Raw genomic sequence first — 144,179 nt, forward strand, 5'->3', positions numbered from 1 at the left:
TTTTGTGTTAAATGTTTGTTCCATGCAGCTCACATATCCAACTAAGTTAGACATCACGTGACTTTTGTGACGTATTATAGCCGCCATTTTGTATTATATTTCCCCATGTAAAATGCATATAACTTCAATAAAGTTTAATTTTCTCATAAACCTGATCCGTTTTCTTACTTTTGCAAATCAATCCTTGATATTCAAACATATTTCTATCAAACAATGTTGGTCCTAACAGTTTAATTTTTGATTAAAATCGGTCAAATCGACATCGTAAAACATGCACATTTTTAATGTAACCCGACTTAAAATAAAATTTCTTATCTTTGCACTTTTTCTCGTCATTTCTCCGTTGACTCAATGCTAAATTACTGATACCCATGTCTACTTTTAAAACAAATACAGAAATTCTGTAAATAAAACACAAACTTTGCAAATCGATCAAGTATATTCAAACATATAGCTGGCGAAAAACACTACTTAAAACAGTTTAATTTCAGGGCAAATTCGGTCAATCATCGATTCAAAAAAGGGAATTTTCCGAGAATTTTCAAAATGGCGGCTGATGCATCAAATCAATGATTTCTGTAGTAAGACTTTCCTAGATTATATCTAATTTTTCATAAAGAATCTCTGATGTGTCTGTTATTTTCCTTTAGTGATATTTCGATATCATTGATTTCAAAATTTCTTAATAATTTTTTTTATTTTAAGTGTGACACGGGAACATTTATTTTGACAGATATTCATCCAGGAGATACTCTTACTAGAAAATAGTTTACAATATCTATAATAAAAAAAAATGTTCTTCTTTTTTTTTAAATGTTTTTTAAGTTTTCTGTATATTTGATTTTTCTTTAGAAATATATTATACATTCCTTTAAGAACAAAAAAAATATTTTCATCCTAAGAGAAAATAAAAAAAACGATGTCCAATTATAATAGATAAATATTCTATACCTTTACATTCATTGACCGAACAGGTGAAATCTAACTTGGGTTAAATGTGGTGTCTTCCTCGAATGCCAACATTTTGAATGTTACATATTCCTTGAATGCCAACAAAAATATTTCAATAGATGTTTAGATAATAACAATAGGTGTTTTTATAACTATTCAAATGTTTTTTTTTTAAGTATTGGACAATTAAAAATAATTAACGAACTTGAGAAAGTTGCAACATTTTATCACTTTTGAATAAGACAAATAGTAGATTTGAGGGTTATTTAAAAAAAAAACCCAGGAAAATGAGCACATTTTATTACTTTTTCTTAAAAATATACTTTGGGAATTGAAATATTTATTTACGTAAGACATCAGAGACGAAAGAGTCGAATGTAAAGAAAATTTAAAACATTTATATTACTTTTAATAAATTTATTAGTTAATATGAACTTACAATTAAAAAGGTTGTAATATCATTATCCAATAAAATGAACAAATGAATGAAATATAACGTAGATACAAAGTTTCAAGAATTCCATCAAGTATTATTGTGGAGCCTTCGACTTTAGTCGAAAATGCGAGTCTAAGCGATCCTACATTCCGTCGTCGGCGTCGTCGTCGGCGGCGTCAACAAATATTCACTCTGTGGTTAAAGTTTTTGAAATAAAACTCGTGGATTCGTGTATTCGTTTGTTACTCAGAGATTCAAGTAAATAATCAAAACCATTGGATTTGAAGTATGACTGATTAGGAAGTTAGTTGTTGTTTGTCATGTTAAATTCTATAATAGAAGTCCTTTATTGTTGATGTATTAGTAGTACTATAGACAGTTGGAGAGACAAATTTTCAATTACATACACTTTTTCTGTGTTATAGATTGTGTACCTGATTGCAAGGATGATCCACAAGGTGAAGCATACTTTCCAGACAAAAATGACTGTACTCAGTTTTACCAATGTTCGAATGGACAACTTGTTTCTCAATCCTGCTCACCATCAACATACTGGTCAACTAGCGAGTGCACATGTGTTCATTTTGATGATGAAATTTGTAATAGAGACACTAACAGATTCTTAAGTCCTCTTTTGTCTATCGAAAAATGCACCAATGCATCGCTTGTGTAGAATTAAAATTATTAGAAAAGAACATATCCAAAACTATGGGTTATTTTTTTTGTGAATACCAATTTTCTTAAGTTACCATAATGATTATGCTCGAGTCCCTGCATTAGACACATGACGGTATGTGAAAGCATTTAAGTCCACAGTCCTAGGGCATCGGTTTTCTATGCATGTGGCACCTTAAAATTCAAAAGTACGTTTTAAAGCAAATATAAATATTTAACAAAATTTGTAAATACATTTAAGTGAGAAGACGAAATAAGCCGATATTTTAATGCTTCTTATATAACTTTGTAGTTGTAAAGATATATTAAACAAGATATTACCTACCAATTACGTAGATAGTATAGTAGAAGAAAAAGAAGGTGTTTTGTTCTATTAAATGGACCCATAAGTAGCATAGTACAACGTAAGACATAAATGAGTCAATAACAAAAATAAATGGTATATTCAAATTAGGATTTGGACTGATGCCGAAATATTCCACAGAATTAATGACATATTCATAATTGAATGGTATTTATAGGAGAAATTGAAGTTCTAATCAGTTAAATCTTCTATAACATAAAATAATAGACTGTATCTTACTTTTCGTTTTGATACTAGATATATATGCCTGCTAGAATAAAATTTGATTAAATAAGGGAGATTACACATACACTAGGGTTCATCTGGATGATGGTATTCCAGTTGTATATGAGTGCTGACTGAATATATTATACTTTGGATTCTGAGATTCTTTTCCAAGAAGGAAAATGTTTTAACTCATATCACATATATTTATTGTTATTTCTTTTTTGTAGATTTGTTTATAACTGTTATAATGATTTTATTTTATTACATGTACATTTTGTAGATTTGTTTATAACTGTTATAATGATTTTATTTTATTACATGTACATGTTAATGGTTATTATCACATAGATCAAGAAGAGATGTCGCCTAAATTTTTCAATAAAACCAAAAAAAATATATGTTTCTCGAATTTAAGCCGGAAAAAAAATTTCGCAACCAAGACGAACATAGCAATTTTCTTAAGAGCGACATAGTAAGAAGTATTTTAAGAAAGAAACAATCTTCGTTTGTGAAACAGATATTTTAGACTATAAGAGGCATCCAAGATTGCTAGTGGAATATTCGAAAAGATAAGGGAGACCATTTGAAGATAAAAACTAAATCCCAACGATATATATTGCATCACTAAGCCATATTTGTCTTGATTTTTATATTCTGGTCCTTGCGACGACATGTAGTGATCACTTTCATAAGTTTTTAACAGCTCGTTTCTGTGCATGTTGTAATGTCGTTTTCTTTTGTTGCACTTCAGTGTCCTGTTGTTTCGTTGTTTTCCTCATATAGTTGTTGTGATGCCCTCAGTTTTATTTTTTTTATTTTGTAACCCTTATTTGTTTTCTCTCAATCGATTTATGACTTTTGCACAGCGGTATACTACTGTTACCTTTATTAAATAGAGAGCTTTCGGTGTCATGAAAAATACCTAAAAATAAACAAACAAAAATACCTTCCGAAGGAAATCCAAAATGGAAAGTCCCTAATCATAAATATATCAAAAATAAATAGCCCAAACACATCAACCGAATGGTTAGTAAATGCCATTTAAAATTTTATTGACAACGATGTGTTAAAGATGATACGAATCACCAAGAACAAATCTTGACAATTCAGCAGACCACGTCGGCAACCAAACTCCAACGAAAATCAGGCGTTCAAACTACAACGAAGACCACAACATCTAGAAATTCTGATTTGATAATGGCACAAAATGTGGTAGGGTTTAAACAGTATTGCGTGCGCTGACATCTACTTTGTGTTTGCTTATGCAGACCATCACATTTCAAACCAATGAATTCCATTATCTTAAATTACTTAGAATCAAACCGTTGCTTAATTCCTTCATAGACATAATAGAACATAAAAGTAAAAGCAAAAAAATAAAAAATAAATATTTACCTTGTCGATAACCATAAATTAGCATTGCACATGGTTTTCCTTTTCTCACACTGTGTATGATGCATTGCGCTATATCAGTTGGAGGTGTACTGCATGCTATATTTAGTCTTATAAAACGGTCTATTTTGTTATAGTAATTGGACTTTTAACTAGTTTGCATTATAATCTGCAAGTACTCTAAATATAGCACTTTGTGTCTTTTGTTAGATATGTTTTGTGCAAAGTGCTAAAATATGTACATTAATTTAATTTTCACGTGTATCTAATTGGGCACAATGTGTGACATCCTATTATCTCATAAGAATTTATGTTTATTGATTTCATCTGATTCCTTTCCTTTGGATATAGGTTTATCACTTTGTTATCTGTGTCATGAAGAACATTCTTCGAATCTTTGCAGAAATAATGCCGGCAAATTTTGTTTTAAATTGATTAATATGTTGCCGTCTACTATAATTAGTTATCAAAGGTACAAGGATTATAATTTAGTACGCCAGACGCGCGTTTCGTCTACATAAGACTCATCAGTGACGCTCATATCAAAATATTCATAAAGCCAAACAAGTACAAAGTTGAAGAGCATTGAAGATCCGAAATTCCCAAAAGTTGTGCCAAATACGGCTAAGGAAATCTATGCCTGGGATAAGAAGATCCTTAGTTTTTCGAAAATTCAAAGTTTTGTAACAGGTCTACTGGACTGGTGATACCCTCGGGGACGAAACGTCAACCAGCAGTAGCATCGACCCAGTGGTGTAAATAGGTACCAGGATTATGATTTAGTACGCCAGACGCGCGTTTCGTCTACATAAGACTCATCAGTAACGCTCATATCAAAATATTCATAAAGCCAAACAAGTACAAAGTTGAAGAGCATTGAGGATCCAAAATTCCAAAAAGTTGTGCCAAATACGGCTAAGGAAATCTATGCCTGGGATAAGAAAATCCTTAGTTTTTCGAAAATTCAAAGTTTTGTAACAGGAAATTTATTAAAATGACCACATTATTGATATTCATGTCAACACCGAAGTGTATATACTATAAGTCTGTATACTGATTTTGACTGTTGCCCTCTACTATATGTTCTTATGGTGATTGTTAATGTTGCCCTCTACTGTCTATACGTCTTTATACCGTTTGTGACTGTTGTACTCTTCTGAACGTCATTATGGTGTTTGTTTCTGTTGCCCTCTGATTAATGTCTTTGTAGGTTTTTATTGAAGTTGAAGTTTAGTCTTTCTGTTGTTTCGTTGTTTTCCTCTTATATGTTACGTGTTTCGATTTTAGTTTGTAAGCCAGATTTGTTTTCTTTTACTCGATTTATGACTTTTGAACAGCGGTAAACTGATGTTGCTTTTATGATTTATGTTCTTTGTTTCTGCTGTCCTCTACAATATGTCTTAGTATTGTTTCATTCTGTTTCCCTCTACTATATGTCTTCATGTTGTTTGTTTCTTTTTACCTTTTTACCTTTATTATATGTCTTCATGTTCTTTGCTTCTGTTTCCCTCTATTATATGTCTTCATGTTCTTTGTTTCTTTTTTCCTCTTTTATATGTCTTCATGTTCTTTGCATCTTTTTCCCTCTATTATATGTCTTCATGTTCTTTGCTTCTGTTTCCCTCTAATATATGTCTTCATGTTCTTTGTTTCTTTTTTCCTCTTTTATATGTCTTCATGTTCTTTGTTTCTTTTTTCCTCTTTTATATGTCTTCATGTTCTTTGCTTCTTTTTCCCTCTATTATATGTCTTCATGTTCTTTGTTTCTTTTTTCCTCTTTTATATGTCTTCATGTTCTTTGCTTCTTTTTCCCTCTATTATATGTCTTCATGTTCTTTGCTTCTGTTTCCCTCTAATATATGTCTTCATGTTCTTTGTTTCTTTTTTCCTCTTTTATATGTCTTCATGTTCTTTGTTTCTTTTTTCCTCTTTTATATGTCTTCATGTTCTTTGCTTCTTTTTCCCTCTATTATATGTCTTCATGTTCTTTGCTTCTGTTTCCCTCTAATATATGTCTTCATGTTCTTTGTTTCTTTTTTCCTCTTTTATATGTCTTCATGTTCTTTGCTTCTTTTTCCCTCTATTATATGTCTTCATGTTCTTTGCTTCTGTTTCCCTCTAATATATGTCTTCATCTTCTTTGTTTCTTTTTTCCTCTTTTATATGTCTTCATGTTCTTTGCTTCTTTTTCCCTCTATTATATGTCTTCATGTTCTTTGCTTCTGTTTCCCTCTAATATATGTCTTCATGTTCTTTGTTTCTTTTTTCCTCTTTTATATGTCTTCATGTTCTTTGCTTCTCTTTCCCTCTATTATATGTCTTCATGTTCTTTGCTTCTGTTTCCCTCTAATATATGTCTTTATTTTGTTTGCCTCTGTTGTCCTCTAATATCTGTCTTCATGTTGTTTTTTCCTGTTGCCTGTTTCGATATGTCTTTATGTTGTTTGCCTCTGTTGTCCTCTAATATCTGTCTTCATGTTGTTTTTTCCTGTTGCCTGTTTCGATATGTCTTTATGTTGTTTGCCTCTGTTGTCCTCTAATATCTGTCTTCATGTTGTTTTTTCCTGTTGCCTGTTTCGATATGTCTTTATGTTGTTTGCCTCTGTTGCCCTCTAATATCTGTCTTCATGTTGTTTTTTCCTGTTGCCTGTTTCGATATGTCTTTATGTTGTTTGCCTCTGTTGTCCTCTAATATCTGTCTTCATGTTGTTTTTTCCTGTTGCCTGTTTCGATATGTCTTTATGTTGTTTGTTTCTGTTGACCGCTACGATATGTCTTTATTTTGTTTGCCTCTGTTGTCCTCTAATATCTGTCTTCATGTTGTTTTTTTCTGTTGCCTTCTACGATATGTCTTTATGTTGTTTGCCTCTGTTGTCCTCTACGATATGTCTTTATATTGTTTGCTTATATTGGCATCATCTGTATATATGCATGTCTTCATGTTGTTTGTTTTGATATGTAAACTAGTTGGGTTTTTTTTCAAATTTAGGGGAACTCGGTTTCTTTTCACTTACTTCGGTAAATTACCAAAAGTTACAGAAATAGAGGTATGACTATTTTACTCGTTGATGAAGACTGTACTTTATCTGACTATAACTGTTTCACTCCACGCTATGTGCACTCTGTTGGATAGTTGTCTCATTTCAGATACCAGTACTTTAGAATAGCAGTGATAAGTTTCCAAAACAAGAGGCTCTAAAGAGCCTGTGTCGCTCACCTTGGTATATGTGAATTAAACAAAGGAAGCAGACAGTTCATGACAAAATTGTGTTTAGGTGATTGTGATTTGTTTGTACATCTTACTTTACTGAACATTCTTGCTGCTTACAATTATCTCAATCTATAATGAACTTGTCCGTTTAGTTTCAGTGGAAAATATTAGTAAAAATTTACAAATTTTATGAAAATTGTTAAAAATTGATTATAAAGGACAATAACTTCTTAGGGGGTCAATTGACCATTTTGGTCATTTTGACTTATTTTTGAGTCTTAAATTGCTGTACATTATTGCTGTTTACAGTTTATCTCTATCTATAATAATATTCAAGATAATAACCCAAAACAGCAAAATTTCCTTAAAATTACCAATTTAGGGGCAGCAACCTAACAACAAGTTGACCGATTCATCTAAAAATTTCAGGGCAGATAGATCTTGACCATATAAACAATTTTATCCATTGTCAGAGTTGCTCTAAATGCTTTGGTTTTTGAGTAATAACCAAAAACTGCATTTAACCTCCATGTTCTATTTTTAGCAGTGGCGGCCATCTTGGTTGGTTGGTCGGGTAAAAAAACACAATTTTTAAACTAGATACATCAATGATGATTGTGGCCAAGTTTGGATTAATTTGGCCCGGTAGTTTCAGAGGAGAAGATTTTCGTAAAAGATCATGGAGATTTACGAAAAAAGGTTAAAAATTGACTATAAAAAGCAATAACTCCTAAAGGGGTCAACTGACCATTTTAGTCATGTTGACTTATTTGTAAATCTTCCTTTGCTGAACATTATTGCTGTTTACAGTTTATCTCCATCTATAATAATATTCAAGATAATAACCAAAAACTGAGTAAAATTTCCTTAAAATTACCAATTTAGGGGCAGCAACCCAACAATGGGTTGTCTGATTCATCTAAAAATTTCAGGGCAGATAGATCTTGACCAGATAAACAATTTTACACCCATGTCAGATTTGCTCTAAATGCTTTGGTTTTTGAGTTATAAGCCAAAACCTGCATTTTACCCCTATGTTCTATTTTTAGCCATGGCGGCCATCTTGGTTGGTTGGCCGGTTAAAAAAACACAAATTTTAAACTAGATACATCAGTGATGATTGTGGCCAAGTTTGGATTAATTTGGCCTGGTAGTTTCAGAGGAGAAGATTTTTGTAAAAAATCATGGAGATTTACGAAAAAAGGTTAAAAATTGACTATAAAGGGCAATAACTCCTAAAGGGGTCAACTGACCATTTTGGTCATGTTGACTTATTTGTAAATCTTACTTTGTTGAACATTATTGCTGTTTACAGTTTATCTCCATCTATAATAATTTTCAAGATAATAACCAAAAACAGTAAAATTTCCTTAAAATTACCAATTTAGGGGCAGCAACCCAACAATGGGTTGTCTGATTCATCTAAAAATTTCAGGGCAGATAGATCTTGACCAGATAAACAATTTTACCCCATCAGATTTGCTCTAAATGCTTTGGTTTTTGAGTTATAAGCCAAAAACTGCATTTTACCCCTATGTTCTATTTTTAGCCATGGCGGCCATCTTGGTTGGTTGACCGGGTAACAAAACACAAATTTTAAACTAGATACATCAATGATGATTGTGGCCAAGTTTGGCTTCATTTGGCCCAGTAGTTTCAGAGGAGAAGATTTTTGTAAAAGTTAACGCCGGACGACGGACGACGGACGCCGGACGACGGACGCCAAGTGATGAGAAAAGCTCACTTGGCTCTTCGGGCCCGGTGAGCTAAAAAAGGAAATAACAAATCACATATTATTAACCAATGAATTGCAGTTACTGAAAGCAAGCTCAATATGCTAATACAAAATAAGGCATCATGTTGCCTACAGTAACCAACATACCGTATAGTCAGCTGCAAAAGGTGTCGACATGACTAATGCGAAACAATTCAAACGAGAAAATACATTGGCTAGATGTATGACAAAACTATAAACGAAAAACAAATATGACAGACAACCTCTGAATCACAGACTCCTAACTTGGGAACAGGTGCATTAACCATGTGGTGGGGATTAAACATGTTTGTGATATATCGATCCACAGGATTTAATGTAAACAGTCTGAGAAAAGTAGGACCTTGTACATTACCAACATAATATAGGTACATAATACCGATAGAATGTAGAATCATTAGGTTTTATAACAATACACATATTTTTTTACTAAATAATCAAGCACACCAATTTTAGAACTGATAAAAACAATACACAAATATCTTACTCAATGTAAAATGGACATCCTTAATTTAAGAAAACGTGTATTTAAAGGATCAATGAGTTAAACAATTTAAATCTGCAGATAAGATATCCTCTAGACTTGATATGAATATTGTACTTCATAACAGATCTTATATGTAGCAACGTCATAAATAGAACAGGAAGAAAATTATATGAGGGTTTATTTTTCATTGACAATGTCACAAAAACACACTAACACTTAAGAAAAATAGAACAAGATAAAAGTTTCAGCATTGTCTCAAGCTTAATAAACAAATTTACCATAAAAAAAAAAACATCTATGTTGTGGTGTCTAACCACGGTCCGTGGACAGGGATATGGTTTGGCATCAGCAAACTTGTTTTGTTTAATTCCGCCACATCTGTCTGTGTCTGACACAAGCTAAAGTCTCTCAATACCATACTCAAAAATGATGTCAAGGTAGAGCCGAATATTCCGTCCCTAAATTTTCTCTTCAAAACGGAGTTCGTCTCAGGAACATTTGAGCTAGAAGTCCGATGCGTTAACCACTACACCATGTCTCCTCTATTATGGAAGTGTGAACTTGATACCTCAATTTAAAGAGAGGAAATATGTTGGCCAATTTTTAATACGCATATCCCTGCTATTACAGTTTGTCATTAATGATTATTTATGTTTATTGACATTATTTATGTTTATTGACATTATTTATGTTTATTGACATTATTTATGTTTATTGACATTATTTATGTTTATTGACATCCTAAAACATTGCAAGCACCTACATATCAAACCAACTGAGAATTATCATCGTGACCTGGGTTGATCTACGATCGAAAGGAAAATAAACAATACGAAAGGGAAAGATCACGGCCCCGTTTATCATGCAAGTTTTGTTCTGGACATAACCAATTTAAATCGTATTGCATGTCAGTTTCTATTAAAAAGATTGATAATCAATGGGTTCAAGTAGATAAAAATATTTAGACATGGTCAAGTTTCCATGTCACGGTTTCTTTTTCCAAAGATTTTTATATTGTTTTCAAAAATAATTGCTGTTGCTAATTCAAATCATTGTACTAAAAGAATCATGATATATGAGTGCTATTAACAGCTGACCCCTAGTGACAACAAATTTGAATGCATTTTTCGGGGGGGGGGGGGGGGGGGCGCAAACCCCTTCAGGTTCTACTGAACGTCATTATGGTGTTTGTTTCTGTTGCCCTCTGATTAATGTCTTTGTAGGTTTTTATTGAAGTTGAAGTTTAGTCTTTCTGTTGTTTCGTTGTTTTCCTCTTATATGTTACGTGTTTCGATTTTAGTTTGTAAGCCAGATTTGTTTTCTTTTACTCGATTTATGACTTTTGAACAGCGGTAAACTGATGTTGCTTTTATGATTTATGTTCTTTGTTTCTGCTGTCCTCTACAATATGTCTTAGTGATTCTACATTCTATCGGTATTATGTACCTAGATTATGTTGGTAATGTACAAGGTCATACTTTTCTCAGACTGTTTACATTAAATCCTGTGGATCGATATATCACAAACATGTTTAATCCCCACCACATGGTTAATGCACCTGTTCCCAAGTTAGGAGTCTGTGATTCAGAGGTTGTCTGTCATATTTGTTTTTCGTTTATAGTTTTGTCATACATCTAGCCAATGTATTTTCTCGTTTGAATTGTTTCGCATTAGTCATGTCGACACCTTTTGCAGCTGACTATACGGTATGTTGGTTACTGTAGGCAACATGATGCCTTATTTTGTATTAGCATATTGAGCTTGCTTTCAGTAACTGCAATTCATTGGTTAATAATATGTGATTTGTTATTTCCTTTTTAAGCTCACCGGGCCCGAAGAGCCAAGTGAGCTTTTCTCATCACTTGGCGTCCGTCGTCCGGCGTCCGTCGTCCGTCGTCCGTCGTCCGGCGTCCGTCGTCCGTCGTCCGTCGTCCGGCGTTAACTTTTACAAAAATCTTCTCCTCTGAAACTACTGGGCCAAATGAAGCCAAACTTGGCCACAATCATCATTGATGTATCTAGTTTAAAATTTGTGTTTTGTTACCCGGTCAACCAACCAAGATGGCCGCCATGGCTACAAATAGAACATAGGGGTAAAATGCAGTTTTTGGCTTATAACTCAAAAACCAAAGCATTTAGAGCAAATCTGACATGGGGGTAAAATTGTTTATCTGGTCAAGATCTATCTGCCCTGAAATTTTTAGATGAATCAGACAACCCATTGTTGGGTTGCTGCCCCTAAATTGGTAATTTTAAGGAAATTTTACTCAGTTTTTGGTTATTATCTTGAATATTATTATAGATGGAGATAAACTGTAAACAGCAATAATGTTCAACAAAGTAAGATTTACAAATAAGTCAACATGACCAAAATGGTCAGTTGACCCCTTTAGGAGTTATTGCCCTTTATAGTCAATTTTTAACCTTTTTTCGTAAATCTCCATGATTTTTTACAAAAATCTTCTCCTCTGAAACTACCAGGCCAAATTAATCCAAACTTGGCCACAATCATCACTGATGTATCTAGTTTAAAATTTGTGTTTTTTTAACCGGCCAACCAACCAAGATGGCCGCCATGGCTAAAAATAGAACATAGGGGTAAAATGCAGGTTTTGGCTTATAACTCAAAAACCAAAGCATTTAGAGCAAATCTGACATGGGGGTAAAATTGTTTATCTGGTCAAGATCTATCTGCCCTGAAATTTTTAGATGAATCAGACAACCCATTGTTGGGTTGCTGCCCCTAAATTGGTAATTTTAAGGAAATTTTACTCAGTTTTTGGTTATTATCTTGAATATTATTATAGATGGAGATAAACTGTAAACAGCAATAATGTTCAGCAAAGGAAGATTCACAAATAAGTCAACATGACTAAAATGGTCAGTTGACCCCTTTAGGAGTTATTGCTTTTTATAGTCAATTTTTAACCTTTTTTCGTAAATCTCCATGATCTTTTACGAAATCTTCTCCTCTGAAACTACCGGGCCAAATTAATCCAAACTTGGCCACAATCATCATTGATGTATCTAGTTTAAAAATTGTGTTTTTTTACCTGACCAACCAACCAAGATGGCCGCCACTGCTAAAAATAGAACATGGAGGTTAAATGCAGTTTTTGGTTATTACTCAAAAACCAAAGCATTTAGAGCAACTCTGACAATGGATAAAATTGTTTATATGGTCAAGATCTATCTGCCCTGAAATTTTTAGATGAATCGGACAACTTGTTGTTAGGTTGCTGCCCCTAAATTGGTAATTTTAAGGAAATTTTGCTGTTTTGGGTTATTATCTTGAATATTATTATAGATAGAGATAAACTGTAAACAGCAATAATGTACAGCAATTTAAGACTCAAAAATAAGTCAAAATGACCAAAATGGTCAATTGACCCCCTAAGAAGTTATTGTCCTTTATAATCAATTTTTAACAATTTTCATAAAATTTGTAAATTTTTACTAATATTTTCCACTGAAACTAAACGGACAAGTTCATTATAGATTGAGATAATTGTAAGCAGCAAGAATGTTCAGTAAAGTAAGATGTACAAACAAATCACAATCACCTAAACACAATTTTGTCATGAACTGTCTGCTTCCTTTGTTTAATTCACATATACCAAGGTGAGCGACACAGGCTCTTTAGAGCCTCTTGTTTTGGAAACTTATCACTGCTATTCTAAAGTACTGGTATCTGAAATGAGACAACTATCCAACAGAGTGCACATAGCGTGGAGTGAAACAGTTATAGTCAGATAAAGTACAGTCTTCATCAACGAGTAAAATAGTCATACCTCTATTTCTGTAACTTTTGGTAATTTACCGAAGTAAGTGAAAAGAAACCGAGTTCCCCTAAATTTGAAAAAAACCCCAACTAGTTTACATATCAAAACAAACAACATGAAGACATGCATATATACAGATGATGCCAATATAAGCAAACAATATAAAGACATATCGTAGAGGACAACAGAGGCAAACAACATAAAGACATATCGTAGAAGGCAACAGAAAAAAACAACATGAAGACAGATATTAGAGGACAACAGAGGCAAACAAAATAAAGACATATCGTAGCGGTCAACAGAAACAAACAACATAAAGACATATCGAAACAGGCAACAGGAAAAAACAACATGAAGACAGATATTAGAGGACAACAGAGGCAAACAACATAAAGACATATCGAAACAGGCAACAGGAAAAAAACAACATGAAGACAGATATTAGAGGGCAACAGAGGCAAACAACATAAAGACATATCGAAACAGGCAACAGGAAAAAACAAAATGAAGACATATATTAGAGGACAACAGAGGCAAACAACATAAAGACATATCGAAACAGGCAACAGGAAAAAACAACATGAAGACAGATATTAGAGGACAACAGAGGCAAACAACATAAAGACATATCGAAACAGGCAACAGGAAAAAACAACATGAAGACAGGTATTAGAGGACAACAGAGGCAAACAAAATAAAGACATATATTAGAGGGAAACAGAAGCAAAGAACATGAAGACATATAATAGAGGGAAAAAGAAGCAAAGAACATGAAGACATATAAAAGAGGAAAAAAGAAACAAAGAACATGAAGACATATATTAGAGGGAAACAGAAGCAAAGAACATGAAGACATATAATAGAGGGAAAAAGAAGCAAAGAACATGAAGACATATAAAAGAGGAAAAAAGAAACAAAGAACATGAAGACATATATTAGAGGGAAACAGAAGCAAAGAACATGAAGACATATAATAGAGGGAAAAAGAAGCAAAGAACATGAAGACATATAAAAGAGGAAAAAAGAAACAAAGAACATGAAGACATATAAAAGAGGAAAAAAGAAACAAAGAACATGAAGACATATATTAGAGGGAAACAGAAGCAAAGAACATGAAGACCTATAATAGAGGGAAAAAGAAGCAAAGAACATGAAGACATATAAAAGAGGAAAAAAGAAACAAAGAACATGAAGACATATAATAGAGGGAAAAAGAAGCAAAGAACATGAAGACATATAAAAGAGGAAAAAAGAAACAAAGAACATGAAGACATATAAAAGAGGAAAAAAGAAACAAAGAACATGAAGACATATATTAGAGGGAAACAGAAGCAAAGAACATGAAGACATATAATAGAGGGAAAAAGAAGCAAAGAACATGAAGACATATAAAAGAGGAAAAAAGAAACAAAGAACATGAAGACATATAATAAAGGTAAAAAGAAACAAACAACATGAAGACATATAGTAGAGGGAAACAGAATGAAACAATACTAAGACATATTGTAGAGGACAGCAGAAACAAAGAACATAAATCATAAAAGCAACATCAGTTTACCGCTGTTCAAAAGTCATAAATCGAGTAAAAGAAAACAAATCTGGCTTACAAACTAAAATCGAAACACGTAACATATAAGAGGAAAACAACGAAACAACAGAAAGACTAAACTTCAACTTCAATAAAAACCTACAAAGACATTAATCAGAGGGCAATAGAAACAAACACCATAATGACGTTCAGTAGAGTACAACAGTCACAAACGGTATAAAGACGTATAGACAGTAGAGGGCAACATTAACAATCACCATAAGAACATATAGTAGAGGGCAACAGTCAAAATCAGTATACAGACTTATAGTATATACACTTCGGTGTTGACATGAATATCAATAATGTGGTCATTTTAATAAATTTCCTGTTACAAAACTTTGAATTTTCGAAAAACTAAGGATTTTCTTATCCCAGGCATAGATTTCCTTAGCCGTATTTGGCACAACTTTTTGGAATTTTGGATCCTCAATGCTCTTCAACTTTGTACTTGTTTGGCTTTATGAATATTTTGATATGAGCGTTACTGATGAGTCTTATGTAGACGAAACGCGCGTCTGGCGTACTAAATCATAATCCTGGTACCTATTTACACCACTGGGTCGATGCTACTGCTGGTTGACGTTTCGTCCCCGAGGGTATCACCAGTCCAGTAGACCTGTTACAAAACTTTGAATTTTCGAAAAACTAAGGATCTTCTTATCCCAGGCATAGATTTCCTTAGCCGTATTTGGCACAACTTTTGGGAATTTCGGATCTTCAATGCTCTTCAACTTTGTACTTGTTTGGCTTTATGAATATTTTGATATGAGCGTCACTGATGAGTCTTATGTAGACGAAACGCGCGTCTGGCGTACTAAATTATAATCCTTGTACCTTTGATAACTAATTATAGTAGACGGCAACATATTAATCAATTTAAAACAAAATTTGCCGGCATTATTTCTGCAAAGATTCGAAGAATGTTCTTCATGACACAGATAACAAAGTGATAAACCTATATCCAAAGGAAAGGAATCAGATGAAATCAATAAACATAAATTCTTATGAGATAATAGGATGTCACACATTGTGCCCAATTAGATACACGTGAAAATTAAATTAATGTACATATTTTAGCACTTTGCACAAAACATATCTAACAAAAGACACAAAGTGCTATATTTAGAGTACTTGCAGATTATAATGCAAACTAGTTAAAAGTCCAATTACTATAACAAAATAGACCGTTTTATAAGACTAAATATAGCATGCAGTACACCTCCAACTGATATAGCGCAATGCATCATACACAGTGTGAGAAAAGGAAAACCATGTGCAATGCTAATTTATGATTATCGACAAGGTAAATATTTATTTTTTATTTTTTTGCTTTTACTTTTATGTTCTATTATGTCTATGAAGGAATTAAGCAACGGTTTGATTCTAAGTAATTTAAGATAATGGAATTCATTGGTTTGAAATGTGATGGTCTGCATAAGCAAACACAAAGTAGATGTCAGCGCACGCAATACTGTTTAAACCCTACCACATTTTGTGCCATTATCAAATCAGAATTTCTAGATGTTGTGGTCTTCGTTGTAGTTTGAACGCCTGATTTTCGTTGGAGTTTGGTTGCCGACGTGGTCTGCTGAATTGTCAAGATTTGTTTTTGGTGATTCGTATCATCTTTAACACATCGTTGTCAATAAAATTTTAAATGGCATTTACTAACCATTCGGTTGATGTGTTTGGGCTATTTATTTTTGATATATTTATGATTAGGGACTTTCCATTTTGGATTTCCTTCGGAAGGTATTTTTGTTTGTTTATTTTTAGGTATTTTCCATGACACCGAAAGCTCTCTATTTAATAAAGGTAACAGTAGTATACCGCTGTGCAAAAGTCATAAATCGATTGAGAGAAAACAAATAAGGGTTACAAAATAAAAAAAATAAAACTGAGGGCATCACAACAACTATATGAGGAAAACAACGAAACAACAGGACACTGAAGTGCAACAAAAGAAAACGACATTACAACATGCACAGAAACGAGCTGTTAAAAACTTATGAAAGTGATCACTACATGTCGTCGCAAGGACCAGAATATAAAAATCAAGACAAATATGGCTTAGTGATGCAATATATATCGTTGGGATTTAGTTTTTATCTTCAAATGGTCTCCCTTATCTTTTCGAATATTCCACTAGCAATCTTGGATGCCTCTTATAGTCTAAAATATCTGTTTCACAAACGAAGATTGTTTCTTTCTTAAAATACTTCTTACTATGTCGCTCTTAAGAAAATTGCTATGTTCGTCTTGGTTGCGAAATTTTTTTTCCGGCTTAAATTCGAGAAACATATATTTTTTTTGGTTTTATTGAAAAATTTAGGCGACATCTCTTCTTGATCTATGTGATAATAATCATTAACATGTACATGTAATAAAATAAAATCATTATAACAGTTATAAACAAATCTACAAAAAAGAAATAACAATAAATATATGTGATATGAGTTAAAACATTTTCCTTCTTGGAAAAGAATCTCAGAATCCAAAGTATAATATATTCAGTCAGCACTCATATACAACTGGAATACCATCATCCAGATGAACCCTAGTGTATGTGTAATCTCCCTTATTTAATCAAATTTTATTCTAGCAGGCATATATATCTAGTATCAAAACGAAAAGTAAGATACAGTCTATTATTTTATGTTATAGAAGATTTAACTGATTAGAACTTCAATTTCTCCTATAAATACCATTCAATTATGAATATGTCATTAATTCTGTGGAATATTTCGGCATCAGTCCAAATCCTCCTTTGAATATACCATTTATTTTTGTTATTGACTCATTTATGTCTTACGTTGAACTATGCTACTTTTAATAGAACAAAAAAAATCTTCTTTTTCTTCTACTATACTATCTACGTAATTGGTAGGTAATATCTTGTTTAATATATCTTTACAATTATCAAAATTACATAAGAAGCATTAAAATATCGTCTTATTTCGTTTTCTCACTTAAATGTATTTACAAATTATGTTAAATATTTATATTTGCTCGAACACTCACATTAGAATTTTAAGGTGCCACATTCATGGAAAACCGATGCCCTAGGACTGTGGACTTTAATGCTTTCACTTATCTCCATATGTCCAATGCAAGGACTCGTACATAATCATTATGGTAACTTACAAAGAAAAATGAACCATAGTATTGGATACATTCTTTTCTAATAATTAACTACACAAGCGATGCATTGGTGCATTTTTCGATAGACAAAAGAGGAATTAAGAATTTGTTAGTATCTCTATTACACATTTTATCATCAAAATGAACACATGTGCACTCGCTAGTTGACCAGTATGTTGATGGTGAGCAGGATTGAGAAACAAGTTGTCCATTTGAACATTGGTAAAACTGAGTACAGTCATTTTTGTCTGGAAAGTATGCTTCACCTTGTGGATCATCCTTGCAATCAGGTACACAATCTATAAAACAGAAAATGTGGATGTAATCGAAAATTTGTTTCTCCAACTGTCTATAGTACTACTAATACATCAACAATAAAGGACTTCTATTATAGAATTTAACATGACAAACAACAACTAACTTCCGAATCAGTCATACTTCAAATCCAATGGTTTTGATTATTTACTTGAATCTCTGAGTAACAAACGAATACACGAATCCACGAGTTTTATTTAGAATTGCATATTCTGACATTTTGTCAGCTTATCGTGAAATTCCTAGAATAAGACATAACGGGAGTGTTTTACCTTTTAGTACTCGTCTTATCTTTGTATAAAAAAACTACATATCCTCCCTCCCCCCAAAAAAACATTTTTTTTAAAGTCCTTGCGTTATCGATGTCAAAAATTAACTTTACAACATATTAGCACAGACCCGACTTAAATATTTCTGTATAAGGCAATTGTCGGTCCATAGTAAGCAGAGGTTGAACATGATTAATGTAATACATACCACCTTCGCATACAGGTATACGGGTCGTTGATGTAAGGTTAGCAGCAAGTTCCGAATCTGTTATTAGTGGAACACATGATATAGTCGTATTTCCAGAAAACCACGATGCACCAAGTATCGCGTCAACTGAAACTGTTGTGCCACTTTGCTGATCATTGTTGCTACATACATTTATGTTAGGTATCATACGTGACGAATTCCCATCGTTCACAAACAAGGCCAAAGAGCTGGCCATGCAAGTTTTTATCATTTCACAATGAATATGAATGTTGTCATCAATTCGTGTGACACTGTGTTGTAGCTGTGGGTCTATTATGAAAAACAGAAAATATAAAAGCTTGTTTTAAAAAATAATTTGAGAAAACATTAAGACAATAGCTTAAGTTATAGATACAGTGGATAAGCGTTGATTCATGAAAAACAAAACATCCGCCCTCCGGTCTCAGGGTTTCTATTTTAAGAATCAACGCTTATACATTTTATCTATATGACATAACCTATCGACGATTTACTTCGAAACCAATCATATTCCGATGACACCTCAGTTCGTTCATAAATTAAGACGGAGTAGTTCAAATCTGATTAATTGAAAAGACAGAGACAAAATCAAGGTAAAACATAACGATGGAGCCCCAGATGCCAAATGAACATATGCTCCAATCACTTTAGGGTGAGAAATACAGGCAAAGTTTAGATGTTTTTGTAGTGTCCTATATTTGGCTTTAGTTAAACCTGAACACCTATTTGGAGGGGGGATTGTGCTTCATTTTCATATGATGAAGACATTAGCTGGCATATCAGTAACTGCTGGTAGTCTTTTGTTCATTTATGTATCATAGTAATTGTGCGTACTTTTTTTTTTACATTGAATTTGGACGTCTTTACACTGAGTTTTACTGTACGCATTGATAATGTGTGTTTATAATATATGAAGATGTGGTATGAGTGTCAATGAGACAACTCTCCATCATAGTTACAATTTAAAAAAGTAAACCATTATAGGTCAAGGTACGGCCTTCAACACGGAGCCTTGGCTTACACCGAACAGCAAGCCTTGCAATTGTTTATTCTTTATTTGCTCGATAAATATGGAAGGATTGATATATCACAAAACATGTTTACCCTGCTGCATTTTTGCGCTGGTCCCTAGTCTGCAGCCTCTGTCCTGTTTAGTTTATTTATATGTTTTTGAGTTTATTATGATGTCCATTTTCATTGAACTAGTACACATTTTTTGTTATCGAGCCAACTGAAGTCCGCCTTCGGGTGAGGAATTTTCTTGCTGTGTTGAATATCCATTAGTGGCCTTCAGCTGTTTTCTGTTATTAATTCGGATATTTACCTCTTTGACGCATTTTCTATTTCTATTTTTAGTTAAATCCATTCTTTTATTTTGTATAGTATGTTGAAAATCAATTGTAATGATCCCTCTACGCCATTGCAGCAACTGTGAAGAAATTGTTTTAAAATTGTGATATTTAAAAAAAGTATTTGTGGATCACTTGCTGTTATTATTACTTGTATGCATACCTTTTAAACTGATTTCAAATTTATTAGATGTAACATTTCCATCATCATATTCTATGGAAATTTCGTATTTTCCAATACTATCACATGTTGCTTTCCCCATCATGAAACGCAATTTTTGGTGAGGTCTTGAAGAGTTCAAGTTGACTATCCAATCCCCATTTCTTTGCATAAATGTATCAGATGACACATTGAATAAAAAACCTTGAAGTGCACTCACGTATTGAGAGGACAACTGCTTGACATGAATACTTGACGGGCTACCAGTTAATTTCTGTGTATAAGGAATACACATTTGTTCTCCAACGGTTACAGTAGATACATCATTTTCGCATTTATCTAAAACGACAATAACATATTTATAACAGTTGATATGACCAGCACTTCCACTAAAAAAGAGAGAAAAATAGTACAACCTTGAATGAATCCTTACCATATAGAAAAAATGAAAAAGACAGGTGACTCGATCGTGTATCAACCGTATAAAAATGTTTTAGTAGTAGTCAATGTTATTCGATGAATATAAAGTCCCAACAAAAAGCCTAAACTAGTTTGTAAAACATAATAAAAAACAATATGAAACAACTGTAGGTACAACGTAACAGCAAACAAACAGGAAGCTGAAAGAACTCTACAAATCTTCAAAACAATATACAGGGATTTCAATATTGATTTTGATGAACATATTTTTGTATTGTATTTTCATACTTGCTCTTTTGATTTAAATCAACCATAACAAGTTATTATATAATCCCCTCCTTTTCCTTTTTATTATGAAAGTCACTAAAAATAAAATTGCCTATAAGTCGACATAAAACACAAAGCCCCAAACAGGAGAAAACAGACTATTTAACTCATTAAATTGTAACAATTTTAAAACATTTTTTTTTGTTTTGAGTTGGAACCACGAAAGGTGGATTACCATTGTTCGGAGCGCTTCGGATAAAGGTGTTTGAGGACCAAGAATATATAAGTAATTAAGAACATAACAATGTAAGGTGAACTGAAGTCCTGAATTCTATAAATTGAAACAATCAATTCCATTTCTAAAGCGTATGTATGACACATAAACAATGATATAAGCTTATATATATATAAGCAGACGTAAAACATGTAAAACATGTAATGTTATCATTAAATGATAGACAATAAGCATTTTTGAACATGCGACAATATCAAAACATTGCAGAAATTAATGAACAATGGAAAAATAAAGATAAGTCAATTATTCCGGATAAAATCAAAATAATTGAAATTGATAGTCTTAGAGAACATGATCAAGAAGCGTTAATTCGGGCTAATCTTGACCTTTTTCGTTGAACAACAAATATGTCCCTTCTACAAGAAAGACAGTCACGATATGAGGAACACTACAAATCGATGAAATGACGAAGCAATGTTGACCGAAATCTCAAAACGAAATTCGGGCCAAATAGAAATAAAACCTAAAGAACTATGGCAACAAGACACTTCGAGAGAGGAAAAATATTTTGCAGGGAATAAATCTGTTTCCACCCCCCTCCGAAAAAGGTCGTAATAATGGACAACGAATATTACAAAGATAAAAACTAGAAAAAAATAAAGACACGCAGTTTTACAAGGAGGATAAAGGAATATGGATAACACCATTTTGAGAAAAATAAAACAGTTGATTAAAAAATATCCTGATTCATTTACCTGAAAGAAAAAGATACCTGTGTTACTTTATAATTCAAGATAGTGATTACTAGGGATTAACCAAAATACACAAAATACACAAAAGCATGGAAATACAAACTGGTTTGTGTCTTAAGTACACGAATGCAACATCTGCCTTATCATTTTCTATGTCCAGTGGACTGTGAAATTGAAGTAAAAACTCTAATTTTGGATTAAATTTAGAAAGATCATATCATTGGGAACAACTTCACTAAAAACGTCGACTAAATCATTGGTCAAAAACATTTTAACCTGAAGCCGGACAGATAAACAAACGAACGGACGCACAGACCAGCAAATAATGCCCATACATGGGGCATAAAAAGAGTCCTAGGACAAAATAGAGAATATATCAAAGGGTATCAACCGACTGATTTAAAACTCCGCCCAATAGTGGCGGGACCACAATCGTCTATTCATAGATTTACTTCTTATACCCCTCAGCTCGATGATTCCGAGTTATGTCTGTGACGATATAAAATTCTTTAATTTTATACTTAGCACTGTATTTAAGGTTGCAATTTTAATAAGCTTTGACAAACTTATACACAAGTATTCCACATGATTTATACAATAAAGCGGTTCAAATCTGGATGGAAAAAGAAAGAAAATGGTTGTTACACTACTGGAAAATGTAATACTACCGTTTTCCCTTTAAGTGTATATATGTAATGAAAAAAACTTACCCGGAAAATCATCTATAATAATAGTTGGAGTATCGTTTAAACCTGAATTAGAAACAAAGATACCACCGACATGAGAAAAAAGCCAAGTTGTATCAGACGTCAATGTATTCGTAATTAAAGTCATGTTATATTGATAATTCAGCTTTTAAAGCATTTCAGTATATCAAACGCTTTAACTGCTAGCATTTAAAAACCTCTCGGTCAACAGTATTTAATGATGTATAAAATGAACATTTAGTATTAGGCGGGAATCAAAATTCCAAGAAGTTGATAAAGGAAATAAAAAATATATTAGATATACCTTCAAAAGTTAATGAAAGTTACAAGTAAAATACTTTTAACAGCATATACAATAATACACAATCCACTTGGAAATAATTGAGACATTCATAACAGCAAATAATCTATTGAATAACGCACCATAGTACCCTGAAAATACTTATTTAGTTAAAGATAGTTTTATATTCTATACTGTTCTTTGTCTTTTTGGATCTTTTTTTTTTTACCATGGTGTGGTCAGTTTGTTTTCGACTTGTGAGTTTTATTAAGATGAGGTATCTTTCGTCTCTCTTTTAACACTATAACACATGGGATTGGTGCAGCAACAAAAAAAGATATAGCTAGATATAACCAAGTTATAAATATGAATCCTAGAAAACGCTAGTACTTTAAAGTTGAGAACTGTTCCAAATGAAAAAATCTTAATGAAAATCAACAATAAATGATTTGATGTGGACGACGTATTTAATCTATTCTATAAACCGGCTATCATTTAAGACGTCAAAGATAATAGATGATAATTCGATTAAACTTATGTCCCACGCTTAGCACATGGCTTTTCCTGTCTTTGTTGCGATTCTTACGGATCAATCGTGTACAAATCTCTATTGTTGCAACATTTTTTGTGTGTTTCGACATTGTGCTTTTATAGCTAGTCCAGTTCATGGTTTGTTTCATTGAAAATTGATAGAAGAATCGTCGTCTGGCTATCGCTTCCAAATTTATATCAACTCAAATTTAAGAGATATATTTAACAATATTAAAAGGGACTATTAAAATTCGGCCTATATTGATTTTCTTGTTGCCGGTTAAGTATCGTGACCTTTAAAAGCAGTTTAAAAAAGTATTATACTTTAAAACCTCGTTCACACCTTACCGGATAGCACGAACGGACGACTAATGGATGACAATAAATGTTGTCCGTTGACAAAAAAAAGTTATCCGTTGGGAGTCCGTTGATGTCCTGACCGAATAAAACGAACGTGTAACGAATCCCTAACGGACACACACCGAACATGCATCGTAAGAGAAACGGAAACGTACCGGATAGAACGGATGTCGAACTTACATCCAACGGACTAGTTCCGCATAATACGGACACCTAACGGAAGCGTACCGGATAAAACGGATGACCAAGATATACGGAAAAATTAAAGGCGACAATAATTATACATGTAAATCGCATTAATACGCAAAATGTTTCTGTGTAAATGGTTTTGGTTTGTTCTTAAAAATGCCGCATAAGGACAATGTCTGGCCTGAATAAGAGCTGCTGGATTGTGCAGACGTGCCATTACTCTAAGACCGATTATGAATAATAAGAATGAATCTTAAGAAATCTGACATACCAATAATTGTCATTTCTGACGCAAAATTTCAATTGGCATTTATCCGTTTCAGATCCGTTCATCATCCGTTTTATCCGTTATACGTCCGATAGAAGTCCGTTTCTAATTCATTCAACATCCGTTTTATCCGCTAAACTTGCGGTAAAAGTCCGTTGGTAAAATTATCTTTCAGACCTTAAACGAATGTATAACGGATACGTAACGGATACAAAACGGACACCAAACGGACGAGTACCGTACAAAACGGACGCCTAACGGACGTCAACGGACTTTTTATCCGTTGGACGTCCGTTCAAAGTTTTGAACATGCTAAAAAAAAATCATCCGGATAGAACGGACGTCGACGGATAAAACGTACACTTAATGAACCTGCAACGTATATGGACGGACGTCTAACAGATAAGAACAGACGTTTAACAACGGACATGAACGGATTGAAAAAGAGTTATCCGTTAGGCGTCCGTTCGAGCTATCCGGTAAGGTGTTACCGAGGCTTTAGATTCTTAATACACATAACAGAAAAATTATGATACTTTTTTATAGCAATATAAAAAAAATAGTTTATGTACTTTCATGCATTGACCTAAACTTCGTAGTGTTCGAAATACTGCGGATTTTCCTTAGTTTCGTATTGTATTTTACCTTTACATTTTGTATTTGAGTTCACTGACGAGTCTTTTGTAGTCGAAACGTGCATCTGGTGTACGAAACAATAAGTCTAGTATATTTGATGAGTTTTTAAAGACGACAGTTTTTTTTATACAGTTATTTTCTTTAAATACCTGCGATCTTTTGATCGTTAAAGAACTTTGCCAAACCACCGGATATACCACCGATTACAATCACAAGAACCAAGAACCAAAGGCATTTCTGAAATCAAAACAAAACACAAATACTAAAACAGCGCGTCTGGCGTAAATATAAAATTTTAATCTGGTATCTATGAGTTTATTGGTCCTTAAAAATATGATAAAAAAAGAACATGAAGTTGAAAATGATAATAGACCGAATTTGCAATTAAATGTGATTGTGATATTCTTCTTCCAGATTTTAAATACCTAAAATATAAATGAGAGTAAATAAAAAGAAATCTATTCAAAGTTAATATACAGTTTATACATCATGAAACAATTATAAAAAATCAACTTGGAATGGGATTTAGTCTTATGTAGACGAAACGCGCGTCTGGCGTACTAAATTATAATCCTTGTACCTTTGATAACTATTTACACCACTGGGTCGATGCCACTGCTGGTGGACTTTTCGTCCCCGAGGGTATCACCAACCATGAAGTCAGCACTTCGGTGTTGACAAAAATATCAATAATGTGGTCATTTTTATAAATCTACTGTTTACAAAACTTTTAATTTTTCGAAAAACTAAGAATTTTCTTATCTCAGGAATAGATTACCATAGCCGTATTTGGCACAACTTTTGGGAATTTCGGATCCTCAAAGCTCTTCAACTTCGTACTTGTTTGGCTTCATAAATATTTTGATATGAGTGTCACTGATGAGTCTTATGTAGACGAAACGCGCGTCTGGCGTACGAAATTATAATCCTGGTTCCTTTGATAACTATTATTTTAAAACCAGTTGTTGACATGCTACGGCTTATGTTATTCTCATATATGTGATGATGGCATGATACTTAACCCATAAACGGTGGAGTTGAACTTTTTATTTATATAATGAAGACATAATCTTTAAATAAGTTGAAGTGCGGTTTGAAGCTGGCATGTCAGTAACGGCTAGTTGTCTGCTCTTTAGCCGGGCTGTTGGCTTTTGGACATATTCCTCTTTTTCATTCTCATTTTTATTCCGAAATACCACACAGTCCTTTCTTAAAAAACATAAGCTTTAAAAGATCACTCATGATATATGATATTCTTCAACTTTAGTTACCATTTTCAACCTCTAATGGTTACACTACAAATATTAAACCATTTCAAATTGTTATAGTCTGCATTTCTTTTTATAATTTTTAAAGTTAAATCTTTCAAATGATCATTGTACTTTTTTCGTGGTTTATATGATCTTGGTTTTCCCCGATTCCCATCTATATACCACAAAGATTCAAAACATTTGTTGTTGCTTAGATGCTAATAATTAGATCAAAAAATGAAAAGACATGATGGGTATTTAATTTTTTTTTACATATCCAATAAAACAGATGGATCGGTGATAGTGACTTGCAATATATAATAACTTCTGTTGTCTACTTTTGACCAGCTTAAACTGGCTCGACCATTGAAGGGCGGTATTATGAAGATATACCAATAAGTTCTGTTCTTAATACGAAAAAAATCGAAAAATTGAAGATCTTTTAAACCGGTTTATAATTTTGTATCATGTTTTGGAAGATAATTGTTCAAGTATTATTATTCAAGAATATTTAACCATGTATTTGTTGGTACATAAACAAAAAAGTACCAGTTTAACTTTTTTTTTAAATTTTATCTGAAAAAAAACAAACCCTCCAAGCATTGTGATACATAGACACATTACTTGTTTTTAATGCAATTATTAATATTAGATTTTTTAATAACAACTAAAGCTCAAAAGTTAGGTAGGCTAATTTTATGTATAAACACATATACATTATATATGACATTATCTACTATATCATACTCATCTTTCATCACTCTGGAATAGATTACAATGAATATGTTGAAAATAGGCAATGATGGCATCAACCTTTTCCTCTTGCCACATGCATCACTGTTAATACTATGATGTTGAACATGAGTGACACCAGGAAAGGTCAACAGAGATCACGGACAGATAATGGTCAGACAGGGCATGTTGGACAGAATTACAGAATATATAACAATACGTTACAAACATGCGATTATTTCATACATTATTTACCGTTGTGATTTTAAAAAGAAATCCATTACTTTGTTACTTGAAGCACCACTTTACAATTTTGAATATTCCTAACAGCTTTTTACAATTCTGTCCTAAATCTAGGAATTGTCGAAGGAAACAAATATCGTGCTAAATTTTTAATAATACTTAAAAAAAACTTATAAATAATGCATACAAAACAGGCACACAATTAAGAAGGTCTTCTGTTACAAAATTATAATAGTTTTGTGGATGATGCACGCAGACAAACTGGTATGATCCCGAATTTATCCATTTTCGATATTATTTCTGTTGTTTTATACATTGAATTTCAGTTTTCCCTCTACATATTTAAGTTGTGAAACAATGGGAGACATTTACGAAGGAGTAATTCAATTATTCAGTGGATGATTGTTATGGTATCGTCAAAATCGGTGCGTGAGGATAGGATCCTGTTATGAGCATCCCCTTGTCCCTATCCGTTGTTATCATAAATCCTAGATTTTTCGATATACATGATATATATCACTTGTACGTACCATATATATACCAATATATAATATTTTGACTCTACGTATGCATGTTTACTATCAATGTGAAACTCGACTACAGAGCGAAAATCAAGATGTAAATATAACATACCTTTCTGTATTTAAACATATTTTTTTCTTGATTCTGAAAAACAAGGAAACATACTTGCAACGTATATAATTAATATTGGGACATTGAGACAGATAGATTAGACCGTTGATTTTCCCGTTTGAATGGTTTTACACTAGTAATTTTGAGGCCCTTTATAGCTTGTTGTTCGGTGTGAGCCAAGGCTCCGTGTTGAAGGCCGTACTTTAACCTATAATGGTTTAATTTTTAAATTGTTATTTGGATGGAGAGTTGTCTCATTGGCACTCACACCACATCTTCCTATATCTATCATCTTATGAATTTAATATCAACAAATATCGGTTACCATGCAACCGTCAACAATAAAAAAAAACACACAAAAAACTTGTGAAGAGTTTTGTATAATGTACTCCTTATACATTTACAATCAAGGTCATCTATACTTAACTACTAAAGTTGTCCGTTTATAATTTTTTTCAAATATTAAGAAACTAAGGTTTCAATTTCCTGAGGTAAAAATGACTTTACATGAATTTGACTATTTATTTCAGGTATTTTTGAAATATAGCTCTTCAACTGTTTCGGTACTTATACATTTTCGGATTTCAAATGTTTGGTTTGAGCGTCCACAATGAAGGTATAAATCCGGGAAAGCGCTTCGGACGTTTATTAAATGTGATGTTTTCAATTTTATCTCGTACAAGAGATTGCGCATTTGTCGAAGTTGTGAACCAGCTATTTTGCAACTGCCTAAGGGATTTTATTTAATTTGTTTTGTACACTTAGAAAAACCTTAAATTTTTTAAAATATAAATATTAAAACACACTCGCTATACACACCCGCTGTGGCTGAAATGGTTGTATACTCCTTCTGACGATGAAATTTGTAAAGTTCATAAATATCAATATTTGCTTATTTTAGTGTTTACATGGTTGATAAATTATAAAATAATAAAAATACAGGAGTATACAGGAATATAAAGAAAATTCAAAACAAAAAGTTCCTTTTCAAGGACAAAATCTAATCCCAGAACACATCACACGAATTGGAAACAACTGTCATATTCATGACTTGGTACAGGATTTTCCGTCTGTTGAAAGGAGTGGATTAAACCTGGTTTTATAGCTAACTTAATCTCTCATTTGTTTGACAGTCGCATACTTGACAACAAAATGTGAACAAAACAAACATATTACAAGGTCATGTATTGTCATTAATAGTCAGACTACAGCCACTGCGATTCCAAAAAGTTACAAGGCGTCTTATTTGAGAATTTAAATGAAGGGTCTTTTTGTAAGGTCATGGGTCAAATCAAGTTTTGGGAACTCTTTTTTCATGTTCAGTGAAATAAAGAAACGTTAACCTATTTCTGAACGATTGACTGATGATTTATGTTTTATCACACTTCCAGCACTATTTGATTTATAGTGAATATCGAATTTTATTAATTAAGGAAGTCAGAGTACTTGGAGAGAATACGTGTCCAAGTAGTATTATTATATTCAAATAACAAAAGAGCTGCAAGAGGAGTGACGAACTTTTGTTTCCGGAACTTTCGTTAATCACCTATAACATAACATGTTTTCTTTTTATTGTGACTTATTTGTATTTTTCTATAAGCTTTAAATGTAAGACATTTTTTTCTGTTAAACTAGCCCAGCTTTTATGCTTGATTGACTTTTGCCATTTTTTTAAACTCTATTTTATCAACGTATACCTTGACATAAGTAACATTTTATATAAACAAATGATTGAAAATATTGCAAACACACGATGAAGAAGCTCTTGTATGTGACATTTTATAGTTACTTAGATTCAAAACACTTACGTCAGACAATAGTTTGTATCTTATAATGATTCACATGTACACCAGGAAGCGTTGACTGTGTGCATATTTTAAGAATGAGGCACTGTCAACGCTTTTACACTCTGATGAAGTTACAAAAAGAAGCATTCAATTCTTAGATGCATCATACGAAAAAAAGGTCAAACAAGTTTATTTTATTCTTGAACTTGCATATGAAGCCACAAAATCTGCAACACGGAAAACTATGGAGAGGTGTTTGAGAAAACAGACGGCACTACAACATTTTGCTTTTTCTTGCTGGAAATAGATTATAGTTTGGGTTTCTTCCGTGCAACACATCAGTTGGTGTTTACCATTACCTAAACATTGTGGTATTTCAGGTCGTTTTTATCCGCTTTAAAATCACCGCCCAGTGTCAAACAAAGCTGACAACCCGCATGTGGCATTTACACAATTTAAACACAAATAAAACTCACATATCTGGATATAGGATCGGGTATATCAGGTCTACTTATAATCCCGCTTGGTCTCATGTCAGGAATTGTGAAAATCTGAAATAATTAATATGAAATTAAACAGAAAGATATTTTTATTCGGGTTGATTTGAAATGAATAGGTTTTTTTTCAAACTTCTGTGTGAATTTGATATGATCCATCAATTATATTGTTAGAATTTTTGCAAATATGATTTTAATTAAACTGAATTGCATAAGTTGCAATAAAATATCGTGATTTCTCAGTTACCATCAACCATTACTATATTTTACATAGTGTAATAGATATTCCGTTACGTCTAATAACTAAATTTGTTGTAAAGTGTTTTACAAAATAGAGCAATACAAAACGAATTTAGAACTTGTTAACAAAATGTATGTTGCATGCGTTTTCAATTTATCTAGAATCATATTTAGGGTAATAAAAGTTTTAGTTTCAATCTACTCATTGATGAATAGTTCATTTGTTACTCCAATTCATGAATAATAGTATTGTAAAATGTTTTTCCGTATTCGAACTCTTGAATTAGTGATTAGTGATACATTATTGCTACTAACAATTCTTATTCAGCAGGATATCTAGTTTGTTTGGACATTCCTTTCCAAAATAGATCAAAATACATATTTGCAATGTGGTATTCATAAATACATTTAAAACACACTTTTAGACAACAAGCTTCCCATGATACATTGTGTTTTGAAGACCTATCTATCCTCATGATGTCTGACTATATCTGTTTACATAGTTTCCCTATAATTGCAATATCCATTCGTTCAAGTTGACAAAACCAAAGTCAATTATACGATTCTAAACCTTGCAATTGTCTTTAAATAGTTAGGAAAGTTTGAATTACCTTAATGAGACTTTGACAGAAATAAAGATGAATTGTAAAAAAGGAGCGCCACTTCACAATCTGAAGCTATTGAAGTCACATAATGTTATGCTCGATGGTACAGTTGGTCAACTACCGGTTAAGAAGTTAAAGTGCTCAAATATTGTTTATGTTTTACACTTACTTTTGTTAACGACAATTAACATTTATTGGCATATAACATTGCTATAATATTTAGGAGATGACATACCCCCTTACCGTTTTTGTAATCTTACTCGTGAAGAAAACAAAATATATCTTAATCACTGTCTATCCCGTTAATCATAACAAATTTATAACTTGTATGTGCTTTTTAATATGCAAATAATATAATTACATTTATGATGAATAAGTATCAAGTAGTAAACAAGGTACCTTACATATAGCAGTTTGAACACATTCACTGTGTAGTGCATATCAAATGAAATGACTAATTAGGCAACAGTAGTATACCACTGTTCAAAATTCATAAATCGATTGAGAAAAAAACAAATCCGGGCTACAAACTAAAACTGAGGGAAATGTATCAAATATAAGAGAACTACGACACATCAGAGACACAACACCGAAATGTAAAACACACACACACACATACACAGAGAAACGAACTATAATGTATTAATGGCCATTTCAATGACTTGGTGCAGGGCATTTGCACCTGTTTTTTTGGCATACCAAACCTTCTGTTGTAATGGCAGTGTTAATCATAACATTAAAATGACAACGTACCACGACAGGGTTACAATAAAAATCAGATAAATGGGAGAAAATATAGGACAGAGAAACAAACAAATAATAGCCATCAAAAGATAACAGGTTAACACATATTTGTATACGCCAAACGCGCGCTACGTCAACACAAAACCATGCTCAGATGTAAAAAGTTTGAAAGCAATGACATCTACAAAGTTGAAGGTCGCCGATGACCAAAAGTTCCAAAAAGTTGTGAGGCCATTATTATCTGCCTAGGACAAAAACATCATTATTATCAAGAATAAAACATAATTTTGCAAACAGTAAATTTTATAAAATGACTACTAGTATACAATAGATATACATGATTAAACTGAAGTTGTGACTAGCTATATGATAAAAACGAATACATAACAAAATCAAGGCCCTGTTAGCCACAGTCAATGCAACGCCCAAAGTGACGTCACATTTAAATTTCTAAAACGTGTTTCAAAAATTAAGAAAGAATTTAGATGAAATTCAAGATTAGAATTGTATGACTTATCTAACTTATATTAATAACAGTGAAAATAACAATAATAATACTAATTAATATTTAATTGTAGTAGTAATTAGAAAATAAATTGTATTATCTAGCTTTGTGGGTGTTTCTTCTGATCAAACTGCAAATCAAATATATTGTGTAAATTTCGTTGATCCAAAATTAGATCTACCAAATGAACTGGATGAGAAGCATTGCAAATTAAGTATCTATCTTTATATGTAATTGGTTACAGTTGCTTAATTTTTTTTTCTCAATTTGTTTTACAACAGTATTCTTACCGAGTCCCAACTGTCTCCTGGAATATCATCAAAACCAGAATAATTCTGTCCTGTTTCCTCATTTTGATGGTTGTTATGCGTAGTATTTCGATTAGTAGGTCCAATGTCTTCTTGAACCTATTAAGCAAAATATGTGTTATGATGAATAAATAAATGATCACTTCATTAAAAGATCCATTAAAAAAAAAAAAGTGGCAAGATTATTTTCTATATATAGAAAGTCCCTTGCCAAATAGCAAAACCTTTTGCTCACACATATGAAACAAAAAAAAACCCAACAACATAAGTCTTATTCTTGACTTCAGACATGCATTTTCGTTGCAAATATCTTGTCGCATACATATCAAAGGGGTAAGGGTGTCAGGATTGATCGCAAGGAAGCCTGGACAGGGTATTCTTTTTGGCAATCCAGACTCATCGAGGTGTGTCATACGACAAGAAATACATTACAATATGCATTTAATATCTGACTTGTATATAGCCAAAATAACATTTTTTAGCAAATATTTGCAAGATGTGTATCCTAGTTTACCCACCACATTAAAGTGGGATATTCTTTTATGATGTGTTCAGGTTTTTAATACGCCCTACAGCTCATTAATTAGGTGAAATAAACTCTCTTAATCAAAATTTAGATTAGAAATATTTATCTAGACACAACGAAAATATTACTGTATCTATATGAAGCAAGACACAAACGAATTGTTACCGCTGTGTATGATGTAATTGTGTATAATATATGGTCCTATGGTAAAATGTGTATAGTAATATGGTGTAAGGGGAATGGTGTATTGGTGTAACGTGCGATAGGAAATTGTTTGAATGATGGTATACGACGTTTAAAACTAGGCAACTGATTTTTTATTTTATACATTAATTTTCAATATTGTGATCAAATTAGTTTTTTGAAAACAAATACATAATTTTGTAATCACACGCTTTCTTTGAATATAAATTGCATTACTGTGTACGGTGTATGTTTAAGATGTCTGGTTCAAAGGTGTTACGTGTATGGTGTAATGGTACAAGGAACAGAGGGTATAATGTAATAATGTATGATGAATGGTGTAATGGTGTATGCGTGGTATGGTGTTAGTGTGACGTTAACACAACCCAATGACTGTACAAGTCACCTTTTAAGTGATTTATTGTACCATCAAGCTAGAAAGAGGGATGCTATGTTTTTAAGACGTTTTTTTTTTTTTTTTATCTTTATACATAATTATTTTAACACACTCGCAATACACACCGTCTGTTGTTGAAATGGTTGTATATCCCTTCTGTCAGTGAAATTAGGAAAGTCCTGAAATAACAATATTTGCATATTTTCATGTTCATATAGATGCTACAAAATAAAATAACGAAAAAAAACGATATCAAAGGAAAACTCAAAACGAAAAGTCCCTTTACAAATGACACAACCAAAATCCTAAACACATCAAACGAATGGAAAACAATTGGCATACACCTGACTTAGTACAGGACTATCGATTTAACCAGGTTAAGCTAAGGATTTTCTTATCCCAGGAATATATCACCTAAGTCGTATTTGGCACAACGTTTTGGAATTTTGTGTCCTCATTTGTCTTCAACTTTGTATTTGTTTGGCGTTACAACTTGCTTGATCTGAGCGTCACTGATGAGTCTTATGTAGACAAAACGAGTGTCTGGCGTATTAAATTATATTCCTGGTACCTTTAATAACTATAAATAGCTGGCCTAACCTCTTAATTATATGACAGTTGCATACAATTCAATTTAATTGACAAAAGAATGTAAAAAAACCAAACAGATATAATAGGTAAATATGCCAAAAATAGGGGACAACATTGTCTTAAACACTATATCAACAAACAATTATGGCAACAAGTAAAAATAATAAGATACAGACATGTCCAATATGCAAAAAATAAAATACCAGTATACAAAAATATATCATAGCACAATAACACAATGATAGGATATATAGGTATCGAGCCACGCCAAAAGGGTTTTACCAAAAATGGACTAAACAGTAAAGGTTTATTATTTACAAAGACAAATAAAAGAACACTACAACACGTTATCAAAATGATAAACTACGTCAGTTACTAAGATTTGTGCTTCAAGACCATAATATATTAATTGTGAAATTGATACGGAATACTTATGAACAAGGTATTGGTATTTTAGAATGAATAGTTTTAGAAAAAGGGCGAGATGTTCTTTGACATTAGCCTGGTTAGACACTGGTGACGTTTTTAAGGTCTGAATAACAGCTGCAATCTGTTTAGAAACGAGTTAGAAAATGAACATTATATATGCAGGTAAAGATTCTCTATTGTTACCAAAGTGAGGAAGACTAAAATAATTAAAAACGTATGGCTTTAAATGAGAGGATATGATAAGGCCAGTGTTTAGTCCAATGTATACGAAAAATATTAATTAAGAAATTAATTCCTACTTAGGATCATGCTTCTATTTTGATATATTTAAAGTGTTGATGTTTGGTTTTTATATTTCCATTTTTTTGTCTTCACATGTCTTTATTAAAGATGTCTTAAAATGACTCATAACGTCAGATAATTATTTTTCTTAAAATGGCTCATATTAACAACAGGAAGACTCTTTCCATGAAGTAAGGATGGCCCTGAAAAGGGCCGTTTGTGAAGCTATTATTGGCACTGTTGGAGTTCAAATCGTTGTTTCGTCGTCATTCCGTGGACGTCTGGCCATTCACTTTGTTTACAAACGTCAGTGACGTTGTTTTGATTGAGAATTACACGTGTAAACATTGAACGGCTCAATTTCATCGGTAAATAAAAGAGTAATTCATTGCACAATATCAATATCAATTCGATATTCTTTTCATTTTGACAAAAATTAAAACAAACCCGATTTGTTCATATTGATTCTGTATAAGCCTTCCTGTAGTTGGTTTTGTTCTCTGTCAGCTATTGATGGTTAGTTCAAGTCATTGGTTAATAAATGTGTCATAACCTAGTTATTTGCATTTTAATCCTGCATTATGTCCTCAAACAGTGGTATTGGCTCTCGGTTACGCACGGTTTATCTTGACAAAATACGACTTACCTCGACCCAATATGATTGTACTTGAGGAACATAATACAGGATTAATATGAAAACAACTATTTAGTAGACATGTTACGAAAAGGTATATTCACGACGCTGAGGTTGACAATTTACACTTTAAATGTGGGGACTGTGTCACAACACTAAAGAGATTACCTGTGTATACTTTGTATTTTATTTAAAAAATGCATTGATCCTTTCGCAGGCAGTTCCGTATGGAACGAATATTCAATTACATTTATACGATTAGAAATAAAATACTTTCCATTATACTTTTAAGTAACTATAATAATACTGCAAAAAGTGTTGAAGGCCGTACATTGACCTATAATGATTCTTTTTTAAATTGTTATTCGGATGGAAAGTTGTCTCATCGGCACTCACACCACATCTTCCTATATCTACAGAATCCATAAATTACGGACAAATTCATCATAAATAATTTCGTCATGATGCGCCTGATACTGTTTTGACCATAAACAGTTTTTGTCCAGCTATCGTGAAACCATACATAGTTTGGCAAAGTTATTGATATCTTAAAACTTTAACCACATACTGAACCTACATATACACAGTTATAATTAAAAAAAAAAGCAAACCACATTTCGAATCTAAGTACTTAAGGAATTGCTTTAAAAAAGGAAAGCGAGTATAGGAATCGCAATAGATTTAGACTTTGACAGAAAATGAAAAAATATATAATTATGACACAAATTTTGTCATTTTTATTCGAAATAAGAAGCAATTGAAGAAAGACTTAGAAGGTTGATGTACTGTTAACCAATTCTTCTAATGATATCTAGATGAAAACATTATGTTTTACCAAATTCAAGTGTACGCCCGGGCGTTTTGACGTAAACGTAGCTACGCGCATGCAATATCAAAAGTTTCAGCTCATTTTGTATTTTCTGTATAATAGTTTGTGATTGATTGATTGTTGATTGCTTAACGTTCAGCGGCAAATATGTCATGTATGTTTAGAACAAGAAGAGGTTTGTGTAAAATATGACTCGCTACTCTTCGGTTGAACAACCCTGCAGAGTTTCAAAAGCATCGCATAATGTCTTAAGTTTTCATTTATATCTTAAAACCACCTTATGCAGATATTTTGTATTTCATAAATTCCTAAAACATTTGTGGAAATTCGCCAACCGTTTCATAAGAAAATGAGAATATGAAAAAAAAAGTGACACCGATGACCGATGGGTCTTTCCTGCTAGGAGTTTCTCTAAAACAAATATGTTTATTTTTTTTAAAATTAAATCTGTTGAATGTGTACCTATTACTACCCTACGGAGGTACCAGTTGTTATTTTCAGGGAGAGGGGGACTAGGATTAAATCTGAAAAAGGCAGGACGGGAGTTTTGAGTTAAGAAAAGGCGGAATGAGTAACTTGGCAAAAAAAACCTAAAATTTAACTTGCTTACTATGTATAGTATTATCAATCTAGAATTGAATGAACTTGTATAACCCTCAGCCCCCCCCCCCCCCACCTTTTCTAGACCACCCACTCCTACGCACGTACAGTAACACCTTTTATGTCTTATGACAGGTTTTAGCCAGCAATGATATCACAAAAGCAATTGTCGTATAAGATGTTAAATACATAATGATGTTCTAGGAAAATGTAATTTGAACTAACCAAGACGCACAGGATTTAAATTTTACCTATTTAAATCTATAATCAATGTTTTGACACCGTCCCCAAATTTTAAGTCTAATTTGTCAGCCTCAGCGTCGAGAATATACCTTTTCGTAACAAGTCTAATAAAACGTCAATAGAAGTTGCACATAATGTAAATGAGTGAAATTCGCTTAATAGACAAAATAAAATACAGATTGATTCCGCAATGAGGCATAACATTAAGAATTCATTTTCAAATTAGGAAGAATATTAATTGATTTGTTACAACATTTTGATATGGTCTGAGCTTTAACCTTTCTCGTTATTAATTGCCCCTATACAAAGCAAATTAAACTCACATATCTGTGTGTTGGAACGTGTATACCAGGTCTCAGCATAAACCCACTTGATGTTACGTCAGCCATTGTGAAAACCTAGAATAAATGATATGAAATAACACAGAAAAATATTGATATTCTTGATTGTATTACAAGTTTTGTTTTAAAAATTTCTGTGTGATTTTGTTTTGATTTGCCATACCTTTATCTCAACTCTTGCAAGGATGATATAAATAAAACCTAATTGCATTATTTGCAATTACAAATAGTGATTTCTCTTACCCTCTTCCATAACTATATTTTCATAGCGCTATATATATTCTCAAACGTCTAACACAGTATTTATTGAAAGGTGGTTTACAAACATGGGTAATTAAAACTAATCGCGAAATTTAATGTAAAAGAATATTAGGAACATTTCTCGTGACTCCATCTCATGGTTTCATAGTCCATTTGCTAATCCCGTTTGTGAATTATTGTTTAAGGTTTTATATATTCGAATTCTTGGATAAGTGATTCATCCTATAAATATTGATAGTAATTCGATTCAGCAAGATATTATGTTTACTTCGACATCCTCTCCAAATAAATAAAAATAAATATGATTAATGTGGTATTAATTAATACATTTTAGACACAATTTTTGTCAACATGCTTCCTTTGTATAGAACAACTTAAACTTGTTATTAACAGCTACATTGTGCCCTGTGCCATGATGCCATGCATTTCTATCCTCAGGATGTCTGACTATATCTGTTAACACATTTTCCCTATAATCGTAATATCCATTCGATTAAGTTGATACAACCAAAGTCAATTATACAATTGTAAACTGTGCAATTTTCTAATCTACTTAGCTGAAAAATTAAATAACCTCAACGATACTTTTACTTAAAGACCTAAAAAACCAAATACAAGAATTTCAGATAGAAAAGTATCGTGACACGGCTTATAGTAATGTGAATTCACACTCAAATATAAGAGAAAACAAACGACACAACAGAAATTCAACGTTAAAATGTATCACACACAGAAACGAACTATAATATAACAATGACCATATGCATGACTTGGTACAGGACATTATTAAAGACAAAATAGTGGGTTGAACCTGGTTTTGTGGCATTTGATAATAAATATAAAACTTGTATGTGCTTTTTAATATACAAAAAAATAGAATTACCTTTAATTTATAATGAATAAGTATCATTGCTCAGTGTGTCTGTGATGTTTCTTGTGTACTATTATTTTTCTAATTGTCTTTTTCATTGTTAGCGATGGCGTTGTCAGTTTATTTTCGATTTATGAGTTTAACTGTTCCTCTGGTATCTTTTGCTCATCTTTTATTTAACTAGATACCTTACATATAGCATTTTGAACACATTCACTGAGTAGTGCATATCAAATGAAATGACTTAAGAATTGCAAATTACAGTATCTATCGTTATACATTATTGATTACAGTTGCTTGAATTTTTTTTCCGATTTGGTTAACAACAGTATCAATTACCGAGTCCCAACTGTCTTCTTGAATATTCTGAACACCAAAATACGTGTTTCCTCCTTCCTCATTCTGATAGTTGGTTTGCATAGTATTTTGATTAGTAGTTTCGATTTCTGCTTGAACCTATGAAGCAAAATATGTGTTATGATAAATACCAGAAATAGTCCAGTCAATCTAGCATGAATTTTACCCTAACCTTAAGGTACTTGCAACAGAAGATTTTCAAGTTTTAATCTTAAGCATTATACCCTTGATATAAAAGTCCCATAAAATCTCCTGAGGAAGAATAAAAAAATTACGATTGAAAATTCCTATGGAGATTTGCATTGAAAAGTCAGATAACTGTGCAAAAAGGCAGAAATATCAATAAAAGTTAATACAAAATTATATCTTTACCACTTCTATTCAACAGAATGTATTGATTATTGATATTTGAGTTGTCTATAGAAAATCACAAACAACTCTATAGGTGTTTCCATATCTTTTATCAAGCTACAATCTAGATTTCGTAATTCATTAGTTGACCATTTACCGAATTTTTCAACATGTCAAGGTAAAGAATCTCAAATTTAATAAAAACAATTAAGCATATATTCTTCTTTATGTGGTTTAAAGTTTCTTTCAACAGGTAAGATGCTGAAAAAATATAAAATACAGTTATAAACAATACCAAATTTTCACATTATTTTTTGAAAATGGTCACCAAGCCACAAATTTGCAATTTCTTTTATGACAATTGCACCCCCAAAAAAATAAAAATACCTACAACACTTTGGTTTTGTACATTTCATGAGCAGAAAATTATTTATTATAGTCAAATACGAACTTATAACCCCATCAAAGTATCCTACTTTACATAAATTTAAAGAAAATCAACCAAAAACTGACCCAAAAAAGACTCATTTTTGCGGAGTGCTCTCCCCTTCCAATGTTAATTCCCATAGGAAATTAAAAGTGCTGATTTTGAGTTTTCCCCAAGTTAGATTATATGGGACTTTTTTCTGTGTATATTTGGGGCTTAATGCTTAAGATTAGAACTAACACATTTTCTGTTGCAATTAGTTTGAGGTTAAAACTTAGTTTGACTCGACTAAACATGAATAAAATGCTATGCCTTCATTAAATGTTTCATGTGGCCATATTCTTGACTTCAGACATGCGTTTTTGTTGTATACACACCAAAAGGGGGTTGGTTGTCAGGATGTTTCAAAAGGAAGCCAGTACGTGTCTTTCTTTTGGACAATCCAGACACCTCGAGGTGTGTCATACGGCAAGAAAAACATTTTAATATGCATTGTCTGACTAGTTTATCGCAAAAACAAAAGTATTTTACAAAATATTTTCAAGATTTGTATCCTATTTTACCCACCATACTAAAGATGAATATTATTTTATAATGTGTTCAGATTTTAATACGCTCTACAGCTCATTAATAATGTGAAATAAAACACACTAATTGATTTAAATCTAAATTTAAGATTAGAAATATTTATCTAGACACAACGAAAATATTAATGTATCTTCATGAAGCAAGACACATTGTTACCGCCGATTTGAAGTGCCAAGTTTACCAAACACAAAACTAAATTACTGCCCTTGTACGTCATTGGCGTGTAGGGCAGTTACACAGATAAACCACTTTTATCGGTCATTGTCAATTTTCTGTTGTGTGCCCCATGTCTGTTGATTTATACTAGACTCTACCTCTATAGTTCTTCTCCATGTCATTTGGTCATCCTCTCTTTCTTTTACCTTCTGAGATTCAGTGGAGTGCTGCCTGTGTGATAGCCTCCTAGGCTTTCCGTATGACATGCCCTATCCACCTTCATCGTTTTCTCATTATAGTTGTGGCTATATCTTGTTGTTTGCATCTGTTGAAAAGGTACTCGTTTGAAAATTTTTGTTGCTTGAAGATTCCCAGAATCCTTCTCAAACATTTGGTATAGAATAAAGCAACAGTAGTATACATCAGTTCGAATCTCATAAATCTATAGAAAACAACTAATCCGGGTTACAAACGAAAACTAAGGGAAACTCATTAAATATAAGAGGAAAACAACGACACAACATAGAAAATCAGACTGCTTATTTTGGTCGTGTTCAGTCATCCTTCAACATTCTGAACCATACAAAAGTACAGGTAAAACATAGCTGCTGTAAAGTTTGAGTGTGGTTTGGATGGCATACTGACCAGATCTCCATACAGCCTGCATGTTGTAGAGGCCTGACCTTGCCTTTGATAGTCGTCTTTTGATGTCCTATTCTGCTCCGTCGTTGGTAGTAAGAGTACTGCCAAGGTATGTAAAGGTATCAAGATGTGATAATGTTTTTCAGGCTATAAGTCGTCGGCAAAATCAAGGTCTTCTAAAGTGGTGAAGGTGCCCATCATAACGTTACGACAAAAGAGCTGATTTCAGCTTCCAAATTGTGAACTTTCCATTTCTATGTAGCAACATTCCAGCAGCGACTGCATACGTCTCCAAATTGATACAATATTCCTAGGCTTGTATTTCCTATTATGATTTCCTTGATAGAGGTTTGCTACTCACAAGGAAGCTATTAAATCAAGAGTTCCAAATGGTGAAGTTGAAATCATCCCTTCGAAAATTTAACGGACGCCATCACGAGTTGGTTCGTTATGGAATAACAGTTTTCTTTCATTCGGCTAGTATACCGTATATAGATGTAAATAATTAAGAGATGAACGAATATAAAATGTAATCGGGAGTCATGTACATGTTGCCCGCAAAAAAAAGGAGAATATGTATACATGAAGGCCGAAGTTTGATTTCCAATTCAGTGTGAATCAATAAGATTTTCAAAATTCTACACACTAATGTGTTAGATTTGGCTTAGTTCACAAGTGTTATGAAGAGTTTTACATTATTAAACTCTTCTCACATGTGTCCTTTTATTTATAGATATATTAACAAAACTTGGCTTCACAATATTTGTTTTGAAAGTTTTAATTTGCGTCATGATGATTTGTGGTACTTCAGTCTAATAAACAGAAGGAAGGATTATTTCTTCTATAAACGTATCAAAGATAGAAAGTAAACCTCAATTTGACAACAACACATATGAGCTATCAAAGAATTTGATTTTTATATGAATTATAGTTTACATTCTAATCAGGAAAAATTACTTTAAATTCATCATTATTTTGTGCTCTAGTTCATTGTAAACTTGTATTGTCTTGGTTGATTCTTCAAAAGTATGGATACAAAAGTCAATATGGTGTTATAATCTTGACCACTATATGATTATCATTGCCTATAATTACTTTAAACTTTCTATATGATTTGGTTTATAGAAGTGTTATTTACCGAGTCCAAACTGTCTCCTGGCATGGTTTGAAACGGTCCACTATCTGTAAAACACCGACGTTCCATTAAACCATCCCAATTTTTAGAATATCCAGTAATTCGACGAGTAGCTTCATTTTCTTCTCCAGTCTATAAAGCACAATATGAGTTGGGAGTAAAAAATAAAAAACTTAAATATAAAGTATAAAATCTATAAAAGATAAATTACAAATTAAAAAATGACATAGATTTTTTCAATATTTATTAGAAATATGTGTTCGATATAATTATATCGGGTACAACAGTTTTTTAGGAATACATACTTTTTAATATAAAAAATTAAAAACTATTTCAAAATCCACAAAATCTGCATCGAAGATTGTTTCATATATATTTTCTTGGGAGAAACACACCAGGTTTATTTGGACCTCTTATATAGAGACTTTTCTGGGTGTCATTAAACATCTCAATTTTTAAAAGGTGTAATACCACCATTGATTTTCCCCTATGAGTCTTTGTTCAATTTGCACTTTTCAAAAAATTGTGCAGAATTTATCTTTGTTCCAAATAAGGAAATACTTGGCAGGAGTAAAGTTTTATCCTGTCCAGTTCTATAGAAAAAGTTTCACCTAACATTTCATTGCATATAAGAAAATAACCATCATTGGAAGTTAACCAATCAAATTTCTCCCCTTATTCTATCTGTGTACAAGGTTTAGTCACCATGTAATTGCAAGATTACAAAATTTTCTATAGAAATCACAAATAAAAAATAATGGTTTTATGAAATACCCAAGACATATGTTTATGACACAGAAATAGTTTTACTGCAATAAAATGTAGGATTAATTACCTACAACGGTCAAATTCAAGGGAATATTTTTTTAGACCTACTTTCGTATGCAACCGGATGTGACGTACCATGATTTGGTGGTATTACACCTAAAGGATTCTCTGATTTTCTTAAATCTAGCCCAATATTCCAAAGGGAAACTTGGTTTTGAAGAATATCTTATTTTCAGAAGGTTTATGAATGCATACGCATACTCTAAAAAAAGAGTTTAAATATGTTATAAAGAGTTTTACATTATTAAACTCTTCTCAACAGTGTCCTTTTATTTTATAGATATATTAACAAAACTTGGCTTTACAATATTTGTTTTGAAAGATTTAATTTGCGTTATGACGACTTGTGGTACTTCAGTCAAATAAACAGAAGGAATGATTGTTTCTTCTATAAACGTATCAAAGATGGAATATTAAAAAGTTAACCCCCATTTGACAACAACACATATGAGCTATCAAAGAATTTGATTTTTATGTAAATTATAGTTTGCATTTTAATCAGGGCAAATGACTTTAAATTCATCATTGTTTTGTGCTCTAGTTCATTGTAAATTTGTATTGTTGGTTGATTCTTCAAAAGTATGGATACAAAAGTCAATATGGTGTTATAATCTTGACCACTATATGATTATCATTGCCTATAGTGACTTTAAACTTTCTATATGATTTGGTTTATAGAAGTGTTATTTACCGAGTCCAAACTGTCTCCTGGCATGGTTTGAAACGGTCCACTATCTGTAAAACACCGACGTTCCATTAAACCATCCCAATTTTTAGAATATCCAGTAATTCGACGAGAAGCTTCATTTTCTTCTCCAGTCTATAAAACACAATATGAGTTGGAAGTAAAAACCAAACTCTTAAATATATAGTATAATTTCTATAGACGATAAATTACAAATAAAAAAATGACATACATTTTTTCTGTATTTATTAGAATTATGTGTACGATATAATTATATCGGGTACACCAGTTTTTTTGAGGAACTCATACTTTTTAATGTAAAGAAATTATAGATAGTTCAAAAGCCACACAATCTACATTATAGATTGTTTCATATATATTTTCTTTAAAGAAACACACCAGCTTCATTTGGTCCTCTTATATAGAGACTTATTTTTGTATCATGACGCATCTCAATTTTTAAGGATTTTTTTCTGGTTTTCTTTAATCTAGCCCAATGTTCTACAGGGAAACTTGGTTATGAAGAATATCTTATTTTCAGAAGTTTTATGAATACATACGCATACTCTCAAAAGAACCCATTTTATGAAGAGTTTTACATTATTAAACTCTTCTCACAAATGTCCCTTTATTCTATAGATATATTAACAAAACTTGTCTTCACAATTTTTGTTTTGAACGTTTTAATTTGCGTTATATTATTATTATCTATCAAAGAATTTGATTTTTATGTAAATTATAGTTTGCATTTTAAGAAGGGAAAACGACTTTACATTCATCATTATTTTGTGCTTTAGATCATTGTTAATTGGCATCATCTTGGTTGATTCTTTGAAAGAATGACATAGCATTCTGGAATAAAAAACCTGCATATAGTGCAGAGAAAATGATGGATTACACTTGTTTTTATAACCAGATAAATTTTTCACCTGTATGGAAGTGGCATAGAAATTGGTAATGTTGACAACAACGTTTAAGCGAAACTTACAGACATAATAGGTTGAAATGACACAAATATGGAAACAACAGTCAATATGGTGTTATAATATTGATCACTATAAGATTATCATTGCCTACAATTACGATATACTTTCTATTCGATTTAGTTGATAATAGTATTATTTACCGAGTTAAAGCTGTTTTCTGGAATGGTTTGAAACGGTCCACTATCTGTAAAACCACGATGTTCCATTGTCTCATTTCTATTTCTAGAATACCCAGTAATTCGACTAGAAGCTTCATTTTCGTCTCCAGTCTATAAAGCACAATATGTGATGGCGATAAAAAACTAAAAATTTAAATACATAGGGCAACTTCTATAGAAGATAAATTTCATTCTATAAATTGTCATTTTCGCCATGGCGTTGTCAGTTTATTTTCGAGTTTCGAGTTAGACTGTCCCTATAGTATCTTCCGTCCCTCTTTTACAAATTAAAGTTGCATAAATGTTTTTCTATATCTATAACAAATATGAGTACGATAAAATGATATTGGGTACAACAGTGTTTTTAGGGACAACTTGATTTTTAAAAGTGAAGAAATTGTAAATAGTATGAAATAGTTATCAAAGGTACCAGGATTATAAAGCCACAAATAATGGGAGATGTTATGGAAATAATTGTGAAAATCGTGATACAAGCATGAAATTTGGTAGAAAGGTTGACTAAACGAAACAAAAAACAATCAGCTGCTGGCCATGAACAATTTTCATTTTTTCAAGATGGCCACTGCGTACGTTGAAAATGGCATTATATCCCATTTGCTACATTTCGGTGATCCTTTGAAAGCTGTGTTATAGGTAAAATCCAAAGTAAGTTCTGATAAAACGTAAATTACAGTTCCTAAAGTATGATGAAAGAATATTAAAATGACAAAAAAGCGACTTCCGGTTCCAAAAAGGCGGCAAAATTGTTGAAGAAGGCTACATATCGTAAATTCTTTAATAGCTGTGTTGTAGGTAAAATCCAATGTAAGTTTGTATAAACGTAGATTACTGTTCCTAAAGTACGACGAAACTATTTTTTTTCATTTTCTTCTAATTAACAAGAAATATCACTGACATTGTAAAGTTCAAATAACTAGTTTGGTTAGAAAAAGCAGGTTGCATTTCTTGAAATTATTTTTGCCAATTCCCAAAACCGTACAAGGGTGGCTAGAACGTTTGCGTTTACAATTTTTAACACGACTTGATTTTTCTTATCCGAATTTCAAAAGTTCCTGAAACGAGGGTGCAACGGCAGCCAACGAAGTCCATTGTGGTTTCCAACTGATATTGTTTGTGTTTGTGTTTTTTCTTTCTTCCAAACCCAGTGCTCATGACTTGGTACGAGTACCTGTCGAATGCATAAATCAGATTTAGCCCACCTTGATATTCTTCTCTTTTGATGTGCTCCGGAAGAGAACAACTGGTAGGCGGAAAAGCATCATAAGGTTGCTGCTTCCTGACAAATGATTCAAATCGTTCCTTGTTAACATTAAGTGTTAATGTTGCCGCACCTGAAGCAAGCAAATGCTTCTATGATGTCCATGTCTGTGTCTTCATACTAAATTAAAGCGAGCAAAACATCCGTTACATCTGGAAATACTTCCCATGTCTGCCAAGCTTATCTCTGCACTTTCCCACCAGATGATTACACAGTGTCACATTCAAAGAATTCATGGAAGGAAAGAATAGCAGCTGCTCGAGGACAAAACACATCTGATATGGTATATACATGAAACTATCGAAAGTATGCCCTCAAAAACTTTTCCACACCTTATACAAAGGAAGTTTCAATCCCTAGTACTACTACATCTGTGTCGGAATTACTGAAAATTACTAATATTTTTTGCACGTAGTTGCCTGGAATAAACCAACAACAATAATTTATGCGTCAGAATTTGGATCAGTTGATGGCACATCGCACAATGTTTCAAGTATATCCATTTGCTGCGATTTTACAACACTGTTTAAAGTGACACCCTTAGACAAAGACAGAGGAGTAATTTGGTTTTCGTATAGCAGAATCTTCCAAATCAAACTGTCTACTCTGAGAAGAAATGAAAAGTCTAGAAAAGATCGTAATCACTTTTCCTGTTCTTCAGCTTTGTATTTTGACAAAGACATTTCCAGTTTCATTTTACGGCTATAATAGGAAATGGTTCTCTTTTATCTGGTTTTAAAAGCATATTTTCCTTCGATTTGCATTTGTTTCAAAAGATCTTCGTATTGTTTGAACCCAATATCTTCGAGTTTATTTACATATCTCAACTGCCTCGGAGTCAACAATTTTCTTAAAAGAGTCAACTTTGTACAAATCAGACGAATGTTCTAGGAAAGAGTAAAATCAGAAAATGGATTTTTAAAACTCTTTCATCACTTTAGACAGCCTTTGGTGCTTTTCTAATTCGAACATAATTTATAACAAACCTTTCTTCGAGTGTCCGTTGATAAAATTTTAAAATATAAGAAAGTAGGTTTTCAGCCCCCCTCTGTCAATATATGTATTTGCCTATATTTATTGGTCTGTTTTGGTCGATTAGCTCTTAAACTGTTAAGGATATTATACATTCGTTACTACTTTTGAAAAACAGCAGCTGTACTTCGATACAGATTTCATCGTAACAGCTTTGCTTAACGATAATTGTCCTGATTTAACTATTCAATTGAACGAAAGACATTCATTTGCATATCTAGTACCAAAGTATCATTGTATGCGATAGTAATATGTCGTCTATATGCTTTTAAGTAATCGATGTTAAAAACATAATAATCTAGAGCATTAAACGATTATTAATAATACCAAAGTATGTGCTGATACTCGTTTTAATAATAAATATCTTCTCAACAAACTTGAAGCATTACTGTGTGTAAAAAAGAGTTTTCATTAAAACAAGTACCCCATATAGATAAACATTTGAGCCTCAGTCACACCTTAACGGATAGCTCGAACAGATGCCTAACGAATAACTTTTTTTCAATCCGTTAGACGTCCGTTTTTATCCGTTAGACGTCCGTCCATATCCGTTGCATGTCTGTTTAGCGTACGTTTTATCAGTTGACGTCCGTTCTGACCGATGGAAAATTTTGAGCATGTTCAAAACTTTGAACCGACGTTTAACGGATGAGATATTCGTTGAACGTCTGGTAGGCGTCCGTTTTGTACGGAGATCGTCCGTTTCGATTCCGTTTTGTATCCGTTACTTGTCCGTTATAAATCTGTTGTAGGTCTGGCAGATAAAGTCACCAACGGACTTCTACCGGTCGTTTAACGGATAAAACAGATGTTGAACGAATGTGAAACGTACTTCTACCCGACTTATAACGGATAAAACGGATGATGAATGGATCTGAAACGGATAAATTTAAAAAAGAAGATGTGGTATGATTGTCAATGAGACAACTCTCCACAAGAGACTAAAATGACACAGAAATTAACAATTATAGATAACCGAACGGCCTTCAACAAAGAGCTAAGCCCATACCCTATAGTCATCTATAAAGGGCCCCGAAATAACAATGTAAAAAAATGAAACGAGAAAGCGGCCTTACTTATAATTTGTTTAACGAAAACAAATATGTTACACATGAACAAACGACAACCACTAAACTACAGGCTCCTGACTTGGAATAGGCACATACATACAAAATGTAGTAGGGATCCCAACCCTCCACCTAACCAGGGACAGTGGTATAACAGTGCAAAATAAGGACAAACTATAAAAATCAGTTGAAAAAGGCTTAACTCATAAGATGGACAAAAATAATACCAATTGAAAATTTCGCGTCAGGAATGCGGCTCATTAATTCTTATTATTCATAATCGATCTTAGCTAGAGTAAGGGTACGTCTTCACAATCACGCAGCTTTTATTTAGGCCAGACAATGCCATTTTGTAGATTTGAAGAACAAACCAAAACCAGTTACACAGAAACATTTTGAATATTTATACGATTTACATGTATTATTATTGTCGCCTTTTCCCCCCGTATATCTTTTTGTCCGTTTTATGCGGTACTCGTCCGTTGAATGTACGTTCGACATCCGTTCTGTCCGGTACGTTTCCGTTTCTCGTCCGTTGTATATCCAGTGTTTGTCCGTAATGCATTCGTTACTGGTCCGTTTCATTTGGTCATTACATCAACGGACTCCCAACGGATAACAATTTTGTCAACGGACAACTTTTATTTTCAACCGTTAGGCGTCTGTTCGTGCTATCTGGTAAGGTGTGACCGATGCTTAACAGACCGTATGTAAGAAAACATGTCGGACACTCAAGAAAAATTATCATAAGAATAAATGCTGTAAAATGGATACCATATATTTCATGCATTGGTAAGGTTTTAACCGCCTACAAATACACGAGAAATCAAGGCGGTTTAGACAATTGAAAGAAGGAGATAAAGTCGCTTCGTTGAAGACCTATTGGTGGCCTTCGACTGTTGTCTGCTCGTTGGTCAGACAATGCCTTTACCAAGTCATTTGTAATCGTTTGATGTGTTTTACCTTTTGATTTCATTTCATTAAGGACTTTTCGTTTTGAATATTCCTCGGAATTTTGTATTTTTGTGCTTTTGTGATTTTACTTTTTATTGCTCATCTTTATGTGAATATAACAAGGAGCAATACATTTCACTTCATCGGTTTGTGCATAACTTTGTTATATCTTTTGTTAGGTTAAAGGCATATGTAAGTCGATCAATATCAGTAAGTACTTCGGCTGAGGTTTTTGAGTAACATAAAAGTTAGTTTTCTGATTTTCATTGTTAAGAAAATAAAGGGGGAGAGACAAGATGTTTAAGATTATATTCTTTGCCTTATTTTTTTAAACACAAAAAGCTTTACTAAAACATAAGTAAATAACAATTTTAACTGAAGACAGGTACTTTCTATATCTGGCGTCTTGTGTTTAAAGACATGGGCAATTTATTTATTGTGAATAACATAATGAAGATTTACTGAAAGATTAGTTTATTAATAAAAAGAAGAATGCACCAATATTTCACATTTGTGATGTATCTATTATAAACTTATCAAATACTATCATAACACTTACTGTCATTGAGCCTGGTCTATTTTCTGTTCTTACCCCCTCTCCAAATTCAGCATATGGAGATGATTCGTTACTGCCATTACTTCCATTTAACCTTTCAAAAACAATATAATTCTAATCAATATATTATTTAAATAACATCTCATACATATAATTTTACAGTCCAATCACAAAGGAAACATAAAAACTTCAACAAAAACAACATGTATATTAAGACCACGTAGTTGAGAGGGTGATAAAGCAGATTGTTAGTCTGAGAACAATGCCAATTGTGACGTTTTATTTCGTGTATTATAATGAATGTTTTGTCGGTATTTTCTTTTAAATGTTAAGGTAAAAGTAATGATGATTATAAAAGGTACCAGACTGATACCCTCTTTTAGACACGACCCGTCACATCAAAACTTTGAAATTACAAATAATTCCATTGATTTCACTCCGTCACAAGAATCTATCATTCATGACACAATGGGGGAACACATGGCTTTTAAAATTAAGGAAAAGATTTGGGAGGGAAATTTTATATAGCTTCATTCTCTTTTGAGAACGCAAAAAGGAATTTGAGAGGTTGACGTGGACGTTTTGATATTAAAACGGGGGAACATTATCATTGAAAAACATCGTTGGGTGTTAATTTGTCTATGAATGAATGGACTTCAGCATTCATAATTTTATGAGTGTCTACATTAAAAAATCAGCACACGGTTACAGGAATAGTTATATGGCTATATAAGATTAGCGGCAAAGAGGTCAGAAAACTGGGCCACTTATGATGAGCAATTTAGGCTTAAAATATAAAAGAATCTAAATTGATCTTGGGAAAATATACATGGTGGATATTGATTGTTACACATCACATATCACACAGTACAAAACAGTGTATCAGTGCAATCACAGGGTTATAGAACAAATAAAAAGATCCGCTAATATGATGATTATTAATTCCTAACTGTCAGTATTAGTTTTAAGCCAATTAAACTATAATTAAGTGATAATGTATAATATAAACATAAAAATCTTTAAAATTGAGAATGGAAATGGGGAATGTGTCAAATAGACAACAGCCCGACCATAGAAAAAAAAACAACAGCAGACGGTCACCAACATGTCTTCAATGTAACGAGAAATTCCCGCAACAGGAGGCGTCCTTCAGCTGGACCCTAAATAAATATATATTCTAGTTCAGTAATAATGAACGCCATACTTAACTCCAAAATATACACAATAACTAAAGTTAAAATAATACAAGACTAACAAAGGCCAGAGGCTCCTGACTTGGGACAGTCGCGAAAATGCGGCGGGGTTAAACATGTTTGTGAGATCACAACCTCCCCCTATACCTGTAGCCAATGTAGGGAAGTAAACGCATAGCAATACGCACATTAAAATTCAGTTCAAGAGAAGTCCGAGTCTGATGTCAGAAGATGTAACCAAAGAAAATAAACAAAATGACAATAATACATAAATAACAACAGACTACTAACAATAAACTGACAAGCCAGCTCCAGACTTCAATTGAACTGACTGAAAGATTATGATTTAATCATATGAAAATCAGCCACAATCCTTCCCGTTAGGGGGTTTAGTATCATACCATCATAACATATTGAGAAAAACATAACCCGTGTCATGCCAACAACTGGTTTTTGAATAAATATATTTAGTTCCGATGCAAAGACCCTGTAAGTGAATCAATATTAACGCCAAAATATGAAATCTTTAATGACCTGACACCAGTATCGTAACTATATCACTTCTTAATTCAAAGGTTTTGTTGGTTTTTGAGGTGAATACTGACACCTTTGTGCTTTATAAAGAACAATTCAATAAAAGATTGATGTGAAGTATCTGAACGTATAAGAAGTCTGCATGTTGAGCTATATTTACGAATGATGTCCTTAGTTCCCCTTTTAATTTAGAAGATCGAGATAAACAAGAGTAATCTCTAGTGAATGAAAGTAATAAATGCAATTCGCACTCCTTGCTTGGGCCATGACAAGTTCTACAATTTGCAGGTTTGGAAAATGTGGTTAGTGGTAACGGTATGGTCTACAGATGGGTAACTCTAAGACCTCCTCCACCTCATCTTATAGAGGGGATAGCCATTGTGTATAGGTAATCGGTAGTCATCCTGGCGCCTCATCAAAATATTATAGAAAACTCTGTAGCCAAAGAAATGCCACAACGTAAAAATGTATATTCTAGTCAAGAAAATGTAAGTACAAGTTGGTGTAATAAAACGAATGTTTAATTCAAAGGATTGTTTTTGTATAAGTTGTAAAAGTTATAAATGAAAAACATATGATGGAACCTCTACACAAATAAGTATAATATACAGAAAGTCTGTAGTATTTTAATATTGGTATTTGTGAACTATAATAAACAACAAAGAGAGACAACGCTAGATTAATTTTTAATCACTTTGTGATTAAAGGAGTGACATCAACATAGTTTAGAAAATACGTCAACAACTCTTGATTGATGTTCTTTATCTCATTGTTATTCGTTCAGTATTGATATGGGGTCTTCTTCTATGAGTATTGCAATTATATATATATATATACAACTCGTCTAAACATCAACCCAACAATGTTAGATCTGTAAATTTGTTTCGCAAATATTTGGTTCTTCCCTCGCCGGGATTCGAACCCATGCTAGTGTGATATCGTGACACCAAATCGCCTGCACTGCAGCCGTCCCGCTAGACCACAATATATATATGCGTATCGTGACTGGGATGCACTACCATTTTAGAAGCTGGTTAATAAACAACAACTGATGGAACAATATTTAAAGATACAGTCATTGTAATTTACCCCTGGTACTTCCTTTTCATATCTTTTTTTGAATTTTTAATCTATAAAATACTTATATTCATTTGACTCTTCAATCTGATATTGTGATTCCTATAAAACTGCAATTTTATGAAGCGTGTGTGTATAAGTAATTATTCTGCTTGCACAATAATTAAAACAAACACTTTTAACTTTGCACGACTCACCCATCAACAAGTTTATAATTTGTATGCATGTGTCCGGCTTCATGTTCAGCCTAAAATAAAATAAATATATTTGATTATGGTAATACTTTCTTTTGAAGAAAAAAATGAAACCTGAACAAGCACATTTTTAGTTCTTTGCACGACATAAACAAATCTCTTCCGTCTATAAAATGGATCGGAAAATTATATTTGATTATCAAACAAGAAAATTGATTTTGTTTTTGTATAGAGGATGTTCTCCTTTTCTTCTCTAATTGTTTGTTTGCCTTTTTAAACTTTACTTTTTATGTTTTACCAATGAATGCAATATTATAAGTTTCTAAAAGGGCCAGAGTCTACTTGCTTTTCCAAAGTTTTACGAGGGGTTGGTGTTGCTCAGTCTTTTTTTGTTGTATCTTTTGGTTTGTGTATTGTTTTTTTGTAGCTATGGCAATATCAGTTTATTTTCGACTTGTAAGTTTGACTGTCTCCTTATTATTATTTGCCTCTCTTTTGATACTTTTTTCTTAATTCTGCAAGAGGTCAATAAAGCCTTTTGTTCTGTTTTATTTTGCAAAAAGAGAATCATTTGTGTCGTTTATAGTTTGTAAAACCTTTAATCATATTTTATGAAGCTAATTTAAAGCAGTACAATGTCTTACACTTTCACTTTAAACATCGATATTGTATACTTAGCTAGACTTTATTGTCCCTAACCCATCTGATTTTGCTCTTTTTTTTTTTTTACCAAGAAAATGTTTTAATTTAAATGCAGTTGTGACTTCATCTGCAATTTTATTGGTCAATGATTGTAACCAAATATAGCGCGAAATAAATTACGAACAGCTAACGATTTAAATTAACAAAATAATCTATTAGACCAGTGTGTCTTCCTAATTGTCCAACATTTTTTAAACTACAGGGAAAATATAATGAAAATTGGTTATTCCGATTGTCCCGAAAAAAAAATCCGAGTTCTGTTGGTCCCGTATGAAAAGTTCTGATATTTGTTTTAGGTAGAAGATAATGGACTGGTTCAAAAACCTCATACTAAAATTTTTAACAGTAGAAAACCAAGTTTCCCATTGATGCTCAAGATTTTTTTAAACTGAAATTATATCTTAAAACATTAGTATTAATCTATAAAATTGTTTATAGAAAAGAAAGAAGATGGAGTATCATTGCCAATAAGGCAATTCTTCACAAGACAAAGGTATCGTACAGTATTAAAATATAACCAAAACCTCTACCGCGTACGGGTTTATTGACCACATTTGTTTTTGATAAGAGAATGAAACATTCCGGAGTAACGAATAATTTCCTTTTTAAAAAAACTTTTGTAGTAATAGATATTATGTTATAGCTGACTATGCGGTATGGGCTTTGCTAATTGTTGAAGGCCGTACGGTGACCTGTAGTTGTAAATGTTTGTGTCATTTTGGTCTTTTGTGAATAGTTGTCTCATAGGCAATCATACCACATCTTCTTTTTTATATTGTTGAATAGATACTATTATGAATATGAATAAAATACTCAGTGTAAAGTGGTAAAAACTTTGTGTAACAGTTATTAATTTATTCTACATCAAGTTTTATTGTCGAACAGCAAAAATTGCAATAGAGAATCTAATTTAAAAAAAGTCATACCGCATAGTCATCTATAAAAGACCCTGAAATGTCTAATGTAAAACAATTCAAATGAGAAAACTAATGGCCTGATACGTAAATGTACAAACTAATGACTGAAAAACAAACAGGATATACACCAACGAAAAACAGGCTAGTTGCTTACAGAATGTGGCAAGGGTTAAATTAGTGTAGACGCACCAAGCCACTCCTAACCTAGAACAGTGGTGTAATAATACAAGAAAATAACAAACAATCAATATCAGTTGAAAAGGTTAAACCTGTTAGATGGATACAAAACAGAAACACAGAGTGGATGTGACAGGGTATTTATACATTCCAACATAAAAAAATCACTCATTACAGATATAAAAGTTACGGACAGTTATTTAAAAGTCAATTACAACCAATAAAACAAATCTTGACCTAAATGTGAATCAGTGAACCTCCAACAACCTATTACTTGTCTGTAGTCTAGATATTTGTATTCATAAGGATTAACACTATTTCGCATGAACTTAACATTTAAGTAGTCGTTGCTTGTTTAAACTGATTATAGACTGTCTCTAAAAAAAAAGTCCAAATTAAGATTCAAACTCATTAGTCGAAACAAACTCCCAAAAAACGAAAAACGACGAAAAGACAAATCTCGGTACAAAAACTAAAGATTGATAACACGAATACAAGTTAATAAAAATAAAATTGATAATTGAAAAAAAAAAGAATTTGTTAAAGAGATAAAACCCAGCCAAAAAATCCGTCAACAGCCGAAGGCCACAAACGGGGTTCAACGTGTTCTTTGATATATCATTTCCCACCTTTACAGCTAACGTGGAATAAAGAAATACATAGAAATACGCACAGTAAAACTCAGTTTAAAAGAAGTCAGAGTTCGATGTCAGAATAGGTATTAAAAGAAAATAAGCAAATGACAATGATAACTAAATAAACAAAGGACTACTATTAGATTTTCTGCCTTCTCTGTCACTGTGTATTCCAGTGGTAGGGTTAAATATTATTAATTTTTTACTCAAATGAGAAATTAAACAAGAGTCTGTCACAACGACACCAAACCGGATTTATTAACATTTATTTGTGTCCTGGCAATATCACAAGAACCATTACTGATGATTGGTGAAAGTGAAAATCGTCAATATCAAATTTGACCTCTATTTTGTCATCAGTATCAACATATTAAAATTTGAAAAGCTTAAATTGAATGGTTCGTGAGTAAATGCAACAACGTGAATGGAAACACCATTTTACGATCTTTCAACAGTAAAAATCAAAATCGTCATTATTGAACTTGACCTCCATTTAGTCATCAGTAACAACATATTAAATTTGGTAAGCCTTGGGAAGTTATGCGTAAATGCACAGCCACGACTTGAAACGCCATTTTACGATCTTTCAAGAACCATAACTACTGAACGGTAAAGTCAAAATCATCATTATTGAACTTGACCTCCATTTTGTCATCAGTAACAAAGTATTAGAATTTGAAAAGCTTTGGATGAATGGTTCGTGAGAAAATGCACGGACACGACTGGAAACACCATTTTTCAATCTTTCAAGAGCCATAACTCCTGAACGGAAAAAGTCCAAATCGTCATTATTGAACTTAACCTCCATTTAGTCATCAGTAACAACATTTTAAAATTTCAAAAGGTTTGGTTGAACGGTTCATGAGTAAATGCAAGGACAACATTTGATTGCCGCTCGCCCGGCCGCCCGCCGAGCATACTCAAATCAATAACCGACATTTTTGTCACAAAAATTCGGTTAAAAATGGAAGAATCCACACATCCAAACAAAATGAATAGTTCGACTGAATCAACCTTTGGTAAGCTCGAATACAATATTCAAATCATAATCTGCATAACCACTTTCTATTATTTTAAAAAATACTCCTTTTGTGAAGTTTCAACATAAGAGCATGAATTGCTAACTTTTAATATTACTTTCTGGTGTATGTTAATTGCTTTACAAATCCTTAAAAAAAGAAAGATTATTATCCAGTCTATTTGTAGAGGGGGGGGGGGAAGGGGGTCCCCATAACAGCAAAACAGTGAATTAATTTGGTGAAAAACAGATAACAAGGAATTGAAAAGGGACAATAACAGATAACAGTAAATGAAGTATGAAAATAAATCTGTCCTGGACCAATCCAGTAGATGACTCGTAGATCTTAGTATATAACTTGTGATATGGACCTAGAAAATTTAATTTGTGTAAACAAGACGTTTCAGGCAGTTCTGCCTTGGTCGATTTTTTTCCGTAACTTGTACAATAAGTTATAGTATGGATGTTGCATTTTTCTGAACGAAATTACTAGTTTCTGATTTTGATATACGTATATTTTTAATCTAGGACATTTGAGGGATCAATTTTTAATTGATTAAGGTTTTTTTAATTTTATTTTTGAAAGTAGTGCAGCCAGTGACACTTTATTATTTCTTTGATTTTTAGATTTTTTATTTCTGAAAAGCAATATATATATATATGTTTGTGGCACAACATCCTGTCCACAAGTTAACAATTTTTTTTTTCTGTGACGTATTAAATTTATAATAAGATCCATTTTGTTACAACCTGTGATCAATTTTATTTGGCAATCGCCAATGGCAGTCAGCAGGGTTAAAGAACATCAGTTGTTCGACCTGTTAGTCAAATGCGTTTTGTTTAAATATACTTTTTTCACTCTTTTGGTCTTTTGGAAAATGTTGTTTGTGCTGTTTTTAGACCCTTCTACAACGAAATTTGTTTGACATGCACACGTATAAAAATTGCGGTTTTTATCCAACGCAGTCATAGGTTTGAACGTAGTTTTCAATTTAGACTCGTATATATATATATATATACTTTACAAGTAATAAAAAAACATTGATGCACAATATATTTTTGTATTTAATGACCTCATGATAAAACTTACTTGTAAAATACAAAAATACCCAGATCAGTGGAGACAGGACATGTAACTGACACACGCATGTCAGTTATGCATGTTATGGTTTTGACCTATAGAAAATTTGGATGACACCATGTGAAACACCAATCATGCATCTTATGTGAAATTATAGAAGCTGTAGGATTTTTAAAAGGGTATTTGTCGAAAAATAAAACTGAAGACACACCTTTATTTGCATCAATGGTTACTGAGCTTTAATTTTCGCCATGTGAAGCAGTTAAAAACTATCATTGGTGGTCAGGGTTCTCTTTCATGTAAATGAAAAGAGAGGATTGATTGATTGATTGTTTGTTGCTTAACGTCCAGTATCAAATATTTTGTGCATATTCAGGACGAGAACAAGTTCACAATAAATACAATGAAAAGAGAGGAAGTAGCACTTAAAATATAAATGCTAAAAGAAAAAGATGGTGTATAATTCCTAACGCCATAATTCAAACCCACACCACTTAGTAATGTAAAACAATTCAAAGGAGAAAATTAACTGTCTAATTTATCCACAAAACAGTGAACGAGAAACTTAGTAACACAGTTACAAACTACAACCACTGAATACAGGCTCCTGACTTGGAAATAGGCACATACAGAATGTGCCAACTTAATAAAATTGAGAATGGAAATCGGGAATGTATCAAAGAGACAACAACCCGACCATAGAAAAAACAACAGTAGAAGGTCACCAACAGGTCTTCAATGTAACGAGAAATTCCTGCACCTGGAGGCTTTCTTCAGCTGGCCCATAAACAAATATATAATAGTTCAGTGATAATGAACGCCATACTAATTTCCAAATTGTACACAAGAAACTAAAATTAAGCATGCTGGTTGGTGTCCAATCCTCCCTTAATCAAGGACAGTGGTGTAATAGTACAGCATTAAGATTATTATGTGGTCATTGAATAAAAAATTCGACATGTATAGGGTGTACCAATGCTTTTTTTCATAACAAAATCCTTACTATAAGTTATTCTACAAGTAATAAGTGAATTATAATTTGTACAAAATGCTACATGTTCACAGACAACGGAATTTATTACGAAGGATGATAATAATATATACTGGAATGGTCCTGGGTTCAATTGATTTTAATATATTATGTGATGAATGTTACTGAAATTCTTCTGCAAATACAGGGCCAACCGATATTACCAGTAGAAAGACCCCAATCGATATACATTGTAAGAAGATGTGGTAAGCATTCCAATGAGACTATTATCCATTCAACTGTTCAAATCACAATTTTCAATTATCTTCAATTTCTACGGAAGATTGGCTGTCAAAATGCTAACAGTCCAATTTTCAATAACAGTTAACAGCAAATAGATTCTCACAATAACAGATAACAAAATAGATAATAGTCCTATAACAGCTAACAAAGAATAAGACAGTAACAGCTAACAGTAAATATATTTTCAGAATAACAGATAACAAAGAATTAAAATGCCCCATAACAGCATTACAGTTAAACCCCTTGCCCTCCCTTTGTAATTATTTTAAGAAGACGTTTTCTAACAACAGGTATATTACAAAGATAGTTTGCTCTCAAGGAATAATACAGATTTTGATAATGACTTTCCTATTTGTATAATAAGTTCTGCATCTTTTTTTAATAAATTACTTTTTAATACGACATTTCTCTCTATCTGTCATTTTACGAATGATACTTTTCCATTGCATGAGGTTTTTTCACACTGTTTTACCTCGATGAAATATATATCTTTCAAAACACATAAAAACCGGAGTTCAAATGTGTATGAAAGGTTTAAAAAAAAGTTCCGGAGTATGAGAAGAAAATTAAATTCATACATAATTAATTTTAGATGTTGATTTTTCAAATCATCTCACCATTCTGTTTGCGGATTAAGCAATGTATGTCAAATATTCATAATAAACCTATATTGACAATTTGAAAACTGTTCACAGTACAGTAAGTTTAAATTTGTAAATTTTGATTTGTATGTTTAATCAAATTTAAAAAAAAAAAAAAAAACCCATTTTAAACATATATATCAATGAAAGATTTATCCTATAAGAATTTCAAAAATGATACATGTCTTCAATGTAAACAAATACATACTGTTTGAAACGATGAATGATATACGATCATATATAATAACTTACGTTGTGACGTTTCCTTTTACTTGTCTTTGACTGTAGAGGAAACAAAAGTTACAATATTTTAAAATCATTTAAAATAAAAAAATATTTTCTTCATTTACAGTATATCATTTTATATTTTCTTCTTCTCTTTTCCTACACTTTAGGATAAATTAAGTGCAAACGTTATATGTGTTAAAAAATTCCCCAGTGGAAATACGGATAAAAAAACAGACTCTACTCACAGAATCATCTTTAGTTTGGTCTATTACTATTTGTGTGTTTCCCCTCTCATATTTTACTTCTTCACCAGTGAGGTCTTTAATCTACAAAATTGAACACTAACACCGTATAAGATTAACATTAACAATAGCTCTACGACAACACGGAAAAGTATGTAAAACAAAACCTTCCTTGAAACCATATAAACTTTGAATTATGATGCAATGCGGGACAAATTGCCATTCCGAAACTGGCAAATATGAATTTGTTGTTTTACAAGGAAACAAACGGGTTTTGTCCAAGTAGAAGTTAATTGGAAAAAATAATATGTTCATATGTTCCAACATATCACTGTTGTCACTACAGATGAATAAAAGTACAATTCTTATAGGAATATTCAAAGTTTCCATCAGAAAATTTAAAGATCATGCGTAAAAGTACTTTTCCCATTGGAATTTTAAAGATACCATCAATTTACCAAGATAACATTGGTCAATAGTTTGATTCCATGGAAAGTCCAAATAAGGTAAAACTTGTTCCCATGTAAATGCCTATTGTTCCTATGGAACATATTTTTCCCTGGTTGTCCTTTCCATAGGAATGATTCCTTTTCCCTTTATCTTTTTTGAAAGTTGTTAAAGAGCTATGAAATATCTTAACAAACTGACGGAATTATTTGAAAAAAAATGTAGTTAAACGAAACATAAGGTATTTCTATTATTCTTTAACACTGTTTATCAGAGAGATCGAATAACCTGATGTCAGTAACTTAACATATATATACAACAAAAAGTCATAAGGAACCAATTATTCTCTGGTCTGTATAAAGGGCAACCCAACAGAACATGACGAACAGTCCCAATAATGCAACCATGAACTTAAGATTGGTCAGAAATTTAATTGACGAGGCCGGGATAAGGTACAGGTAATTGATGTTTCAAACTAACAAATGTAAAGATTTCAATAAAAGATGACAAATTAAAAAAAAAAGTAATTTAATTGACCCTGAACAAGTCTTGTTTCAAGAAAAAATAGGAGCATCTTTATCAATTTAGTACAAGATTCATTTTTTATTATAATGCTACCTTCTTTTATGAATAATATAATTCATACAATAATTCATACAATATATATTAAGTAATTTTCTCAGATTTTGTTTTATCTTTTTATTTATTTACATACAGTTTAAAGTGCAAAAAAAACTCCAAAAGTAAAAACTACCTTTACTGTTTCAATGACAGATCAGGTTTTAAAACTACGGAGATAATTCAAGAAGACTTTACACTTAACATTATCGAGCCATTCGAATCAGATGTAGATAAGGCATCTTACACTGCCTAAACCACGACGACTTTGTCAGCATAGGATTGGGAAGGGAATCCAGTATATCACATAGTTCAACTTTACTATTGATCGCTGGTTAAACTAAAAGATTCTCCAAGCTGGTAATTATAACAGAGGTAGAGGTAGGCAATTAGACATGACCTCTATAATTGCATGTAGCAGTTATGCCCCTTGAAAAGTATGAGTTTGTCACCTTAAAGTGGGGAGGGAACTCAGTATGTCACATAGTTCAATTGACTATTCTTGGCTGGTCAAACTAACCGATTCTCCTCGTTGATAATTATATAAGAGGTAGAGGAAGAAGCACTTATTCCCTAGGCCCGTATTAGTTTATCTGCATAGGGTACGGGTTCATCGGTATCTCACAAAGTCAAAAATAAGCATTGCCGGCTGAACAAAACTAAGGGATTCTCCACGTAGGAATCTAAACCTAATGTAGAGGTAGGCATGGCCTCTAAAATGACATGAACTTATGTCCGAGACCAACGCCTACCTCTAACTTTGGTATCATAGCAAACATTGATAAATGTATAGTTTGGCATGCCGGCAAAAAATAATTTCGACTTCGAGTATGGCAGTCGTTATCAACTAGTTCGTTTATATATTGTTGGCGTTTGGTCTTGTTAGACCTCATTGTTCCTGTTTTTTCCCTTTAAGATTGATATGTTTCCCTCGGTGTAAGTTTGTTACCCGGATCTGTTTACTTTTAAACTTTTTAATAATTTGCTGACAACCTGGTTCGTGTCTAGGTCATATGTGCTTTGAGCCATTTTTATAGGTAATGCTTATCCTAGCCCACGTAATGATCCAATTGTTTGGCTAACCGGCAATAGTTAATTTTGACATTGTGATATACCACAAAACTCCCCTTACCCTTTGATGAAAAACTCAATCGAATTTTGATCATAAGTGCTATACACCAGGCAACTGTTCAGAATACAAAAATAAGTCTTTCCAACCGAAACGATATGTTTTGATTTGAAATTATCAAACTTATGTTTACCACACACAAGTTTGAAATAAGGGATTTACTTCCTTACTTCTGGTCATAAAAACTGTCAATTTTGGTATAATATGATTGCTTACTTGACACTTGATCCCAAAAATGTATTCGTTTATTTAATTATTGATTGAATAAGTACCTAAAAAATCTGCTTCATGTTAACACAAGGGAGCTACTGGTTAGCTATTGCAAGGTCATATGGTGATAAAGCGGTGTACGTTTCAACACTTATAAACTGTTCTATATCATTTACAAAGCAGGCGCATTGATAACATAAACAAAACAATTGTTCAGACAGCAATTGAAGGCCTATTCAAATTAAATTGAAAAAGAATATACGCTGCAGTTTACTTAAATCTATTGTGTGTTATCATATGTTTCTTAAAACTGATTAAAGAAAAATATATTCTCTATATAATTTTGTCTGAATCATCGGAGATAACTTGTAATGTTTGGTTAAGCAATTGTTAATTTCAATGTTTTACGCCAGCTTTAATCACAATGATAACAAAAATACATGGTTTCAGGATAACTTTGCTTAAAACAATGGAGATGAATTTGTAACTTCCGGTACTATCTTATAGATTACTTCACACGGATTCCAAAAATATTGTTTAAGGTTATTTTAAATTAGATCACTGCAGAAAATGACTACTTCTGTTTTAAAAAAGTCACTTACGACCTACTTTTTCAACACCCCATAGCGTTATTCTAATTAAACACCTTATTAATGCAAAGGTCAAAATCTTGAACATCAAATTTACCTTTGACCTTGACCTTAATGTCAATACCATCCCACACATATCTCAAATCAAAAGATATAAGACGATCACTATATATGATTGATGATTTATATCATGTTATAGCTAATTCTAAATTTAAGAGGACTTCATTGGAAGAGCCAAAATATGCAAAAATATAAATGTATAATATGACCTTGATCTTATTTTCAAAAGTATTATGATTCTTTGGGAATTATCTTTTTCTAACAGTTGGATAAAGAAAATTTTTATTGTATTTTTCATAAATGATCTAAACAAAGAAAATGGAGAATTTTGAGAAAATTATTTGAAACCTCAATATAGAAACAACTTTCCTATACTCTTACGGACTAATGTATATGTTACAGTGAATTTGTAAAGTCAGAGAGTTTGTCAAATCCCTGATATTTTAAAGATTTTGTTTATTCACTCAACTGGTTACTTATTTTATAAAATCAGATTTTGACTAAGGTTTTGTTTTACAAAACCAATCAAATACTTATGATGTTTTACAGATTGAATTCAGTGAATTTTAGATAAAAAACATAAATCTTTTTAATCTAAAATTAAAAAAAAACACCCTCTACTTCAGTTACAGACAACAATTTTGTTTTGTGTTAGGATTTATTACATTGGTCATATCTCAAATACTTTTTTTACATGCATAAGTGATAAAGCTTCAAAAACGTGTCTATATATTTTTTTTTATATTCTTTAGATTAATATCAAATTAAAAGTTGATAGTTGTTTGATATAGATGTGCAGTTTTTCAGTATTAAAATGTTATAAAAGAAATGTTAAAAACTATTGTAGTCATCAGATTAAGGTAACAATTCATGTCTTGAAGACATTTACAACATACAAAACTCTATTTAAACATGACATTTTGTGAGGGTCATACAAAAGAAACACGCTTGAACCCACCGATTCCCTGTTTTAAGTCCATTAGCTGTATGAAATGATAATTCCATATATGTTCGACAAGCAGTTAAACAGTATCCCATTTATGATGAATATGTTTTGTTTGGTATGTGGATGTTCTGAAAACATCCACCTAACAGACAAAACATGTGAACAAAAAAGTTTTTCTGCCGAATAGATGGGCAATTGTCTAACAGTTGATGAATATCGCTTAAAGTATATTTAGAGTGTGCAGCCAGTTGATAGCATGACATCTACAATAAGTGCATGCTTTAATTTCACTATATTTGAGTTCGGGAAAGAAATTATTTTGCGCTTTTGTAGATTTTAGAAAAGCTTTTGAAACAGTGTGGAGGGTTAGACTATGGCAAAAAATTATAATTGTGACTGTTTATTTAATGCATCATGTAAATATAACGGAATTCGATGAGACTGTTATTAAAGTGAGAGGGTTAGCGCTATAGAACCAGGTTTAATCCACCATTTTCTACATTTGAAAATGCCTGTACCAAGTCAGGAATATGACAGTTCTTGTCCATTCGTTTTTGATGCGTTTTGTTATTTGATTTTGCCATGTGATTATGGACTTTCCTAATTGATTTTCCTCTGAGTTCAGTATTTTTGTGAGTTTACTTTTTAATATATAACATTGGTGGGAAAATGTTTGAAGTTATATTGAGCATGTATACGGATATTAAGTCTCGTGTTAAAAATGAAGAACTAACAGATTTTTTCAAGTGTTATGTAGGTGTAAGACAGGGAGAAAAAATGTCACCTTTTCTCTTTGCCTTATACCTGAATGATTTAGAGAAATATGTGGATGAAAACTCTGTGGAAGGTCTAAAATTTATGGAAACTCACTGTGAATGTATCAAAAACTAAGATTGCATTTTTTTCAAAGAGAAAGTTTAATATGAATGTTACTTTTAAACTATGTAATGAAATTATTGAAATTAAAAATTCATATGTATATCTTGATCTGCTGTTTAATTACAACGGAAACCTCTTTCAAGCTCTAAAAAAGTGGAAGACCAAGCTAAAAAAGCAGTTTATGCTCTTTACAAGAAGATACAAAATATATCACTCCCGATTGATTTACAGTTAAAAGTATTTGATGCATTGGTGGTTCCTATTTTGATCTATTCTTCGGAAATATTGGGGTTTGAAAATAAAAATATTTCTATAAAAATTACATCTACAGTTTTGTAAGCGGATTTTGGGGTTGCAATCCTCTACGCCAAATTTAATGGTGTATGGAGAACTAAAAGATTTCCACTTGAACTGCAGATCAAGTTAGAAATGGTATGTTTTTTGGCACAAGCTTGCAACAAATAATAAAAAGATTATCAGGTAAACTGTTCAAGTTACTTTGGTACATGCATGAGCATGGAGGTTATAATTTCAGATGGTTTAACTTTGTAAAATCTGTGTTTAATGAGTGTGGATTTTGCGAAATATATAATATTCCGGAGCCAAATGATTATAATTATATTAAAACTAATATGAGGCAGCATCTCCAGGACCAGTATATTCAAAAATGGTTCTCTGATAAAAACAACTCATCAAGAATGGAATTTTATTTACACTTTAAAATAAGAGTTTCGATTAGAATCATACCTTTTAAAATTAAGGCGGGGTCATAAAGTAAATATATGTAAATTAAGGATATGTAATACAAAGTTTCCGATTGAAACAGGAAAATGGAGAAATGTACCACGAAATGAGAGAATTTGTCCACTTTGTAAAGCTGGTCTTGGAGATGTGTACCACTATATATGTATATGTACCAATTGTGAAGTTCAAGATTTAAGAGGGAAAATGCATGCCTCCTTAATATCAAAAATATCCAAATATTAAAAAAGTAGTGGGCATGCTTAAATATTGTAATAACGTGTTTCTAAGCTGTCAATTTTTATTCAAAAGGTAGAAAAGATGTTTGTCTGATTTTAAAATTGCAATGAACAAGTATTTCTTTCTGAAGATGTATAATTTAAAAATATATACTGTATGTATTATGAAATATGTTGTGATTTATATTGTGTATAATATGCTCCTGTTACGCAATCTTCTTCTTCAATAAGCTATGAAACAATATAATGTGTGAACATTTTTGTTTATATAGCAATTGAATTATATATTTGGTAATTTACATATCGTATGATAATATTACATTGTTCATATTGTTATATTGCAGGATGCGTAATTAATGAATATAGTTCGTTTGTTCATATGGTTAGTATTTAAAGTATGCCAACTTTTTTTTTGTCTTCAATCTAAATTCAACTCGATTTCAGAAAAACCTTAAATATGAGCGAAAAGGAATAAACGTTACTTACATCTGAACATGATTGACACCTAAAATATAAATAAAAGAGAGTATTATTAGATGCAGAAAAAAACCGCTATAATGGAAAATGTTGTTTAAAGTTTGAAATTTCCATGATGTTCATAGTTTGAAATTTCCATGATGTTCATAGTTTGAAATTTCCATGATATTCATAGAAAAGATCAATATCTTGATAGACGATGATCATCTGGCGAATTCGTTTCAATACGATGAACAGACAATATGAACATAAATATCTCTGAATAACTACAGCCCGTAATAGATTAGTGATCGAATTCGCGTTTCTTTACCGTTAGAATAAGTTACGTTACCGACAAACTTATTTCAGAAGTGACATAATTTAATTTTCTACATCGACAAAACATTTCATGTCCAACGTGTAAGTTTTCATTGTTTAAGTCGAAGTTTTTTTTAACACAGTATATTCTTTATATCGTCTATAATCTGTATACTTTCGTTTCCATCAAAAGGGAAATATAGCTTACGTTTATATACAACAAGAACGAATTGCACTGTACATGCTGTAGTTTATACATTATTTCTTTGAAAGTTGTTATAAAGAATTATTTGCATCACTGTATCCAGGTTCATTTAATTTTAGAAATCACCGATTATTGCTAGTGCGAATCGATTTCATGTTTACTGCCACAGAAACAATGACTGCGACTCAGATGAATAAATCATGAATTCATAATGAATAGCATAAATACTCATTGATTGAATGGCATTGATCATGACTTTATCGGGGTCGCATCCATTGTTTCTACAATAAACATGACCTCATCGATTAGGTCAATGTAGATCTCATATACTGCTTGCACAGTGAATATTTATGGGATTTAACACTGTAATAGTTTTTCTTTCGTCTGATACAGAATACCCCATATCTTTTCTTTTTCATATCTATCTGTTTAGTATGTACCCGTGATTATGTCAATCATACATTGTTGCAATACCGACATGCTTGTACTTTGTTCAAGGAAAAATTTATATAAATTTCCTTCGAATTGAAGCAAAAATACAAATGTACCCTTTAACATTTGAAATGTTTAAGACAAATTTGCTCCATATCTTAAGTTAATGACGAATATTTGAAATTTAAACCTCTATTAGATGTGATGTACGACATTTCATTTTATCATTGGTAATGATCCATATCTGACAGAGAAGAAATATTCATAATTGTCAAAAAATTTTCGTAAATATTTTAAGATACCACTAATCGTTCCAAAAATCAAGACAACAACGACAAACAGGGAAAAATATGAAAATGAAAAGATATAACTTAAGTGTTAGCATGTTCAGGGAGACGGCACTCAATTTAAAAGAAAAATAATTGATGTTTTAACTTTTAAGGAACTGTAGAGGTCTCCATAGGTTTCCAACAAGGGTAGAATTCAAAACCTTGAATATGAAAGCCTCGAAATCCATGATACTTTTTCTGTGCGGTAGTTATATCCACAAAATCCAATCATGTACACGACATATAATACATGTATATTCATACATGTATATTTAGATATTGGGAATTCATTTTTGTTTCCAGTAAGAATTATAAGGTTATGTTTAAGTTGCACATTTGTAAATTGTCTTCCTAAAGACCAGCAAAAATAAATAGCACAAGTTCCCGTAGTCATAGAAAAAGTCGTATAATTTACGTTATCGAACACAAATCAGAAATACGGAATATTATATGTGAATGGTTAGGAAATCCGTTTCCCCTACATGTTTTAAAGTCAAAGAAAAATGTTTTCCCTGATACAAACGTTTTGAGAACCAGCTTTGTGTAACCTATAGACAAATTCGACTTTATATAAGGAAGTTAATATGTTCACTCTGATTTGAAATGATCTTTTATAACTTTTTTTTTAGTAATTGAGAACCTATGTTGTTTATGGGTAATAGGTGAAATATTGCATGATCCCTCAAAATGACAGCAAGCGCAGTTTGAAAAAGTTTGAAAATAATGGAAATAAATGTTCTTGGAGTGTATCAAATTCTTTCGACGTTTTAGCTAACTACTTGCTTTTGTTGATCCTTTTGACTAGTTTGTAAGTTTTGACTTAATTCGGTTTACATTTCTTACTCGGTTAACAATTTGAAATTTCCACTCCTTATATGACACTTCCACACAATCTTATCAACCAAAAGCTTGCCTATCGAATTAAATGTCCGTTTGAAAAATCTGTTTACCCATTTCTTTGCTGCACCTCATAAAAAAAGAAAATGTAATTGCTAATATGAAAACTCTTCAAAAGAAACCATTAATGACGCTCGAATAAAAAAAAATATAAAGGCTAATCGAGTGCAAGATTGAAGAGCACTGAGAACCCAAATTCTGAAAGGTTATGTCGAATACCGCTTAGATAGTTTATTCCGTGGGTCGACAATACATGTTTATTTCGAAAAGTTTTTGAAAAAAGTTTTGTTAACAAATGTTTTAAAATATAAACCACTAATAATATACAGATTCATTTGATATAACATTTAATTGTAAAAAGCATAAAATCAGGTTTAAATTTTGATACTTCTGATTTGAAAAAAATCAGTTAGGTCAAATTTATAAGTTTATTTGCACTGATTCCAAAATCTATTGTTACTAGGCTATAAAACTGACAATAACTTCAAAATTGACTATCTCCAATTTAAAAAAAAGTCACTATCAGCTGAAGTTTCAAAGATTTACGTCTCTAAACCTAATGCAAAAGAAAATGGCTATTCCTAAACCCGTATAAAACAACTGCAAGACAAGACAATACAATTTGTTACAACCTAGGCAAATAAAGGCAAAAGTAGTATACCGCTGTTCAAAACTCATAAATCCATGGACAAAAAACAAAATCGGGGTAACAAACTAAAACCGAGGGAAACGCATTAAGTATAAGAGGAGAACAACGACATAACACCGAAACGTAACACACACAGAAACGGACCGAGCATCAGACAAAACACCACGAGAATAACAAATATAACATGAAAACCAAATACATGAATTTGGGATAGACAAGTACCGTGCCACGTCTTATCTCAATATCTCAAAAATAAGAAAACACAAACGACTCAACGTTAAAATGCAACACACACATAAACGAACAATAATATAACAATGGCCATCTTCCTGACTTGGTACAGGACACTTTTAAAGGGGAATAAAAGTGGTGGGTTGAACCTGGTTTGTGGCATGCCAAACCTGGCACTTTAATGGCATAGTTAAATATAACATTGAGATAACAACATAATATTACAGGACTATAATACAAATAAATAGGAGAACATATTAGACAAAGAAAAACATGATTAATAGATAACAAAAAGCATCAGGTTTAAAATTCAATACGCCAAAAACGCGCCTTGTCCACACAAAAATCAACAGTGACGCCCAAATATAAAAGATCGAAAGTGAAAGTTTGATGCTACAAGAGGATAACAATTATACATTCACAATTTCAAAGATATATGGTATTTTCCTATGAAATATAAGTGGTTACAGTGGACAATAACACCATTTGATTTTTGTTTTTATCACACTGATTTAAAACATATACGGTTGCAATATATGCTTTAGTTACAAAAAGGTGATAAAAGGCATCTGCAGGTTAGCAAAATGAATAAACACTATTTATGAAAAAGTATATGATTTTTATGTATTTATACATGATATTAGTAGAAGCAAAGTTTAATATTTAGCACATGATATTAACTGTAGCTTGACTATCTTATTGACGGTGACAAAGGATCTCATACCAAAAGTCCTTATGTCTGTAGAAGTCTTATCATGTACCATTCACGGCAAACACAAAAAGAAGAGATATACCCCTAATTATATGTGGTCTGACCGCTTTAGTCCCAGTAGACAACTTTTTCTGGTGGAAGGCAAAATATGAAAAAAAATCAAACGATATATCCAATGCTGTTGGAGTGGAAACGATAACAAGGAACAAAATTAAACACCCTATCCTGCAGATTAATGGAACAATAACTGGAACAAATATTGTTCCGTTTTAAGCCAGTATTTTTTTTTGGGTAATTTAAACAGCAAATTCTTCTCTCTATCCATCTCTGGTTTGGCTCCGAGTGATCGGCGATATTGACATAGTTGGATTATACTGAAAAGAGAACCCAATGTGTACATTCTACATGCAAACGATGGTCAATCCTCAATAAAATTTAATTATGAAATTTCTACTTCTAGCTCTCAGATCACATTTCTGGACACTGCTGCGCAATTAAAAGAGAGGAAAAAGATGCCAGAGGGAAATTAAAAGTAAACGAAGGAATCATGTTTACAGATTGCACGCTCACCGAAAATTAAATTTTACATATGCGGTGTCATACTAAAAATAGCACCAAAAGAATTGCATAAGACCATGTATTTTTAATACAGCGTATTTGCTCCAACAATGATATTGTAAAACAACGAGTACAATGACTTCATACTTCATAAATAGGGTTATAGAAGGAAGGAAATGAAAGAGGTATCTATCGTTAAAAGCATCAGCCGAATTTAAGTCTAAGAATATAACGAAAAAAGGTAAACAAAAGAGTTTCTTTGTCAATTTTACGGACGCCATCACGAGTTGGTTGACCGTTTCACAAATGATATCGGATATGTTCCTTACGTCGTAACTACAATCCCCTTCCCTTTCACAAATCTGACCTACCGAATTAGACTATTTACCGGATTTGTTCTCTCAAGCAACACAAAGGATGCCACATGTAGAGCATGATCTGCTTACACTTCACGAGATCCAGAGAAAACCCCTAGTATTTGGGTGAGTTCCTGTTGTTTATTCTTTAGTTTTCTACGTTTGTAAAGTGTTCTATTGTTTGTCTGTTTGTCCTTTTCATTTTTAGCCATTGCGTTGTCAGTTTATATCGATTCATGAGTTTGACTGTCCCTCTGGTGTCTTTCGTCCCTCTTGTTGTCCCGACTGATAAATTATCACACCTTATCCGCGAAAATTGGACAAAAAATGACAGGACCATTCCCGATTAAAATTTATTAAAAGTCTAAACAATATCCTATCAATCGTAGATGGAAGTTCAACCTTAAATTTTTTTTTAATCACGACAACAATCAGATATTGTTCAGGAAGCGTCGATAGTCAACCGTTTCCAAGCGAATTTATCCCGATTATCCCGTTCTAAATCCGCTTACAATCTGATTTGTATCTTTCGCCAGGTAAAATTCGACCGAGTCGTTCACGACTGCGTCCCGATTTTACCGAATGTAATCCGACAGAGATCAGATAGTGACAAGACAGTGAACCGACGCTGACAGAAGTCATCCGTTCGAAAACTGTCGGCATACACGGGATGATCAGATACTGTCGGAACGTAAGCCTCTCACGGTCCGCTCTATCGCTTTGCAAACGGCTTTGTCTGGTCTCAGTCGTATTATATTCTGTAATTGTCGGGACTCTGACGAGGGTATCATTGACGAATTTAGAATTAATAACGGGACTGTTTCGGAACGATTTCGGACAAAACGGTTCGCAATCGACAAGATCTGGATGCAATCTGGACTTAATCGGCAGAAAAACAGCAATGAAAAATTTCTCAAGATCATTCCTGTTCCACAGGACACCGTCCCGAATACACAGAACATTGTTAGGAACTCGATCCGAGACAGCAGAAACTGTCCCGACATAGGCACAATTGTAATCCGACTAGACAAAATCGGCTGAGTTTCCCCGAATGTTACGGGACGCATCTTACTGTCGGGGTGCTTTTCCCGACCAGCAGGAAACTGTTACGAACTAAAACGACTGCGTTCAGAAAATAACAGGACATTCCAGATAATTGAGGATACTAATCGGACTTTTTCACTTTTCGTGTTGTATCGCTGTCTGATCTCAAACGGGAGCAATAATCGGCAATGTGTGAACCCCGCATTAGTGACATGCTGATGAGAGGTGACCCATCCACTACATCTGACTATTAGTCATTGGGCCTTTACAATGATGATGGGAACGAACGATGTCCGACGTGCAAGCAAATCCTTATAACCTAGGCTTTCTACAGTCACTCCACTTTACATTCATCTGTATACACATGTGTAGTCCATTTTATTGAAACTCTATTGTATACTAGTATATGAGTTTTTATACCTCCATAGTTTGTTGTTAAACCGTTCTATTATGTCTCCCAGTTCTCTTATCTCTCTCTCTGCTTTTTTTATTGCGATCGTAATTTCCTGATTTGACTGTTTCTTTATTTGACCACCCAATATGTCTAGAGCCTACAAAGATATGATAGGTTTTGTTTCAATGCATATATTCACATAATAAACGATATTAGCATGAACTATTCATGCATATGTAGTTGTATTTCAAAGTCTAACAAAACAGCCTTATTGAAAGAAAATAACTCTACCTACTAAAGATATTGCCAAAAATGCTAAAAGTTAAAACAAAATCCTAAGTTTATTTCAATGCAATTGACAAAGTTAAGTTAGCATTTTTATAATGTTGCTTTGGTGATCAATTTAGTTTTTATAGATTCTGTCTAAAATAGTTCATAATGTTTTTAGAAAAAAAGTGCCCAAAGGTATATAAAGTCAATTACCCCAAAAAGAGAAAAACAACATTTTGTTCACAGGTTTTATCTACCTTTTATAGTTTACAAGCTGTAGTATTTTATATATTTTATCTTTTAGTTCTTTTTTTAGTTACAATGGGTGTTTTCCCCACAATCTACAAGAAACAAAGACACACGTTATACAAAATACTCGGTGCGCTCAACTCAATGTTATTTGACTAAAATAGTCAATGTTTTAACTAAGGATAGTGGTTTTCCCTGTGAGTCTTCCACTAATAAAATATGACCTGCACAATAAGCACATCAATTATGAAAGTGAAGTTAAACATCAATCAATCAATCAAATGTGATTGCAAACGCTCATATACAAATTTTAAGTTCAGGTGATCATGAGTTAAAATTTATCGTTATGTTCTTGCCTTGCTATAAACGTGCTGTAGTATTGAAAACTCAATCAAAGCCACAAGAACCAAAAAACAATTTAGGAATGACTGTTATGTTTTTTTCTATGAAGATATAACATACAAAATTAAGTGAACTCTGAAAAACACACGTAGCGGTTATTTAACAGTGTGTACAACATTTTTTTTATGTTATTTCGAATTGACAGAAAAAAATATAACAGTAGTTTCTTATAATTTAATTCTAAATTCCATTATAAACCGTAGAAAACCATGAAAAAACGTTGATGACGTCAATGACTAAATTATGTCAATGGCCTGATAACAAAATAACGTCGGCCAATCAGTAGACGCGTTCCATCCATAATTAAATTATTTAATATTAAAAAAATCATAATGCATATATACTATATAGTTGCAACCTTAAAAAAAACATAATGGAAAAAAAGACCCAAGCAAAAATCAAATTCACAAGCAAAAACAAATCCAACGCAGATATATACTTACTGACGTGCAATTCCTACAAAAGATTGAGCAATTTAATATATTAAAGTTGTATGATCAATTTCACAGTCAAAGAAACAACAAAGAAAAGCACAATATAGTATCGATCAGCCTTTAATTTCAAATTCTAAAGTCACAGTCATACATGTACTTACTTTTATTTTGGTTTGTTATTTCTCGTTATTACTTATTATAAAAGCAAATTTTAGTCAGATCTTTTTCACAATGACGGGTAAATCATCTACTATTCTGATTTTTTTATTTGCATTTTGTTTGTTTGTCTTTGTAAATCATAAATCTTTCAATTATAGCATCTGCTTTAAACTGTTGTACCCCCAAATCCTTCTCAAAATATCACATCTTATCTGCGATTATTGAAAAAATTTGAAACGCAACCTTAATTCCCAAATGTATTCACCGATACACCCGTATAAACTTTTCATTGGTCCAAAAGCTTTAGCGACATGCTGATGAGGGATGATTTATCCACTACATCTGACTGTTAATCATTGGGCCTTTACAAGGGTGATGAGAACCAACGATGTCCGACGTGCAAGCAAATCCATTATACCAAAAAATGAGAATGAAAAAAGGGAATGTGCCAAAGAGACAACAACCCGACCATAGAACAGAAGGTCATCAACAGATCTTCAATGCAACGAGAAATTCCCGCACCCGGAGTTGTCCTTCAGCTGTCCCCTAAACAAATATATACTAGTTCAGTGATAATGAACGCCATACTAAACTCTAAATTGTACACAAGAAACTAAAAGTAAAAATAATACAAGACCAACATTGGCCAGAGGCTCCTGACTTGGAACAGGCGCAAAAATGAGGCGGGGTTAAACATGTTCATGAGATCTCAACCCTCCCCTATACCTCTAGCCAATACAGAAAAGTAAACAATACGCACATTAATGTCTGATGTCAGAAGATGTTACCAATGGAAATGAACAAAATGACAATAATACATAAATAACATCAGGCTACTATCAGTTAACTAACATGCCAGTTCCAGACTTCAATTATTAAACTGAAATTATGTCTTCATCATATGCTTTCTACAGTCACTCCACTTTACATATATATATATATATATATACAACTCGTCTAAACATCAACCCAACAATGTTAGATCTGTAAATTTGCTTTCGCAAATTTTTTGGTTCTTCCCTCGCCGGGATTCGAACCCATGCTACTGTGATATCGTGACACCAAATCGCCTGCACTGCAGCCGTCCCGCTAGACCACACGACCACCTGGGCTCTCAAAAAAAGAGCTTTCGGTGGCCATATGTTACCTTTCCACGTCAGTTTTAATCTAGCGGCGTACTACAGTACATGATATATAAGGCATGAAGATGTTATTGTTACAGATCAGCTAAATTATCTATAGTAAAGGATCCTACAAATTAATGTAAGATACAGTCACAGAAAATAATTATATTCATAAGTACGTCTGAGTCAGTGACAACCCTACAACAGATGTATCCATCGGATCGCCATCAATGATGGTGATACATGGCTGTGTACATAATGTATATACAACTCGTCTAAACATCAACCCAACAATGTTAGATCTGTAAATTTGCTTTCGCAAATTTTTGGTTCTTCCCTCGCCGGGATTCGAACCCATGCTACTGTGATATCGTGACACCAAATCGCCTGCACTGCAGCCGTCCCGCTAGACCACACGACCACCTGGGCTCTCAAAAAAAGAGCTTTCGGTGGCCATATGTTACCTTTCCACGTCAGTTTTAATCTAGCGGCGTACTACAGTACATGATATATAAGGCATGAAGATGTTATTGTTACAGATCAGCTAAATTATCTATAGTAAAGGTTATATATATATATATATAAAACGTCTGAATAATAGTCAACGATTTTTCCCACGAGGGCGCTGGATCGTTACAAGTAACGATACATGTACACAATAAAATAAATTATATAAACGCCTAAAAAGTGTACATAACAACACCAATAACACAAAAAAGAACTATAAATGTAATTATTTATAAATATTTCGGATAACAGATATCCTTCGTCAGTCAGATTCTGATGTTAAATGAATCATCTTTAAGTCTTCTTAGATTAAACTTTTAATAAATCTTGAAATTTATACAATAAAAAAGGCAAACCGAACATCAGTTAAGACGCTTGCATCAATGCAAAAATATGTTGAATATGAAATAGGTTATATGACTAATTACATCAGAGAGTTCAAATAAATGTTTTAAATAAAAATAATAATGTGCGATGTGAACTAGCACAATTCTAAAGCTTTAACAGTGTCGATAATTATGATGTTACAAGAAAGATTGCGTCAATAAGAATTCCAAATAAACAGCATTGAACGGTCTTATTTCTAAATAAACAGCACTGAACGGTCTAAATTTCTAAATTTTTCAGATTTAACAACTGTAGTGTAGTTACATTAGAGTCTGCGATGTTTAAAACAAACGGCCGTTTAAAAAAAAATAACAAATTTTGACTAAAGTAAAATAGTTGGACGTGGCTTGGTACTTATACATAACTCAAAAAATTAAGCAATTTAGATTGTTATATTCAACAGATATATTTTAGAAATGAGTAAGGATAGAAATAAAAACGGGGACTGTAATAATAAGTAATATAACCCAGATGTGAAGCACTGCATGGTCTCGAATTACATCTTTTCATTTATCCCATTTGGTGCCAAAGTTGTTAATTTTCTTATCCAAAATCTTTCCCGAGTAAGTCTATCCTCCCTAGACCAAGCAGAGTTGTGGTCAATGATAGTAATATATATATATTTGTAGCCCAATTTTTTATAACTCTATTGTATACTAGTATATGAGTATTTATACCTCCGTACTTTGTTGTGCAACCGGTTTATTATATCTTGCAGTTCTCTTATCTCTCTCTGTGAATTTTTTATCTCATTCATTAGTTCCTGATTTGACTGATCTAAAATTTTTACTTTTAAATCTTGACATTCGTCTTTCATCTGTTTACCACCCAATCTACATACAGCCTACAAATATATGATATATTTTTTATCAATGCATATATTCAAACATAAGGAACGATAATAGCCGAAACTATTTATGCATATGTAGTTTTATTCCATAGTGTAACAAAAAAAAACCTTATTGAAAGAAAATAACTCTACCTTCTAACGATTGCCAAAAATGCTAAAAAAAAAAATCCTAGGTCATTCCAATGCAAGTTAACTAGGAATTTTTTATAAATCTTGTTTGCCTGATCAATTTAGTTTTTACAGATTCTGTTTAAATAGCTCATACAACTCTAAGTTGTTATGTAAAGTCAATGACTCCATAAAGAGAAAAAGAACATTTTGTACAACTCTAAGTTGTTATGTAAAGTCAACGACTCCATAAAGAGAAAAAGAACATTTTGTACACAGATTTTCCCTACCTTGTACAGTTTACAAGCTAAACGATATAATATATTCTATTTCTTAGTTCTATTTTTAGTCACAATGTTTTTTTCCCAAAATCTACATGAAAAAAAGGACACACGTTATACAAAACGCTTCAAGTATCATTCACTTAAATGTTTACGACAATAACGTGTTGGAGGAATTCAGTGGGTTACTGTTTCTCTTGGCGTATTTAATTATAATCCTGGAATCTTTGATAACTATTTCTTACTGGTAGGTGCGATCATTTAATGTTATTTGACTAAAATCCGTGTACTCTTGACACATTCCTGTTTTATTCATTTTCGTGAAATTTAATTTTGAAAGTTACACGTGGCTGATGTAATTTTGTTGTTCATCGCATCGCATAAATATAGTTTTGTCATGCGAATGTGACATCATCAACTATGTTTGTGATTTATTCCTTGGAATGGAATCTTTAAAGGAATCATTCTTGGCTATATTTTTCTGTTTAATAACCGCCTTCGAGCGTTGTTCAGTTTGCACCACAATATCTATGTTATTTCTTCATAGAAAACGTATTACAATAATTTCTTAAATACTATTATACATATAATCACTGATAATCTGATTGAAAAAAAAAACCTATCGTTGAGTTATCACTGGTTCAGAGTATCTGAGGATGAATCCTACTTTATTTGGTAAGATCCATGTGTAGTAGATAGCTCCGGTATGTTATAAGCAAAAACAAATAAAAAGTAAGCAAAGACCCTTCGAAACAACATCTGATAAACAAACTTAATAATACTTTTAGATATTTGGATGATATTTTGGCTCTCAATAATGACGACTTCAGTATGTATACTAAAGAAATTTATCCTGTTGAACTTACTTTAAATAAAGCTAATGCTAACAATGACCACTTCCCTTTCCTCGATTTTGATATCTAAATCACTAACGGAAAGCTGAATACTAAAATTTATGATAAAAGAGATGATTTTTCATTTCCTATCGTTAATTATCCATTTGTAGATAGTGACGTTCCCTTGTCACCATCTTACGGGGTTTACATATCTGAACTGGTACGGTTCGCTCGTGTATGTTACAATGTTTTAGATTTTAACGAGAAAAAATTATGTATTACTGAAAAATTATTACACCAAAGTTTTCGATATCACAAACTAGTCAAAACATTAACTAAATTTTATCATCGGTATAAGCACATCATTCGTAAATATAGCTCTACATGTAGACTTCGTATACGTTCAGGTATTTTTACATCCAATTTTTTATAAAGCACAAAGGTGTCAGTATTCCCCTCAGAAACTTACAAAACCTTTATATATACTTATTAAGAAGGGACATAGTTTTGATACAGTTGTCAGGTCATTAAAGATTGCATATTTTGGCGTTAATATTGATTCACTTATAGGGTCTTTGCAGCGGAACCAAACACATTTATTAAAAAAAACAGGTGTTGGTATGACACGGCTTATGTTCTTCTCATATATGTTATGATGGTATAATACTAAACCCCTAACGGGAAGGATTGTGCCTGATGTTCATATGATGAAATCATAATCTTTCAGTCAGTTAAATTGAAGTCTGGAGCTGGCATGTCAGTTAACTGCTAGCAGTCTGTTGAAATTTATGTATTATTGTCATTTTGATAAAAAAAATAATTGTTACATCTTCTGACACATCAGACTCGGACTTCTCTTGAACTGAATTGTAATGTGCGTATTGTTACGCGTTTACCTTTCCACCTTGGCTAGAGGTATAGGGGGAGGGTTGAGATCTCACAAACATGTTTAACCCCGCCGCATTTTTGCGTCTGTCCCAAGTCAGGAGCCTCTGACCTTTGTTAGTCTTGATTTTTTTTAATTTTAGTTTCTTGTGTACAATTTGGAAATTAGTATGGCGTTCATTATCACTGAACTTGTTTATATTGATTTAGGGGCCAGCTGAAGGACGCCTCCAGGTGCATTGAAGACCTGTTGGTGACCTTCTGCTGTTGTTTTTTTCTGTGGTCGGGTTGTCTCTTTGACACATTCCCCATTTCCATTCTCAATTTTATATGTTATGTTACCATTCTAAACACCAGGCAAATGAAGGCTTTATTTTAGTAGAGCTTAGTTGGTCGAACGATCTAGAGCGTCGGACATTCGGTACTCGAGCATTTAAATCTCTTAATTAAGGAAAATTGCCCGTATCAGAATCTTATTGGATGGAAATAAAGGAAACAGTAGCATACCGCTGTTAAAATTTCCAGAATTGAAATTTCAAAGAATAATATTTTTTTTCAAATTTACATATCTTGGCTGGTGAAAGCAGTAAAACTTAAACTTAACTTTAAAAGTACTTCACAGAACTTTGTTTACTCATAAACAGTAGTATACCGCTGTTCAAAAATCGTAAATCTAGAGGCAAAAAACAAAATCGGAGTAACAAACTAAAACTGAGGGAAATGCATTAAATATAAGAGGAGAACAACTACAAAAATGTAACACACACAAAAACGGATTAAGCATTAGTCAAAATACGGTGGAGTAACAAATATAACATCAAAACCAAATACATGAATTTGGGATCGAAAAGTACCGTGACACACATAGTAATGTGAATTCACACTCAACTATAAGAGAAAACAAACGACACAACGAAAACACAACATTAAAATGTAATACACATAGAAACGAAACTATAATATAACAATGCCCATATTCCTGACATGGTACAGGACATTTGTAAAGAAAAATATGGTGAGTTGAACCTGCATTTTGTGGCATGCCGAACCTCGCCCCTAAATGGAAATGTTAAATATAACATTAAAATGACATCATAATATTACAGGACTGCAATACAAATAAATAAAGGAATATATTAGACTAATAAATACAGGAATATTAGCTAACAAAAGGCATCATGTTTAAAATTCAATACGTCAGAAAAACGCGCCTCGTCCACACAAGACTTACCAGTGACGCCCAGATATAAAAGTTCGAAAGTCAAATAAAGAACAAACAAAATACTTGTCTGATAATGACACATGTTCAGTGTGTCTACAATCTAGAGAAGATTCAGAACATATGTTCATTATTGTGTCAATCAGTCTCAGTTTACTAGTTTCTGAAGTATTCAGAAAGAAATTTGAAGTGTAATGTTGATGATATGTTTGTAAAAACCCTTGTATTGATCAAACGATGATTATTCATTTTTTGAAAGGTACAAACGGTCTTAATTTTTATTTCCTAATTTCATTAAAAGAAAACTGCACGTCAAGAATTGACAAGGCAATTTGGTGCCACGATATCTTAAAAGCATGAGTTCAAATCCCGGCCAAAGGAAGAAAGAAAAGAATTTACATTGTTGGGCTGACATTTATACGTTTTATATACATATGTTAGCGTCAATAAGTAAAACTAGGTATTACGATTAAATCCTAGGCAATCAACTAACGCCTAGGCATGAAGTTAATGCCTAAAATTTTCAGGCATTAAGCTTATTTTCTAAAAGCTGAGGATTATTAATCATCAAAATGCCGAACACAATTTAAGGCAAAAATTGAACTCCGGAATTCATTCATATTTGGTGATTTATTCTTCATTTTAACTCGTTTTTATTACATTACTAATAATTAAATGTATAAATATACATTCATTTGACAGATCTTAAAATTTAGAAAGGTTATTAAGTAGTTTTATCAGGTAAGAACCAGAATTAAATCTTGTTTTTTTCATGTTTTTGTGGTATATTATTATATATATATATAAAAAAAAAGTGATGGTATCTAATTTTATTTCTGGTCTTGTGGAGAGTTGTCTCATTTACAATCATACCATATCTTCTTTTTATATTTAGGATGAAACTGGAATTTCTTCTCCTGATCATATACACACGTATGTTATTTGCAGTAATAAAATCATTATAGCCATATAGGACCGATCTTAGGACAGTTTCACTGAGTTTGATTGTCCCTATGGTATCTTTTATCCCTCTTTCAATAAACAAACCACAGTTCTCATAATGTTATTATGTAACAAATATATTGTTATTTAATGAATACATGTCTTTTATTTACTTACAATTATATTTTTGGCACTTAGCTTAATGCCAGTACATATTTTTCAGAATTTAAGTTTTTATCCTTGAATTTGAGACTCATTTTTTTTTTGATTTGAGCGGCACTGATGAGTCTTTTGAAGATAAAACGCGCGTCTGGCGTACGTTCAGAATTTAATCCTGGAATCTATTATGAGTTTATTTAAAATCGACAGTTTATGAAAGGACTGACAATATATAAACGTGTCTTGCTGAGACGTTGCATATTGTAAAATATTATACTTCACGTCAAAATTCCATATTTGGGTTTGATAATTATACAAAGATGACAGTTAACTCTAAGCGGGCGACAAAAATGTAAGCCTTTCGTGACGACTAATTAAAAAAACAATAATCTAAAGGTCAATGAATTGACTTTTCATGAAAGAATTAACACGTTCTCATCTAAAATTAGAAATTCTCATATGCCACTTAACTTATTTTTGTGTGAAAAGGCTTCAAAATTTAGGATTATTGATATATTTCGCATAAAAAACTCACTGTATAGCATTAACAATATTTGTTCTTTTGGCAAGATTTGTGATCTTTCTTTGTAAATGCGAACCAAAGTTTCATTATTTTATCATAAACCTTTTTCATAGGATGCTAGAATGAACTATTTTAACACCAAGGAAATAGTTCAAGTAAATAAACCTTAAAAAGATTCTGCATTTTTGTTATACTTTTATGTCATTTTTGAAATATATACATAACATAGCATTTACCCATCTTTATTTCAGATGTTTCAATGAAGGAATGCTAAATTAAGTCTTTTTTCTCTTACTTGTATTTGTCAGGTCTGTATGCCTGCATACCACCCTGGTGTATGCTTAAACCTCACTGTATGTGTATACTAGAATTTGTCAGGTCTGTATGCCAGCATACCGACCTGGTTAATGCTAAACTCTCACTCTATGCATATACATTTATTTTTCAGGTCTGTATGCTAGCATACCGACCTGGTTAATGCTAAACTCTCACTCTATGCATATACTAGCATTTGTCAGGTCTGTATGCTAGCATACCGACCTGGTGTATGTTAAACTCTCACTTTCTGCGTATAAAAGTATTTGTCAGGTCTGTACTCCTGCATACAAATCTGGTGTATTTAGAACCTTCAATATATTTATTTTGGCATAGTTAAGGTTTGTATGCCTGTATACGAACCTGGGATATGTAAACTGAATTTTTTATTTATTTTGGCTTTTTTTCTGCTAGGTACTTGTATGCCTGCATGGATTCTAAAATTTTATTCTGGATTCATGTTTGTATTGGCAAGTCTGTATGCCGGAATGCTAAGTATTTACTGAGTAGTAACATTTCTTATTTACTTATGTTTGCATACCTCCCTTAGAAAATGTGGAGATGTGTATGATTGTGAAATGAAAAGGTCGAATTACATGGATGTAAGGAATTACTTATGTATAGCCTTCAACTTCATTTAAATTTGAAAGAAAGCTCTTAATTCTTAACTGCAACACTCAGGGGTTTATTCCCGTATACCAACCCGCTTTTCAATAAACCCTTGTAAAACAATGGAATTTGATTGTCGGCATACCAAAATATAATCCTATACCCATTGAAACATAAAATTTTGCGTATTTGTTTGACATTTTCAGTTCGCGGTATTCTGGCATTCAACACTGGTGTACGGTGAAAACTTATTTTTCTTGCATGGATACATACACGCTTTAATTCCTTGTATACCAATCTATGTTTTATTGAATTGCAGTTTTACATACATTCTAGTATTGTCAAACCAAGCTGGTGTTCAGTAAGCTTGTGGTATTGTGTATGGTTTGCCCGCAGTCTTAATTGTCTGCATATTTGATGGCTGAATGGTTTGAATTCTAACCAGCCTTATAAGAGGGGCGAAAGATACCAGAGGAACAGTCAAACTCATAAATCGAAAATAAACTGACATGAAATATACAAATTAAAGTACACAAAAAACAGCATAGAAAACAAACAAAGTCTGAGCAACACGAACCCTAACCAAAAACTGGGGATAATCTTAGGTGCTCTAGAAGGGTAAGCAGATACTGCTCCACATGTCCAACAGTGGCACCGTCGGGTTTCTCATGTTTTTACAAACCCGATAACTAGCTTTATACAGTAAGTCAAATTCATGAAAAGGGAAGGGGATTGTAGTTATGACGTGAGAAACATTTCCGATATCATCCGTGAAACGGTTATTCCATAACGGTCAACCAACTATATACTATGGTTACAATTGTGTATACACTGGAGTTGCCTTTTATAGCTGACTATATGCGTTATGGGCTTTGGTCATTGTTGAAGGCCGTACGGTGACCTATAATTGTTAATGTTTGTGTAATTTTAGTGTTTTGTGGATAGTTATCTCATTGGCAATCATACCACATCTTCTTTTAAAAAAAAATCCTTCAATCAGGAAAGCCAAAGAATTGATGCCTTTTCTAGTGAAGCCATGCATACATTCTTAGCAGGAACATCAAAAAGACTAGGGTTGTTCATTGGTGTCATAGTTTTCTAGGAAGGCATTGGTTTAACCTATCCAGTAACTAAGAAGTGTTACAATTAAATTCATAAGCAACACATAAATAGTTACATGAAAGGTATAGCCAATGTTTAGAAAATGCTGAAACGAGAAATGGAAACTACATATTATATACATATATAATTATGTGAGTAAATATTTTACAATTCACAAATTTAACATTGATGTGGCGTGGTCAACAACATAAAAAATTTGATGGTCAACTATACTTAATTAGTTGAATGATCTTTCATCTTGATTATTGAATGTGACAGTTTGTACGGTACATGAGCTGACAGTAGAAATGTAATAATATTTGGACGTTTATCGAAGCAAGGTTTAGTCTAATTTAAGGACAGCGGTTCATAGCACGATTTTGTAAAAAACATTTTGCATTGATCATTTATATTGGTGTAGTAGCTTGAAGTAACAATTAAGTTGCGAAAGCCGATATAGATTATAATGAAGTAACATGTTGTTTAATAGAGTTGGAACTAAGTAACGTTTTGTATTGGAATTTATAACTGAACCTGGGCTGTGAACCTTTTAAATATATCATATATCCTATATAATCAACCAAATGTTTCCCACAAAAGGGGGGCAGGTACCTTTTGTATCCGCCTATGGGACCCAACATGAAAAATAAGAAATAATAATGTAAAGCAAAACAATTTTCGAAAAAGAAAAACCGGGAAAATATGAATCAATGACAACTTCAACAGTCAGACTCCTGTACGTGGGCTCCTGACTTGGGACAGGCATATACAGACTATATAGTGTGGCCGGTTTTAACATGTGAGCGCTCAGCTTCCCCCTTTTTTTGTTTTTACCTTGGACAGTTGTTTCCCTAAAAGTTGAAAGAATAAGACATGAATATCCAGAAGTTTCATTAAGGGGATGATATAGGGAGGGCACTGCATGACTTCTATAGAGTTGGACGCTTCAGTACTGTCTCCCTCAATTAATCAACTAAAGTTTTCCCACAAAGCACTGGCATAGCACCCCCTTAGATTATACCTAAATGTATGTGTACATGTTTAAGCCGACCTCCAAAAAGAGGGTGTTAAATGAAATCGTGAAAACATGTACAAAAACAGCTAGGTTTACTTACCATAAATATATCCGACATTCTGTTTTGCTTCTGGTTTATTCAAAGCAAGATAATAGAGCGTATTTTTGTCCATTTCTTCTCCGTGAGGGGAACTCCTTCATTGATCATTCAAATTGTTTACATTTATAAATGAAGTCATCTAGATGGAGTGCGTGACTCCACAGATAAATAGTCCTTCTTTCTTTGACTTTTTAATAATTACCAATACCAAGTATAAACAAAACAGGTTGTTTTGTAATCAATTGCTAATATTTTAATTAAGTGTACTGGTAAAGTAACTTGTGTAAGTCAAGGCTATCCGTCTATATCCCTCCGCCTTACGTCAGAAGGTCCCTGACGTCATATAAATATTTGTGAACAACTTCGAACTTGGAACCTTGTACAAATTATGATCGCCTCATTTTTCTGAAATTTTAATTTGCAAACAAAACAGAAAACTGTCAGGTCAATAAACTTGAGAATTGGTTTTAATTTATAGATTTACAACAGTGAACGCTTTACCGGTTTGCCTTGTAAATTAACGCTTTTCTGTTAACCAACGGGAGAAAATAAAGAGGTCAGTGATAGGCTTTTTAAAAGTTTAAAAAAAAAAATCGAAGTCGGCAATTAAGTAAAACCACAACTGTACTGACGTAAAGGATTTTTTTAAACACCCAGGTTCGTATGCTATCATTCAGACCACCTGTGAAATACAACATCTGATTCAATATCTGCTGTTCTGCATACACGATCATACACCAGGTGCGTATGCTAGCACACATACCTGAGAAATACAATGTATTAATTAAATGTAGACATTAGCATACACCAGGTACGTATGCTAGCATACAGGCCTGAGAAATGCAAGTTAATTTATTACAATTCAGTTCAGCATACACCAGGTGTTAAAATGCCAGATTCGCGATTTCCAAGTTCTTGATAAAATAAAAATGTGTTTTTCCTTTATTTTTCTCTTTTTTGCATAAGTTTGTCTTATGAGCAATAATTCGACCTATTTCAATACAAATTATGACAAATTACCGTTAATGAAAATTTCTAATTTAAGATGAGAACTTGTTAATTAAAGATAATGCTCAAGGTCTAAGTTTTAAAACGAAAGAAAAATTGTTTTGCATCACTTCTGGGTTTTTTTGTGTAAAAGAGGACTTAAAGATACAAGATAGACAATCTAACTCATAGATCAGCTGTTAAATTGATGTGTATGTAGCAATACAAACATTTTACAGTATAAGACAAAAACATTCAGTTGATCGATTTAAAGCAGATTCGGTATCCCTCGCCAAAAAGTCATCTTAACACTTGCTTCTCATCAGTTGACAATGTGTTCTCGGGAATCCAATCTGCTCTGTCGACCTATCAGCTATGTGGTATTCATTTAATATATATTATAAGACATTTTGAAAATAGATAAATACGTTTTTGTGTATTTTATGAACGAATCAATGGACAGAAAGTCAGTGTGCGTATTGCAATGGATTTTTTTTTTACATTGGATAGAGGTATATGGGGAGGTTTGGCCTTAACTAGTCATCATATCTGTTTTTAAAATAAATAGTCATTTGTATGTTTTAGAGTTAAGTATGACGTCAATTTTCCTTTAACCAGTACGTATGTTTGTTTATTTAGAGGTCAGCTGAAAAAGGAAAATAACAATAATAAAGAACTTTAAAATTGAGAATGGAAATGGGGAATGTGTCAAAGAGACAACAACCCGACCAAATAAAAAAACAACAGCAGAAGGTCACCAACAGGTCTTTAATGTAGCGAGAAATTCCCGCACCCGGAGGCGTCCTTCAGCTGGCCCCTAAACAAATATAAACTAGTTCAGTGATAATGAACGCCATACCAATTTCCAAATTGTACACAAGAAACTAAAATTAAAATAATACAAGACTAACAAAGGCCCGAGGCTCTTGACTTGAAACAGGCGCAAAAATGCGGCGGGGTTAAACATGTTTGTGAGATCTCAATCCTCCCCCTATACCTCTAACCAATGTAGAAAAGTAAACGCATAACAATACGCACATTAAAATTCAGTTTAGTTTAAGAGAAGTCAGAGTCTGATGTCAGAAGATGTAACCAACGAAAATAAACAAAATGACAATAATACATAAATAGCAACAGACTACTAGCAGTTAACTGACATGCCAGCTACAGACTTCAATTAAACTGACTGAAAGATTATGATTTCATCATATGAACACCAGGCACAATCCTTCCCGTTAGGGGTTTAGTATCATACCATCATAACATATATGAGAAGAACATAACCCGTGTCATGCCAACAACTGTTTTTAGAATAAATGTGTTTAGTTCCGACGCAAAGACTTTATCAGTGACTAAATATTAACGCCAAAATATGCAATCTTTAATGACTTGACAACAGTATCGTAATTATATCCCTTCATAATAAGTCTATTCAAAGGTTTTGTAAGTTTCTGAGGTGAATACTGACACCTTTGTGCCCTATAAAGAATATTTCCATAACAAATTGAATGTGAAATACCTGAAAGTATAATAATAGATATAGGAAGATGTGGTGTCAGTGCCAATGAGACAACTCTCCATCCAAATAACAATTTAAAAAGTAAACCATTATAGGTTAAAGTACGGCCTTCAACAAGGAGCCTTGGCTCACACCGAACAACAAGCTATAAAGGGCCCCAAATTTACTAGTGTAAAACCATTCAAACGGGAAAACCAACGGTCTAATCTATATAAACATAACGAGAAACACGTATATATTACATAAACAAACGACAACTACTGTACATCAGATTCCTGACTTAGGACAGGTGCAAACATTTCCAGCGGGATTAAACGTTTTAATGGATCCAAACCTTCTCCCTTTTTTCAATAACAATAACATAACATCACAACATAGAAAAACATACGATAAAATATCAATTGGCAGACTTAACTCGATCAAAAAACGTATGATTACACAATGAAAGAATAAATTTGATCTGCAATAACTGAAAACAAATGCACAGTTAATTAAATATTAGAGACACACATTCATGACCAAAAAGCTAACAAACAAATTCAAACACAGGACCTCACTGAGAAATATTTAACCAATCAATGTTCACTTTAGAAAAAAAACCGGTTTTTTATAATCTTGAAGTTTATACAAATGTTGTAAGAATAAGTGAAAAATTGAAGATATTACAAATAATCAAAGCTGGTGTACAGACAAGATCCATATAAATAGTTAATAACAGTATCAACAGGTCGAATTAACAAGAAAATACGATTTGAGAGTACTCGCAGTTACTGACAGCTAGTTAAAAGCCAAAACCAATAAATAGTAAAAAATTATGCATCAGAGACTAAAATCGACTAAAACACATCACAGGGATTTAGTATTTTAACGTCATTAATAGACAAAGAAGTCTGCATTGTTATGATATTGTAATTATTATGTTTATTTATGTTGGCCTAATTTGTGTTGTATGGCCTGATAGTTGTTTACCAAATAATCTTATAACTGCAGTTTAGAAATCACTGGAACAATCACAGATTGATTGGAACTTTCTAGAATGGTCCTTATAAAAGATGCGTAATTTAAACTTCTACGTTATTCCAGAAACTTCCGTTGTAACTTTCCAGGATTTTCCACAATGTTCCATTATAGAGTGTTCTAGAATTTTCCATGATAACACTATATATACAGACACTAAAGTTAAACTCTCATAATTAAACTTGGACATAGACTTTGATAGACATTAGTATTCACAGCATTTGGATTGACACTTTTATTCTACAAACAACATCATACTGGATTGTGACATTAGTAGTGAACGTAATATTCAAATTGGATTCCGAAAGATTTCTGGATACAGATAAAGATAACAGATTGGACTCATATTTTGACAGTTAAGTTAACAGTAATATTTGTGTAATACCTTTTGTAAACTTTTGTATATTAAATATTGTTAAATTTTACTATTGATTTGTGTCTTTTGTTGGCTACAATTTAAAGGCGATTTCTGGCCGTAACAGAAATTGGGGGCTCGTCCGGGATATCTTAAAATATTTATTCAAAATTTGTTTAGTATTTTTATTATAACTAGCCAACAAAATTCTACAAAATGGCATTTGATGCCGGTAAATTTTTGAAAACGCCAGACCTGGAGAATTTTGATAATTTAAAGAAAGAGGAATTAGTGTTGCTTGCTAAACAACTGAAATTAGTTTTTAAAGTATCTATGAGAAAACAAATTATTAAAAATTTGGTTATAGACAAATTAGTTGATGCAGAAATTTTAGGTGAAGAGGCTCTTGAACTTAAGGTCGAAAATGTTGACGCCTTTAAATTAAAACAACTTGAATTAGAACATGAACTTAAATTAAAAGAACTGGAAATAAAAGAGATGGAGAAAATAAAAGTAAAAGAACTGGAAATGAAGGAAAGATTGGAAATGGATAAAAAAGAAAAAGAAGATGAATTTAAATTGAAAGAACTGGAAATGAAGGAGAGGGAAAAAATAAAAGAAGATGAATTAAAATTAAAAGAACTAGAAATGAGAGAAAGGCTAGAGATGGAAAAACTGAAAATTGAAATGGTCAAAGAAGAAAGCAACACTAAAGTTCACTCGAAATCAGATTATTTTGATGCAGCAAAAAATATACGTTTGGTTCCGAAATTTTGTGAAAAAACAGTTGATAAATATTTTCCACAGTTTGAGAAAATTGCAAATAATTTGAAATGGCCAAAGCCGTATTGGACTACGATGCTGCAAAGTGTTTTTGAGGGTAAGGCAGCTGAAATATACTCCGCACTTCCATCAGAAAAAAGTTCTGATTATGACACGGTGAAACAGGAAGTTTTGAAAGCCTATGAGCTAGTACCAGAAGCATATAGACAGAAATTTAGATCTTATAAAAAGTTTGATTCGCAAACCTATGTGGAATTTGCTCGGGAAAAAGAAGATCTATTTAATAAATGGCTTACTTCAAAGAAAACAGATAACAATTTTGATAACCTAAGACAATTGATGTTATTAGAAGAATTCAAACAATGTGTTCATTTAGACTTAAAAACACATTTAGACGACAAAACTGTTGAGTCAATACATGATGCAGCTGTTATTTCAGATAATTATACTCTTTCACATAAAAGAAGTTTCAAGGGTCAAAATGTTAATACTTCCAGTGGAAATTACAAAAATCAAAGCACTGATCATACTGATAGTAAGCCTGTTCCACAGAATAAGAGTCAGTCCAGTTATAATATGTCTAGTCCAAAATTTGATACTTTTGAGAAGAAGTCACTGACTTGTGCTTATTGTAAGAAGATTGGTCACCTGATGGCTGATTGTTTTAGACTCCAGAAGAAGAATGAACGAGATAATAAGCCGAAGACCAGTGCTTGTACGACACCTTATATTACCAGTACATTGGAATGTCCTGCGAGTCAGGCTTTTAAGTCCAGTTTTTGTGATTATATGGAGGAATACAAACCCTTTATGTCTGATGGGTTTGTTGCTATTGTTGATGATACCACTCTTCAGCCTATTAAGATTTTACGGGACACTGGAGCTTCTCAGTCTTTATTGTTAGAAGGTGTGTTGCCTTTGTCTGAGAAGACTTCTGTTGGTGCCTCCGTTTTGTTACAAGGTGTAGAGTTAGGTTGTATAGATGTTCCTCTCCATCGAATTTATCTGAAGTCAGATTTGGTAACTGGACCAGTTGTTGTAGGTGTTCGTCCTAATCTCCCTGTTGAGGGTGTTACATTATTGCTAGGAAATGATCTAGCTAGGAACAAAGTGGTTGCTGAACCAATTGTTACCAGTGAACCGGTGGTGGATGTCAAATCACCTGAAGATGATGCTGAATTGTATCCAGCTTGTGTTGTTACTAGGGCGATGGCTAGAAATCAACAAGATGATAATTTGAAAGAAGACAAATTTGAATACATGGACCTTTCTGACACTTTTATAGCTGATATTGAAGATCCTGGTAACTCAGAAAAGGCCATTATAAAACCACCTAGTGTTAACAAGAATGTTATTATGCCATGGCCAGACGTTAACAGCCATTCATTAGACCGAAAGAATTTATCTGAAGAACAACATAAAGACCCTGAGGTTCTCCAGCTCAGCCTGAGAGCTCAACCACAGGACGAAGCAGACAAAGTGGCCGAATGCTATTACCATCAGGACGGCATTTTAATGAGGAAGTGGAGGCCTCCTGATGCTACCCCAGAGGAGGAATGGAGAGTGGTGTACCAAGTGGTGGTGCCTAAAGTTTATAGGCAAGAAATTATTGGTCTTGCCCATGACACCCCCTTGGCTGGACACTTAGGTATCAGGAAGACTAGCCTTAAGATCTTGCAGCATTTCTACTGGCCTAAACTTAGAAATGATGTTGCAGAATACTGCAAATCATGTCATATATGCCAGGTTGTTGGTAAACCTAACCAGAAAATACCACCAGCACCACTTCTGCCTATTCCAGCCTTTGACGAACCTTTCAGCAGAGTTCTAATAGACTGTGTTGGACCTTTACCAAAGACCAAGACTGGAAATGCATATTTATTGACAATCATGTGTACATCTACCCGCTTTCCTGAAGCTATTCCGCTCAGAAATATCAAGACACCTACTATCGTCAAAGCTTTGATCAAATTTTTCACATTAGTAGGACTTCCTAAGTCTATACAGTCTGACCAGGGATCAAATTTCATGTCAGGTTTATTTCAGCAAGTCGTATACCAGTTAGGGATTGCTCAGTACAGATCAAGTGCTTATCATCCAGAATCTCAAGGTGCCTTAGAACGTTTTCATCAAACATTGAAGAACATGATTAGAACTTTTTGTCTTCAATTTGACAGAGACTGGGATGATGGAGTTCACTTTCTACTTTTTGCAGTCCGAGAGGCTGTTCAAGAATCCCTTGGATTTAGTCCATTTGAGTTGGTATTTGGTCATACTGTAAGGGGACCGTTAAAATTGATTAAGGAAAAGTGGCTTACTGAACATACTGACTTAAATCTTTTAGACTATGTATCTAGATTTAAAGAAAAACTGTATACTGCTTGTCAAATTGCTCAGAAAAACTTGAAAAATGTACAAAACAAGATGAAAATATGGTATGATAAAGATGCCAGGGACAGAGTTTTTGAGCCTGGTGATAAGGTACTTGTGTTTTTGCCAGTCCCTGGACATCCTTTACAGGCTAAATATTGTGGTCCTTATACAATAGAGAGTAAAATTAATGATTTGAATTATATTGTAAAAACTCCAGGTCGGCGCAAACAAAATAGAGTGTGTCATATTAATATGTTAAAACCATATTTTGAGCGTACTAATGTACTATGTGATAGTAAACCAGTTGCCACTTTAGGCATGGTTAAATTTGAGAACAATCATGACAAACCAGATATTATTGAACCAACTTTTAGTTGTAAAACTATGGAAGAGACAGTTAGATTGAAAAATTCAGAAATTTTGTCAAATTTAGATTCAAAACTTGCACATCTGTCTTTTGATCGTAGAGAAGAAATAAAAACTTTGGCATTTTCTTTTAAAAACCTTTTTCCAGATGTGCCAAACAAAACCACTGCTGTTTGTCATGATGTTGATGTCGGAGATGCTTCTCCAATTAAGCAACATCCTTACAGGCTCAATCCACTCAAACTTGAAGTTATGAGAAAAGAAATTAAATATATGCTTGACAATGATATTATTGAGCCGAGTAACAGTGAATGGAGCTCTCCTTGTCGCCTTGTGCCAAAACCAGATAAAACTTTTCGTTTCGTGACTGATTTCAGAAAAGTAAATTCAGTCTCAAAATCTGATTCCTATCCGATTCCAAGGATAGACGATTGTATTGACAATATTGGTCAAGCAAAATTTGTGAGCAAATTTGATTTATTGAAAGGTTATTGGCAAGTTCCATTGACACAGAGAGCTCGTGAAATATCAGCTTTTGTTACACCAGATGGCTTATTTCAATATACTGTAATGCCATTTGGCATGAAAAGTGCTCCAGCTACATTTCAAAGAATGATCAATAATGTTATAAAAGATTTAGACTGTTGTTATGCTTATATTGATGATCTTATTGTATGTAGTGATAGCTGGGAACAGCATTTAAAACATTTGTATGATACTTTTGATAGATTGTCAAAATCAAATTTGACTGTTAATCTTGGTAAAAGTGAATTTTGTCAGGCCACTGTTGATTATTTAGGGCATACAGTTGGCCAAGGTCAAGTAAAACCTATTATGGCTAAAGTGGAAGCTATTTCCAAATTTCCACCTCCTACAAATAGAAAACAACTTATGAGATATTTAGGCATGATTGGATTTTACAGAAAATTTTGTTCAAATTTTGCTACTGTTGTTCAACCATTGACTCATCTTTTACGGAAAGATTCTAAATTTATCTGGAGCGAAAATTGTCAAAAAGCTTTTGAAAATAGCAAATCACTTTTAATTAATAGTCCAGTTCTGATTACTCCAGACTTTGAAAAACAATTTAAACTTGCCGTTGATGCAAGCGATGTAGGAATAGGAGCTGTTTTATATCAAGAGACAGATAATATTGTCGAGAAACCTATATCATACTTTTCTAAGAAATTAGATAAACATCAGAAAAATTATTCAACTATTGAAAAAGAGTGTTTTGCAATGTTGTCAGCACTTCAACATTTTGATGTATATTTGAATCCCACTGTATATCCTGTTCTTGTTTATACTGATCATAATCCTCTCACCTTCATGCATAAAATGAGAAACAAGAATCAGAGGTTGACTAGGTGGAGTTTATTGTTACAGGAATATGATGTAATTGTAAAACATATTCAGGGTAAAGATAATGTTATAGCTGATGCTTTATCTAGAGCTTATTAAATCACTTTGTATATATTATATATTTTTGTTCATCTTATTCATGATAAGTTTTTGTTACACTAAAACTTCTTTTAAGGGGGGAGGTGTTATGATATTGTAATTATTATGTTTATTTATGTTGGCCTAATTTGTGTTGTATGGCCTGATAGTTGTTTACCAAATAATCTTATAACTGCAGTTTAGAAATCACTGGAACAATCACAGATTGATTGGAACTTTCTAGAATGGTCCTTATAAAAGATGCGTAATTTAAACTTCTACGTTATTCCAGAAACTTCCGTTGTAACTTTCCAGGATTTTCCACAATGTTCCATTATAGAGTGTTCTAGAATTTTCCATGATAACACTATATATACAGACACTAAAGTTAAACTCTCATAATTAAACTTGGACATAGACTTTGATAGACATTAGTATTCACAGCATTTGGATTGACACTTTTATTCTACAAACAACATCATACTGGATTGTGACATTAGTAGTGAACGTAATATTCAAATTGGATTCCGAAAGATTTCTGGATACAGATAAAGATAACAGATTGGACTCATATTTTGACAGTTAAGTTAACAGTAATATTTGTGTAATACCTTTTGTAAACTTTTGTATATTAAATATTGTTAAATTTTACTATTGATTTGTGTCTTTTGTTGGCTACAATTTAAAGGCGATTTCTGGCCGTAACAGCATGTTGAGCTATATTTACGAATGATGTCTTTATACCGATGATAAAATTTAGTAAATGTTTTGACTAGTTTGTGATATCGAAAACCCTGGTGTAATAATTTTTCAGTAATACATAAATTTGTCTCGTTAAAATCTAAAACATTGTTACATACACGATCGAATCGTACAAGTTGAGATATATAAACACCGTAAGATGGTGACAAGGGAACATCACCATCTAAAAACGGATAATTAACGATAGGAAATGAAAAATCATCCCTTTTATCATAAATTTTAGTATTCAGCTTTCCGTTAGTGATATAGATATCAAGACCGAGGTGTCTTGTTTACTATTATTTGTCTCTTTGTCTTTTCCTTTTTAGTAATGCCATTGTCATTTTGTTTTCGATTTATGAGTTTGACTGTGTCTCGGTTTTTTTCGTCCTTCTTTAATCACTATAAAAAGAAACAAAATAGGCATATAAACCAAAAAAAATTGCCAAGGCAAACTAACACAATGACAGGTTGTATAAGTACAGAGCCACATCCTTTATAACAAGAAACATACAGGCAAAGCACATAAGCTAAACATAAAAAACAAGAATAAATTTGCTAAAATATAGAACAATAACAAAATGATGGGACGTATAAGTACAAAAACACGTCAAATTGATATCAACAAAAGCAGACTAAACAATAAAAGTAATAATTAAACACCAATTATTCAGAGAACAATTGAAGGTCTTTCCACCTCGATGATAAGAATGAAATTTAAAAACAGATGTTTGAAAACTTCTTGTTGATGTAATTTGGTACCTCAAACTTATATAAAAAAAAGATTAATAGGTATATCCAGAAGACTCAATATGTTACATAATGAAAAGAATTTAAAGCAAAGGTCAAAATCTAGAACGTCAAGTTGACCTTTGACCTTGACCTTAATTTCAAGGTCATAGGTCAGTGACCTAAAATCAAAAGACCACAGGTCAATCACTTGTATGGTTGTGGAGAAATACCGATTTCAAAAACAAAAGGGGAGAAAACTCATATAAGGGTTGACCAAAACACTTCGATCTTCATGGGTTGAAGTTGCCCCTTATTGTACGACAGTATTGTATTAACAGTAATTTGGCAAACACATCATATCATTAACTATTTCAGTTTCTTTTGTAATATAGATTACAAGCAAATTCCAAAATTTAGAATATGACCTTGACCTTCAATCTTGACCTCAAATTCAAGGTCATAGGTCAGTGAACTCAAACAAGAAGGGCCGAGGTCAATCACTTGTATGGCTGTGGATAAATAATGATTTCAATTACATAAGGGGAGAAAACTTCTACAAGGGTTAACCAAAACTCTTGACTGAATACGATGAAGTTTCGCCTTATTGCAAACAGTAAATTTGCAATCATATCATATCATTAACTGTAACAGTTTTTTTCTGAATAACAATACCAAGCGAAATTCAAATCTAATAAAATGACCTTGACCTTTTACCTTTGACCTCAATTTCCTTTAAATGAACCAAGGACTTCATATCAACAGACTGTAGGCCTCTCCGACTTATACCGTAAGAATTTATCCAACATATTGTCTATTTGAAATTTTGAAAGGGAAAGAACTCCCATAAGATGTCTTCTGATCACTTCAGTCAAATAAAACAAATCATTCTTAAGAGTAGACGAACAATTTGGTAAAAACAGTTTGTTAAAATCTTTTACGGTTTTAGATCACCGCCTTTATTAATTATATTAAATTTTTAACGATTATTTATGTTTGAAGTTGGATTCATAACAAACCGGACATATATATATATATATATATTACAGTTAATTGCTATTAATAAGTATTGCTATATTCATTTTGTTTAAATGAATTATCAGTATTTAGTTCTAATATAATCTTAAATCAATCCTAATTCTATCTCACTTTGATAGTTTTTCATATGTGACGTCATGCTGTTTCTAAATTTCATAAATTATAAATTCAAATGTGACATAACGTTTGTGTCGTTTCGTCATCGTATGTGACGTACATTTTTTTTAATAACGTTGACGCCTGGACTGACTCGGTTGTGTCTATTCTGTGTTAAACTTTAATAGCATTATGTTATCGGGTTCAGTTTTCTGTAATTAGTTAATACTTCAGTTTCATTATGTATATCTCTTTCATATTCATTTGTTAAAATTTACTGTTTGCAATAGCATAAATTGTTCAATATAATTAGGATGTTCTTATCCCGGGCATAAAAACAATGCCGTATTTGGCAAAACCTTTTCAACTTTTGATCTTCAGTGCTGTACAACTTTGTACCTTTTTCACTTTCGATCTTTTATATCTTGGCGTTATGTATTCGGGTTTAGTTTTCTGTAATTAGTTAATACCTCAGTTTCTTTATGTTAACTCTTTCATATACATTTGATAGGTTCAACCCACCACTTTTATTCCCCTTTAAAAGTGTCCTGTACCAAGTCAGGAAGACGGCCATTGTTATAGTATTGTTCGTTTATGTGTGTGTTGCATTTTAACGTTGAGTCGTTCGTGTTTTATCTTATTATTGAGATAAGACGTGGCACGGTACTTGTCTATCCCAAATTCATGTATTGTGTTTTCATGTTATATTTGTTATTCTCGTGGTGTTTTGTCTGATGCTTGGTCCGTTTCTATGTGTGTTACGTTTCGGTGTTATGTCTTTGTTCTCCTCTTATATTTAATGCATTTCCCTCGGTTTTAGTTTGATACCCCGATTTTGTTTTTTGTCAATGGATTTATGAGTTTTGAACAGCGGTATACTACTGTTGCCTTTATTTAGAGATTTATTGATAACAAGAAAAGGGGGACGCGGGGAAATAACGCCTATAAGAATAAGTGTTCAGAAGAAAAACAAAAGGTCTTTCCACGAAAAGTGGAAAGACCTAATGATTAAGACACGTAAAAGAATACAATAACATGTTATTTAGATGATGAACATCTTAAGTACCCATAATCTAAACTGAACCTCGCCCCCGGGTACGGAATAATAAGTAAGCTGATCCAGATTTTTTTTTATAAAGGGTATTGGTGCTGGTCATTAGAGAGGACCCGAAAGAGTATTGTTATATGTGGAACTATAAAGTTATATAAATACACATAATGGACTAAGAAAAGGTAAATTTATCGTGGTAAGTAGGAATGACTATAAGTTTATAAATGTATCAAAAGAATTGATCTCTGGTGTGAAACTTGTAGTAAACTTGCAGTAAACTTGCATTTGCAAGCGTTCGAAATGCGTTTTATTTTTATTTATCTTCGTTAAAAATGCTCAAAACATTAATAATGTAAAGCTTAGGATGTATCAGACTTGAAAAGGGACCGATATCAAATAAGTAATATACAGATTTGTTTTAAAGGTTAAAGTAAACTCACCTCTATTATATCTCCCCATGCTGTATTGAAAAAAACAGTGTCTATTTTATCACTATTAAGATGAGCTAATATGTTCCGGTACCATTTTATCCTGGCTAAATCAGATTCCGGTGATGTCTCGGCCTGTGTCGGTAACTTGTCAAATCCAGTTAATGGAGGAGTAACGGGTGTCAAGTTTCTGATCAAAAGGATCATCAAAGTTACATCAAAATTGCTGGAATTAGTCAAGCCTGAAATATCAAAAGAAAATTATTATCTCAAATTTTAGAGTAATAAACGCTGAAAGGGAGAAAATTAGTAAACAAAACCCAAATAGGTTTTCTTTTTCTTTTTATATTTCATACTTACATTAATACGGTCTTAAGTTTGCCGTGTGTATGAATACTTTTGTACTAGAGTCAACTGCAAGGTTATAACACACAATATAAGGTAATATTATAACATACATTATGTGTTCATTTTTTTACTATTCAAAAACAATTTTTCCAAAATTGTCAACAATTCCTTAACTTTTTGTGTTAACTTTCTGTATCGAAACCATTATAAGGGCTTTAAGTTCACCGATTTGACTCAAATTCTCATATTTGATTTATAAAAATGTAAAGCATTTATACATATTAAAATAAATAATTTATAGGGCATGGGCTCGATAACATATTCATTTCTTGAGTATTTGTGACTAGACGCAATCTAATTAACTATCGAGTTGACATCCGAAGACCTTCGATGGTTAAATAAGGGATTTAAACATAAATATAGATATAAATATGACAGCGAAATCGTGCTATTCGATTTTTTCTAATTCCAAGTTCGTATTAGAGATAAAACTATATGTTAATCGTCGTTTTTATGTGCAGAAGAATGATTTTTCTTAAATTGAATCAGTCAATTCTCATGTTGTATTTTGCATACCGTTAAACACAGATTAAAGATATACAGTATTGCTTCAACTGAGGAAAAAAACCAAACATCATCTAAGATGATTTTAGATGCTCCAATAAGATAGTGTTAAGCCCATCTTTCTCATTTAATTAACCAGGTTATTCCTGTCTTTCAAGCGATAACTTCTTATGTGATTCTTGTTTTTATTAAATTCTAAATATAATCATTACCTTTAACCATAAACTGACAGAGATGTATATAATATTGCAGTTGTTCAACCTGTTAGTCAAATGCGTTTTGTTAAATTTTTTTTCACTCTTTTGGTCTTTTGGAAAATGTTGTTTGCTATGTATTTAAACCCCTCGACTACGAAATTTGTTACATGCACACGTATAGAAATTACGGTTATAATTTGAACGTTGTTTTCAATTTAGACTTTATATATATATATATATAAGCAATACTGTATATCTTTAATCTGTGTTTAACGGTATGCAAAATACAACATGAGAATTGACTGATTCAATTTAAGAAAAATCATTCTTCTGCACATAAAAACGACGACAATTGTATAAATTTCAAGATTTAGTAAAAGTTTAATCTAAGAAGACTTAAAGATAATTCATTTAACATCAGAATCTGACTGACGAAGGATATCTGTTATCCGAAATATTTATAAATAATTACATTTATAGTTCCTTTTTGTGTTATTGGTGTTGTTATGTACACTTTTTAGGCGTTTATATATATATATATATATATATATATATATATATATATATATATATATATATGAGTCTAAATATAAATATATATACGAGTCTATCTTAATTGAACTACGTTCAAATCTATGATTGCGTTGGATGAAAACCGCAATTTTCATACCTGTGCGTTTAAAACATATTTCATGGTAGAACGGTCTAAATACCTCACAAACAGTATTTTCAAAAAGACAAATGATGTTCTAAAACCCTTCTGACAGCCATTGGCGATTGCCAAATAAATTGATCACAGGATGTAACAAAATGGATCTTAATATTAATTAAATACTAAACAGAAAACAATAAACATGCGGCAAAGATGTTATACCACAAACATTATGTGCAAAAAAGTGTACACCATATCCAGATTTTGACAATAAATGTCTCTTCAGTGATGCTAGGGATCGAAACGGTATTTGGAACGTCATATAATTTACCTCAATTTAGGATCAATTTAAAGAGTCAAAATAGGATGAACTGATCATATTAACTGGAGGAAAGTTTGATACAAGCCCGAACGAAAAAATATATACGTGTTTAAATTGAAAACTACGTTTAAACCTATGATTGCGTTAGAAAAAAACCGCTTATTTTATACGTGTGCTTGTAAATATATATATACATTTATACCCTCGTCTCGTTGCAGTTTAAGGATAATACATACCATTTTTTGGAAACAAAAGATTCCATTGAAAAAGGTTCAATCTTAAGCCATGTAGAATTGGTTTGTTCTTATTCAATGTTGAATGCAAGTTGGAAGGGTGAAATTCTTTGTCGAATAAAGTACGTACTGCTCTCGGGGACACTCCTAATAATAATAAGGCTAATCGAATGTAGTTACTTTCTTCGTCAGAAAGGGGTGCCATTTTTTCAGACAGGTTTCTTCTTACAACAGGTAATTACATCAATTAACTTTTGGTCCATATAAGATCCACCCAAGTTAAATACTATAATATCTTATATCATTCTTTCTTCGTGATCCTAGCCTGCAAAGATACATTTATTAGATCTTAACAATGTCGAGATAGAGTTTCACGTGCATTTTGTTTTAACATGTAAAGTTTTTCTCGTGAAGTATTTTTCAAATGACAAAACATCACTCTAAAATGTGGAGAGAAAAAAATAATGATACTATGCTTTACATACACTATGTACGAATTTTGGCGGAGAGTCGTCGCATTGACAATGATATCAAATCTCCTTATTATTTTTAAATTAATTTTGTATGCCAACCATGCTTATAAGACTCATCAGTAGCTTGCACAAATCAAAACTGCTGATTCGAATATAAGCTTGATAGGCACTAAATCAAAGAAAACACGTAGTTTAAAATCATACAACACAATTTTTACTGATATTCATACCTTCATAATTTATACTAGAAAAAGACAAGAGATGATTAAAAAACAACCTGAGGTGGTTGTATGAACCAACAATGGAAACGTAACCGATCATCGACAGTTTAGTTGATAACTAATTTAAATAGACCAGACGCATGTGAATGAGAACTTTACATACTCCGTAACTTTAGAACAAAGTCGTACATCTAGTGGTTTTGAAACAGACCCATGAGCTATTTATTTTCCCCCTTTTCATTGATTTTTAATCCCGGTTACACTCAATTCATTGCCACATAAACATGTTTTAAACTTACCTTGAAAATTATCGTAGATTTAAAGAAAACATGTTCAAAGTAATAGACTTTGTGAATGTTTCTGTTTTACAACTTGCTTTTTGTTTTCCTGACCATGTTTTATGAAAGTGTACAGTTGAATTTAAATTTGTTAAAAAAGATTTTTTTTTATACTACAGACGGGTAAGCATATTATCCTGATCCACATGTGGCATAAAAGAATTATTCCGATTCTTTTATGAAGATGTAAGACTTTTGTAATTCAAAGCGTACCTAGATGAGTTCATCTCACTAGTTCTCAAAATTACTTATAAAGGTCAAGGTATTCTATTTTTGAACATGCACATAGTGATTTCTTATTGTTGATTGCGAAGACCTTTATATTTCTCTGTTAGATTATAATCCGTTTATGTGTCTGTTACATTTTAATGTTGTGTTTTTGTTGTGTCGTAGTTTTCCTCTTACATTTTATGTGTTTCCATCAGTTTAAGTTTGCAGCCCGGATTTTTTCTCTCTCAATCGATTGGTGAATTTAGAACAGCGGTATAATCCTGTTGCCTTTATTTACATTGTTAGTGTTCTAGAAAATTATTTTACCTGAACAATCCCTTGTGGACGTTATATATATTACTTTTATACGGAAGATTTTTCCAAACGCTCAAATTTCAACGTAAACATTTGACCTTTACCAGGTCAGATTAATTGCTAAGCACTGGCGAAGATCCTAGAAGACTGCGACTAAAGGTTTTGAGTTTTTTGATTGCCAATCGACATCGGTTAATTTTCAACGTGGCATAACCCTACCTCTAACTTTTTTAATATAAATAAATCGAAGAACCAGGGTCTGGTTCTAAACAAATCACACTCTTTTTATTATTCTACCTATTCCGACTATTGTGTTGGGAGTTAACATGTTTTATTAAAATACAAGTACGCAAAAAATCTTGACACTGTCATATGAACATTTTCAGGCTTTCAAAACATCAACAAAATACAGTGTTCCTATCATGAAATATAAAGTTTCTTTTAATTTGATAAAAATAAGAATTGTTGTATGTCTGCCAATAAGACAACACTCCATCAAAGTCACAATATGAAAAAAGCAAATACACGCTCCACGAAGGAAAAAACTGATTTACCCACATTTTCTTTTATCCTTATCGACATTTCTCATTATCCTACTGATGAGGTGTGTAATATGAAATATAGTAAGTAAGGAAAATGTCAATTGTTCATAAAAATTGAAGAGGTATTTCTTATATTTTTTTTTATGTAAAACAAATGTTTCGATAAGACTGGAATGCATAGAAAAAAGTATAAAAAATGTAAAAATTTGACCTTGAAAATGCCACATGAGTTGATGATCATTTGTGGAGATCCTAGTTGGCGACAATGTAACCTTACTGAGTTTAAGTGTCTAACCGACATCGGTCAAATTTCAAAGGGACATAATCCTACCAATCAATTGTTGAATATTTTCGATCTAAATGCAACGAAGTACCAGGGTCGTGGTCCTGAACAATTCCAAACCTTTGTTTTTTTACTTTCTATTACGGTTACGGTGTTTGAATGCCTACAAGGCTTTTAGATTTCCGTCATATGATTCTGTTTGAAGTTATATTATATTTTTTGTCTAAATTTTCCTGATCTATGACTTAAATGCTAACTTACCAATGAAGTCAATGCTTTTTAATGAAAAATAAGAAAAAAAAGTCTTTAAGTTATTTTTCCAGATGGTACTTATGCTTCCAGTTGATTAAGACGTTTTGTTGTATTTCATTTTTCAATTCCTAATTTTACATAGAGTTCATTTAGGACATATAATAATTGTGTTTAAATTATTTTGAATATTTCTCTGTTCATACCTTACATCTTGTACTTTTTTCCAATAATATTATTTGTTCCTATGGTTCATTGTCTTTTATCTTATTTAGAATTAGCCATGATATACTTCTAAAAAGTAAGTGTTTGATGGTTTTTATGATGCCAGTTTGACATAATGCAGTTTCCATTTGATATTTTCTTTTTTTCGTATTCTACCTTTAGTATATAAAATATTGAGCATGCCTCCAATGAACTTTTTTAAATAAATCTTTCAAATGTCATGTGTGAAATTGAAAATTATTATCTCAAAGGATGCCCTTTGTAAATACAACTGTTTAACAAACAACGCCTCCCCATAGGGAGATATATGCTTTTTATAGATATTGTGTTTTGATTACGTACTGGTTCCCAGCTATGATTTCTATGTTTCATCTCATAGAGACATAACTTGTGAGTGTAAACAACCAGTATAAATTCACATGATGCGGCGATTATTTTATTCTGAGATATACCCCTAAAGTAAAGGAAGGGGTTGACCGAGTTTATGTATAAGTTTATCATCATAGAAGGTCGGGCATATAAATGGTGAAAATATGTCGCACAGCCCTACGTACTGACCTTTGATTAATAGTTCATATCAACTTTCCATTCTAGGATATAATATATTCACGAAACTTCATAGTAAAAGTGGCATATTATAGCTGTAAAGGGAGTACCTTTGGGGAATTTCAATGTCTACATTTACAGAAAGGCAACCTATATAAGATATTATTGCTATAAATAGGTGAGTTCCCATAGGTATATTTAGAGCAGAAATATCACAGTATAGACTATCTTTTTATCTATTTTACTGCCTCTTTATTTATCGGTTGGCTTTCTGCCTCCTTTTAAAATCTTAGGTCGAATTAGCAATGACGAATGCACGAAGAAGGGTAGTCAAAGTACGACAAGTCTATCTGTAACCATCTATGTATCATTGCTTTAAAGCTAACACGTGGATACTTTGTATACCTAGCATCACCGAAAAGATATGTATTGTCGAAATGCGCATCTGATGCAGAAAAATTGGTAACGTTAATTTTATTATAAATAGTGCCAAACCACCGGGAAAAAACCCCCACACCAATTGAAATCGGGTTAAAATAACGCGTCGGTTTAAACATTATGACGTCGCTTATAAATCATTCTAATGCAACAACGTTTGTAACGTTCATTTTGATTGGATAACGTCACTTTCTTACATGGCATCAATTGACAATTGATGCTATGGGACCTACGCGCAAGCGCAAACGGCATATGACAGATTTTAAATACATGTTTTAACGTTGTTTTCTGTCAGTTTCGTTAGATTGGAGATAACAATATTGTATTTTAAGCTCCGACGGCATCAATTGGGGATTTGATGGTCGCAAATACCCGTTTACTGTCTCCGCTAACGCGTCGCAAGTAAACTTAATTTGCGACCATCAAATCCCCAATTGATGCCGTCGGAGCTTAAAATACAATACAGTTATCTCCTAATTGTCCAGTTGTTAAGGTCAACGTAATTGACGTCACAAAGCCGTGATATGCAATTCTATTAAGAGCTGAACAGATTGATATAGACAGTGATTATAATTTTGGCTATACTTTATAAAAATCAAAGAGTGTTTCTTCATATGTCAACCTACATGGGATTTTATTTGCTTACATCTTACAAATAAAGTCCCTGATATAAATGCAACTAAAATGAGGTATACTCGTTAGGTATGATTAATATTTACTAGAAATTAAGCAAGGCAAATGATGAAAGACAATAACTAATCTATCCCTTGGAGGAAAGGTTTTGAATATTTAAACTAAGTTGATGTGTAATTGAACACAAAAAGGCTTATAATTCATTTGAAGTATATCTATGTTTAATGGAACAAGTAAATAAGACACTTTCTGATGGCAAAACATCAATGAATTCATATCCTTCTTCGCTTAATTATCAAACTGTTATACCAAATATGTAAAAGAACACTTTGCGTTTCTCGCCAGGAAGTCATGGCTTGACGGTAAGATCATAGCAGTTTAAACGATTCAACAACTACTATTGAAAATTATCTTAATAGATAACGGTCATTCTTCTGGTTTAATTTCAGATTGTCGACTCATGAATATACCCACAGTCACCTAAAATCGCATGTATGACGCATACATCACAGCTATGAAGCAGATCGTTGCATTTCGAATCACCGGCCAAGGAATGACTGTTAACATTTTCCGATTAGCTAGTGGGGCGAGTTGACATCTACTTTGGGGTTTGGGGGTCATAAAGGGTATACATCATATAGTAATATTATAAAGGTTGTGTGGCGTTCTTAACTATATTTTATGAATTGTAAATGTTGTTTTGTCTAATCTAAAACAGCTGGGATGTAAATATTTATCCCACTCAAACTTGGTGTGTCAGTGTTAGATCACGCTCTGGCCTCCGGCCATCGGGTTGATCTTACACTGACACACCGCGTCCTTGTGGGATAACTATTAAAGATTGATTGAAAGACATATTTATAAGTTTAATTTCAGACGTAAACAATTTCATACTACTGATATTATAACGTCAAAACTACAGGGTAGGAGAAGGTTAAACATTTTAACAGACATAATGGATTGCATAATCGATTTTCTATTCAAATAATACAACACAATTTTAAAAGTTTTAAAAGCATTTATATATATAATTAGGTTCAAGACGTCATAAAATTCCCAACTTTAGTTCATACAAAGGAACACATATCTCTATCTGTTCTAATCCAATACACAATGTACAATTGAATACCGTTGAAAATGTAAACACTTATAGCAAACTATATTAACTATATATATTAGACATTTAAAGTAGTTAAAACTTTGTCTGCAAATGACTTGACATCTTATTCATATAATCTCCACATCCTTGCATATGTGATGCAGTCTATTCTAACAAAATGGATAAGGTTTAACATAGGTAATCAACGAGACTTGATTATTAACACTTTTCATTACAATATTTCAAAAGTTTTGAACTATAAAAAAATAAAAAGTAAAATTATTGTTATGTACCTGTGAAGTCTCCTACTTAAAAACTCCTATTCATCTTAATAAAATCCAGGGTCACGTTAACCAATATCTCATTAGGAATATGTAAACATGCAGTCAGTCACAAGGAAAACTGAAACTGTTTGGTGTGACAGCGTAGGACAGTGGTATCACATCAACGACGAACAAATAAATAAATCACTCAATGGACGAAGTCTATAGACATAATAACATTTTATAAAATGGCATAAAATGTAGCATGGAAATGTTTGCCACAACACTTTTCAACACCATTATTCATACATCAAACAGTATTTAGGTTTAAGACATAGGCAATTAGCCAAAATGTGTTGAAAACATCGGTCCACCAATTTCACATACATGTATTTACCATAACAAAAAAAAGGCATAGCTGATTCAAATATCACAAACAAAAACCGGAACCATTTTAAACACCAATAAGAACTATAACCAATAATTTTCGAGCTATGAAAATCTGAATTAGAACAAGTAATTTCATCTTTAGAACCAGACACAATATATTGCACAGATAAATGGCTCTCAAATGTAATATCATCATATTATATAAAAAGAAGATGTGGTCTTGATGATAATAAGACAACTCTCCACAAAGACCAAATGACACAGAGATTAACACTCATAGGTCACCGTACGGCCTTCAACAATCAGCAAAACACAATCCAAATTGTCAGATATATCATTCCCTAAAATGAAAAATGAAACCACCTAGGTAATCTTATTCCAGAAAGGAGAAATTTGTTCTATATATTTTATCCGTTTTATCCGGTACGCTTCCGTTAGGTGTCCGTTTTATGCGGTACTCGTCCGTTGGATGTACCTCCGATATCTGTTCTGTCCGGTAAGTTCCGTTTCTCGTACGTTGCATATATGTTTGTCAATTATGCATTAGTTACGCGTCCGTTTTATTCGGTCAGCACAACAACGGACTCGCAACGGATAACTAAACTACTTTTTCTTTAAAAAGGGGCATTCCATTTAAATGAATTAAATGATTCTCAAAGTTATTTTGTGTAAGAATCATCAGGAAAAAAGAGAAATATGTATACAAAATTGATACTTCGGTTCGTGAAAGATCATGTGCCATGTTTTAAGAACGTGAAAAGGATCATGAAAGATATGATGTTACGAAGACATTCAAATGGTTCTTCAATTAAAGGATAATTTATATAAGTGATGGGTATAGAAAAAAAGATTTGCATGACTAAATCGTGTCTCTTTTGTTGGTGAATATGACTATAATCTTGTAATGCCATTGGATTAAAAAGTAAAATCACAAAAATACTGAACTCAGAGGAAAATCAATTTGGAAAGTCCAAAATCACATGGCAAAATCAAAAAACAAAACGCATCAAAAACGAATGGACAAGAACTGTCATATTCCTGACTTGGTACAGGCATTTTCAAATGTAGAAAATGGTGGATTAAACCTGGTTCTATAGCGCTAACCCTCTCACTTTAATAACAGTCTCATCAAATTCCGCTACATTTACATGATGCGTTAAATAAACAGTCACAATTAATAAAATAGTCAAAATATGGGTACATCAGTCATCATCGTATAACAATTTTAAAAGGACACAAAAACATCTACTATCTACGAACACATGGATTGATTTGAGTGTCTGACGTCAGAAAAATTATATACGTCACATAAATTTGTCGTTCAATGTGCATACAATAAGTATCAAAAGTACCAGGATTATAAACAATTTTAAAATTTACATAGGCAATGAATGCATACAGGGTTAAAAAATCAAAAGTATGTAAGAATAAATTACAGAAATAGACCGAGATTCAAACTAGTCCAAAAGTTATACATAGAATTAATGAGAATCCAAAACTTTTAAAAGGAACAATTTAACAGGACACAAAAACATCTATCTACGAACACATGGATTGATTTGAGTGTCTGACGTCAGAAAAATTATATACGTCACATAAATTTGTCGTTCAATGTGCATACAAACAATTTCAAAATTTATATAGGCAATGTACGCATACAGGGTTAAAAAATCAAAAGTATGTAAGAATAAATTACAGAAATAGACCGAGATTCAAATTAGTCCGAAAGTTATACATAGAATTTATGAGAATCCAAAACTTTTAAAAGGAACAATTTAACAGGACAAAAAAACATCTACTATCTATGAACACGTGGATTGATTTGAGTGTCTGACGTCAGAAAAATTATATACGTCACATCAATTTGTCGTTCAATGTGCATACAAACAATTTTAAAATTTGCATAGGCAATGTACGCATACAGGGTTAAAAAATCAAAAGTATGTAAGAATAAATTACAGAAATAGATCGAGATTCAAACTAGTCCAAAAGTTAAACATAGAATTTATGAGAATCCAAAAATTATTAATTCCACTACGCCATTGATTGATTTTGACGTTTGTGGTTCAACGTATATAGTAATTCATTTAAATTATAATATAATACTCAACAGACTATGTGAATTATAGCAATGCCATTATACTTTTCCTCGTTTACAAGTTATATTTTTTTATTTACAAATTTAAGATTGTTTTTATTTATATTTATAATTTTTATTGCTTTTTGTTATGCCCATTATATTGATGAAACGAAGATCCTCAATAAATTTTGGCATTTCATAGTATTAATAATATTAGTCCACTTTTGTTTTATAAATTATTATAATAGGATTTCATCTGATTTACTACATTATTTTACAACTGCTATTTCGCAAATTCCTATGCTAGAAAATCTGGATGTGATTAGAATTATGCTTTTATTAGGAATTTCGAAAACATACTTATTACTTGCACTATTAACATGATGTGTGAGTTTTTTTTCCCTTTGAAACATTCTTCATTCCCATATCAATTTGAATAGAAATGATTTCGAATATATCTTATTTTGTAAAATGGTATGACTATCTTTAAAGACAGATGTGTTGTATTATGTTTTATTTGTATTTTTAACAGTACAATTATGATATTTTATTTATTGTAATGAATAGTTTTATACGGGTACATGGTTAATTAAACTCACTTACAATACATTCTAATTAAGAATGGGCGAACATTTTTAAGACCATAAACACAATAGTGATTTCTAGATACTAGATATATTGTTATTTTAAGTATCAACACACTGTGATAACTCCCAAAAATATATATGAAATACAAAACCAGTTTTCATGTAAAATGAGTACTCATTCAAAAATCTTTTTACTACACATTTACAATAATGATATGAAACACTACCATGTATGAATTTACAAAATTATTTGTGTATATACAATGAACAAATGTACCAAATAATTTGGTTTGCTATTGTTTCAACCAGATAAGCTTTATTTCTTGGTAGAGGTGTCTTCTTTTAATGATCTAAAACGACTCTCGGGTGTTTAATTTTGTGTCAAGTCAGGAATTCATAGCTTGGCGCTGAGATGATAATGCCGGTCTTTTTGTTTCAATTCAGTTTTTTAGAAGTCTTGTCAACTAGATATATGCCCAGCGCTATTCCAAATCTTTTTTTTTGTTATGTAATTATTCTATTTTTGATGATGAAACATGTGAAATGACATACTACAGTACTCGATACACATTATGAAAAATAAAATAATACTTGATAGATCAATTAAGTCATAAGGATATAATAAGATATAAAAAATAATTTATATAAAAGCTGCTTCTAACAAATGCCATTTCTGATCCATTTTTACTTTTTGTAGAAGGGTTACACAATCTAATTAAAAACCAATCTCTCATTGCTCCCGTTTTCCGATATATCGCGTGGTAGATCCAACGAAACCCGCCCGATGCTACATGTGAGCGAAGTGGAAGTTGTGAATTTATAATGATATTCAAATGAGTTGACGACCTATCAATAAGCCAATAAAAAAAGTTTATGAATTATTTGGACTGACGATTTCTTTTTTATTAAAATGAATAACATCCCTTAACCTCACGATAAACTTTCAAGATCGACGAAGACTCGTTTTCATTGGTCGAAAAAGACACACCTACTAGGTCACTTACATGTAACCTCAAAGCGGGTTTCGTTAGATCTCGCATGCAACACATCAGAAAACGGGAGCGATGAGAGATTTGTCTCCAACTAAATTGGGGGTTAAGTGACAAAGAGTATTTTTCTATATTAATCCAATATTGGAAATATTCTACCCCACCATATTTTGTGGGGGATATGTTCTCACGTCTACATTTGTATATATAATATTCGAGTAACAACAAAATATTCTTAACTGTTTTACTGTTTTCCTCAGACACACCTAAATTGACATTTTTGCACTGAAAGGCAGGAAAATGATATATTTTTTTATACAATCTATAATAGATAGCTAGAATTTTGTGATAGATTACATTCCCCAAAAATTTGAAAAATATTTTCTTTAATCCTGAACAAAACGTACAAAGTTCAGTTTCTTTAAATTTTCATATCAATAAAAATGAATAACATGGTAAAATCCTATGAACAATCTTAAATTGAAAGTATTGCTAAAAATATTTTCTGATTATAATGAAGGGCATGGAATAAATAGCATTCCAATCCTCAATTTGCATATTTAAATCTCTTTCCCATTTTTCTTTGGAAGATAAAGATATCATTTTATGATCCTCCAACAATAATGTATAGACAAATTTATAAGATTTTTGTTCCTTTTTAACTTTATCTATTAACTTATTTTCAATTATTTCCAGTTTTAACTACTTTCTATTATACTTTTCGACCTCTTTTGAATCGCAATCAAAATATCATAACATTCTACAAAATTTGAATTGATATCATACTTTGTTTTAAAATTCATCATATGAAAATAATGTATTATTATCTGACATCAGATCATTAATGAAGAATATACTATTTTCAATATGTTTGAACCACAAAATCATCTTGCCATCCATTTCGACGTTCGGATTCAGCCATATCGACTGATTCAGCCAACCATCATTCCGCATGTATGACGGATTCATCTTAGGTATGCAGCAAAACCCCTGCACTGTCATTCATTGCATTTCGAATCACTACTGAAAATTGTAGTCAAGCAAGTATCCATAGTTTAATTTGACGGTATATAACAGATCAGGCTTGAGGAAATTCGACGGAAAATATTTTCAAAATAAGATAAGGATATTCCAAAAAGTCTACACTATATTTGATATTGTATTTGGAAATAGATTGCTAATTTCTGTTGTTTTAGTTTTTCTCTCTGATAAAGCACCGATAACAACTCAACTACAGACAGAATATTTTGTAATAAAAGTGAGAGGTTTATCCAGCTGTAAAACTAGGTTCCATCGACCATTTTCTACATAAGAAAATGCCTGTACCAAATCAGGAATATGACAGCCGTTATCCATTCGATTGATGTAAATGAGCTTTTGATTTTGCCATTTGATTAGGAACTTTACTTTTTGAATTTTCCTTGTTCAGTATTTTATTTCATTTCACTTATCTTAGATCACCTCTGGTTTTTGGTAGGGTTCGTGTTGTTTTGTTCTTTAGTTTCCTATGTTGTGTCATGTGTGCTATTGTTTTTCTGTTTTTCTTTTTCATTTTTAGCCATGGCGTTGTCAGTATGTTTTAGATTTACGAGTTGACTGTCCCTTTGATATCTTTCGTCCCCCTTTTTTTTTAACTTGTTACAGGTCATAAAGGTCAATTTCAATTGTATACTAGTTTCAACCTTCAGACAGTTTAATCATTATGTTCTAAAATATGTCAAAGTGTAAATTACAACATACTTTTGTTGGAGAAACTGAGTGGTTATAAAACACATAAAACATATAGACACTTACGCTGCACATGAGTGGATTGATTGAAAAATATGTTGATAAGTTTAATTAAAGACGTAAAAAAACTATTGATTTTGTGACGTCAAAATTACAGTTGAGGTCTTCAAACATTTTCACAGACATCATTGATTGCCTAAATGACTTTATATTTAAATACAACACAAATGTAAAAGTTAAAGCATTTAGTTTCAAGACGTCATAGAAATCCCCAACTATTTTCAAACAAAAGAACACATTACCATATCAATTCTTATTCAATACACAAATACAATCAAATACCGTGACATATTTAAACACTTATAACATACTATATTAAATATATATATATATAAGACTTAAAAGAATTTAAAATTCTATCTGCAAATGACTCAATATCTTTTAATTGAATCTTAAGAAACAGACATACTCTATTGCACAGAAAAATGGCTCTCACATGTTATATCAGCATATCATATAAAAAGAAGATGTGGTATGATTATCAAATACCAAATGCCACAGAAATAAACATCAGCGTACGGACATCAACAATTAGCAAAGCCCTTATCTTTTAGTCAGTTATATAGGTCTACAAAATGACAACTGAAAACTATTTTTATGAACAATACACTTTATAATTTTTGTGAGTTCCAAAGGACTTTGTAAATTTACATTTATCCAAACTAACTTTAACATTGGAATGCCAGTGATGTGAAAGTACGTATACTAGTCCAAATAACCAAAAATGGAACCAAATTGATCTTAAAAACTGCCTAATTTATGAATGGACAGTTTCGGAACGTTCTTAATGATGTACACAAAGAAATGATACCCTCGACTAAAATAAAAATGAATAATACATTGTAAATCATAGCCTCTGTAGAAAGAAAATTGAAATTGTGTCAACATTAGACAAATGATAAAAAACTGATATACTAATATAAATGTAGATATAAACCTACCTTATATAAAATAGTTATCAAAGGTACCAGGATTATATTTCAATATAAAATATAGGAAGCAATCTTATTCAAGGAAGTATATTGATATCATGATCACTGTGTGCTATTGGTTTTTAATTGTCTATGAATAGTTTTTGCAATATCATTCATTACTTATATAATCTATTTTGGATACGAACGTCACTGACGAATGTTTTCAAGACAAAACGCGCGTCTAGCATAAATACAAAATTTGATAAGTTAATATATCATGTATTACATTAAATTTTGTAACACATTGTTGTTCTTACCAAAACAATTTTAAATGACTATTTGTTACCAGTACTATTAATGCGTGTTTGTGGGCGTGTTTTTGATGATGTATTGAATTTTTAACTCCGAGGAAAATTCAATCGGAAACTTCAATCACATGGCAAATTCTGTCATATTCCTGACTTGGTACAGACATTTTCGAATGGCGGATTGAACCTGGTTTTATAGCGCTTAAAACCTCTCACTTTTAACAGTCTTATCAAATTCCGTAATATCCTCATGCCAACCGAAGATTAACATTAAATGCGTTGAAATATTTGATCTTGCATATGTGGATCGCAACTGAATCGAATATTAAGCAAACGATCGATAAGAAAAATAAGCAATTACTCATGAAAGCAAACTTGCTAATTGGAAAATAAATTCTAACCTGTTAAGTTTGACTAAGTACGGTGTTTGAACAGTAGAACATTTGACATATACACTTGTTTCTTAATTGTTTGGCAATGTAGCGATCTTGCTTCCAACATTTGCAACACTATTTCATTTCTCCGATTAACAGACTACAAAATGAATTTACTTTCTTTAGCAAAGCTAGCTTTATGTAATAGGGAATCAGTTTGATCCTGCTTTTCTAAATGATGTGGCATTTCATCATGGATCGCTTGTTCAAATTAACTATCATTATCTAGATGCACTATGCTTTTCAATTATAATGTATTATAGGACATAAAGGCTTTAAAATATGTAAACATAGGGAGGCGTCCGCGCACGTACATCTATTTACACCCCACCACAGTTTTGCCTGTATTGAACCAGCCTATTTTTGTTCTTAATTAAGGTTTGTACGACTTACTTTTTGCAGGGGACGAGTTTTTTTGTGTTCTTTGTGTCTTTGAACTGTCAAGATTTTTATTGGTGATTCATATAATCCTGTTTACGTTGTATTTTTGATTTATAAACCTGGTTTGTATTACAAAATTTGGTTGGTAAAGTAGAGTGATCACACTGTTTTCGAATTATCCAAAATATGAAAATTGAGACAAAAAGGCAACGCTGTGATTTGGTTTTTTAAATACTTTTAAATTGTCGCTCCTTTCTTTTCACATTTTATAAGCGAGGTACCTTTGATAACTTTTATCATTACTGGATCGATGCTACTGTTGGTGGACGTTTCGTTCAGGATGGTCTAGTAGTCAGCACGTCGGTGTTGACATGCATTGTATTGTCTTTTTTTTTAATTTACTGTTTGCAAAAGTTTGAATTATTCGAAATACTAAGGATTGTCTTATCCCAAGCATGAATTACCTTAGCCGTATTTGGCACAACTTTTTGGAGTTTTTGGTCATCAATGATCTTCAATTGTATAAAAAGTAAAATCACAAAAATACTGAACTCAGAGGAAAATCAATTCGGAAAGTCCATAATCACATGGCAAAATCAAATAACAAAACGCATCACAAACGAATGAACAAGAACTGTCATATTCCTGACTTGGTACAGACATTTTCAAATGTAGAAAATGGTGGATTAAACCTGAATTGTTTGGCGTTTTAACTATTTTGATATGAGCGTCACTGATGAGTCTAATGTAGACGAAATGCTCGTGTAAGGTTATAAATTATAAGCCTGGTACCTTTGATAACTATATTACTAGCAATTACGAATGCCTTAGAGATTCTAAAATACCCTTATCATCAATTTCACTGTTTTGGTCATTTTGACTGATTTGTACGTAAACGTGTCCATGTAAATCGTTGACAGTCAATGCTAGGCGCAATTATCAGATAACTTAATATATTTCTAAATCATTCTACATAACAGCACGGAAATGTTATTAATGACGTAAAACAAACGATGACTGTTGTTTTTTTAAAAATATATTTCCATGTCTCCCTGTAGAAATATTTTGTTCAAAAGAGGGACGAAAGATACCAAAGGGACAGTCAAACTCGTAAATCTAAAACCAACTGACAACGCCATGGCTAAAAATTAAAAAGACAAACAGAAAAACAATAGTACACATGACACAACATATAAAACTAAAGAATAAACAACACGAACCCCAACAAAAACTAGGGGTGATCTCTGTTCAACTTGGTCGCACAAAACATATATAGGAATCTGATGAACAGTAGTTGTCGTCTGTTTAAGCAGTTCATACGTGTTTCTCGTTTCTCGTTTTTATATGGATTAGACCGTGGGTTTGCTTGTTTCAATGGTTTTACATCAGTAATAGTTTGGACCCTTTATAGCTTGCTGTTCGGTGTGAACCAAGGCTCCGTGTTGAAGGCTGTAACTTGACCTAACTAACACTTTCTTTCATTAATTGTAACTTGGATGGAGAGTTGTCTCATTGGCACTCATACCAAATCGTTAAATATCTATTTGGCAGGGATGTCAAAAGATGTCAAAAGATCTTTAAAGTCTAGTTAAAATTTTGTTAATTGGATTTTGTTATTATCTTTTATAAACTTAATCATAATATGATGGCATCACTTTAAATCTTAACGAAAGACAAACGTATTGTTGCAGAACTCAATCATGTATCATTGCAGACCATAATTTAGTGATGTATATCGCTAGTCCTTTTTGTCAATAGAACAATGAATAACAGACCACTGTTAAATTAAGATCACCTTACTTAATAGCATTTATTTTTGTGTATTCAGAAACCGAATCAGTAATCAAGGATATTAATTAAGCCATCACTATGTTAATATAGTCCAACCTGATAGAGAATATTTATCATCTGTTCTTGTGGAGTTCTTGTGGAGTTATATTTGGACCAATGTCATTATTTGTCAACAAAATATTGAACTTCAAATACTGATACGAAATGATATTTAATTAGTGTACAGCTTGTGAATAATAGATTAATGAGAGTGTCTCTAATAGTTTGTGGAAGGTTCGCCTCAGGGCATTTTGATTTTGTTCTTATTCAGAAATATAATATGACCCACAACTTCAGGTTAAAATATGTTTTGAATTGTGTTACAATAGGTCTAGAACATGAACAAGTCCTCTCGGAAGGAACATGCTGGTACTGCTATAAAACACGTTTTTCTATTTAAAATAAACCTTAGACTAAGATTTAAGTACAGCTCTTTGTAAGAACCAGGCAGGGTGCCATATACATGTGATTGGTGAGGGTTTCAGATTTTATCTATAAATGGCCTAGAAGAAGCAGTAACTGAATACTGCTCAAAAATTAAATATGAGTGGGAAAAAATGAGTGGTTGCCATGGTAACGGACACTCTATTTTTTGGTTGTGAGGCATAGTAAAATCTTTCAAAAATCAGCTAAATCACTACAATTCAGAGCCTGGTTAGGAATAGTCTCAAGCATTTTTCATTAACTTTCTTTGAACATTGATACAACTTGGTTTAAGCATCATTTTAATTAAGATTGCATGTAAATTAAATTTGTAATTTTTTTGAAAATGTTTGCCCAAAAAATGCATATTTTCAACTTTTCTGAATTTGGGATTTTTGCAAAATTATCAAATTTCCTATTGTGTTTTTCAGAAAAGAGCAACTATGTATAGCATAGTTAGCACTATAGTTATGAAGTTTGGATACTACTGTACCAAATTAAATAAAAAAAAGCTTGGGACTTTCTTTAGTTTTATCACCATAGCAACCGAATTTTTCCCTGGAAACGGAGTTATTATTTGCAGAATATTGCAGTTTTAGAGCTTAAATGTACTAAATTGTTTCATAACTGATAAAAAAATTTACATTTAAGCATTAGCTTACTTTAAATTACCATCGTTAATAGTTGCTGACTTCAAAAGTTACCATGGAAATACATATTACCCATAGCAACATCTATTTTAAAATGTATCAATAGAAATTTATGTAAAATACATATATTATATATAGACGGTGTTTATATACAAGTTAGAGTATGACTGCATGCTTTGCTTCACTCACAGTCTTGTCTGTCCTTTCAGAAGGTTCAAGAATGTAATATATAATGAAACATTGGAATTAGAACCGAAGGTTAGGAAAAAGGGGGGTAGGTTTATTTAAAAAAAATCCTACATGTAGATTCTTGAAAAAAAAAGATAACTTTTGGTCGGAGAGCCTGATTATAAATAGAATAATGATTATATTATGAATAGAATCAACTTTATTTTCAGAAATTTCATTTCATATATGAATAACATCTATATAGCTTGGTTTTAGCTCCAGAGCTTAGTTAATATTGCAGTTCAACCCCGACTTTTAGATTTGTTAAAAAATACTAAAAAACATTTATTTTTTTCGGAATCATGAAGTATTGTGAAATTGTCAAATTTTCTCGTGTGTTCTTCCAAAAATTGAAAATATGTTAAGCATAACTAGCATTGTAGTAACAAAGTTTGAATACTACCTGACCCCAAAAAAACATTGCGTGGGGCTCTCTTAAATTTTATCACCATGTAACGTATTTTCTCCTTGAAAACAGAGTTATTATTTGTTGAATTCTGCAGTATATAGGGAATTCAATGTTCTCAATTGTTTCCAAACCTGTATGAAAAGACATGCATCGAAGCATATATAAGCTCTAAACTACAATCGTTAAGTATTATTACAACAGTTGCCATGGTAACAAGTATCACCCATAATAGTCAATCAAATGATAATCATATAGTTTATTTAAAAAAATACATATAATTCTGTTAATAATGTTCATTTTTCTAAGGGGAATATAACTGCATGCTTTGCTTTGTTTCACTCTCAGTACTGTCATGACTGTCTTTGCTCATTGAAAAGACTCAACAAATTGAAATATATACACTGTTGCATTTTGAGTCGTTTTTGTTTGAATCTTTCATAGATCAGGATCATGCACAGCTAAGGTGTACATAATAATCATTAACTACCTCAGATATATTGCAAAGTTCAAATGTACTTTTAACTGATTCTAGGAGTGTAATTCCATAAAATACAAATATACAGCTGCCCCATGAGCGCATGTTACGCCAGTCGCTTTTTCTAACAATAATAAAAGTTTAATAACTTCTCAGTGTCATCTATACTAGTACTAAACGAGAAGACCTCATTTCGTATGTTGCTTCTCATTCTTCCACAATAAATTAATCATCATGCCTATAGATCTGTGTCCTATAGGTAACATGCATAGTCGCATTTGTCATCCATTTTTATGATCATTCAGTTTGGGTAATTTTGGATAAAAACGAAAAAGAAAGCGTCCGAGTATTTTCCCGTCGTTGGACAAAACTTTAAGCCAGATTAAAGGTGAAAGAAGTCCATTTACAAGGCTGCAAAACAGATATCATAAGGTACAAAATGGTTTGTATCAAATCTGAACATCTGAACTTTTTTCCCCCATGGTAACCAATAGCAGACCAAGTGTTAATTAGCTATCTAATAATATATATATAACTGTTGAGTATATAATTCAAACTCCATTATTTATATGTATCAAATACCTAGAAAACCATGTATTTGATGCTGATTCTGAATTAATTCAGCAATTTCAGACCAGTCGCTAGGGCTTTTTTTTGGTTGCTATGGTCTTTCAGCCACTTAAATTAAAGCTTATATAAATTTTTTTATCATTTTCAAACAAATCATAAGTTATATTGTTTGTTAAATTACAATAATATAAAAAAAAATAGCAAAAATTTTGATAATGAACAAGTATTTTGTTTTGTCATTTTTATGAATTTTACCAATTTTTGTTGACATGGTAACAAAAATTTTCAAAAAATCCCAGATGTTTTTTTCCTGTTTTTTATTATTCAATGTATGAACTTTAAGATGCAATCATAGTTTAGAATGAACTTGTCTGCTCAATGTCAATTTTTCTTGATTTAAAATATGATATTTGAGCTATTTTCAGAAAATGTAAAAATACAGATTTTTGCACCTTTTTAAATACCGTTTTAGCCTTATATAAAAAAAAAAATCACAACCTCAACATCAAAATATATACTGTAAATAATGCCTAATTATATGTTGAAATTATTTTTTTTCTTGAAATTGTCTTTATCATAAAATTGCTGCTACCAAAAAGTCGATAGTTTCCAATTTTCATGCCTGATTTCATCATAAATTCCTCAAAAAAATGACTGCATGTTTCCATAGCAACCGTTCAATAAAATTGAATAAAAAAGCTTGCAAACTTTGTTTCAATCTAAGCTGCCTATTATATAAAAGAATAAAGCAGTTCTGAGACATACATGAATCACCCCCTGCCTGGCTCTTACAAATATCTGTACTTAACACATAACAGTAATAGGATAAACGTCTTTGTGTTTTGAATATACATATTTTTTCATTAGTATAACGAAGGATTTTTGCAAAGGGAACTAAGGTGAGAGGAAATGGAAAGGTAGAAAATATCATGATTTATAGGAACAAACGAGTTTCGAGTACTAAAATTGTACTCGATTACCTGGCCATCTGAACGAGTACTGGAGTACTCATTGTCATTCTTAATTTTAAGGCTTTAAAGCATTGTTTTGTTAAAATATGTCTCTTTGTGATGAAAATGTACAAATAACACAAATCAGATCAAAATAACAGTGATAAACAAATTTTGCGCCTGTCCCAAGTCAGGAGCCTCTGGCCTTTGTTAGTCTTGTATGATTTTAAATTTTAGTTTCTTGTGTATAATTCGGAGTTTAGTATGACGTCCATTATCACTGTACTATTATGCATATTTTAGGGGCCAGCTGAAGGACAGCTACGGGTGCGGGCATTCTCGCTACATTGAAGACCCATTGGTTGCCTTCGGCTGTTGTTTGCTCTATGGTCGGGTGGTTGTCGCTTTGACATATTCACCATTTCCTTTCTGAATTTTAAATTTATAAAAAAGAAAATATACATGAGATATATGAGGTATGTTTCAAAATCCAAAACTTACATAATCAATATTGCAGGGATTGTTCCCAAACAATACACAAACTAAATGACTGGACTTATTCAAATATAAAGAAAAAAAGGGAAGTTAATATCCCATACATCATTCAGTCAACAGAGTGAGTTGTTCTTACATAGGTTTGTTGGAAAGGGATGTAAAATCCTAAATAAAATGAATGCCATAATCCAAATAAAATATATACAACTTAACTTCCATCATTCAGATAAACCCTTATGTATGTGCTATCTGCCTTACCTTTAGGAAAGGGTTCTAGCAGACATAAATGCCTAGCATCAGAACAAAAGAGTAAGACAAAGTGCATTGTTTTATGTTATTATAATAAATGATTTGAATAATGAGATTTCAATATGAAACTTCAGTTTGTCATATAAAACATCATGCAATAATGAATATTTATGGACCGGCATCCAATTTGAAAGTAAATGGTAGTTTATTTCTTGTGTAATACATCTTTACAACTACAAAGTTATATAAAGCATCAAATTATCATCTTATATACGAATATGTCATCAAGGGGCAAACACATTAAACCAATTATATCATTCAAAGTATTACTATACATAAACTATTCATAAAACAAAACAGGAAAGTTTCATTCCCATTACTACTAAACAGACACCATTCATATAACAAAAACAGAATTACTATACATTCAGCAGTCATTCATCAAAACAAATAGTATCTTTATCAATACTACTATACACACATCATTCATATAACAAAAACATAATTACTATACATTCAGCAGTCACTCATCAAAACAAATCGTATCTTTCACAGTATTACTATACAGATACCATTTATGTAATTAATCAAATACATTAATAAGTTCATTTATCACATTCTAGAATATATTTACTTTTAAGTATTTTTGTATAATACTTGTAAATTCGGAAATGTAGTGAATATAATCGTCTTCTCTCGGAATTGTACATGTACACATTTTGTGAAATATTCATATTTGTTTGAAAAAAGTGCATTTAAATTTTAAGGTGCAACATGCATAGAAACCCGATGCCCTAGTACCGTGGACTTAAATACTTTCACTTATCTCGCCGTGTCCAATGCAGGGACTCGAACATAATCATTATGGTAACTTAAGAAAATTGATATTAACGAAGAAATGAACCTATATTATTTGATATATTTGTTTCTAATTGCTTGAGTGATTGTTAGTTGTTTAACGTCCAGTGGCAAATATTTTATGCATATTAAGGATGAGAACAAGTTAACAATAAATACAATAGGTAGGTCTTGTCATAATAGAAGCATTTCGAGATGATGTTCGGGAAAAATTTGGACTGCCACTGGAAAATGAGGTTATATTGGATAGGGTCAGAAATTTTGCCGTGCAATATGCCACCTACAAACCCCTCATAGGGTTGCTGCAAGGGTCTTAATGTGCAAAGGGTGGCACTCATTTAACACGAGATATCGGATTAAACATCCCCATTCTGACCGGACGTGACTGCGAACTTGATATATCCTGCAAACTAAGTGCACACCCCACTTCGGCAAGCGTTTTACTGCCGGTCGGAAGAAGACCCAGTGACCATATTTCGTTTCCCTAGTCACCCTTTTTTTCCTAAAATTTCACTACACAAGCGATGCATTGGTGCATTTTTCGACGGACAAAAGAGGACTTAAGAATCTTTTAGTGTCTCTATTACAAATGTCATCATCAAAATGAAGACACGTGCATTTTCTAGTTGACCAGTATGTTGATGGTGAGCAGGATTGAGACACAAGTTGTCCGTTCGAACATTGGTGAAACTTAGAACAGTCATTTTTGTCTGGAAAGTATGCTTCGCCTTGTGGATCATCCTTGCAATCAGGTACACAATCTATAAAACAGAAAATATGGATGTAATTGACTCTCTGTCTCTCTAACTGTCGAACACTAAAACATGTTTACAAACTAGTACATGTGTATTACTACATCGGAAATAAAGGATTACATTTATATTGTTAAATTCAACTAGACGAACAAAAAATTACTTTTTCCCGAATCATTCATACTTCAAACCAAAATGGTTTTGATTATTTTCTTTAATCTTAGATTGCTCTGAGTAACAAATGAATACATGAATCCACAAATTTTTTTTGACTTGTATTTTCTGACATTTTGTCAGTTAAGCGAAAAAAATGCAAGAATAAGACTGAAAGAGACTGGTTCGTCCCTACTCTTCATTTTATGTCTGAAAAACTACATTATTTTCGCCAAATTTATAGTCCTGAGCGTGATCGATGTCAACAACCAAACTTGAAAACTAATTAGCTAGCATCTACATATATTTGTGCAAGGTAATTGCAGGTCCCAAATAAGAAGATATTGAAAATGATTAATGTAATACATACCACCTTCACATACAGGTATACCGGAAGTTGATGTCAGGTTTGCAGAAAGTTCCATATTCGTCATTAGTGGAACACAGGATATCGTATGATTTTCCGATAACTGCGAAACATGAAGGATCGCGTCAGCTGAGACTGTGGTACCACTGTTCTTATCAGTAAAGCTACATACATCTATATCAGGTATCAAACGTGACGATGCCCCATCGTTTACAAACAATGCTAAAGAACTGGCCATGCACGTTTTTTTCATTTCACAATGGACATAAACTTTGTCATTAAGTCGAGTTACGCTTTGCTCTAGCTGTGGATCTATAATAAAAAAGAAAATATAAAGATAATTCATAATGTATTGCGTTAACAGAATAACAATACTAGTTTTGTTTTATTTCATATTTAAAGCCCCGGCCACAACAGTTCGTACGACTTTTTTTCGTGGAAGATCTATACAATAGTTGTCGTGGCACTGTCGTGCAACATTTCGAATGGTCACATCAACTTCGACATATCCACGATGGGTACAAAACAGAGCAAAAATAATTGTAATTTTACTGTCGTAGGTCAGTCGCAAGTCTGTCGTGCTGCAGTCGTACGACACTCGTGAGTTGTGTGGGGCTATTTTTCACGTTTTCATGATATGGAATGCGGGTGTTACCGACGTGGCACTGTCGTACGACTGTCGTGCCACTGTCTTGAAACAAACTTGGCTCCATCCTCATGAATCCAACGATATTACCGGCATATTTTCGCTTCATCTCTTGCATTAGTGTATACTATTCTGTCCAAATATCAGGCGTCTTTCGATCCATGGCCTTACCAACCAACGAAGGGTGTTTCGTTGGCTCCTATATTGTTCACGGGATCGAATTAACGCTAACAGTCCGATAAGGCGCTAATTTAGCAGGGATAAGCGTAATCGTTCTGGTGGAATAGTTATCCTATTTTAAAAACAGATGGTTTGTTTTTCCAAACATTCATTATCACCAAATTGTATTCTTCTAAAATATGTTGTACGAGGAATGTATCACTATCGTACGACGGACAGTTAATGTTGTGCAAGCATCGTACGAAATTTGGTATTCGTGAGACAATCGTGCGACTGTATCACGAGCGTCTTGCAACAGTCGTAGGAATGTCATACGATAGTCGTGCAACAGTTGTACGATTGTTCTTTATTAAAATGGTTTATGTTGGTTCCCAAGACAATGTGTTTATTGCACGACAGTCGCACGACAGTGGTAAGACACTATCACGAAAGCCACAAGACAGTGACACGATAAAAAAAAATTGTAGAGCAAAAAAAAGATAAATGTCCAATTTTCGTCCTACGACACACGACAGGGCAACGATGCTCAAAATATCGTGAGACTGTTGTACGATGATCACAAACGACCACGATTTGACAAAGTTTCATGTCGTGAGGCTGCATAGATGTTTCGTGGGTTCGTTGTGACCAGGTCTTAAATCGCCTAGATGTTTTAGGTTTTATGACCGGATTAAGCCCGTCTCTATGTGTGGGATCTTCTCGCTGTGTTGAAGACCAATTGGTGATTTTGTGCTGCTATCTTCTCTTTATTCGCAATGTTGTCTCTTTGAAACATTCCCCATTTCCATTCTCATTCGAAGATAACTTCGAAACCCATGAAACTATAACGATTGGTAAATGGAAATCAAATTCAATGATAACCCTTTTTTGAATTGAATCTTCAAGTTCTCTTCTGATATTCAAACAGAAAAAAAAATATCCGTTAGAACAACATTTTATTTACTGGATATGCCAATGGCTTCTTCAACTATTTTTCAGAACACAAATTTCGACAACAATTAACACTCTGTGTTTAGATCTTAGAGAAAGCACATAAGTACAAAAGAATAGTTAGAACTGATAGAAATTGATTCCTAATTCATACTTCCAGCTTTTCCTACGTTACTGTAGGTTTCTTCATATGTGTTACCAAAACATGTAGGTGTTCAAAACAAAAACAAAAATAGCGGTCATTGCATCTTCTTCAGATGGGACATGGATCTAATTTACAGTTAGAAGCAAACAAACTGATTTTTGTTGTTTTCTTTTCTCAATCAATATGATTTATCATGATTCGTGTTATGACTTCATTACCACTGTGAAGATGTTTTTTAAAACGTGTTTTTTTTGTACAGCAATATCCGGTAAATTTCGTGACTAATTAATCGTAAAATTTACAAGACGTTTGAATACCTGTAACTGATATCTAATTAGCGGAATCTTATGATTCACTGTAGCAGAATCTAATAAAAAAAATATGAGGTTATTCCGAAAAATCAATCTAATCAGCCATAACTTTAGTCACTTGTTTGTCAAAAAAAAGAGGGACGAAAGATACCAAAGGGACAGTCAAACTCATAAATCTAAAACAAACTGACAACGCCATGGCTAAAAATGAAAAAGACAAACAGAAAAACACATGACACAACATAGAAAACTAAAGAATAAACAACACGATCCACCAAAAACTAGGGGTGATCTCAGGTGCTCCGGAAGGGTAAGCAGATCCTGCTCCACTTGTAGCACCCGTCGTGTTGCAAATCCGGTAAATAGTCTAATTCGGTAGGTCACATTCATGAAAGGGAAGGGGATTGTCAAGTTTCACAACCTTTTTACTACAACAATGTCATTATCCACCAAAATATTCGCCAAACTTTTAGAATACCTTGTTGTCCCTTAATCGGGAAAAATTTATACCCACGAAATAACCCGCTATATGGTCATTACTAATTTTATGCATACCTCCAAAACTGATTTCAAATTTGAAGGATGTTACATTTCCATCCTCATATTCTATAGTAATTTCGTAAATACCAATACTGTCACATGTTGCATTTTCCTTCATGAAACGCAATGGTTGGTCAGGTCTTGAAATGTTGTAGTTAATTATCCAATCTTCTTTTTTTTGGGAAACCGTATCGGCTGACACATTGATGTAAAAACTTGAAAGTGCACTGAAGTATTGCGATGACACTTGTTTCACCTGTATACCTGACGGGTTGCTAGTAAACTGTTGTGTGTAAGGAATACATATTTGTTCTCCAACCGTTGCAGTAGATATATCATTTTCACATTTATCTAAAAAAGACAATACTTTATTCAATATTCACTTTATTTTTTGCGTGATATACATCAAGCTGTTTGTCATACTTTGAACTATATATGACCTTAAACAACTTATGGTACGGTATAGGGCTTGTTCATTGTTGAATTAAATGTTTGACGGTGACTTATAATTGTTCTGATATTGGTCCATTGACCTATGTATATTTGTATTATTGTCCAGCATGCCACATCTTTGTCATTTTATATTATAACACAACCCAAAACATAAGGGAAACAATATCATTAGTACATTGAACACATTCAATCTTTAATCTGTTAAAGAAAACCTGAAACAAAAGACGCATTTCTTTAGGACGTTTCATTATAATTGTCATATTCTGAGCATGACATGTACTCTTAAAGTTAAGAAATATTTGCCCCTTGAACGAAACAGTAATTAATCAATGCATTACCTGAAATCCTTTTAATTTCATGATTTAAAAAAAAGGTAGATCCATGTTTCATTTCTGTTATAATTTTGTTTTGATAATGTATGAGATTCAACAATTATTTATCTCAATATAAGTTCCCTATTAGATAAAAAAAAACCCAGAAAACAACTAAACTATTTTAAAGGAGCATAACGTTAGTTTTCTGTAAAAAATTATAAACAAAACTTACCCACAATCAGAGATTGAGTAGGTGGATCATCTGGAGTTTCCTTTTTCGAACCTGTGACGTGAACAAATACTAGTATTTAAAAAAAGAGATAACATTTGGGAAATTGCTTAATAGATCAATAATATATGAAGTGAAAATAAGAATGTATTGAGGACACGAACATTCAAGCTAAAGCAGGAGGAGACCAATGTAAAACAGTGGGCATACCCATACAAAACAGTATTTCATGAGAACGATTGAAATAATGCTAGGATAGCGATGAAATATATCATAAAAATACAAGACAGCTAGACCATTTCAAAATGTATGACGTGGTAATAAAATCAGGCGTATACTCAAAAAGACCAATGAAGGTGAAAATAAAAGTGTTGTTAAGCTATGAGAAACAATTTCCTAGGAAATGAGGACCTTCAGTGTTTCAGCCAACATTTTAAGTACAGAAAGCACAAACTCGATCTTAAATCATTTTGAAAATCTGCTGTATTCAATCAAACATTTTAGTCGAATTGATGGTCACACCGTTACACGTTGATCAATCAGGACAAAATCTAAAGTCTGTAATTAATTTATGTAACACAAGAAAAAAAAATCAGATTTATTTCTGTTAGCATAAAAAAATTAATCTTGACTGTTGTTCGACTACACAATACGTGTATTAGGGAATAGTTACATTAACACTATTATTGAATATCTGTTGATAAGAACCTTACTTAACACTTCAGGTTTGAAAAACATTGCACTGTCTAGTTTAGTATGCCAAACTGCTATTTTAATTCTGTATATAATATCAATAATGTGTTTATTAGTACATCTCTTGAATACGAAAATAAGCTATAAAACTTGACTTCTGTCGATTGTTGTGAATTCGGTCATGATATGTCTACTTTATTTAAAAAGGATAGTGTAGGACATAAACTATGACCTTATGATACTGAATGATTTCTAATTATCACTTTATACTAATTTGTCTAATTCATTTTAAAACAAAATTACAAACAGATCATTCGCTTTGTATTGACGATTAGACGACTAATTCTAAATGTGTAAACTTTATACTACATACCATATTCATTTTGGACAATCAATCCTGCTACAACGGATAAGCACGAAAAAACAAAAATAATGATTATCCAATTCCTCCAATTGCATTTTTTCTGAAATAAAGAATACGAGCTGCGAAAATACTATAACAAAGACATTCATGCGAAAAAAAATATGTAAGTATTTTCTTCTATACTGCATTCGATGAATGTGTGAATAAAGTTTTTGATGAGTACGTTTATACTTATGTAAACGACGTTAAATGAATTCACTTATGATTTTTTCTAATGATGACATATCTACTACGGTGTTTATTGAATACAAACATTTATATGGCAAATTACACAAAGATAATATGATACATACTCATATTGGCGAATACGATGAGTTACTTTAAACAGTGATACAATGACATAATCTTTAAAACGGTATATTTGTTTTATAATGCTTCGATCATAATTGTTTTTAACTTTTTCTCGAAAACGCATTATGAAAAAAACCCCTTCACAATGTGCAACAAAACATACATTCGTCTGAACATCATATAAATTGTCATCTTCATTTAGAGTAAACAGTTCGCGATAGCGTTCTATAAAATTTCAAATCTACATCTACATAGGTTTATACCCGTAAAATATAACATACCTTTTGGCTTTTAAAATTCTGAAGAAAAAAAATTATATCATTTTATAATTGCGTTCGTCCCATTAATCTGTTCATTTAAAGTTTATATGTATATATTTATGGAACACGTTTTGCCTATGGTGATATTGATCGTTTCGATTAATGACCGAATCAACATAGACTTGAATATAACCATAAGGAAATCAGTAGTTTATGAGAACATACTTACATTGTTTCAAATTACTACTTGCCGTAATAGAAAGCTGAACAATCAGTTATGTGTGACATCAGTACTATATCATTATGTTTTAACAACTCAAGTCAAATAGAATCACGACAAAATTCCAACGGAGCTTATTCAATAATGTTATCTCATTTTTTAAGTTTTGTCGATACAATCTCTACAAAATATGAACCTCTGTTATACCTCTGTCCTTGGTTAGTGGAGGGTTGGGATCCCGCTTACATACTTAACTACGCCACATTATTTTATGTACGTGCCTGTCCCATGTCAGGAGTCTGTAATTCAGAGGTTGTTGTTCGTTTAAGTGTTACATATTTGTTCTTTTGACATAAAAAAACCCGTTAGTTTTCTCGTTGGAATTGTTTTACATGGTGATTTTAGGCCTTATTTAGATGCATATGCGGTATGGGATTTGCTCATTGTTGAATGCCGTACGGTGAATTATAGTTATTAATTCCTGTATCATTTTGGTATGTTGAGGAGGGTTGTCTCATTGGCAATCATACCACATCTTTTTTTTTATATTCAAAGCTTATATTGTAAATATACACACTGCAGATATTCATAGATAAAACTTCAAATTATTGTACATCCAATCATATCGCTAATAAAAACACTTCCTTAGCCTGTCTAGGATTCACAAAAGGTCAAACTTAAGCTGGCAAAATGTAATAATATATTTTCGTTTAAGTGTCCTGCGGGGATCGTATATTTTTTTCAGTGAATTACTTTCGTCTAGAGTGATCAGATATTTTCTTAAAGGAATGAGAACGCTTGAAAGTCTTAAGAGCATGGAAATTTGCAACTCCTTGGAGGACATTTGTTTATTTGCTATTGTATTAAATGAACAGTTTCAGCTGCTGCACTGCTGCACTTCAGAACAATATTATTTCGAAGATAAAATATTATCCGTGTATTTATATTTTACAGTTTTCTCCATTTTTAACAAACAAGGTCAAAGAAAACTATAAGACTTAATGGACGACTTGCCTATTAACCACATCTTTTCAAATATTATTCGACGATATAATTATACATTTCGTTGAATAACTCTACTGAAGAATTTTAATTTTGTCATACTTTTGTTTTAATGAAACAAAAATATTCATAACCGATATATCGTAATTTTGGGCGAATGTAAACATATAAACATATGGTTTGATAAATGGTAAATAATCACTAAAGAATATAAAATATGAAGTTCAAGACAAATTAAAAAAATAAATACTCACAGAACTGCTCTGAATGGATACAATTTTCGGAGGTGAAGGCAAATACACACGGTCTCCAAAATCCTAAATAATAAAGTATCAAACGAAAAATTAGCAGCTATTATATATTCCCATTAAGGGGGTTCGCGGGCCTAAATCATTTATATAGGATGTATCTATATTTTTCTATAAATGAACTTTATTTTATAGAAAAATCAAATACAAAAGTGGGGTCACCGTTCATTTGAGCTCACAATCTGCCTTCGAAAGAAGCTTACATTTTTGTAAAGGTGTTTTTTTTTCTGTTGAAGTAAAAGAAGAAATAAAGGTAATATCGAAATAAAAAAAGAACCTTATTACAGAAATCGCTCAAATTTTACAATAATTTAGTTTAAGTACAGCTTATATGGAAGTTATATTAAAATATATAGGTAACCGGTGGGTTAAAAAAGGTATTCCAATTTTAAAGCCAAAAAATTGCATTTGTCCACTAAAGGGAGATAATTTGGAACTTTTTTAATGATGTATACAACTTCAAAGTCATCTGGGGGCCAACACGAATTGATTGTTTTGAATGATGTTTGTACCATATGATAAAGTAACACCTACATAAGGTAAGAAATAAAATTTGTTATGAAAAACAAATGTTTAATTTTTTTCTAAAATTTTTATACCCTCGAGCCTCCTTAAGTGACAGCAAACTCGTACGTGCTATATATGGAGATTTATTCATAAACCATTACGTATACCAAGGGAGCATTAAACACTCATGAGTCATAGAAAAACAAACCTGACAATGCAATAGATAAGAACCGAAAAACGCAGAAAAGACGAACAAACCCACGAAGGCTACATAGAGAAAAATAACGAGAAAGATGAACACCAACAACATAGGGCGTTACATTCATGCCTCCGGACGGCTTAACAATGTTTTTTTGCATATGTCGCACATGCTAGAACAAATACTGTGACGTGTTATCCGTTATGTTACGATCGAGAAAGAGGACGAAATTGTAAAAACGACAATTGGGTCATCTGTGCTATAAATATTCCATAACGGTCAACCAAATCGTGATGCGTCTGTTAAACTTTCCTATTCATTGCCCCTTATTAACACTTAAAAGGAGTCCTCGTACGCATTTTATCCCTATATCAATAATACATTATATGAAGCATTTCAAATATATTGAAATTGTGTTTTTTTATAGAACATTGCTTTTAAATGTTCGTAAATAATGGAAATCGAAATAAACATTTCATTCTTTTCCATATTTATTTTCTTTCAAAATATTTATCCTGGTAACTATTATAGTCGTATTCAAAACTACTGGTCTTGTAGTCTGTATTCCTGGTACAGATGTTAAGTATTATCTTGATGATTGTTTTTGTTCTATGAAAAAATGTTTATATTCTTTTCTTTCATTTTTGCTGATGTACTTTATCTTTATGCCTTTTTTTTTTTTTTTTTTTTTACATATGATGAAGCTCTGTTCTTATATATCCCGTCATTGTGATATTGTGCTTTTATGTCTATTTGTTTTGTTCACACGTCGTTTTCCATCTAATGTTATTTTATGCGACTGTCATTCAAGTGAGGGGTTTAGCTAGTTTTAAAACCAGATTTAGTCTACCATTTTCTCCAAGAAACAGTTGTTATCCCTTCGTTTGGTGTGTTTGAGTTTTTTTTGTTGTAACCATTTGTGATTACGGACTTTCCGTTCTGATTTTACCGCGGAGTTCGGTATTTTTGTAATTTTACTTTTTTTGGATATCATTATGAATTTTTCAAAATACTAAGAATTTAATCTTAAATCTCATATAGTGACATTTACATTTACATCAAATAACTACTCTATAAAGACTAGAATTTGTTAAGTGTATGCATCCTTACTTTACTCGATACAGATATCGTTTAAATGTATAAATGAATGATCTTAATAGTTTTATTAATGGAGACAGGAGAAAGTATTACAGAATAATGCGTATTTATATGTCATTTACAATAGTAATACGTTTCTACACATTACAGATCATGATCCGAACTCCATGTTACATGTGATATAAAAGAAAACAGGACATATTTTTTTATATAAGGAATAGAGAATTTTACAAGCGCAAAAAACACATTGTGTTTTAGACTGCATTGTACAGATCCGTCTTAGGCCTGATGATTGCAATATTGACTTTTTAAATCTAAATTTAAGGAATATTGACTACATACAAATATCGAACTATTCAAATAAAACAAAGACTCTTATTTATCACAACAAAGAACTACATTAACTACACATCAACTATACGAGAAAACAAAGGAATAACAGGAACACTGAACATAACATTAACACTTATTTTACTAGTATCAGCAACAGTGCCAACAAACACAATATGCCATTTCAAGTAGACTAAACATAAAGGGAGTACTTTTGTTTCGATTTATATCACGTTATTTCGTTTAGATTTTGTTCTAGATTCTATCAGTTTCTCTGTATCTAGATATTCAGCAAAATAGATAGAGAGAAAATGTGAAATAAGTGCAAATGTATATATTGTGTTACAACTTGACATTTAGAAGCAGTCACTACCATTAAAGTTCGTGCGAAACATATGTTTATGCTTACTTATCAATTGAATGTCATTGCTGTTGACATGTTTATATGTTTAGATTCAAACATGTCATATTTTCATTTTTGATTTTCATTAGAAAGAAAATAAATGAGAAATTCTAGCAGAATATTTTATAACTGAAAAGTTTAAGAAAAAAATAGTGTCTAAGAAGTTTCCATACAGTTTTTAAATATCAATGATAGCATTAACTACAGTAATTATTTGTGATTTCATTCCTGTTAACTTTAAAAAAAAATTCTAGCTTTTTACTAGCTCTTTTAATTGTAGACGCCTGTAGTGTATAAAAAACGACGAAATAGATAGGCATACCATTTTTTCATTCAATCAAATGGTTAACCCTGGTTTCGTTTTCAATGTTGACATTTAGTCTTTTACTAATCGAACACGCCTAACTTATACGTAACCGATCTCTAAATAAGGAGTTTAACTGAAAGCAGGAATACGGATTCAAGGTGCTCGAATGATTCACTTGCAAACAGCATTGAAACAAACTGGTTGCGTAATAATATTTCAAAAATCTTCAAACAAAACTAAGGCCTGCTCTTTGCAGTAATAAAGACTTTAATTCTATTTTAAAAGGAATATTGAATACTCCCAAATATCTATCACAGTAAAGAGCTACCGCTAGACGGTAACTTGAAAGTGAGACTTTCACAACTGAATCAAATATTAAACCATATCATTTTACCTGACCAGAATAACTTTCCTCTTCATCTTCGTCATTGATTCTGACATCGTTATTATCGAATGTAGAATGAGATCTAGTAACCTTTATAAAAAGTATAAAATATATAGGTATTTAATGAACATAAACGATATATCTGAATGTAAAATTAAATGCTCTGGCTTCTATGATCGTCTTTCATAACTACAAGGACTGGGGTGCTCAAAACTATTGCCAAATTAAGCGATTAGTTAACTTATCCAATGGATAATTATCTAATCTAGTAGTATACTATCCGTTGGCTAGTTTTCAATTGCTCAAAGCCAAAATTTAATTTTGGTTTGTTAGCCACTGGTTAAGGTAGCTTAACCGGTGGTTAACAGTTACATTTTAGTCATCCCAAGTAAGAAAGTCCAAGATTATTTGCATAAATGAAAAATAATTTGTATATATTACAGAACCTGTCCTTTCAACATTGCAACTGTGAGTGTTTCACAATAGTGTTCCTAACTACAGGTGAAAGGTGAGATTTTCTTCAATGTAAACATAAAATGAACACACTATAAAGTTTATATATTTTTGCTATATATTACACTAAAGAACCTTTGATCATAACCAGTAACGTGAAACTACAGACAAAAAAAGGTGCTACATAAGAATGTCGACAAGAAAATTTGTTTATAAGTCTACCTTCAAATTCCAAAATAGTAACTCCAACTCTGATATAGTAACATTGTTTACCTTTTTGTTCACTTTAAATATTAGCCGCATGGTATCCCAAAGTAATTAGTTTATAGCTTTTGCACCATTTAATATTAAAATCATTGCGAATAATTTCTTTAAGACGGAGTTTCAATGGCACATAGGAAATTATAGTAAACGTGGTTAAAAAATCATAAATTTGATAGCATTTACTTCAGAGAAACCTCGAGATTTAAATTTTCTTTAGAATTGTAACGAATCTACATGTGGTAATTTTATCACCGGTATAAGGACATCATTCGTAAATATAGCTCAACATACAGACTTCTTATACGTTTAGGTATTTCACATCCAATTTTTTTTATGGAAATGTCAGTTTTCACCGCAGAAACTAACAAAACCTTTAATTAGACTTATTAAGAAGGGATATAGTTACGATAATGTTGTCTGGTCATTAAAGATTGCATATTTTGGCGTTAATATTGATTCACTTATAGGGTGTTTGCATCGGAACTAAAGACATGTATTCAAAAACCAGTTGTTGGCATGACACGGGTTATGTTTCTCTTATATATGTTATGATGGTATGATAATAAACCCCTAATGGGAAGGATTGTGCCTGATGTTCATACGATGAAATCATAATCAGTTTAATTGAAGTCTGGAGCTGGCATGTCAGTTAACTGCTTGTAGTTTGCTGTTATTTATGTATAATTGTAACTTTGTTTATTTTCTTTGGTTACATCTGCTGACATCAGACTCGGACTTCTCTTGAATTGAATTTTTTAATATACGTATTGTTATGCGTTTACTTGTCTCCATTGGCTAGAGGTATAGGGGGAGGGTTGAGATCTCACAAACATGTTTAACCCCGTCGCATGTTTGCACCTGTCCCAAGTCAGAAGTCTCTGGTCTTTGTTAGTCTTGTATTATTTTAATTTTAGTTTCTTGTGTACAATTTTGATATTAGTATGGCGTTCATTATCACTGAACTAGTATATATTTGTTTAGGGGCCGGCTGAAGGACGCCTCCGGGTGCGGGATTTTCTCGTTACATTGAGGACCTGTTGGTGACCATCTGCTGTTATTTTTTCTACGGTCGGGTTGTTGTCTCTTTGATACATTCCCCATTTCCATTCTCAATTTTACCATTACGTGTTTATAAAAAAAACCTTCACAAATTGTAGAAGCTTTTTTAATTTCGAGACTTGTTATTTTAAACGAACCTGATGGTGTTCAAGGAATTGCATATTACCCATATGCATTCTCACATTGAAATTAGGAGTATCCTAAAAAAAGAAAGAATAACTCATCAATCATTACTGATTATTAAGAAAATTAAGTGTACTTAAAATTCAAATTAAGAAAGAACAGATCATATCTGCTGATATTATTGATTGATTGATGTTTTCATAACGCTGCTTTTTTTATAATGACATCAAACAAATCTGCTTTTAAGTAATTCTTCGTGACATGAAGGTGCATATAATTTCCATTGCATACGTTTATTGTGGTAACATAAAAGAAAACCTGCGATATTTATGGATTATCGTTTATCATCTCAACGAGATTAATTTCTCGCTTAAGCCGGTACTTTGAGATGACCAATGATCATCTGTTAATCGATAGTTTACATATGACGACATATCAGATATGACGGATTTCGTATATTTTGTGATTGGTCACTAGCCCAACGTGTTTGCTCTCATCCCACACGTAATTCACTGACCTGTAAACATCGTGCAGCGTGTAATTAATTAATAATGTGTTTATGATATAAGATTCTAGAAAACTACTAACCTCAAATTTACACAATAACGGGTCGTATAAAAAACGACGATGCTACCCAAACAAAAAACAAAACATAAACGTTTAAACATCTATGCAATAATACTGATAGAAAAATAAGAAAATCGTATTGACATATAGATCGGCGAAACAAATTATAAGACCTGTTGATGACCTTATGCTGTTGTCTGTTCTATGGTTGGGTTGTTGTCTCTTTGATACATTCCCCATTTCCATTCTCAATTTTTAGGTATATTTATTGTTAACCAATAAAATGAGAGAAACACAAAGACTTCCAAAATAATCTCATTTTGTCAAAGTCTCGATTCGAAAGATTTACCACATTGATCAGAATTGAACATGGATACGGATTATACCACTGTGAAAAGATATGAAATTGAGCAATACAAAACATTCTTAGAAATGTGCAGTTTTTTTTACTGTCATATTCAGAATGCAGGATGGGGAATGTGTCAAAGAGACAACAACCCGACCATAGAACCGACAACGGCAGAAGGTCACAAACAGGTCTTCAATGTGGAAATTTGAGAATTATTTTAAACTCATCCTAGTTAGAAAGAAATTACATTAGACTAGTCATGATTAACTTACGCTTTTGTTGTTAGGGACATGTCTACCAGGCTGCAGCATAAACTCCTTTGTGGTCGGGTCATCGTTATTCTGGAAATTATTGAATTTACCCAAATTAAATAATTTGTTTTATTTATTTGCATGCGATTTAAAACATATTCCTCAAAGGTGATACGGAACGGAAAATATTATGAAATAGGTTGCAATTTGGTATTCAATTTATAATTGTAGCATACATTAAAAAAAGGGAAAATCTAAAATGAAAACTTAACATTTCTAACTTTTATGAGTTTTACGGCCAATGATTGACAGAAAATTGCGAAATCTAATCTAATCCATTGACTGTCATTATCCTCTTTTGTTAAGTCAAAGTTCACAAGGTATATCATTATATTTTTTCAGTTTATAAACTTGGTAAATAGTTCATTTTGTACAACTCACCTTCACTATTCATGATTGTTACGGTGTGCTTAATATTTACCTAATGATATTTTTTATTTGCAGTCTGAAATCAAGAACTTCGACAACATGAATATCTCATTCGAAAAGGAGCGACACGATGCGACTTTTCGATTATAGTTTGAATATGATTTTTAAATAATTACAGAACATCAACGATTAATGATATACAAATAATATTCACTATTTTGTCTTAAACGTTCATCTTTTGACGGGTACGTGTTGCTAGCTCTTCCATTTTCTTGGAAGTGTTTGTCTTTTCGTCGTCTTTTGCTTTGGCCTTTTGAATTTGATAGTTCACACGATAATCTTAATTTTATGTTTACACGAATGAGTAATCTTCAAACTATTTTTAAAGACGGACAAATTGTACTAAAGCTGTGTCCTTTGTCTTAAAATTGAATGTGTCTGTATAATTTATGTCGTTATTGTTGTTTTCTATTCGATCCAGTATCCAAAAAATACTCCTTTTATAAAAAGACGATTTTGAAGGACCAATATTGCTGGTAAATAATCGTCTTAAACCAAAAAAACCCAAACATCATCTTTCTTTTACAATATGCACTTCTGGGAATAACCACAAACATGGTATATATGTTTATGCATGTGCTATTTTTTTTATTTTATTGAAAATGATTTGTTTTATTAATATTTGCATACTTTTCAAAACATATTTCGAACTGGTTTAGTTATTTCTAAATTAGATAAAAGAAGAAAGTCGAATGTCGGTATCTACTGTAACATTTGACTGACTATAATAACTACATAATCTCCCCTTATTTCATTCATAACAATAATAACTACCGAATGTATGCTGGTCGTCGGGGTATTCACGTCCGCATAAGATCCACTTTCTCCACTATCTCCGATAAAATTAGGATTGATATGCACTTGATTTGGTTCCTACAATGACAAATATTTTTTGGTTACAATATTTACATTTGATTATGGTTAAACTTTCCATTGAAAGTAGAATTATTTCGAGCAAGCACATTAAAAAAACCTAAATGCAAATGTAAGAAATCATCCAATTAGCACTTAGATCAACGAAATTATTGAATAACCCAAATTAAATGATTTGTTTTATTATTATTTGGTCTACATTAGACTAGTCAAGATTAACTCACACTTTTGTTGGAAGGGACATGTATATCAGGCTGGCGCATAACCTCCTTTGTGTTCGGGTTATCGTAATTCTGAAAGATGCCAAATACACCCAAATTAAATGATTTTATTAAATATAATTTGCATACCATTTAAAAAATATTCCTCAAAAGTTATATGGGATGGAAAATGTTATGGAAATGGTTACAATTTGGTAATCAATTTATAATTGTAGTATATATTTAAAAAAGGGAAAATCTAAAATGAAAACCTAAAACTTCTAACTTTTGTGAGTTTTACGGACAATGAGTGCAGAATATGCCGAAATCTAATCTTATCTATACTGTCATTATTTTCTTTTGTTAAGTCAAAATTCTAAAGGTATATCATTAGATTTTTTCAGTTTATAAACTGGGTAAATAGTTCATTATGTACAACTCAGCTTCACTATTCATGTTTGCTACTGTGTGCTTATTATTTACATAATGATATTTTTTATTTGCAGTCTGACATCAAGAACTTCGACAACATGAATATCTAATTTCAAAAGAGTGACACGATGCAACTTTTCGATTATAGTAATGTATATGATTTTTAAATGGTTACAGAACATCAACGATTAATAATATACAAATGAAATTAACTATTTTGTCTAAAACGTTCATCTTTTGACGGGTACGTGTTGCTAGATCTTCCATTTTCTTTGAAGTGCTTGTCTTTTCGTCTTTTGCTTTAGACCTTTTTTTTTTATGTATTTGATAGTTCACATGATAATCTTAATTTTATGTTAACACGAATGGGTACTCGTCTATCCATTTTTAAAGACGGACAAGTTGTACTGAAGTTATGTCCTTTGTCTCAAAATTGAATGTATCAGTATAATTTATGTCGTTATTGTCGTATTCTGTTCAATTCAGTAGCCGAAAAATACTCCTTTTATAAAAAGACGATTTCAAAGGACTAATATTGCTGATAAATAATCAGTCTTAAACAAAAAACCAAACATCATCGTTCTTAACAATAGGTACTTCTGGAACTAATCACAAACATGGTATATATGTAAATGCATGTGCTTTTTTTATTGAATATAATAGCAGTCAAACTCGTTTACTAGTTGCTAAACTAGTAAAAAGAAGCAAGTCGAATGTCATTATCTGTTATATCATTTGATGGACTATAATCAGTATGTAATCTCCCCTTATTTTGTTCATGACAGTTATAACTACCGAATTCATGCTGGTCGTTGGGATATTCATGTCTGCATAAGATTCATTTTCTCCACTGTCTCTGATAAAATTAGGATTTGTATGCACTTGATTTGGTGCCTACAATGAAAAAATATTTTTTGGTTATAATATTTACATTTGATTGTGGTTAAACTTTTTTGTCTTCACTTTCACATTAAATAGGAACCAATTGGGACCCAAAATCCGAAACAAAAGATTATTGTGTGAGTTTACTTTTAAAAAAAATATATGTTTGTATGCTGTCTTTTGAGCAGCAAGTATGTTTGTAACACAAGTAACAGAACAAACAAGGTTTGGAATCTCGTATAAATATGTGGTTTTAAGAATTAAATTACTGATATACCAAACACACATCCAAAATTACAAAAGAGTTAACTTTGTAAAATACACATATGTATACAAAAATAATTCAAGTATCACAGAAACCAAATTTGAAGTACATGCACTTTTAACTTACTTTGAAAGATGCATAAGACGCACTGCTGGCATTACTATTGTCACTTGAGCATAAATGTCGATTTGTTTCTTCTCCTCCACATTTTGCGGTCGAGTGTTCACCCCTTTTACTTTTGAATGGTCTTGCAAAACAAAAATAGAAGTTATCAAATCAGATAAAATTTTCTATTTGATTATGTAAAGTTTTTTGCAGTTCCATTGTGAAATGTCTCCTTACTACAAAGTGCTGTGTGTTCAGCAGAATCTACTCACCGTTCAGGGTGACCTGATATCACCCCAAGTCTTTTGGTGGGATTCGAGTTGCTGTTTGTGACATTTATTATCTATTGTATCTTTTTGATTTGTTCAATACTTGTTGTCAAAATAGTGGAATGTTGATGCGACTGCCATACAAGTGAGAGTTTTGGCGCATTAAAACCAGGTTCCATTCACCATTATGCCTGTACCATCCTCAGAATATGACAGTTGTTATCCATTCTTGATTGAGCTTTAGAGTTTGCCATTTGATTAAGGACTTTCCGTTTTGAATTTTTTGCGATTTTTTCTTTTAAATACAATGACACAATCTTCCAATAATGAATTCATGTTCGTTATATGATGCGTTCTACTTTGAAAGATAATCGTACTCGTCGAAAACTGTATTGACACATTTATCGATTATATCGTATAAACTTTAACAACAGAGTTTCGCTAGTGATCTTGTGTTTTTAATACATTAAATGTTATTCGAGCAGCTCATATGATATGGAGCTTACTTTTCAATAGCTGCTTCACATTCAATCAGTCAGTATACTTATGATCACTTAATAGTAACGAATTCAAATACATGTTTTGTTTGACTGTAGGATTTGATGTTTGCAGTATAGCAACTTATTGCTTTTAAATTATAATATATAAATTTAATTTGAATTTGCTTTAAAAGCAGGTAAGTAAAGAACAAATGATGGCACAATGGTAAGTGAACAATGTTGCAGTCATCGGGATTTACAACTGGTCATATTTGCTTTTGAAATCCGGGAATATCGTTTAATACTTATATGCATGTGAATCTTTAGACTGAATTGTGATTCGTATAAAGTTATAAATTCACGATGAATGCGTGTACAGGCATTTCAATCTACTTGGACAATTATTTAAACAACACACTTCAACCTAAGCATGACTTACCCGTTAAAAAGTTTATGATTGTTATGCATAAATCTGGTTCCATTTTCATTCTACAATAAAGTATTCATTTGATAATGGTTATACTTTCTTTTTTGAAAAAAAGAATGACACCCTAACAAGCACATGTTTAGTTAACTACGAAACCATCCAATTTCAATAATAAAAAAAACCCAATCAATTAATGATTCAATCAAAGTATGAAGACAGTCATTCAAAATTCATTTTTTAATGTGTTGGATGTATTAACAATTTTATTTTAATACAAACACTAGGTTAAAATATGATTTTCACTTTAGATAAAATAATTCCCAAAAGTGGATATTTATTTTAGTAAAAAAACATTTATTTCGAAATATATGAAACAAGCCATTGTCAATTTCTATAACTCGCTTGAATTAAATTATTTTATAATATGACAAGTATTATTCATTTGCATAAGACAGTTTCTTTATGAACGAAATAGTGCTGTTCTATTTCGTCAATATTAGTCGTGATAAATTGAATAACATAACATAACAGATTTTTATCACAGTAGACTCTCGATAATCGTAATAAACACGTAGGATCGTTTTGTATTTGGCACAACTTTTTGGAATTTTTGGTCCTCAATGCTCTTCAACTTTGTATCTGTTTTGGCTTTTTCACTATTTTGATCTGAGCGTCACTGATGAGTCTTATGTAGACGAAACGCGCGTCTGGCGTATGAAATTATAATCCTGGTACTTTTGATAACTATTTGATATGCAACAGATATCATCAAATTTAAGAATAATATTTTAAAAAACCTAACAAGTTGCAGAATGGACACATTAACTGATACAATGATAATGAATTAAATGATAAAAGTGTAGCAAGATTTGGTATATGTCGTTTAATTTTATGGCCTTCAGAAAATGAAATCCTATTTGGTTGACAACATTATAAATTACCGAGGCTAAAGTGAGCCTTGGAGTTGCTTACAAACCATTCACTATCTGCAAATCAAGAACAATGGTATAAAAGATGTGGTTCGATTGCAAATGAGATAACTCTCAACTAGAGACCAAATAACACAGAAATTAACATTACAATAGGTTGCCGTACGATATTCAACAATGAGCACATGGTCATCCATACTGCATAGTCAGCTATAAAAGTACCCAAAATGACAAATGTACCAAAAAATAACGAAAAACAAATATTTAACACAACAACAAACGACAACCACTAGATTACATGCTCCTGACTTGCGATAGGCACATACATACAGAATAGGGCGGAGTTAAACATGATAACAGGATCCAAACCCTCCCCTTACATGAGACAATGATGTAACAGGGCAACATATGAACGAACTATACAAGTCAGATGACTAAATCAGTACAAATCCAAAATCCAATGGTTTTTCCTTTAAGTCTTAGATAAGTACAATGAGAAGATAAAGTTTCTTTTTCAGCATATAAAAAAAATGTTTTGTAAATACCAGATCATAAAAATATGGTATTTATTTCAATATGAAATAAATATAAATATGAAAAAGTCTCCAAATTATTTTTATATATATAAGACCCAAGTCGAAGTTCCAATCTTTTATCGACGTCTGTTCCACAAATCGACGTCCACATATGACGCCACAATGAAATAAAATTTAAAATATGCGTCTTTTAAGTATGTTATGCCTCTTTATTCTACATTTTTTGTCCATTTGCCAATTACCGATTTGATTCTTTTATTACAAACTGTTTAGTTAACGCATCAATGTAAATATAACGGAATTTGATGAGATTCTCATTAAAGTAAGATGGTTAGCGCTATAAAACCAGATTCAATTCACCATTTTCTACATTTGAAAATGCCTGTACCAAGTCAGGAATATGAAAGTTCTTGTCCATTCGTTTTTAATGCGTTTTGTTATTTGAATTTGCCATGTGGTTATGGACTTTCCAAATTGATTTTCCTCTAAGTTCAGTATTTTTGTGATTTTAATTTTTAATGTTTGAAAACCTTAAAGATTACTAACATTACGCACAGATAGTTTTGCTTTTTCTGCTAGCTCTCCATTGTTAATAAAATTAAAGTCCCTCATAAGGGAGACAACCAAAATAGGGATTTTTAGTTACAGGGTCAACTACGGGAATTGGCAAATAGCCTATTGACGTCCAATATTTGATTTTTCTAAACGATGTCTTTTGACATACGTTCTTATCGCATAGACATCACAATCTAGTTTAATGATAACAACTGTCATATTCCTGATTTGAAACAGTCATTTTCCGAATGTAAGAATTTGTTTGAACCTACATCAAATACAGTTGACATCTTAACCCGTGTTCCCATTGGCATAACCTCGGTGTTTTGTTAGTGTAATTTACGCGTAAACTAAACACAATTACGTTTACATTGATAAAACGCAATGTTTACATGTAGTTTAAATAATGTTGTGTATACATGCAGTATATGGTCTATGGATTTTTTCATTTATATTTAAAGAAAAGGCGTGTTTTTGAATAAAATGGATATTTATAATACTTGTCAAATTCTTTACCGAATGTTTTGTCAACTCGATATATTGCTTTGCCATAAACATAAACCGTGAATAGCTTTACTAACCCCACATTAAGACTGAAAGCATCATCATTGCCAAACAAATCATTCATTTGAAAATGACGACCCGAATCAGTTGGGCCTTTCTAAAGATTTTCGTCACTGGGGTGGAGGTGAAAATTTTTCATGCATTGTTTTAAGTTGCAATCTCTATCCTGCATGTTTTCTCACTCTATTCGGTCCTGCCTTTTTATTAGTTTATCCTTACTTTTGTGTTTGTAAAGTCGCTTATCCTGCCTTTTATTTTTACTTAAACAAATCCTGTTGAGCCTTTTTTCTAAATTTTGAACTGCTACATAAGTGTTAATTCGTTCCCATGTAATGAACATTTAAATGCGATATAGTTTACAAATTGTATGAAAATTGTTAAAAATATTGACTATAAAGGACAATTACTCCTTAGGGGGTCAAGTGACCATTTTGGTCACGTTGACTTATTCGTAAATTTTACTTTGCTGAACATTATTGCTGTTCATCTCTATCTATAATAATATTCAAGATAATAACCAAAAAAAAAAACCCAGTAAAATTTCCTTCAAATTGCTAATTCCGTGGCAGCAACCCAAAAACTGGTCAATTGACCATTTTGGTCATGTTGACTTATTTTTAGGTCTTACATTGCTGTTTACAGTTTATCTCTATCTATTGTAAAATTTTAGTTTCCTTAAAATTACCAATTCAGGGGCAGTAACCTAACAACGGGTTGTCTGATTCGTCTGAAAATATCAGGCCAGATAGATCTTGACCTGATAAACACTATGACCTATGTCAGATTTGCTCTAAATCCTTTGGTTTTTGAGTTATAAGCCAACAACTGCATTTTAACCCTATGTTCTATTTTTATCCGTGGCGGCCATTTTGGTTAGTATGCTGGGCCACCGGACACAATTTTAAAACTTAATACCCCAATGATGATTGTGGCCAAGTGTGGTTTAATTTGGCCCAGTAGTTTCAGAGGAGAATATTTTTGTAAAAGTTTACGGACGACGGACGACCGACGACGTACGCCAAGTGATGATAAAAGATTAAACCCATAAGATGGATACAAAGCAAAACAACCAGAGTGGATGTGGCAGGGTATTTATACTTCCCAACAAAAAAAGACACTCATTACAGATACGCAAGTACTCGCAGTTACTGACAGTCACGTCCGGTCAGAAGGGGGCCGTTAAATCCGTAGGTGGCCTGTTAGAAGGCAGAATTTTTGTCCCTATCCAATATACACTCATTTTCCAGTGGCAGTCCAAATTTCCCCGACCATCATCCCAGATGGCCTCTATTGTATCAACCTACCTATTGTATTTAATGTGAACTTGTTCTCGTCCTGAATATGCATGAAATATTTGCCACTGGACGTTAAGCAACCAACAATCAATCAATCAATGCTGTATCCTTGCACTATTAGGTACCTGTCCTTGTAAGAATCATGCAGGTTCCTGTTGATGGGCAATTCATGACCCTTCTTCAAATGTCTTTATATTTTATTTATGGAGAAGGTATGGTATGAAAAAAGGTCACATATATTTTGAACCTTGGTTGCCATGGAAACCCTCGTTACAAAATTTCCCCTAAATACGTAAAAAAGTAGCCTCTGAAATTGAAATATATATAGGGTTTTTAAGAACCATTCAAACTATACAAACCGTTTAAATTTTTAATTTACTAAATATTTTGTTTCCATAGTTACCAAATAGAAATGTGTCAAAATTCAAAAATAAAAAATTTCAAAAACTCCTAAATTTTACATTTTACATACTGTTTATCTCCCAATACCAACAACACCATTACATATTATTGACAAAATTTGAAAGACAACATTCTAAAAAATTCATAG

General features: G+C 32.2%; 3 protein-coding genes and 1 long non-coding RNA gene across 4 annotated transcripts; all 4 read right to left on the reverse strand.

The window, feature by feature from the left end:
- Window positions 1-17,336: 17,336 nt before the first annotated feature.
- LOC134709771 (uncharacterized) lies at window positions 17,337-20,656 on the reverse strand. The gene is made up of 3 exons (XM_063569920.1): window positions 20,334-20,656; window positions 18,804-19,112; window positions 17,337-18,310 (listed from the first exon to the last, which is right to left on the reverse strand). Exons 1-3 carry the CDS (start codon window positions 20,623-20,625, stop codon window positions 18,063-18,065), a joined length of 849 nt encoding a protein of 282 aa, XP_063425990.1. The 5' UTR covers window positions 20,626-20,656; the 3' UTR covers window positions 17,337-18,062.
- Window positions 20,657-30,075: 9,419 nt separating this feature from the next.
- On the reverse strand, window positions 30,076-100,178 carry LOC134711078 (uncharacterized). The gene is made up of 17 exons (XM_063571511.1): window positions 100,100-100,178; window positions 97,670-97,899; window positions 76,469-76,635; window positions 73,624-73,636; window positions 72,286-72,416; window positions 66,165-66,183; window positions 59,823-59,903; window positions 52,909-52,958; window positions 49,911-50,001; window positions 45,002-45,130; window positions 43,882-44,010; window positions 42,366-42,494; window positions 39,046-39,162; window positions 37,557-37,631; window positions 33,751-33,804; window positions 32,502-32,618; window positions 30,076-30,171 (listed from the first exon to the last, which is right to left on the reverse strand). Exons 1-17 carry the CDS (start codon window positions 100,176-100,178, stop codon window positions 30,076-30,078), a joined length of 1,707 nt encoding a protein of 568 aa, XP_063427581.1.
- Window positions 100,179-120,019: 19,841 nt separating this feature from the next.
- On the reverse strand, window positions 120,020-127,536 carry LOC134712623 (uncharacterized). The gene is made up of 6 exons (XM_063574356.1): window positions 127,526-127,536; window positions 126,903-126,993; window positions 125,840-125,890; window positions 124,856-125,191; window positions 122,092-122,400; window positions 120,020-121,577 (listed from the first exon to the last, which is right to left on the reverse strand). The coding sequence occupies exons 4-6, from the start codon at window positions 124,956-124,958 to the stop codon at window positions 121,330-121,332; spliced, it is 660 nt and encodes a 219-aa protein (XP_063430426.1). The 5' UTR covers window positions 124,959-125,191; window positions 125,840-125,890; window positions 126,903-126,993; window positions 127,526-127,536; the 3' UTR covers window positions 120,020-121,329.
- Window positions 127,537-132,272: 4,736 nt separating this feature from the next.
- Window positions 132,273-136,685, reverse strand: LOC134712625 (uncharacterized). The gene is made up of 4 exons (XR_010106305.1): window positions 136,593-136,685; window positions 135,351-135,419; window positions 134,177-134,239; window positions 132,273-132,353 (listed from the first exon to the last, which is right to left on the reverse strand). It is a non-coding gene; the product is annotated as an uncharacterized LOC134712625 (long non-coding RNA).
- Between the last annotated feature and the right edge of the window lie 7,494 nt (window positions 136,686-144,179).

Source organism: Mytilus trossulus, chromosome 3 (assembly GCF_036588685.1).
Source record: "Mytilus trossulus isolate FHL-02 chromosome 3, PNRI_Mtr1.1.1.hap1, whole genome shotgun sequence".
Lineage (NCBI taxonomy): Eukaryota > Metazoa > Mollusca > Bivalvia > Mytilida > Mytilidae > Mytilus > Mytilus trossulus.

Coding starts and splice junctions, on each gene's coding strand:
- LOC134709771 (XM_063569920.1), bottom strand. CDS start 20,625: ATGTGTATTCCTTATACACAGAAATTAACTGGTAGCCCGTCAAGTATT. Junction 19,113..20,333: donor ATTTGAAATCAGTTTAAAAG/GTATGCATACAA, acceptor TTTTCATAATAG/ACCCACAGCTACAACACAGT. Junction 18,311..18,803: donor TATACCTGTATGCGAAGGTG/GTATGTATTACA, acceptor TCTGTTTTATAG/ATTGTGTACCTGATTGCAAG.
- LOC134711078 (XM_063571511.1), bottom strand. CDS start 100,178: ATGGCACCCCTTTCTGACGAAGAAAGTAACTACATTCGATTAGCCTTA. Junction 97,900..100,099: donor AGTGTCCCCGAGAGCAGTAC/GTACTTTATTCG, acceptor TTGATATTTCAG/GCTTGACTAATTCCAGCAAT. Junction 32,619..33,750: donor AACCATTTCAACAACAGACG/GTGTGTATTGCG, acceptor TTTGCTTAATAG/GTTCAAGAAGACATTGGACC.
- LOC134712623 (XM_063574356.1), bottom strand. CDS start 124,958: ATGAAGGAAAATGCAACATGTGACAGTATTGGTATTTACGAAATTACT. Junction 122,401..124,855: donor ATTTGAAATCAGTTTTGGAG/GTATGCATAAAA, acceptor TTTTTATTATAG/ATCCACAGCTAGAGCAAAGC. Junction 121,578..122,091: donor TATACCTGTATGTGAAGGTG/GTATGTATTACA, acceptor TCTGTTTTATAG/ATTGTGTACCTGATTGCAAG.